This window comes from Ascaphus truei, chromosome 6 (assembly GCF_040206685.1).
Source record: "Ascaphus truei isolate aAscTru1 chromosome 6, aAscTru1.hap1, whole genome shotgun sequence".
Taxonomy (NCBI): domain Eukaryota; kingdom Metazoa; phylum Chordata; class Amphibia; order Anura; family Ascaphidae; genus Ascaphus; species Ascaphus truei.
In genome coordinates this window covers 63,561,260-63,705,438 of record NC_134488.1, presented here as the reverse complement: position 1 = coordinate 63,705,438, position 144,179 = coordinate 63,561,260, and the positions used below count along the sequence as shown (strand labels likewise).

General features: G+C 43.7%; 4 protein-coding genes across 4 annotated transcripts in view; 1 reads left to right on the top strand and 3 right to left on the bottom strand.

The window, feature by feature from the left end:
- LOC142497165 (gap junction alpha-4 protein-like) overlaps positions 1-1,884 on the top strand; it is a 3,817-nt gene extending 1,933 nt beyond the window's left edge. Inside the window, exon 1 of the mRNA XM_075604604.1 lies at positions 1-1,884. This exon is cut by the window's left edge and continues 1,933 nt beyond it. The gene's annotated coding sequence lies outside the window, so the exon portion shown is untranslated.
- Positions 1,885-34,991: 33,107 nt separating this feature from the next.
- Positions 34,992-38,462, bottom strand: SMIM12 (small integral membrane protein 12). Its single transcript, XM_075604603.1, has 2 exons — positions 38,344-38,462; positions 34,992-36,125 (listed from the first exon to the last, which is right to left on the bottom strand). Exon 2 carries the CDS (start codon positions 36,016-36,018, stop codon positions 35,743-35,745), a length of 276 nt encoding a protein of 91 aa, XP_075460718.1. The 5' UTR covers positions 36,019-36,125; positions 38,344-38,462; the 3' UTR covers positions 34,992-35,742.
- A 16,340-nt stretch (positions 38,463-54,802) lies between these two features.
- Positions 54,803-139,191, bottom strand: DLGAP3 (DLG associated protein 3). The gene is given in 13 exon segments (XM_075604601.1): positions 54,803-58,078; positions 62,457-62,600; positions 65,536-65,627; positions 67,473-67,900; positions 69,860-69,945; positions 78,348-78,685; positions 95,285-95,510; positions 103,342-103,408; positions 109,208-109,317; positions 109,319-109,348; positions 109,350-109,415; positions 131,127-132,185; positions 138,765-139,191. Coding segments are annotated over 12 exon segments (2,808 nt in total). The 5' UTR covers positions 132,129-132,185; positions 138,765-139,191; the 3' UTR covers positions 54,803-57,859.
- LOC142497161 (uncharacterized) lies at positions 87,259-90,748 on the bottom strand. The gene is made up of 2 exons (XM_075604602.1): positions 90,038-90,748; positions 87,259-88,482 (listed from the first exon to the last, which is right to left on the bottom strand). Exons 1-2 carry the CDS (start codon positions 90,105-90,107, stop codon positions 87,329-87,331), a joined length of 1,224 nt encoding a protein of 407 aa, XP_075460717.1. The 5' UTR covers positions 90,108-90,748; the 3' UTR covers positions 87,259-87,328.
- Positions 139,192-144,179: the final 4,988 nt, after the last annotated feature.

Below are 144,179 nucleotides of genomic sequence, written 5' to 3'. Positions count from 1 at the left end.
GGCTGTAGCAAGCAGTGAGTATTTTGAGTGCCCTGTGTTTGGCGTTTCAGCAATTCTCCGTCTTTTTGGTTTTGCACCTTCTTCCTTTTTACCAGTTCTTACTGGCGACCTGCAGATTACACATTAGTAGCCACACTGATCTCTGGTGGAGCAAAAAAAAGACAAGATACAAGTCACTGACAAACTGTGAGTTCTGGGGGCACTACGCTAGTTGTAAAGTCATTTAGGTGTTGGGTTACCAAAGATCTACTTTAACCCTTTGGGATAACCCAACTCTTCAGTGTTAAAGTAGCAATGCCCATCACTTGGACACTGAGACATTGATAAAGGTTGAACTTGGACAGACATCTATTTATATTGAAACATAATCTACAGTGTTAGGCTGAGTCCATAGAGGGGTGAGCAGTTCGGAGCCGCGCTGACGCTGAAGCTCGCCTGCATGGGCATGAAATCGCGCAGCCAGCGTGTGCGATCGGGAGGCGGGGGAGGCAGAGGGAGGCGGGGCAGTGACGTCGCTGGGCCAATCACCAGCGACGCACCGACGTCAACGTCACGGCACCGACGTCACGGCGCCGTGACGTTGACGCTGCTTCGCGTTGATTGGATGTTTTCAGCCGACAGCGCGCTGAAAAACAGCTTGGCTGTCGGCTTAAAAATCCAACGCCTCAGCACGCCTGCGGACGCTCGCGTGAGCCCCCTCTCAAGACATCCTCATGGAGGATGCAGGGGCTCAGCGCGGAGCATCAGCACGGCTCAGCACGGACGTGCCTTCTATGGACTCAGCCTTACTTTGTCAACCTCCAAGTCAAAGAGTTTTAGGGGAGGTTGGACCCAAATTTTAAAATGTAATGCAAAAGTGCTGATTTTTATCAGCGAGTGCTTTGAAGTCTGAGACACGAATACTAAAAATCAGTGACGCTGTGCGCACATCAGCGAGATTCCCAAATATTCAGTCACAGTTGACACGTCTGGATTTTTTGGGTCTCATGTGGGATGCAAGTTTTCATACCACATTTAACCCTAATCCGTTGCAGGACCCTCTGGCAAATAAAGGGTTAAAATAATAGCTGCATCTGAATTTACGATTGCATTTTCGTTTTTCTGTCCAGATAACGCTGACATTTTAAATGTGAAATGCAGCAGTAATCAGATATTTCAATTCAGTTTCCAACCAGTTTAATAGAAATGTTAATGCACATTAATATCAGTATTGCCACCCTGAGTCTGTGCTGTCATGAGACTCTGTTATCCAAAGAGAAGGCTATTACCAACCATAATGCACTAGGATTATCGTGAGAACTTGACTGTAATCTCATGTTGGACTGGAGCCACATTGGCAAATACTGATGGATAAAGTGGTGGGGAACCTCAGAAAACTGATCAAATAAATAGTGGTTCTGTGTGAGAAAATAAATCAAGAAGCAGTAATTCAGAAGTACTGTATAATCCATTAACAGGTGCTGTATAAATAAAGGTCCCATACTGGTATATGCAGTTTCTGTCCCTGAGAGCGTACAATCTAATACTGATAGGACCTGTGACCAGGCAGAGGATCTGGAGTAGACACAGACTCACACAATGTGTCTTTTAACCATGAAAATGTGTTAGTGTCATGTTGTTGTAAGAAAGTCATTGATGACCTTAACCCGCTTAGGGCCTGAGACACGTTGCAAAAGTCATATGCCATAAAGAAAAGCAATGCGTTGCAGGACACCCTCAGTGCAGAAGAGGTTAATGCCGTTTTCTGCTGGTGACGAAAATGTAAATGAAGGAGAAGATGTTACATGTGTCTGACGTGAAATAAAAGTGTCTGTTTGTGCCAGGACATGTCTGCAATACTTGATATTGGAGAATAAAATGCTCTAAAAGAGCTGACAAAATGAACAGCAATGTGTGTCATATGTCTATACACACACATGAACTGTGCTATTGGCCTCCCTCACCCCCACCCTCCCTATAACAACCACCCTCTCCTTCTTCCTCGCTGTCCTGTGATGCCCCTCTCCTCCGCTGCCTGCTATCCGCCATCAACAATTTCTGTAAGCAAGTCAGCCACTGGGTATTGTGCCTGGTAGGCTGTATATCTGGCACGTGACATCATACTGGTGACATCATAATGAGTTGCAGACGTCTTGTACAGCTGAACCTTTGTACAGAAATAAGATAGATAGATAGATAGATAGATAGATAGATAGATAGATAGATAGATAGAAGAAGCTGTGGTGCAAGCATACCAAAACCCCATCTATGTTCTTCCTTTTGATCCTATTAGATAGCATAATCAATTTGGTGTATAGCCAGAAAAAGCAAACTTTCAGAATTATAGTATAGAGATATACGCATAGTATATATATATATATATATATATATATATACACACACATACTATAAAGAGTGTGTGCGTGCGTGCGTGCGTGCGTGTGTACTATAAACACACATGTCCTCCATGTACATGTAGAATTTGGGCAGCAGCCATGCCAGCCTCCCCCTGTTTGTGACACTCTTTACATAAAGAAAGGCACAGTATGGACAATGGCAGTGCCAGCCTCTGTAGACATTTTTAGATCAGACCAGCACTCATACAAATATAAATCTAAACTTGCTACATTATCAGTTGAAAAATATCCTTTATTACAAAAAATAAAATTTACAAAAATCAATATACTCAAGGCAACTAACTTCACAAATAGTCTAATAGCAAGTTTAAAAATAAGAGGTGTATAGGGTGCCAGGTGTCCAGTATTGAACCGGAATGTCCTATATTTGGATACTATGTCCAGTAAAAAATGAGAAGTAACACTGGACAAGTCTGTGTCTGGTGTAACCTCTCTGGACTTGACAAGCTTGGGGGGCCACGGGATTTCCCCGAGCAGGGCTGTTGCTAGGAGGCTGGGCAGCTTCTTTCATCCTGATTAACCACTGCTGGGTAATGCAGCTAATCAGGAAGAGGTGTCAGGAGACTGCGGGTGGGGCCAAGGAGAGGAGGAAACAGCATGGAGCAGAGAGAGAGAGGTGTGTGTGTCTCGAGCATGTGTGTGTCTTGAGCGCATCGCACCTTTCACCATTGTGTTCAGTATTTTTGGAGAAGCCACCTGGCAACTCTAGAGGTACATAATCACCACACCGATCTCCAAAGCAACACTAGTGTTTCAGGTGTTCCTTGCCCTTCTTGCCTCAGCCTCTGTGATATGCCATCCATATACAGGCTGGTGCAGGGTGGGCATGAAAACATATAAACACAGACTAATGAGGGCACAGAACAGCTAGAATAAAGGTGGCAGTGGCAGTGCCAGCCTCCCTTTGTGATATATACTCCAGATACAAGGTGGGCAGCAGCATTGGCAGCCCCCCTCTCATTGGGACATACCCTTTATTTAGACACAAGTACAGTGCCTGCCTTCTCCGCAACATACCACAGTTATCAGTGAGAACAGGCACAGTGCGGGCAGCAGCGGTGCCAGCCTCCCCCACTCTAAGCACTCAGGGTATCCACACAGACCTTTAAGGTAAACACGAAGCCTTCTCATCCTGCCAAGAGGCCTGAAATTCTTCATTGCCCCTGAGGTTTGGGTGGAAAACCTCAGCGCCTCCTGAGTGTGAAAGGTAACGGCACAGACCACGCTGCTTGTTTTGTTACCTTACTGTGTACTATTTACCTTGGCCAGGGAGGCTGCTCTCTTTCTGTAACATCCCTTCCTTCTGCTTCCTGATTCCCTCTCACAACATTACAAGGTCTGAGAAGCCTCACACCTCAAACATCACCACCCCTAATTTAACCCCTACCTTGCCAGAGGGAGCCGCAGCCCGTGGCTCTCCCCCTATATTGTATTGAAGGCCCAGTCCGACGAGCTCTACCCTAATATTTACTCAATGCAGACGCAGTACCCCCTTTTATTTAAAGCCGTTTCAACCGCAGGGGGCTTATAATTTGGATTGCAAGCTCTTTGAAACAGGAATGCGCCGTTCTGATATCATGTACTATACAAAAGCATGGGGATAGGCGTGATTATTTAACCTGCGCAAAATCACGTCGCACTCGCTGCAGAGTGTAGGCATCCTCCAAATATCTTTAAAAACGTTATTTGCACCTTTAAAATCAGGATCGGGAAGCAAGATCAGAAGGAACAAGTGCCCGACGCATTTTGCACTTAACGCCTGGTTGCGTTTTGTGCCAAACTCTGGCGTTTTGCTAAAGGCAAGATCCCAAAATACTGTAAATGGAAGTAAATATACACATTCCTAACGTAAGAGGGACCATAAAACATAAACACAAATAGAGAATAAAAACAAACTGCATAGGGTAAGTGTACATTTTATTTCCAAAAAAAAAATACAGATTATAACATTTTATACATATAAATGTCTAACCTCATCATGTTTCTCAATAACTGATAATATCCTTCGACATATCTTTCACACCCAGTGCAAAATCATTAAAACGTCAGCCAAAATTCCAAATCAAAGGAACGCATCAGGTCAAATAAATGCCATGTCCGGTTCTTTATTGAGACCTGGTTTGCAATGTGAATATCCTAAAAACCCTCCCTTTGGCAAAATCTGGCAAACGTGTCCTGTCTCTCGGCAGTGGTAATCTTCTCAGTGCCATGAAATGAAAAATAATGAAAGGTCTGACTCGTGATGAATAGTAAAATGCTTTAGATAATGGAACACCCAAATCTCTGATTTGCGAATATGATTAATATGCTTCATGCCTTAAGGCAGGGGTAGGCAAACTGGGGGGCACAAGAATTTCTAAGGGGGGCACAGCAGTTACAGAGACCCTGCGCTCTTCCTCATGGCATTTAAATTAAATGCCGGGGGAGGCGTGAGGCCTCTGTAACTCCCTTGCCTGCTCTCTGCCGGGTCTTCGGCAACACGGCATCAAATGACACGGCAGGGTCATGTGACGCGTCGCCATGGCAACGCGGGTCAAATGACGCGCGGGGTCACGTGACGTCACATGACCCGCAATGTCATTTGATTCCGAGTCCTTGGAGAGAGGGGGCGCGAACGCTGTGGCTGCCAGGCAGGGGGGCGCAGCTCAAGAAGTTTGCGCACCCCTTCCTTAAGGTGATTTCCACCTTTGCAGGTAAGAAGGTATAGCACGTTTTCAGTATTGCGATTAATAAAACGTTTAATGTTGTAATTATCACCAGTCATTACATACAAAGCTGCAGCATTTACAAATCCAGCCGCACGTTAAAAAATGCCTGAAGTTCTAAGGCCACATCCATAGTGTGAGCGACCGACACATACAACAGGCTGCACCTCTATGAGGCAGGCCATAGAGCGTGCGACCGCGTGCGCGTTCTCAGGAGACAAGAGAATTTGTTTTTGTCACACGAGCGGTTCAGCCAATGAGGGCGAACCAGCCTCGTGACGTCACGGCCACACCTCTGTCACGCCTCCCTGTCACTGTGGATCTCAGGACACAGATCACTCGACCGACAGGCGCCATGCGCTACATCTCGTGCGCCCACTATATCCGAGGCCCAATCCACAGCCTAGAAGAGGTTGCAATCTGCTGGAAAAGAATAGGTGAAAAGTAAGTTACCCAGCATTGGTGCTCTACTAGGTATAAACCTGCCCTTGAGACACAACTTGTGATAAATGAATATCCACACTCAAAATGGGTACATGTTTAGTAATGATATTCTGAATTGTACTGGACTCTATGCTAACTATAGTTCGTAATGAACTGAATGGAATTATCTCTCATTAACGTAGATCATATATCTTATTAGTATCTCTCTTTATCCAACACAAAAGTGTTTTTAATAAGACCAATTTGCTTACAACTAACAGTTCTATTATAATCTTCCATTCTGGATGACCCTGTTCTCTAAATCTCTGTCATTGTTTCTGTGTGCAATACGAACAATTTCTACAAATTCTACTAGGTACAGAGTAAATGAGTACTTTGGCATTAGACGATTACTTTTTTATTTGGACTAACAATTGATATTATAAGACAAGCTATTGTGAGTTCTCCTCTCTTCCTCAGGTCGGCAATACTCTGAAGAAGAGAGAACTCTTGAAAGCTTGTCTTATCATGTCTATTGTTAGTCCAAATACAAACGGGACTAACACTGCTATTTCTATTTAATGCAAATTCTAAGGAACTGTCCAAACGGAATCCACCGAAACAAAGCGTGTGGATGGCCACTGCTATATCTACCCGAAGTAAACTGTTGTCAGCATTGAGCAAAAGCTGCATTGAAATGGGTTGCCAGCCCGTCTAGCAGCGAAGGGGCTTTGTAGACAGGGGGGTGCCAGCAGACTTGGCTGGCAGGGGTTGAGATAACAGGCTGATTATTGTTTTCATATTGTTGTAAGATCCCCTCTCCCACTCCCCTTCCCTTCAGTAAAGACCTTCCTATAACTGGCCTGGTCCGGCACTTCCTTTTGTGCTTAGACAGCTGGAGGAAACCATGCGCAGGCCTTTCCAAAAGCAACACGGAGCAGCAGATCTGCCGTTTCCCAGGTCACTGGAGAGGGAGGGGGCTGTTTTGAAGAACAGGTCTTTACCCGGCTCTGCCCCTCCACCAACCTCAGAACTGCATCCTAAGCAGAAAAGTGCCTCCTTGTTTTCCTACAGAGAAGGGGAGGCTGCAACTGATGAAAGCAATCAGTCCCATAAGGATGGAGGCACTCTGTGTTTTTCATGGGAAGATGAACTGGGACCTACAGGATTTATCTGGCAGATACTATGTGGAAAACAAGTCAATAATATCCACAGGAACGGGTCAGTTCAGCTCAAAACAAGTGCAAGAAGGGTTTGTAAACCTGGCACAAAACATTCAAACTGAGGCCACATAAGGACCTGTTGGCCCATACACTATCTGCCCTGTGCCCTGTTACTGTAAACCCCCTCGAAGCTAATTTATTTACATTATTTATGGCCTGTTTCCTACCGCTTCCCTTGTTGATCTCGAGCACTTTTAAAGGTTGTTATTGTGCAGTGTCTGTCTCTAACCTCTGTCCTGGGAGACTGATCAATGCAAACAAATGTGACATTGACAGCAGATGAGAAGCACTTGATCCCCATTTTTCTACCTGTTGTAAAACCTCAGGCCCTTTTACACGCTTAGTGGGTGTCTATTCTTCCTCCTGTTCCCTTTTACACCATTGTCTTTCGTTCAAATGCAATATACTCGTGTCTATCCCAAGACTTCTTTTAATTCCTTTACTGTATTCGCCCCTACCTCCTCTGCTGGGAGGCTATTGCATGAATACACCACTGTACTTCCCCTGAACTGCCTACCCTCCAGCTTCAGAGCTTGACCTCCTGTCCTAACATCCCGGATGTATTTAAGAGTTTCCAATACATCCCTCCCCCCTCTCCATCTTATTCTCATGCTGCACGTGGAGTAACCGTGTTTTACTTTGCCCGAATTTCTGCACTGCGTTAATGTTTGGTGCTATGTAAAAATAACAACTAAGGAGAAAAGGACCCCTATGGTGAGAGCACTCAGCGGCTGGTGATACTGATAACCGATGGGCCTGATAGAGACAATAGTAACATGTAATGATGAGTAACTTAAAAACAGTTTTAATTGGAGAAATCCTCAAATAAAATAAAGTTATGTGGATAACCCTCTGTGTGAGGTAATCCTAAACAAATGGCGAAAATTAAAATGGAGATGGGGGGTAGGGATTGGTAGTCCTATTGGTATAATAGGTGCTCCCTAAACGGCTTCACTATCTAAAGTACGTATACATATGTACAGTGATAGGATCTGCTGGTAATCCCAAAGGTAAGTGGGATATTTGGTGTGTAAGTGATAGTGCTGTGAGAGTACCTAAACACTTAGATTGCAGACCATAGATAGAGTCTACATTAACACACACAGCACAGCAAATGAAGTATACACTGGCGACACAGTTTATTACACTGCGGCCAGATCCGCAAGCCGGGAGATTTCCCGGCTTGCTAGTGGCCGCCCCTCGGCGTGCCGCGCGTCATAGACGCGCGGTCACGCGTCTTCGGGAGCGTGCGCCCCCTGCACGCGCGTCCAGGGGCTCCCCGAGGGAGCCCTGGTGTCCCGCGATCGCGGGACAGCGGCAGGGGGTTCCGGGGGACCCGGCGGACCCGGCAGCGGTAGGGAGAGCGCCCCGATCGGAGGGCGCTCTTCCGCTGCTTCGGCGCGCGCCCGTCACTCTCGGGCGCGCGCCAGGCTACTGCTGCGGCACAGAACGGGCAAATGCTCAAATAAACTGTGCCGCAGCAGTAAGTGACTCAAAAGTCAGACAGGATTATTCAAACCAATACTGCACACATGATAACTAATTGTAAAAGAACCTAGAGCTAAATAAATTCTCTAAATCCAGAGCTGCGAGTCAGACAGATTTGCAGGCAATAGGTGTCTGCCAAGGTGTCTAGTGACAACGTCTTGTGCCCGGAGCCCTCTCTGGTGCTATTGGTATAGGATAAGTGAGTGGAATCAAATATACTCTTTGCAACATATGCGAGCCGGTATATACACTGTACAAATGAGATAGTGAAGGCATAAATGGCAGACAGCACACAAACACTGCGTAACTGGACAATGTGGCAGACTGGTTGTGTCTGCAACAGTGTCTCTGACTGCTACGTCTTACATTGTGCTGACACTAGATACAAAGTATGTCATTTGCCCCTATGGCAAGTGTATCGCTTAGTTCCCCCCTCCTAGAGACACATACTCTGAAAGCCTGTGTACCGGACGAACCCTCCGCAAGGGAAGGAATACTAAAGTTTGCAGCGGTATGCGGAAGTGACGGACCGGAGAGTCTCGGAAGGCGTCACCTGTGACGTCCGTATGACTGTTGAAACATTGCCATAAGGGGCAAATGACATACTTTGTATCTAGTGTCAGCACAGTGTAAGGGCTGGGACCCGCTGCGCTCGGCGGCGCGGACAGCCGCGCGAGCGTTCCCCACCAGCAGGGGAATCCTCCCTAGCCGGTCCCGGTCCCCCCTCGCTGACGGCTCACTATGCACTGTGACACATCAGCCGGCAGGGGATTCAAGAAAATTGTGATCTCGAGCGGTGACGCATCACGTGGTGCGCTGATGAGCCAATCAGCGGCGGGGGCGGGAGCGGGAGCTGTTATCAGGCAGCTTCCTACTCAAGGTAGTGTGTGTGTGTGTTTTGTTTTTTTTTGTGGCAGAAGGGGGAGGGAGCTGCTTACCTTACAGCAGCCCGCAGCAGCTCCCGCCTGCAGCCCGAGCCCGTGGAGGGAGGGGGGGAGTAGCGGGTCCCTCCGCTCAAGCCACGCCCCCTCCCGCTCCGGCTCCCACTCCCTACAGACCGCATATCGCGGTCTGTGTCTGTCAGCGCCCCGCCTGTCTGCAGTGCGGGGCGCTGACTGACGGAGCGGGGCCTTAGCCTAAGACGTAGCAGTCGGTGACACTGTTGCAGACACAACCAGTCTGCCACATTGTCCAGTTACGCAGTGTTTGTGTGCTGTCTGCCATTTATGCCTTCACTATCTCATTTGTACAGTGTATATACCGGCTCACATTTGTTGCAAAGAGTATATTTGATTCCACTCACTTATCCTATACCAATAGCACCAGAGAGGGCTCCGGGCACAAGACGTTGTCAATAGACACCTTGGCAGACACCTATTGCCTGCAAATCTGTCTGACTCGCAGCTCTGGATTTAGAGAATTTATTTAGCTCTAGGTTCTTTTACAATTAGTTATCATGTGTGCAATATTGGTTTGAATAATCCTGTCTGACTTTTGAGTCACTTATACTTCATTTACTGTGCTGTGTGTGTTAATGTAGACTCTATCTATGGTCTGCAATCTAAGTGTTTAGGTACTCTCACAGCACTATCACTTACACACCAAATATCCCACTTACCTTTGGGATTACCAGCAGATCCTATCACTGTACATATGTATACTTACTTTAGATAGTGAAGCCGTTTAGGGAGCACCTATTATACCAATAGGACTACCAATCCCTACCCCCCATCTCCATTTTAATTTTCGCCATTTGTTTAGGATTACCTCACACAGAGGGTTATCCACATAACTTTATTTTATTTGAGGATTTCTCCAATTAAAACTGTTTTTAAGTTACTCATCATTACATGTTACTATTGTCTCTATCAGGCCCATCGGTTATCAGTATCACCAGCCGCTGAGTGCTCTCACCATAGGGGTCCTTTTCTCCTTAGTTGTTGTTCAGTGATTTCCTCTGATTGCAGCACCTGTGTCCAAGGCAGTAGCGAGGGTTCCCTCTTCCCGTTCCCCTTCCCTCTCCCCCCCTTCCCTGGGCTATGTAAAAATGCAATAATAATGCACCCCTCCTCCAGTGAAATATTACTAATCCACTGCCGTAGATGTCGATGCTCAAATGTAACAATAGTAAATTACAGTACTGTACAGTATGTCAAAGGTATGTTATAGGGGAAACACAAGAACAATAGTCTAGGATTCAATGTCTCAGAGTAAACTGTGAATAATGGTGAGACTGGATGGCAGAGTGCCCCTTATCCGCCACCAAAACCCCTGAGTCCCATTCTGTAGAAGTGCCTGGCCTCCGCTCCATGCCCCTGGTGTATCCTCACGGCTACAAGCACACAGCTGCCAAAGCTGGGATATTTTCTGCACATGATATTCTGGTAGACGGCAGGATGGAGAAAGTCTCCAGGGAGTTGGGAGCAGCCAGTAAAATGAGACAGAATCAGGTTCCTGTCCCACTTATGTCCTGGGAAAGGTCAAGCAGATGAAAGAATTAAAATCCAATAACAATGTGGACAAGCTTTAGAGCAGATGAGAAAGAGGGGCTTTAACCCACCACAAACTGCTCTAACTACTAACAAGGTGCGATACCGGTCAATAATAGCCTATAGAATTTCGGATCTTATGTGATGATGAATTAAGGTTCAAGGGCCGTGTGATATGTGAGGTTTCAGGGTTTGTAACACAAAGTTGAGTTTTTGGGGAAGCTTATGAATGTAATGAGTGAACTTCAGTAATGGCATAGACACATCAAAGTAATTGATCCTGCAAATAGGGTACTCAACCAAGTAAAAGTCACTGTTTAGGAGTGAAGATAACTTCATATGAGTGAGATTCACTCCAGATGAGACTGCCTTCCAATCAGTAAAACTAGCTCCAGATGAGACTGCCTTCCAATGAGTAAGATCCACTCCAGGATGAGGCTGCTTTCCTATTAGTAGACTCGCTCCAAATGAGGCTGCATGGTAATGTATGAGATCTGGTCAATATGAGACTGCTTTCTAATGAGTGACACTGACTTGCAATTAGTGAGACTCACTCCAGATGAGACAGCCTTCCAATGAGTGAGACCCAGTCAGTTTAAGACTGCCTTCCAATGATGGTGCCTTGCAATATGTGAGATTTGGTCAATATGAGACTGGCGTCTAAAGAGTGAAACTTATTCCAGGTGACACTGCCTTCCTATGAGTGAGACTCATTCATCTTGAGACTGCCTTCCAATGAGTTTGACTTACTCCACATGAGATTGCCTTCCAATGAGTGACTCTTTCAATACGAGACTGCCTTCCAAAGAGTTTGACGTACTCCAGATGAGACTGCCTTCCAATGAGTGAGACTCATTCAATACGAGACTGCCTTCCAATGAGTGGTAGTGAGTCAAAATGAAACTGCCTTCCAATGTGTGAGACATGCAATATGAGACTGCCTTTCAATAAGTGAGAGTCAGTCAATATGATAATGCCTTCCAATGAGTGAGACTCAGTGAATATGAGACTGCCTTCCAATGAGTGAGACTTACTCCAGTTGACATTGCCGCACAGAGAGATTGTCTCTACAGGGTCGTATGCAGAATACAGCACTTCATGCAATAACTCTGTTATTTTATAACATCACAGGCAGTTAAGAACTGCACATTGACATCTTAATACCCTTCACTGCCAGAGGGGCCTGCAGTGCATTCCATGGGAGAACTGCATCCCACGTCTCTCATGACAGAGTCGCTCTTGGAAGGCAGAGATAGTCTTGTGGGAAAGACAGAAAAAAGAAATACACAAAGGATAAAAATAGCCTATAAGTAGGAAAAATGTCTTGGCTTCCTTTGCTGCTCCAGCAGTTACAAGGTTAAAGGACTGGGTCTCTGTCACTATTAAAGGTCACCATGCAGAGACACAGAGCGTGGGAGAGAAGAGGGAGAACATCTTTCATATGCCCAACAACACACATATCATTATGTATTTATATTTACTCCTCAGTTTAACGCATTCGCTGCCAGAGGGGCCTCCAGCCCGTTGCTCTGGGTTAAGTAACGCTCTGGAAAGTATTAGCTCTGCTACCAATCTCTGTCCCCTTGTCTAGGTAAGGCCAGGTCCATAGTACAGTAGAGGCAGCGATTATTCTAACAAAAACCAGTGGCAATTCCCCAAAAGACCCAGGTACACCCAGGTACATTCTGAATACATGCCTTAAACTTTCCTTAAACTAGCCCCAGCATTTCTGCATTGATTAATGGCCTATCAGATTAACAGCGGGGGTCCCTCGCAGTCCCATTCAAACTGAATGGGACTGCCAGGGATCCCTGCTGTGTTAATCCTATGGGTCGTTAGTCAATGCAGAAATGCCTTAAACGTGCCTCAAACTGGCCCAGAACATACCCAGAACATACCCAGCACATACCCAGAATGTAACCCGGCTAGTTTAAGGCAAGTGTTAAAATAATCGTTGCCTCTACTGTAGGTGCGCGCTCGTTTGCGAGTCATTCGCGCCTGTACATGAAGAGATCGGAAGCCTGTAGGGTTGCACAATGGGGGGCATGGCAAGGGCGTGCCCGTGATGTCACGTGAGATGTCACGCCCTCATTGGCTGAACCACGCACGTGACCCGGCCGTCGCGCCGTAAAAACTAATTTGTCTCCTGAAGTTTCTGCAGCGCCGTCTATCATGTGCCCACGCGCACTATGGCCGTGAACACTGACTTTATGCATTCTGTTTTCGGCGCGAGCTATGTTGCTCGCACCATCGCCTCTTCTATGGCCACAGCCTAACTCTGCAGATAGCAGCTCCTCTGCAGCTAGCATTCATCCTCAGAACTTCAAGCAGCGTTGTAGATGAGTTCTTAGCGATCATCTATAGGTGAAGCCTTCTCTATAACATACAGTAGCATCCTCCTGGAATGGAGTACAGACACTACCTGTAACTGGCATGAAACATTTTAATAGACCCTCAAAATTGTTTTTCTGTGAGGTTTGTACACGTGAAGAAGAGACCTGTGAGGTTTGGAAAGTTCTGTACACGTGAAGAAAAGACTTGTGAGGTTTGGGAAGCGTTGTACACATGAAGAAGACTGGGGAAGAAGAAAATTGTGGGATTTGGAAACCTCTGTAAATATGAGGAAGATATGTGAGGTTTGGAAAGCTATGTACATGTGAGGAAGATATGTGAGATTTGGAAAGTTCTGTACATGTGAGGAAGATATGTGAGATTTGGAAAGCTCTGTACATGTGAGGAAGATATGTGAGATTTGGAAAGCTCTGTACATGTGAGGAAGATATGTGAGATTTGGAAAGTTCTGTACATGTGAGGAAGATATGTGAGATTTGTAAAGTTCTGTACATGTGAGGAAGATATGTGAGATTTGTAAAGTTCTGTACATGTGAGGAAGATATGTGAGATTAGAAAGCTATGTACATGTGAGGAAGATATGTGAGATTAGAAAGCTATGTACATGTGAGGAAGATATGTGAGATTTGGAAAGTTCTGTACATGTGAGTTAGATACATGAGGTTTGGAAAGCTCTGTACATGTGAGGAAGATACATGAGGTTTGGAAAGCTCTGTACATGTGAGTAAGATACATGAGGTTTGGAAAGCTCTGTACATGTGAGGAAGATACATGAGATTTGGAAGGTTCTGTACATGTGGGGAAGATATGTGAGATTTGGAAGGTTCTGTACATGTGAGGAATATATGTGAGATTTGGAAGGTTCTGTACCTGTGAGGAAGATATGTGAGGTTTGGAAAGCTCTGTACATGTGGGGAAGATACGTGAGGTTAGAAAGCTATGTACATGTGAGGAAGATATGTGAGATTAGAAAGCTCTGTACATGTGAGGAAGATATGTGAGATTTGGAAGGTTCTGTACATGTGAGGAAGATATGTGAGATTAGAAAGCTCTGTACATGTGAGAAAGATATGTGAGATTAGAAAGCTATGTACATGTGAGGAAGATATGTGAGGTTTGGAAAGTTCTGTACATGTGAGGAAGATATGTGAGATTAGAAAGCTATGTACATGTGAGGAAGATATGTGAGATTTGGAAGGTTCTGTACATGTGAGGAAGATATGTGAGATTTGGAAGGTTCTGTACATGTGAGGAAGATATGTGAGGTTTGGAAAGTTCTGTACATGTGAGGAAGATATGTGAGGTTTAGAAAGCTCTGTACATGTGAGTTAGATACATGAGGTTTGGAAAGCTCTGTACATGTGGAGAAGATACATGAGATTTGGAAGGTTCTGTACATGTGGGGAAGATATGTGAGGTTTGGAAAGTTCTGTACATGTGGGGAAGATATGTGAGGTTAGAAAGCTCTGTACATGTGAGGAAGATATGTGAGATTAAAAAGCTCTGTACATGTGAGGAAGATATGTGAGATTTGGAAGGTTCTGTACATGTGAGGAAGATATGTAAGATTTGGAAGGTTCTGTACATGTGAGGAAGATATGTGAGGTTTGGAAAGTTCTGTACATGTGGGGAAGATATGTAAGATTTGGAAAGCTCTGTACATGTGAGGAATATATGTGAGGTTTGGAAAGCTCTGTACATGTGGGGAAGATATGTGAGATTAAAAAGCTCTGTACATGTGAGGAAGATATGCGAGATTAAAAAGCTCTGTACATGTGAGGAAGATATGTGAGATTAGAAAGCTATGTACATGTGAGGAAGATATGTGAGATTAGAAAGCTATGTACATGTGAGGAAGATATGCGAGATTAAAAAGCTCTGTACATGTGAGGAAGATATGTGAGATTAGAAAGCTATGTACATGTGAGGAAGATATGTGAGATTAGAAAGCTATGTACATGTGAGGAAGATATGTGAGATTTGGAAGGTTCTGTACATGTGAGGAAGATACATGAGGTTTGGAAAGTTCTGTACATGTAGGGAAGATATGTGAGGTTTGGAAAGCTCTGTACATGTGAGGTCCAATTCCAGTAAAGTAACCAAGTGGATACACCTCCCTCTGTGTTAAGACTGGGCACTTAAGGAAGCACAGTGTTCATGAATAACCACGAGAAGACGCAACGCAACACGCAAACAAGTTTCACTTAGAATGCGTGTGCTCTGCTTCTGTTTTAGCTATTTGCACTTCTATATTTATACTGTGAATTCCTCGTGTTTGTTTGTGTGTCTCTATGCGTGCGTGAGTGTGCATGAGTGAGTGTGAGGGTGAGTGCGTGAGAGTGCGTGAGTGTGAGACAGTGTGTGTGGGTGACAGTGTGACAGACAGTGGGACAGTGTATGTGGGCAACGGTTACAGTGTGTGTGGCTGACAGTGTGACAGTGTGTGTGGGTGGGTGGCAGTGTGACAGTGTGTGTGGGTGACAGTGTGACCGTGTGTGTAGGTGACTGACCTGGCTGGGTGGCTGACTGACCTGGGTGGGTGGGTGACTGACCTGGCTGGATGACTGACTGACCTGGGTGGGTGACTGCCTGCATGGGTGACTGACCTTTGACTGACTGGGTGGGTGACTGTGTGTGTGACTGACTGACAGGGTGACTGATTGGGTGGGTGACTGACTGGGTAGGGGTGACTGACTGGGTGTGTGGGTGGGTGACTGACTGTATTTATTGGGAAGGGTTGTGCCGGTGAGCTAGAGCTGAGACTTTAGGGGGCCCACCTGTGCAGCAGAGAGTTGGTGTGAGGCAAAGCATAGGAAGAGGTCCAGACGGCTGACCATTGATGTTGCGGCCTACTTCTGGGGTCCTGCACATGCGCACGTCAGTGGGCAAGCCTGCACGCTGCGCCGAGCGGGTGTGCGCTGCGCCAGGCAGGCCTGCGTGGGCGGGCCAAATGCGGGCGGTGCCACTTGGTTCTGCACACAGTGCTGGCCACACTGTTGCGCAGCATGCCCGGCACGGTTTACAACCTCCTCTGCGCATGCGCTGGTTACAACCTCCGTGTGATGCGCATGCGACCAACAGTAGCGTGACGTCAGTGCCATCATGGTTTTTCGTTACAACACACGCAAATTTTCCCATCAAAACTCTGTAGGTGCCAGCAAAGAAGTTTCATTTTAAAAAGTTCCTGGCGTCCATTATTTTCACCCTTGCTACCTCATTGCCCAGCCACCTGAATCCAGCACTCTGAGTCAATAATTTATGTTGAGTAGCCAAATATTGCACATTGATGTAATGTCCCTAGAAGCCGGGCAGCCCTCCATAAAGAAAAGAGGTTTTACAATAAAAAGTCCCATTTTCTATTAAATAATAAATTGAACTTTAGAAACTGGGATATAACGATCTTTCTTAATTGAGTCAGGCAGTCTGGGAATTTGGCACAGTACCACAAGTTTATTGTAAGAGCATACAACTGCTTACCACACTGACATTACAGAATCATGTTAAACACTGAGTGTGTGCACAGTGCTGTGCATTATTATAAATCCCATTATCTAAAGAGCTTATAAAATGCATATGTATCCCAGAAATAATGTAAATTCTCAAGGTCACATCGAGCTGACATTGGGTTCTAACTGAGGTCTCCCACATCACGCCCAGGACAAGTATCATGTGAGGTTTGGGGAAAAGCTGCTGTGCATGAAATGGGGATACTACGCAGCATCCCCACTAACCCCTGAACCTCTGTAGTGACCAGAGGGGGGGGGGGGCTCTGTTGAGAGGGGATTAGGGTAGGCAGTGGGTTCAGCTCATTTTGGATGTTTTTTATGGATCTTTGCTTTCTTTAGAATAAAAATGTAGCCACACTAGTCGTACTGCACTTTATATTACAACATGCTATTTTATTGTAACAGCGAGCCGTGAACACACAATGCTCCTTTATGGGGCATTTCCTCTCTCCCCCTGCCCGATCCCACTTTCTATTACAATTATTCATTCTTATAAGAACTTCCTCCTTCTAAGTACACCTCTTCACCGCCTTTACAAGCTTCTTCCTGTGCCCTTACAAGAACAAGTCAGGACCTCGCGGGAAAGAGCCTGGGGATAAACACATTCTCCTTAGAATAGCCTTTTAATCAATGTTCTTAATCACATTATATCTTTCTAAGGTCCGGCTTCCCCCTTACCCAGGAAGCCGCCCGGCTCGGCTGGATAGAACTGCACCCATTCCCTCTGCTTCCAATTGTGTTCGCAACAATAACAAGAAAAGGATATTTCCGTGGAAGCCCTGATGTGTTGTTCCTGGTTTCACAATGCCAGTGCTTGGGATTCTTTTCTTTATGTTCTATTTTTTGTGTGTGTTCGAACTATATTTTTAAAAAAAACCTTGTTTCTTCAACTTCAGACAAGCCGCAGTGTCTCTCTACACAAACAAAGGATAAAGGGGAAACAAAGTATTACAGCTGTATTGTATGTGAGCTGCACTGTCATAAAGTGTCATTCCCATGTAGAACCAAACTGAACTAATAACATTGGTGTTTAATAGGTAAAACTGCGGTGTAAGTGATATTGAGTGATGCTGATGTTTCATTTGTAAAACGACAGTAGGTGATAAATGTATTGTATGTCTTTATTTATATAGCGCCATTAATGTACATAGCGCTTCACAGTAGTAATACACGTGACAATCATATAAATAACAAATAATACAGATAACAGATCATGGGAATAAGTGCTTCAGACATAAATGTAACATTGTGGAAGAGGAGTCCCTGCTCCGAAGAGCTTACAATCTAATTGGTAGGAGGAACATACAGAGACAGTAGGAGGGCATTCTGGTAAGTGCGTCTGCACGGGGCCAAGCTTTAGGTATCATGTATATAGTATTAGCCACGGTGCTACCCATATGCTTCTTTAAGCAAGTGTGTCTTAAGGTGGATAGAGAGGGTGGTAGTCGGGTATTGAGGGGAAGGGCATTCCAAAGGTGCGGCGCAGTCAGCGAGAAGGGTTTAAGGTGGGAGGGGGCTTTAGATACAAAGGGGTTAAAGAGAAGACATCCTTGAGCAGAACGCAAGAGTCGGGTGGTACATAGCAAGAAATTAGGGCTGAGATGTAAGGAGGGGCATAAGAATATAAAGCTTTAAAAGTGAGGAGGAGAATTGAGTGCGAGATGCGGGATTTGATAGGAAGCCAGGAGAGTATCCAGCAGGGGAGACGACGAGACAGATTTAGGAAAGAGTAGAGTGATTCTGGCAGCAGCGTTAAGGATAGATTTTAGGGGAGACATGTGAGAGGCAGGAAGGCCGGACAGCAGGGGGTTACAGTAATTAAGATGGGAGAGAATGAGGGCCTGAGTCAAAGTTTAAGTAGTCAAGTAACAGAGGAAAGGGCGTATCTTTGTAATATTGCAGAGGAAAAAGCGGCAGGTTTTAGATACGTTTTGAATGTGAGGGGAGAATGTGAGAGAGGAATCGAGTGTGACCCCTAGGCAGCGTGCTTGGGCTACTGGGTGAATGATAGTACTTCCAATAGTAATGTGGAAGGAGGTAGTAGGGCCAGGTTTGGGAGGAAGTATGAGGAGCTCTGTTTTTGCCATGTTAAGTTTGAGTCGGCGGAGGGCCATCGAGGATGATATCGCAGAGAGACATTCAGAAACTTTGGTCTGTACAGCAGGTGTAAGGTCAGGGGTGGAAAGGTACATTTGTGTGTCATCAGCATAGAGGTGATATTTAAACCCAAGAGATGTGATTAGGTCACCTAGAGAAAGTGTGTACAGAGAAAAGAGAAGAGGTCCCAGGACAGAGCCCTGGGGTACCCCCACAGAGAGATCGATAGAGGAGAAGGAGGTGTTAGCAGAAGAGACACTGAAAGTACGATGGGAGATGTAGGAGGAGATCCAGGATAGATCTTTGTTACGAATACCAAGAGTATGGAGAATGTGAAGGAGAAGAGGGTGGTTCACGGTTTTAAATGCTGCAGAGAGTTCGAGTAATATGAGCAGAGTGTAATGACCTCTGTCTTTGGCAGCATGGAGGTCATTAGTTATTTTAGTGAGGGCTGTTTCAGTGGAGTGAGCAGTGCGGAAGCCAGATTGTAGAGGGTCTAGGAGAGAATAGGTGTTGAGAAAATAGAGCAAACTAGAGAATACAAGAAGTTCAACGAGTTTAGAGGCAAAAGGCAGAAAGGAGACTGGTTGATAGCTAGAAAGACAGGTAGGGTCAAGCTTGCTGTTTTTGAGTAATGGTATAACTGTTGCATGTTTGAAGGAGGAAGGAAAGTTACCAGAGTAGAGGGAGGAGTTAAACATGTGTGTGAGCATAGGGATTATAGTAGGAGCAAGAGGTTTAAAGAGATGGGCGGGAATGGGGTCAAGAGGGCAGGTGGTAGAGGGAGAAGAGGAGATCAGCAGTGACACATCCTCCTCCGAGACAGTGGAAAAAGAGTCAAGGAAGGCAGGAGGAGAGTTAGGAAGAGTTGTAGGATGGGAGGAAGAAACAGAGGGGATGTTCTGACGTGTGGATTCCACCTTTTCCTTAAAATAGTCAGCAAAGTCCTGAGGTGAGATGGCGGTAGAAGAGGCAGCTGAGGGTGATCTGAGTAGAGAGTCAAAGACAAAGAAGAGTCGGCGTGGATTAGACTTGTGGTGTTGATTAGTGAAGAAAAGTAGGTTTGCTTAGCCTGAGAGAGTCTTGTCGAAAAGGTGAGCGCATAGGAAAAAGAAGAAATAAACACTATGCAAATATAGCCCACTAAATGAAGTGGAATAGGTGATGAAATAGAAGAAAAAAGGCTAATGCGAGATCTTACTCACACGGACAAGTGTGAGCCAATCTTGTCAAGGTTTCTTTAGAGAAATCCACTTCAAGGGATAGTACCCAGAGGTGATGCGGGGGTTTCTGATAAAAGCAGTTCACTCCCTCTGGTAGGCTCCAAACAGGGGCGAAAACGCTCAATGAGTAAAAGTAAATTTATTTAAACAACAGGTAAGTATACAGAACTTACATGTAAGTAAAACACTTCCGGCATCCGTCTCCTTCGTATCAGCTCATGCAGGGATCTCCCTTGCTGGCGCGTCCAGTCGCAGGGCCTGCAAATGAGCTTCTCCTTCAGGAAGTACGGTGTCCTTCAGTGGTCCAAAACAGAGCAGCTATGCCGACACAGGGCTACGCGTTTCGCGAGTATCTCTCGCTTCATCAGGTCCTGGTCCAGGTATGGCCCCAGTCACTGCGTGCGCGCACAGGGGTCGGAGCAGCTGGCGGCGATCCTCGTGGTTACTGTCGTCGGCGGCGGCACTTCCGCATCTGCGTGCGCTGCAGGTATGGTGGCTCACAGGGGACAGGACTCTTCTTTACCGAATAAGTAAGGGTCATGTATGGAGTTCATGTCCCCTCCTATTATCAAGTTGTTACTTTTCAAAAAAAGTTTGTTTTATGGTCGTTTGGACCATATATGTTGCGAAGTGTGTCATTTATTCCCAATTGTTTTAATTTTAAATCTCCCATCATTGTTGCTAAAGGTCGAGATAATTTCTGCTGGTAAATTTTTGTTTATCAGTATTGCTACTGCTGCGTTTGACCCAATCCCTCTGTAGTTTGGTGCTTTCCTTTGCACCTAAATGTGTCTCTTGCACCTTTGCTACATCTGTTTTTAGCCATGGTATAACCCTCAGGGTTCATTGGGTTCCCGATGCCCTGCAGTGGCTCGTTGGCATCTGCAGGGAACAGTGAGGGGCCTATTCTATAAGCCTCGATAACCAACTTATCGAGGCTTTTGAGCTATTCTCTCAAGGTAGCTATTCAGAAAGTCTCGATATGTTGGTTAAATCGTGTGGCGAAAAGATCTTTTTTTGCCATATCTGGCTCCTAGCCAAATATGTTGTGTAGTTGCCGGTGAGAAGCCCCAAATCGCAATTTTGAGTAAATTGTGCAATTCTAGTAGCCTCGATTATCTTATCTGAACTCTGGAATTGCAATTTGATCAAAGATTATTCTCACCAGCTGGCGTAAAGCTGGTGAGAAGGGTTGCGAGAGGGACATAGGCATGTGTTTAAGCCTTGTGGGGGGGTTGCGGGAGAAGTTAACCCCTTCATTACCATAGTGATTAATACTACTAAGGTAATGAAGGGGTTAACCCCTCCCGCTACCCACCCGGTAGGTATAAACACCTACCACGGGCCAAATACCCCCTTCACCCATCCCTGCTACCCCAAATAAACATTTATAAAACAACAACCCTAATACCCACCTCCTCTACCCCCAACAACTCCCCCAACACCTAAAAACCCTAAAAAAAATCTTTAAGTACCTTAATAACAAAAAAATGAGAAAAGAAAATATAGGACCCTTTCAGTGTGAGATGGGTAGGCAGATTATTGGAGATAAGGAAAAAGCTGAGGTATTAAACAAATTCTTTGCCTCTGTGTTTACCAGGGAAGAATCAAGTTCAATAGTAGTGCCGCAGGAGGAAGTCACAACCTCCATATTAATGAACAATTGGTTAACTGAGGAAGAAGTTCATAAGCGACTTGAAAAAATTAAAGTTAATAAGGCACCTGGCCCCGATGGCATACATCCAAGAGTTCTCAAGGAGTTAAGCTTAGTAATAGTAAAACCATTATATATAATATTCAAGGACTCCATTTCCACAGGCTCAGTACCACAAGATTGGCGAAAAGCAGATGTGGTGCCTATATTTAAAAAGGGAGCTAGATCACAACCGGGAAATTAAAGACCTGTAAGCCTGACTTCAATAGTAGGGAAACTACTTGAAGGTTTAATACGGGATAATATTCAGGAATACCTAATGGAAAATCAAATTATTAGTAATAGTCAGCATGGATTTTTGAAGGATAGATCTTGCCAAACTAACCTTATTTGTTTCTTTGAGGAGGTAAGTAGGAATCTAGACCAGGGTAATGCCGTTGATGTGGTCTACTTAGATTTTGCAAAGGCTTTTGATATGGTTTCACACAAGAGATTGGTGTACAAAATAAAGAAAGTTGGACTCAGTAATAATATATGCACCTGGATTGAAAACTGGTTAAAGGACAGACAACAGAGGTTTAATACTTGAAGGTTTAATACGGGATAATATTCAGGAATACCTAATGGAAAATCAAATTATTAGTAATAGTCAGCATGGATTTTTGAAGGATAGATCTTGCCAAACTAACCTTATTTGTTTCTTTGAGGAGGTAAGTAGGAATCTAGACCAGGGTAATGCCGTTGATGTGGTCTACTTAGATTTTGCAAAGGCTTTTGATATGGTTTCACACAAGAGATTGGTGTACAAAATAAAGAAAGTTGGACTCAGTAATAATATATGCACCTGGATTGAAAACTGGTTAAAGGACAGACAACAGAGGGTTGTCATAAATGGAACTTTTTCAGGTTGGGCTAAAGTCGTGAGTGGAGTACCTCAGGGATCGGTACTGGGACCCCTGCTTTTTAACTTGTTTATTAATGACCTTGAGGTTGGGATCGAGAGCAAAGTCTCCATCTTTGCTGATAATACTAAATTGTGTAAGGTAATAGAATCAAAGCAGGATGTAATTTCTCTTCAGAAGGACTTGGAGAGACTGGAAACGTGGGCATGTAAATGGCAGATGAGGTTTAATACAGATAAATGTAAGGTTATGCATTTGGGATACAAGAATAAAAAGGCGACTTACAAATTAAATGGAGATATATTAGGGGAATCCTTGATGGAGAAGGATTTAGGAGTGCTTGTAGACAGCAGGCTTAGCAATAGTGCCCAATGTCATGCAGTAGCTGCAAAGGCAAACAAGATCTTATCTTGCATCAAACGGGCAATGGATGGAAGGGAAGTAAACATAATTATGCCCCTTTACATAGCATTAGTAAGACCACACCTTGAATATGGAGTACAATTTTGGGCACCAATCCTAAGAAAAGACATTATGGAACTAGAGAGAGTGCAGAGAAGAGCCACCAAATTAATAAAGGGGATGGACATTCTAACTTATGAGGAGAGGCTAGCTAAATTAGATGTATTTACATTAGAAAAGAGGCGTCTAAGAGCGGATATGATAACTATATACAAATATATTCAGGGACAATACAAGTAGCTTTCAAAAGAACTATTCATCTCACGGGCAGTACAAAGGACCCGGGGCTATCCCTTAAGGTTGGAGGAAAGGAAATTTCACCAGCAACAAAGGAAAGGGTTCTTTACAGTAAGGGCAGTTAAAATGTGGAATTCATTACCCATGGAGACTGTGATGGCAGATACAATAGATTTGTTCACAAAAAGGTTGGACATCTTTTTAGATGGGAAAGGTATATAGAGATATACCAAATAAGTATACATGGGAAGGATGTTGATCCAGGGATTAATCCGATTGCCAATTCTTGGAGTCAGGAAGGAATTCATTTTTCCCCTTAATGGGGTTTTTTGTTTGCCTTCCTCTGGATCAATAAGTATAGATATAGGATAAAGTATCTGTTGTCTAAATTTAGCATAGGTTGAACTTGATGGACGGAAGAATTTTTTCAACCTCATCTACTATGTAACTATGTAACTATGTAACACATATGGTACAGTAATGGGCAAAATTACTATTATCTTATTACTTATATAAGTGATAAAATGAGTCAACATCCGTTTTAGATTTAACATGGGGTACATTGGATTACAAAGAAAGAAGATTAAAGAAAAGAAGAAAAGAATGACAGAAGAAGATGAAAGAAGATGGAAGGAAGAAGATTTTTTTTACCTGATGCTGATCATCGTGGAGGATGGCGGCGGACTGCGGAGGGTGGCGTCTTTGGTCGAGAGCTTCCTGATACGCCGGGATTCGGAGGGTGAAGACTTCTAAAGGTAAGACAAATATTAAATGTATGTAATTTTCTTTTTTCAGGTTTTTGGATAGTATTTTTTTCTTTTTATGTTTTTGCTTGCTCGTTGACTGCTAATGTATTTATCTGTGCCCCTTTAGAGTATAGATAAATGCAATGACAGACAATGCATTTTTGAGAAAATGCTTGTTTTTAATTGTTATTTTTTTCTATTTATGTTTATTGTTTGGAGTTAATTGTTGTGTATTTTTGGCCTGTTGATTTTTGTTTATGTTGCCCATTGACTGCTATAGTGGCTTATCATGCCCATATTATATGGGCATGATGTAGCACTGTGCCAATTAATGGGTAGAGGGTGGGGGTAGTGAACCCGGGATGGGTTAGGCCTCCCGGGTGGGTAGCGGGGGAGGGTGAGTTAACACCTGTCCTGGAACCTCTCTGCATGTTTAGTTTCTCTGTTCTGAGGCAGCCATTGCTGCTCAGTATATGCTGCAACATTGTAGCTACAAATGTTGCCTTTCACCCAAAGTTTTCCCATTTGCCTTGGCAACCTCCCTATGCTCAAAACCTGAGATGGTTTGCCCGTACTCCCCTGCCATGTTACAGTATTTAGTATACTCCTCTGTTTATATCCTGTTTGTACAGACTAGCTCACTTCCTTTTGGATCCAGCAATCTGTGAGTACACATCTCTTCCTGCCTCTCCCATACAAGGCATTCTTAATTTACCTCTCCCCCACATATGACACTCACCCACATTTCCCCTCATCTGTTGTTATTGTTTGTTTTGCAATAAAATAACAGAAAGAAAGAAGGACTCAGTGTGCATCTTACGGGAGTGAGTTAACCGGCCTGACCCTACCACTTTGCTACAAGGGGATGGAGGGCCAGAACAATCCCTTAATTACTATAGCAGTTACTAACCCACTAAGGTGATAAAGGGGTAAGGGGCCATTAGATTATTTTCTATTCTTGTGTTCCTGCCAACGGAGGACATGGACACGGAGCATGGTGATGAGGACGCCCTTCACCATGGCAGGAGTAAGTAGAATTTGTATTCACTTTATGCTGCTGTATATTGTTTTATTTTGAATGGGTAAATGCACTATTAACCATATCTGGATAATAGTAATTTTGCCCATTACTGTACTGTATGTGTTGGGGGGGTTGTTTGGGGGTAGAGGAGGTGGGTATTAGGGTTGTTATATTTTAATGTTTCTTGGGGGCAAAAGGGGTGGATGAAGGGGGTAGTTTCTCCATGGGTGGGTGGCTAGGCCTACCGGGTGGGTAGTGAGAGTGGTTAACCCCTTCATTACCATAGCGGTTCCCACTGAGATTAGTTTTTCTGCCTCGCCGAGCGGTTTAGACATTTTCCTGCCGCACGGTTTGAGATGGGTTCAGATTCTTTCAGAATACCGTGAAAACTCAACTGACAAACCGTTCGGCGAGAACATGCCAAACCTTGCGATGTAGCAGCGAACTCACCGAGGCTACTAGCATAGGCCCTGAATGTCTGCGATGTGCATTTTTTAATTGTCCCTGCTGGTTGTGGAGGCTTGTAGCAATGAAGCAGCAAGAGGATAGGTGGGACAGCAAACCCTTAAAACATGAAAAAATCACCGCGTTTGATGAAAAAATAAAAAAAGATTTATTGCTTCATACTAAAAAGCAGGTAAAAAAAAATACAAACAAGACGAAAACTCCCTTCCCACACCCGTAAGGCGCTTTCTCAAGGAGTATATGAAGCCCCCTACCGCAAAGATTTCAGGCACCGGGGAGGAACCTCCGGATCGGGTTGTTCAGTAGAGGTAGAATATTTCCTTTTTTCGCTCACCCTCACTGGTTGGATATTTCCTCCCCCCACATTGCCTTTCTTTCTCCGTGTTCCAAGCGAATAGGCACGATCACCATACTCTAACAGCATCGTGTAGTATTATCATGCCTCCCAGTTAACCCGTTTTAGTTACATATCACGGATATCATGTGTTGGAGGTAAATTTTATTTTCTGTTGCAGCTGATTTGGGCTGCTGTCTTTCCCTCTATAGGCTGTGCGAAGCTCTTCCTTAAGTGTCTCTCCCTGCCGGTGCCATAACCGGAAGTCTAGACGATTGGCCTTCGAAGCAGCAATTCCCCCCCCTTACAGCATGAGAATGGAGGGGACCTCCAGAGATGAGCCGCATTATATTCAGCTCCGGCGCCCATTCCCCCTGGTACGCGAGATGCATACTGCACCAGTGAAGTTACTGGTATTACTTCCTGGTCTCGTGTGAGGATTTAAATGGCTAACCAATTGAAAGCCCCAACTGATGACGTTGGCGGCTTACTCTTTGCGGTTTGTAGCAATTTTATTTCCACTGGAGGGAGATTTAAGCCTGATAACGTCACCAGTATGTATATTGGGAACTGGCGGGTTCCCAGAGCTAAAACAAACAAACAACACAGTTAAGCTCAGGAGTCGGTCTGCTCCCCCCCCTCCCCGCACAACCCCCCCTCTAAAAAAAAGGGTATGTGGGATTCATTTTGAAAGGTTATATAGCGGGAATAAGAAAAGCGGGGAAAGAATCACCAGAGAAAGTGTAGAAGGGCAGTTATCCCTGTTGGAAGTGCTCTACATCCACCTCCAGGAGTGAAGGGGTTAAAATGCTACCATTGAAAAGGAAGGAGGGGCTGCATCCGTGCTGTGCTCACACTCAGCCTCTGTGAGTGCTGCTCTCACACTCAGTGGCGTGCTTTAATGCTATCTCCAGGCTCCTCCTGTCTCTGTTTAGTCTTTATTCAGACAGTAACAATGGGCCGTCTTCAGGGCTCTGATTCTCAGGCTCACGGCTTCCTCCAGAATCCCATCAGAGGCCTTATCAGATGGAAGCATGAAGTGTTTCCTCACTGCACTGAACCCTGCACAGAGAGAGCCAAGGTCAAACACATCACACAGCTGAGACCAGACAGGGAGAGGCTGCGCTGTGTGACAAACACATAGCGCCATGCTCACAGTGACACATGACAAGCTCACACAGTGACACTCAGCAGTGACACACAGACATAATGACACACACACATAGTGACACACACATACTGTAGTGACATGCTCAAAGTGATACAGACACACATATTGACACACTCACAGATAGTGATACTTGGCAGTGACACACAGACCTAGAGACACGCTCACAGTGACATGCACACGACGACACACACAAAGTGACACGTACAGGGACATACTTAACACATACACACAATGACATGCTCAGTGACACACACACACAGGTACACAGATGGGGACATGCTCACAGTGACACACACGTACACAGATGGGGACATGCTCACAGTGACACACACACACACACGTACACAGATGGGGACATGCTCACAGTGACACACACACGTACACAGATGGGTACATGCTCACAGTGACACCACGTACACAGATGGGGACATGCTCACAAGGACACACACGTATACACATGGGGACATGCTCACACTGACACGCACACAGATGGGGACATGCTCACATTAATACACACAAGAACACACATGGGGACATGCTCACAGTGATACACATACGTAGACACAGGGCGATGCTCACATAGGGACATGCTCACACTGACACGCACACGTACACAGATGGGGACATGCACACAGTGATACACACAAGTACACACATGGGGACATGCTCACAGTGACACACACACGTACACAGATGGGGACATGCTCACAGTGACACACACACATACACAGATGAGGACATGCTCACAGTGACACACACACATATGGGGACATGCTCACAGTGACACACACACACACACACACACACACACATGGGGACATGCTCACAGAGACACACACACATGGGGACATGCTCACAGTGACACACACACGTACACAGATGGGGACATGCTCACGGTGACACACACATGGGAACATGCTCAAAGTGAAACACAGGAACATGCACAAAGTGACAGACATACATTGACATGCTCAGAGTGACACACACGTACACATGGGGATATGCTCACAGTGACACACACACACGTACACACTTGGGAACGTGCTCACAGTGAAACTAACGATCCTCGTGGTAGTGGGATAACGCAAACGTATTATCATCCAAATAAGCCCTCCCTATAACTCCAACTATTGCTCCATATATCCCCTCCCTATAACTCTTCCTATTGCTCCATATAACCCCTCCCTATATCTCTTCATATTGCTCCATATATCCCCTCCCTATAACTCTTCGAATTGCTCCATATATCCCCTCCCTATAACTCTTCCAATTGCTCCATATAACCTCTCCCTATAACTCCTCCTATTGCTCCATATATCCCCTCCCTATAAACCTCCTATTGCTCCATGTATCCCCTCCCTATAACTCTTCCAATTGCTCCATATATCCCCTCTCTATAACTCCTCCTATTGCTCCATATATCCCCTCCCTATAACTCTTCATATTGCTCCATATATCCCCTCCCTATAACTCCTCCTATTGCTCCATATTACCCCTCCCTATAACTCTTCATATTGCTCCATATATCCCCTCCCTATAACTCCTCCTAATGCTCCATATAACTGTTCCAGTCTAGGGCATTTAACTGCCAGCATCTCCTCACAGTAATGCCACTGCTGCCATTCAGCCGTCTCGCTGCAATGGTAACCCCCTAACCTTAGCCTTTACACTAAAACCCCTAATCGGACCCCTTACCCTAAAACCAGTGGCAGGAGCGCAATGGCTGCGGCGGGGTGGCTTTGGCGAGTTGTCCCATTCCGAACTGTTCCCTGCAAGTCCTTCTATTGCTCTATAATATTCACTATCTAGAACCCCTCCTACTGCTCCATATAACTACTCCTTATAACTACACCGAAAATCAGGGGAAGATTTCACAATGAAGTATAAGATTAGGATAATGGAAAAGGGAATTTGACCTGTAATATTTATTTGGGAAACGGTCAGTGGGTTTATATTGTGAAATGTCCTTTTCTAGGTTTTAAATCTCTTCTAAAATTGATTTTCATGCACAAAATAGGGTAAATGCTCCCTCTGGTGGAAAGAGTTTGAAATTGCTATTGGTAGACATTGTGTAAGTACCATGTAGAATAAGCTCACCAGTTTATAAAATGTATAATGCACATACTGTATGTGATAACGGATTCTCCTAGTTCAAAGCCAGAAAACAATATTGCTAGGCATAGGTTCTCTTGGGTGCAGGTAGTGGATCCAGATGCTATATGGAAGCAAAAGAACATATAGTGTAATATGTTTTAACATGAATGGCACAATTTTCCTGTGCGACCTCCATAATTTACACCCATATTTTGGCTATCTTGAGCTTTATGCATTGAACATTACTCTTGCAGAATAAATGGTCACTCAGCCATGTCTTTGCTTCGTGTTAATTTTTCATGCAGGGAGACAAAGAAACAGAAAGAAAAATCTGTCTCCACAATTAGAAATAGAGGCTACAGTATGGATACTCGCATTTCCACTGTGCTGAATCAAAGCTTGTGCATAGTATTATTTTACTTTTGCAGGTTTTTGTTCTTTGGATATTTTCTCCCTGGATTCAGTACCCTCAAGCGGAGTATGAATGCCAAAGATATCTGGCCATGTGGAGAGTGTCCAACTGGCTTACCAATCTCCCTTAGGGTGGATACCTAATGGTTATTGTGACGGTACGGAGTAAATATGGCTGCTGTTAATAAAGGTCAAGAATGCCATTACCCCTACCTGTTAATAATACACTGGTATTATGGTATATGCATGTATAATGTATTATGTCTTAACCTGGTTCCAGCACCTCAGGGACCAGGGGTTAATTCTGTTTGCAGGAAAAATATTGCAAAAGTGTTTGAGACCTTTCCCTGTAGCATTTTGTAAGTTACTCTTTTTATGTAGCATTTCTACCCACCAATCAGGGGCTGGGCAAGTAGACAGCACCTGGTCCTGAATGTTTCAATGTTGTGGGCTTAGTGCAAGGGGTCGGCAACCGCATGTGGCTCTTTAAGCACCTACATGCAGTGACTCCTGACGAAGCCACGCATCTCATTGGCGAAACGCGTAGAGCGAGAGCCGCCCAGAGGAGGGGAGACGAGGTGCCAGCGACTGGCGACCCGAAAAGCCGAGACCAGAAGTGACACGACAAACCGGAAGTGACGCGATGCCTCAGAGAGCCATCTGGAAGCAGGGAGCTTACCACAGAGGCGTCTCAGCACTGGATCGCTAAGCGGAGGCGGGGGGTGAGCCAGGCACACATCGATCTTTCCTTATATCACATTTGGTGATTAATGCGTATTTTAACGTTGTACATTGTAAGTGTGCATTTTTTAGTACCCATATAATATTTACTTTTTACTGCCGGTCTGCACTATGGATGTATTTCTTTTTTTTATGCACCCTCATCTCGCTGTTATTGGAGATTGACATCACTCCAGAGCCTGCGGTTTTTCCAGCAATCCAAAGCTGTTCTTTGTTGCCCGTTGTATACTGAAATCCTGTGAGTAGGCTGTACATAGGAGCCAAGAATTCTAAAGATCACACCAACATTACTATATTGTCTGCACTTAGATTGTTTTGTTTTATTTCCCTTTTATGCTCCCCCTGGATTGCGAGTACAAAGGTATGAGGAGATCCAGGATAGAGCTTTGTTACGAATACCACGAGTATGGAGAATGTGAAGGAGTAGAGGGTGGTCCACGGTGTCAAATGCTGCAGAGAGGTCAAGTAGTATGAGCAGAGAAAGGCCACCATAAGAGAGGGCAGCTTCCAGAGCAGAGTCAGACTGAGTGAGCCAGGTCTCAGTTATAGCAAAGAGGAGCAGAGAGTGAGAGAGAAAGAAGTCATGCACAGAGAGGAACTTGTTAGAAGGGGCGCAAGCATTCCAAAGGGCACAGGAGAAAGGGAGAGGGAAGGGAGGGTGGCAGGGGATGTGTATGAGGTTAGAGGGGTTGACACCAGATCTATTTTTAAGCCTTATACTGATCGGGTGGCGAAGCGAGCCAATCAGGTAATACGACATCTCGTATGCCGAGAGACCAACCAGAAAAAGGTAAGGCTCAAACTAAAATAAACTTAGGCCAGAAACTAGTGCAGCTGTAAATAAGAAAAATACAGTGCACCAAATAAGCTTAAAAAAAACCATGGGGTGATACCGAGCAGAGCAGCACCCCGCTTAAGGCCCACTGGGAAGTGAATGCAGCTTCCTGCCCAGTAGCCACAGCGTGGGTGTACTCTGCTCGGATACGGGAGCGCACCAATAAGGCCTGTCAGGTAAGGGATACCTCCCCAGCCAAACGCTGCTTCCTGGACTTATAAATAGCCATTTGGGTAATGCCAGGAACAGGGTGACAAGGCAGTCCCTGGCCCTAGTGTTTGACACCAGAAGGAGTAGAAGTTGCATTTGGCAGGCGAGGACAAGAGCATGTAGAAATAAGGCAGGGACCAGGATTTGGAGGGTGTGACGGTAGGGAGGGTTTGGCCCGGGGTTAACGGGGTTACACCCCAAGGGCCCCCCTCTAACCTCGCCAGGGAGACAAGGGGTTAACTGGGCTGAGGCCCAGAAATGTGATTTTACCCTTGTTATAACCTGTAAATGTATTCTCCCGTTTCCCTGTCCCATTGTAATGTCTGGGTTAATCAGTGTTTGCATAACACACACACTGGATCATCAGGGGTTAATAAGCTACAGTTTAAGGAAATTCCACTGTATGGTGTCTTTTCAGGAAACCTGGACTTCAAAGGGCTTAATTGGAGTGGAAGGTGAAAAGCAGAAGGGTTTTTTAAAATGTACAGGCAGAATGCCTGCCTTTGTAATGCATGAGGAACCAAATGGTGCCTCATATGAGTATTCACGTTTGATATTCACTGGAAGTGTATATCAACAGAGAGGTGTGATACATCGCCCTGATCAATAGGTAACTGACCTAATTGGTTATGCGAAAAGCTACAAGCCGACTTCAAAAGGTTTTATTGATGGGGCCAGGGGGGGGCTACCCCCAAACAGGATATCTGAATGGGTGACCTTATTAAATATAAGAATAGTATGAGATGTCCTGGGCGGAACCGGATAAGAATTACATATGTGTATCCGTTGGATGTAGCCCATCGTTTTGAGGCTAAACATTGTACATTTACCCGTTACGAAATGCCAGATATTAATATCTCTATTAATTTTCATATTACACTGTAATTTTTGGTCTCTCTGCGAGCGTCAGGTGTCAAGGAATGTTTTAATATATCTCACCTGACTGTGTGTATTACGGAACGGAAGTTATGCAATGATTTGCAGTAAATATGAAATTTTGGTTGAGTTCTGAGAAACTGCAGCCCCCCTGCTATGATAATGAGCAGGAAGGCTAGAATGACAAGCCTGGTCATCAAAGGCTAAGTGGCTAATTGCTTATGCTTGGCCCAACGGACAAAAGGAATTAACCAGAGTAAGTGTAACTTTTCACACTGACCATGGAATTCCAAACCTAGCTTCAAAAGCTTCAAAGAGGATTTTACTAGACGGCACGGAGCCGTAAACTGGGAAAGAGGGGGTTAAAATGATATATAAGTCAAAGCCACCCTTTACCCAAGTTGTTCATGTTCATGCAAAGTTGTTCATGTTGTCCATTGTTCTGCATGCAAATGATCTTCAGGCCTGCATGTCATCAGGCCTGTTGTGCTATACCATCTTGATTGCTGAGAAGAAATGCCATGCAATGTCTTGGGCTGATTGCTGCATGAAACTGCCAGTCCAGCTTGGACTGTTTTCATTATTTTCATCTTTTAAGTAAGTGTCTATATTTTGCTGTTATTGTATAATCTGTTGTGTTCACCTTTATCAAGGAATAAAATCACTTTATTATATCTTAAGTCTCGTCCCAGTTCAAACCCAGGTATATATATATATTTATATATAGTTTTGGTGTCAATTACAGCCTGTCGCAAGCTCTCGTGACAGAGAGATATCCCTAGAAGCAAGGAGGAGAATCATGGATAGAAAGAGAATGTGTGAGGATGTTTTGTAGGGGTATGTTTTAGTGCTGGGGGTATAGCTGTGTAGTCTCAGAGGGCGCAGGTAAGAAAGTAGTTCATGTGAACTGAGAAGTGGTGAAGAGAGGAGAGATGGAGATATATTAATAGCGTTGGAGACATAATGAGGCTGGTAGAAGAGCATTATTTGAAAAGAAGTGAGGTCATGGCAAATAGAAATAGAGGTAGCATAACAGCAGTAGTAAACTACAGAGATGTGCATTCTGGAGTAGATAATATCCTCCTTTCCAGCGTAGATCAAATTCAGGAATCAAGACCAGTACAAGTAGGTGTTGTCCACTTGTTCACTCCGTTTGAACTCCCTTTTAAACTCCACTATGCTTGCTACTTAAACAGGCTACTTGAGAGGGGCTGCAGACAGCTTAGGCTGCAATGCTGACTGGTTATATAGCTCTAAAATCTCATATATGTCTCTGTGTGTTTGATTGGTTTGTTTATGATGCATGGTGATTGCCCGTGCAAATCACGTGATGCGGCCGTCGCCTGTGAAAAACAAAATCTCAAATCTCCCCATGAGATGTTGCGGCGCTAGTGTCGCTATTGGTATGTGCGCTTTCATTGCATTTTATTGTTTTGTTTTAAAGCTGCGTGCCGTCGCGTGCGATTTCTGGTAATCATGGCCGTACACCCTTCTCTTCCTTACTCACTCTCCCCCTGACCCGTCTCTCTTCCTCACTCCATCTCTTACACTCCCTCCACTGTCACTCAATTAACCCACTCTCACTCAATCCCGCTGCCACAATTCCCCCACCTCACACTCATTACCTCCCCCCCAGTAATACACACACACAATTCCCCCACAATAATACCCTCAAATTACATACACTACCCTCTTCCATCCCCAAATACATACACTACCCTACCATCACCAAATACATACAAGACTACACCCCTTCTCCCCCCCAATACATGTAATGCCTGGCAGCCGGATGGAGAAGTTGGGCGCCGCCGCCGCCCCCCCCTGCCGCCACACGGCCCTGGACACTTGTCCTGCCCCCCTCCCTCAGCGGCCCTGAGTACAGGTGCCTCACACAATGCACTGAATTGAAGCTGAAGGCATGAAGTTGTGTAGTGGTAGTTGTTGTGTTGCCTGGATGATGTGATTACAGTACGTGTGGATGTCTGGTTCTGGCCATGCTGGGCGCTCAATGTTCGCAGGGCAGCAGGGTCTCTTCCCCTCTGGTTGCTGCAGATCAAGCAGTCCCCTGACCTGTACAATTGTTTTATTTTCAATCCATTTACCCTCTCCAGGCGTGTGGCGTAGGGGTTATAGCAAGGAGACATGTCTCCTGTTAAGACAACCAACCCACATTGGAATGAAATGCATATGCGTTCAGTTGATGCCACGTTACATTCGGTTCACAAACACTAAATGCATGAGGCAATTAAGGGTTTTTCGCTCAGAAATTTAAAATGAAGGAAACCTACTATAAACTTAGATTATAAAATGTTCGGGGGGCAGGGATTTCCTTTCCTATTGTCTGACTTGGCTATGCTTATTGTATTATAATTCCCTACACTGTATAGTCTTTATAAAGCACCGAGTACACGGTTGGTGCTATATAAATTCTCCTGTGAAAGACTGAACAGTCTCTCACTTACCCAGGAAACACTCAAGGAGGGAGAATTCTAATAGCAGTGGAGATTGCAAGGAGAAGAGGAGACAGCAGAGATGAGTAGGAGAGGAGGGAGTGTATTGCACAGAGAGGAGCAGACACAGTAAAGCAGGGAGTGTAAAGAGAGGGAAGGGGAGTGTGCAAAGAGGAGCAGGGGATGACGGTGGAGATAGTAAGGTGGGGAAGAGGGGAAAAGAGACAGCAAAGCATTACAGGGAGGGGTGAAAATAAAGAGTAATGTTTAATAACCTGTCAGACATATGTTACGCCGGGTACAGCTAGTTGTATTATAATTCCCTGTACTGTATCTTTTGAAAAGTGATTATTACATTGTGCGCGCTATATAAAGATATACATACATACAGTCAATAGGGCCCTCAAAGCATTAAGCTCCTCCCACTTGTGACATCTCACTTCGTAACTCCCCATTACAAAAGTCTGCAGTCATTTCTCATTCGTTTGCATCTGTGTTTATTTGTAGCAGCAGATACGTCCTTGAAGAGATGGTGCCACGGGCTATGGCTCACAGCTGCTTCATAAACACCGCAGCAGTATCCCAGACACATTTGGCCGGGGGAGAGACATAAGAGGCAGTCATGATTACAAAGTCTGACTGATATGCTTGCAATTAAACGGTTAATGCGGATCCAGTGTGAGGCCACAGTTGGTATTTGGAATTTAAAAAAATAGATATATACTTTTGTCCCCTATAACTGCAATTTAATGACAAAGTGTATCTTATTCACATTACAGAAAATTGAACTTCAAGTAGCCACAATGCCGCCCAGTCTGATCTTCCATTCCGATTGTGCCTCAAAACCCTTTTTAGTGGCCCAATGGAGACTCCTTGAGTTTTTCCAGCTAGTGTTTTTGGTTTTAGGGGCAGATGATGTTCCTGTAAAGTAACGGTCTGTCCCCAGTCTCCTGTTTGACAACTGAGTGCATAGGACCAGGACTCCACCCCAGAGGCGGCAGCATGAGTGCATCTGATGTATAACTATCAACAGATCTGAAAATGGGATGCTCTGTATTAATGTTTTATATACTTCTGATTTCCACAATCAATAGGTGGAAATATTCACAGGGTATCTGTGAGCAATGAATTGCAGGTAATAATGTATTTCATTTAAGATTTGTGAGTCTGGCATGAGTGACCAATGACTGGGGTGGGTGTGTGGAGCGGACGGGAAGAGTCTGACACCCCCTTAACTCTTCTCTTGTCTGTTCCGGTTGAGAACCGCCTTAGGGGTGAATTCCAGTTTTTCCTTCAGGCTGATAACCTGGGTGAGATCCTTTCCAGCCGCCTCCTGCAGCGTCCTCTCCTCTCTCCGCTCCAGGATGCTCTGCTCCTCGGCAGCCTTTGGTGGAGTCCCACGAATGAACCACTCCATCTGATATCCCACTGCCCCCACCACAAAGGCCACAGGGAAAGTGATGTATGGAGCGTAGGTCCTGGCTGCCACCCACAGCACGGGCCACATGATAACTGACTGGTTGTAGGGGGATAAGGGATCCCTTTCTGAGATAGTGGGCTTGTCAGCAATTAGGTCACCGTCAAACAACACAGCCGATTCCCATTAGAAGCAGCCTATATATATTAACGAGATTGAAATCTAATTATTATCAGAGGTTAAAGTGATGCATATTTCAGTGTTCTGGAAAAGTGACAGTAGTGTAAGACTAGGCCACATCCATTGTACTTTGGCCTCCTGCAAATCTTGTGACAAACTTCTAGTATCCGTATAGGTCCTTGAGAGCAGATTTATATTAGGTTGTGAACATTAATTTAATCTATGAAGAACTCCAATGTTGGTCCACTAAAAAGTACTGTATCACAACCTACTATGAATCTTCAGGTTAACTACAATCCTCAGAGTATACAGTCATTCTGTGTGTGAAGCCTATAGACCATGAACATATATAAAATACACATGTTTATATGGATACAGTATATACATGTGTGTGCGCGCACATATACAATGAAAACAAATTTCTATATTTTGACATACATATGTATGTTTACATAGATACATTATATCTTCATCAACCCACTGCTGGATGAAGGCCTCCCCGATGATCTTCCAGGTACTGCAGTTGCAAGCCTCTCTTCACATTGCTAACAAATCTACTTGTGTCATCCTCCCGTATAAATGTCAAGGGATGTCAAAAGACCAACATGACGACCAAAAGTAAGCTAGGATGATGAAAAAAAAAACACAGTACCTGGAAGATCATTGGGGAGGTCTTTATCCAGCAGTGGATTGACAAGGGCTGAGAATAATAACTTTATTTCATATAGCACTTTTCTCTCAATGGGACTCAAAGTGCATCACAATTACAGTAGTGTGCAGTACGCAGGACATAATATCTTTTACACACAGTCCCTGCCTAGATGATCTTACAATCTCTATTTTTTGGTGCCTGAGGCACAGGGAGATAAAGTGACTTGCTCAAGGTCACAAGTAGATGACACCTCGATTTGAACCAGGCTTCTCTGCTTCAAACTCAGTCATTGTTTTCAGTAAGTTTCTTTACTCAATGAGCCGCTAGGATGGGGTGTGCAAACAAGCATGTATGTGTGTATATATTTCAAATATAAATTATATGTCCAATGGGGAGGCCTTTATCCAGCAGTGGATTAACAAGGGATGATGGGAATATAAATGGGTACATAGGTAGATATATACACAGCGCTACATAATGACAACCTGTAGTACAACAGCTCTGTCTACACCCCAGTATACCATATAGTGTATGTATGTGTATCTATATCACTGTACAGGTATATAGATAGGTATACCTATATGAAATTTTCTAATGCAGCACCTGTCTTAGAATATTATATATATATATATATATATATATATATATATATATATATATATATTCACACACACACACACAAATTAATTTCTCAACGTTTCTGCTCCCAACTGAGCCTTTATCATTATCAAGAGCACCCTAAAAAAACAGCAACTGGAAAATGTTAAAAAATAAAATAAATGTTTTTAAAAACGGTGCACAAGAGCAGCCCTTGAGCTCATGTTGCTAGGCAACTGAATGTCAACATGTCCAATTGAATAAATCATAATTTTAAAAAAAAAGTTTAACTCAATATGCACATCTTCATAATACATTGTGTGTAACAGTAGTGAAAATATTGAATAATAAAGTTAAATTGCTTTATGTAACCTGGTATATTTCCAGTTACAAGCCCTCAGTTAAGTAATTATGTGTCATCATTGAATTTAGCTACAAAGTCAATAGGAACATGGCTGTGATGAGGAAATGTGTTGCATAACAGGGTATCTGAACATTAAAAACAAAACCTAAGCACATAAAGCACTAAGGGCAGATAATTAGTAGTGTTGTAATGATAGCATGTAACTAACACATAATCAAGTATAGAGGAATGAACTGATTGTGGTCAGGAAAAAGGAGGTATGTATATAGAGATATTTTGTAGTACAACAGCTGCCTACATCCCAGTATATCATAGTGGGGTGTGGGTATATATTAAAAAAAAACGTTACAAGTATATCATACAGCAGGGGGGGGGGGGGGGTGTGTGTGTGTGTGTGTGTATGTATATATATATATATAAAACTTTACTAGTATATTATAGTGGGGGGGGTGTATTTGTATGGGTGCGCACACGCTGCGTGACATTTTGTAGTATGGCAGCTGACAAGCACAATGTGTATGCTAAGTATATGCACCCACATGCATAATGTCATTATCAGACAGTGCCTGTTAGAAGGTGACACATAATGAACCCTTAATGACATTGGAGGAACACTACTCACCCACTCCATGCAACACTGTATCTACTTCCTGCTCACACGGAATCCCGCCCACCAGTTCAGCTCAGTGGCTGGATACTCCTCCCAATGGAGCTCCTCATTGGTTCCCTTCACTGCCCGCATTTCTCACTCTTCTTTGAGAGGATCTCCCACAGTATAGTTACCATGCCCTGCATTTCCCGACACTGCCACCTATTGGTCAGTTTGTATACGACATTTATATTATATGTTGGCTGGTGAAGACGCGTCTAAAACAAGTTATTTAATGTTATTTTGTGAATGCATCATCATTAAAAAAAAAAAGATAAAGACGAGTGAGACAGGTATTACTGAGATAGATCTAAATAATTGTAAATATAGGTTTTAATGGTCAGAGTGTGATGTTACTAGGGTGTAATTTTTATTTACAAAAGTACAGTATTACAGTTTCTGTTATTCATACTTACACTAGTAACAATCTTTCTATAGCAAGGTACAACGATTTGCCTCAATATTTAACAGAGTTAGATTAGTTTAAAATTAGCTACAACACCATTACTTTGTATTTAAGCCATCTTGGGTACTGTATATATAAACACTAATGTCCATATAGACAGGCACCCACCAATGTTTGATAGTTTATTGCAATCAACCTTTTGATCTCAATAAACGATCAAGCATTGTGGAGTACCTGTGTGTATGGATATTTGTTTTTATACAGTATTCCATGCACAGTGAATTACAGTGCACCCCACTACTATATCAACTATTGGCTGGAGTTCCCACCTGCTACAATCGCTTGTAGAACCACCTTTAGCAGAAATAACTTGAATAATAATTTTCTGTCTGACTTTATCAGTCTCTCACATTGTTGTGGAGGAATTTTGGCCCACTCGTCTTTACAACGTTGCTTCAGTTCATTGAGGTTTGTGGGCATTTTTTTATGCACAGCTCTCTTAAGGACCAGCCACAGCATTTCAATCGGGTTTTGGTCTGCACTTTGACTGTATTGAAACACCCTGATTCTTTTCTTTTTCAGCCATTCTGTTGTAGATTTGCTGGTGTGCTTGGGATCATTGTCCTGCTGCATGACCCAATTTCGGCCAAGCTTTAGCTGTCAGACAGATGGCCTCACATTTGACTCTAGAATACTTTGGTATACAGACGAGTTCCTGGTCGACTCAAAGACTGCAAGGTTCCCAGGTCCTGTGGCTGCAAAACAAGCCCAAATCATCACCCCTCCACCACCGTGCTTGACAGTTGGTATGAGGTGTTTGTGCTGATATGCTGTGTTTGGTTTTCGCCAAACGTGGTGCTGTGCATTATGGCCAAACATCTCCACTTTGGTCTCGTCTGTCCAAAGGACATTGTTCCAGAAGTCTTGTAGTTTGTTCAGATGCAACTTTGCAAACCTAAGCCGTGCTGCCATGTTCTTTTTAGAGAGAATAGGCTTTCTCCTGGCAACCCTTCCAAACAAACCATACTTGTTCAGTCTTTTTCTAATTGTACTGTCATGAACTTTTAACATTTAACATGCTAACTGAGGCCTGTAGAGTCTGAGATGTAACTCTTGTTTTTTTGCAATTTCTCTGAGCATTGCACGGTCTGACCTTGGGGTGAATTTGCTGGGACGTCCACTCCTGGGAAGATTGGCAATTGTATTGAATGTTTTCCACTTTTGAATAATCTTTCTCACTGTAGAATGATGGACTTTAAATTGTTTGGAAATGGCCTTATAACCCTTCCCAGATTGATGGGCAGCAACAATTGCTTCTCTAAGATCATTGCTTATGTCTTTCCTCCTTGGCATTGTGTTAACACACCTGAATGCTCCAGACCAGCAAACTGCTAAAACTTCAGCTTTTATAGAGGTGGCTTCTCCATTTTGGCTTTATTTTTGTTAAATAAACCATGACACGGTGTAATATGTCATGTGTTGTTGTTCATCTGAGGTTGGATTTACCTAATTTTTAGACCTGCGAAGGAACAGATGATTGTTATTATGTCCTGATATGTAAAACCATAGAATTCAAAGAGGGTGTGCTTTCTTTTTCACACAATTGTGTGTGTGTGTGTGTATATATATATATATATATATATATATATATATATATATATATATATATATATATATATATATATATATATATAAATATATATGACTCGACAAATTGTACAAAAATGTCACTCGCCCCCCTCCCACTGTGGAGTGCTTACCGGTGGCGGGGTGCGGAAGGCGTGGTGCATCATCTCCCGGCATTCTCCTACTAGTACTGTGTCTCCCTCTGCAAATCCCATGAAAATGGCTGTGGAAATTACGCCAAGTTGCCATGGCAACATGACGCCTCGTGACGTTGTGACCTGTTGTCATTGCAAATGACGCCAAGTTGCCATGGCAACATGACGCCTCGCGACGTATTTACCTGTTGTCATGGCAACGCAGCGTCATTTTCATGGGATTTGCAGAGGGAGACACAGGACTTCCAGGAGAATGCCGGGAGACGCTGCACCATGCCGCCGGTAAGCAAAAATATTTGAATAAAAACTTAATTGAAACATAATGGATGAACCGCCCTCTGCTTACCGGCTCAAGACCTTGTGAGTAGGATTTCAAATTTAACCCACGATCATTGATGTCAAGAAGCAAGTTTTTTGCTAAAGTGATGTTTTTTTTGTTTGTTTTTTTTTACCGCGTCCATCCATTATGTTTCAATTAAGTTTTTACTCAAATATTTTTGTACTACATCCTCCTAGCCTTTACTGGTTATACCAGGGAGTCCCCTTATATTGGTCACAGTATTTCCCAAGGAAGTTCACCAATTCTCTCATATATTTGCCTATAACGTGTGGTATGTATTCCAACCTGACGTCTGAGGTAATACACTTTGGTTGCATTCTTGTCTATTCCTTTCCATGTTTAACACTCCCACGATCCATGAAGAAGAATCCCACAGCGGAGCAGAGGTTCCAGATTGATGTCTGACGTTGGGTTTGAATTCAAACACCTATTTAGTGACATTAATATTTGCCAAGGACAATAAAGGTCATTTTTTCAGCTAAGCTCACCCTCTGATTTCCCAAGAAAATCAGCCCAATTTATTATATTTATTTCCTTTAATGTAATGATATGTATTTTGTGTTTATTTACTAGTAGTATATGTAATAAGCAGTATTGATATGAAATGTCAATTTTGTCCAGTAAGGACATAGTTAACCCAACTGGACTGCAGAGGAGGGGAGATAACAAAATTTGATTAGAGACTATATAAGGTGCAATGTTAGATGAGAATGGAATTCCAGAGGAAGCCAATGTTACACTGGCGACACACTTTATTCGAGCTCGGCTAGTCCCACGAATTCGGGTATACTCGGGTGTATTGAGGTTTGTGACTGTTTTCTGCCCGAGTGCATTGCGTTATTTTCCAGGCAGGGATTGAAGCTATTTATTCCCGCTGGCTGCAATACTGCACAGTATATATATATATACTGCATTACAATTCATGAATTTATGCCATCTGGTAGACACGCGAAGCATTGCAGCCTATTAAATCCTAATCATTATCATTTAACAGATCAGCCGCCCATCAGCCAGGCATGAACCCAGGCTGGGAAGGCAAACGCAACGGGGCTTGTCAGAGGTGAGGAGCGGCGCATTCCAGGTATCTGCCAGGTACATACTGGGTATTTGCTCGAATAAAGTGTGTCGCAGCAGTATTGGCGAAACGCATAGGAGGGCGGAACTGCCGAAACGAGAGCAGGAGAGCACACAGCGGAGGACTGTAACACTGCAACATTTTTTAAATCCCGCTGTGAGCCGGAACCCAGAAGGGGTCGTAGAGCTGACTGTAAGGACCCGCGCTGCGGGGACTCCCGCTACCAGCGCCTCCTTACCTTTTCTCCCCGCTGCCTCTGGTCCTCGGCATCTCCCCCGCGACTGCTCCCACACTTCCGGGTCGCGTGCGTCACCCTTACGGGCGCGCACGGACCCAGGCTTCCCTTTCTTGGCGCCGGGAACCTGACCCCGCCTCCTCAGGTGCGGCACGCGCGTGCATCGGCGCGTTTCCCTGTCCCTGCTCCACCAGGTCCACCCCCCAGACTATTCTCCCCTATCGGGGCTTCCCTGGGGCCGCACCTCCGCTCCTCCCTTTCCTCCGATAGGCCCCAGCCCACTATTTAGTCTCCCCTCGCCATTACCACATTTCTCTGCATAGCTACTGTACCTTGGTGCTGTCTGCTTCTGCCTGGCTTTCTTGTGTTTCAGTCCCTGTTCCTGTCTCTGGATTCTCTGCTGACCTCCCTGGATCTTGACCTTTGGCTTTGGACTTTGACTACGCTGCTCTCTGGAACCCTTTGGATTTGGCTTTGGACTCTCTACCTTGCAGTCTTCTACATCCCTTGAACACGGCTAACGGACACCTACTACACTGCTCTCTACGCTCCACGACCCAGGCTTACGGACACTCTACCACGCTGCTCTCCATACTCATAGACCATTGGCTTACGGACTTTACCATTCTGCGCTGGAGTTGGCAAGTACGGTACTCTTTCTATTTTTGTTCCCTGGACCAACTACGCTACTTCCACACTCCGGCCGTGCCCCCGTTTACTGTTAGGTGTGTGGTATTTCTCCTTTCCACCTCAGTCCCGGGGTCTCGTCTGGCTTGTGGGCAGGCCGAGCGTTACATTATGCAGAGCCCATCAGACCCAGACCCCCCTGAGGTGGAAGATACCCTAACCACTATCTCCAAACACTTTACCTTTTTGGACAACCAGGTTACCGCTCTTAACCAACAGGTTGCTACCTTAACCTCTCAGATTTCCCTGGTTAAAATCTCCAGTGCCGTTATCCCTCCCACTGTCTCCCATGAAGGAACTGGTTCTTCGGAGTTGCGTATCCCTACGCCTAGTTAATACGCTGGTGACCCGCTTGCATGCCGTGGGTTTTTAAATCAGTGCGAGATACAATTCGAACTGTCACCTTCTCGCTTCCCCACGGATTGTACCAAAGTAGCTTATGTTTTTTCCCTTCTCACCGGGGACGCCCTGGCCTGAGCTTCACCAATCTGGGAGCTAAAACCTGAACTCACTTACAGCTTCCCTAACTTTAAGAGAGAATTTCGTTTAGTCTTTGATACCCCTGGACGTAGTGATATGGCTGCTTCCTCCTTGTTCCACAGGGTTGGAGATCTGTGGCACGATACGCTCTGGAATTCCGGACAATCGCAGCTGAGACTGACTGGAACGATGGGGCACTTTCCGCGGCTTTCTGGCAGGGACTTTCGGAATCCCTAAAGGACGAATTGGCGGCTCGTGAGAGGCCATCCTCATTAGAGGCCTTAATCGCTCTGTGCATCAGGGTGGATCAACGACTTCTGGAAAGGCGGGCTGAACATCAATTTCCTCGTACTTCTGTTTCTATGCCTTCTGCTTCCAGGTCTCCTGCTCTTGCTTTACCAGCATCGGACGCTCCTGAACCCATGCAACTGGGCAGCCATCAACTTTCCTCTACGGAACGACTACGTCGGAGGAACGAGGGCCTGTGCTTCTATTGTGGATCTCCTGGGCACATCCTGCCGCGTTGTCCCTTGAGGCCGGGAAACGCCAACACCCAGTGAGGTATAAGGGGATCTCACTGGGTACCATCTCCTCTTTCCCCTCTCCCGCACAGGATCTCCCCAAGCGTATCTTACTTCCTGTCCTCCTTAAGTACTCCAGCGATCAAATCCCCGCTCTGGCCTTCCACGATTCTGGATCTGGTGGGAATTTCATGAATCATGCTTTTGCTATCCAGTACAACATTCTTCTCCGGGAGAAGGCCTTTCCGGTCGGCTTGGAGGCTATCGATGGGAGACCACTTCAACCAGCCTTTATTTCCTTGGAGACACTTCCCATGGAACTTTCTATGAAGGATGGAAATTCGGAACTCATTTCTTTTGATGTCATTCATTCCCCATCGGTTCAACTCATTCTGGGCTTACCATGGCTACAACTTCACAATCCCATTATCGATTGGACTGCAGATTTCCCCGTCCAATGGAGATCACCCCATGTGGAGTTGCCTCCTCCGTCCGCTGCGGTATTGGCCGTCTTGGAAACCATTCCCCCGCAGGACGCCACCTTACCGGACGTTTATTCGGAGTTCCTCGATGTCTTCAGTAAGACCAAATCCGAGGAGCTTCCCCCTCATCGCCCTTTTGACTGCCCGATTGACTTAATTCCGGGTGCCCCTTTTCCTAAAGCCAGGTCATATCCATTACCCTTGCCTGAGATGGAAGCCATGGCCGAGTACATCACAGAGAACCTTCAAAAAGGCTTCATCCGGAAATCCTCCTCTCCCGCTGGAGCAGGATTCTTCTTTGTCAACAAGAAAGATGGGACGCTTCATCCATGCATTGATTTCCGTGGCCTAATTAAAGTTACCATCAAAAATCGCCTCTTTGGCTCTTATCCCCAAGCTCTTCGATAGGCTACAAGGTTTCGACGATTTTTTCTAAACTTGATTTACGGGGGGCATATAACCTGATTCGCATCCGCAGTGGCGACGAATGGAAGACCGCGTTCAACACACGCAGTGGTTACTATGAGTACCTGGTGATGCCGTTTGGGTTGTGCAATGCCCCTGCAGTCTTCCAAGACTTTATGAATGAGGTTTTTCGTGATCTTTTGAATTCTTTTGTGATTATCTACTTGGATGATATCCTCATTTTTTGTAAGACCCTCGAGGAACACATTCTCCATACCAAGATGGTGCTCTCTCGTTTACGGGCCAACAATCTCTACGCCAAGATGGAGAAGTGTGTCTTTCATCAATCCTTAACTACCTTCCTGGGATACATTGTCTCAGACCAGGGGTTCACCATGGATCTGGAAAAGCTCAATTCTGTACTCGGATGGCCACAACCTAACTCTTTGAAGGCGATTCCGCATTTCCTTGGCTTCGCAAATTATTATAGGAAATTTATTGCAGGTTTTTCTACTTTGGTAGCACCCATTACGGGCCTTACCAAAAAAGGGCCGATCCTTCCTCTTGGCCATTGGAGGCCAGCCAGGCCTTTGAGTCTCTTAAAAAAGCCGTTGTCTCGGCCCCCATTCTGCGACATCCCGTCCCCACCCTCCCCTTTACCTTGGAAGTTGACGCTTCCGACGTGGGAGCCGGTGCGGTTCTCTCTCAAAAAAACATTCCCGAAGATAAACTCCACCCGTGTGGGTTTTTTTCTAAAAAAAATTGTTCAGCAGAAAGAAATTACGACGTGGGGAATAGGGAGTTGTTGGCCATCAAGATGGCATTACAAGAATGGAGGCATCTTCTGGAAGGAACCAAGGAACCCATTCTGATCCTGACGGATCACAAAAATCTTTCATACATTGAAGGTGCTCGTCGTCTTGGGCCCCGCCAAGCTCATTGGGCGTTGTTCTTCTCAAGGTTTAACTTCGTCATCTCTTATATTCCGGGGACAAAGAATATCAAAGCTGATGCATTGTCCCGTCAGTTCGTCACTGAGGAAAGGTCACAGGACGTCCCGGAGAGTATTCTGCTCCCCCAATTGTTTATCTTTGCCGCCTCCTTTGACATAAGGGATAAGATTTTGGAGTCTCAAGCACAGGTCCCCGAGGGTCTAGAGGTTCCCGATGGAAGTCTTTACGCAACCCCACGTTTTCATCTTAAAATTCTTGAATGGGGTCACTCCTCCAGATCTGCCGGCCATCCCGGCTTTAAGAAGACTACGGATCTGATTCGGCGAACTTTTTGGTGGCCCAATATGGTAAAGGACATTAGAGCTTTCACCTCCTCTTGACCAGTCTGCGCCCAAAATAAATCTGTCCGTCAAAAGCCTTCTGGTCTTTTACAACCTCTTTCGGTCCCGGATCGTCCTTGGAGTCACATTGCTATGGACTTCATCGTGGATATTCCCACTTCTAATGGTATGACTACTATTCTAGTGCTTGTTGACAGATTCTCCAAGCAATCTCATTGTTCCCCTCAAGGGTCTACCCAATTCTAGTACCTTGGCTGATATTTTTGTAAAATAAATTTTCCGTATTCATGGTGTTCCGTGGTCCATTGTCTCAGATCGTGGTACTCAATTTGTTTCGAAGTTCTGGCATGCATTCTCCCAGGGGTTGGGCATTACCTTTCTGTTTTCCTCAGGCAATCACCCCCAAACGAATGGGCAGACTGAACGCATGAACCAGTCCCTCGAACAGTATTTGCGTTGTTTTTCTTCCGATTCTCAGGATAATTGTGCTGAGTTACTTCCTTGGGCGGAATTTGCGATTAACTCTCTCAAGAATGAGTCCACTCAAGAATCACCGTTTTTTGTAAACTATGGATTTCATCCTACCCGCTTACCCATGCATTCATCCAGGTCCGGAGTTCCTGCAGCAGATGATAGGGTAACCACCTTACAGGGCTCATGGAGGAGGATCCAAACAGTGTTACAGGTATCTGTCCTTAGACAGAAGAGACAAGCAGATAGGCTCCATCGGGAGGCTCACAAGAAACCTGGAGACAAGGTCTGGCTTTCTTCTAAAAACATTAAACTGAAGGCCCCAACCCCTAAACTGTCTCCCAGGTTTCTGGGCCCTTTCTCTATTCTAAGACAAGTTAATCCTGTGACCTATCAGCTTCGCTTGCCTCCCTCCATGAAGATTTCACCTGTCTTCCACGTCTCACTGTTGAAACCATTTATCCAAGGCACACGATTTGCTCATCCCTCACTTTGGCCTCCTCCCGCCATTGTACCAGGACAACAGGAGTTTGAAATTCAGTCCATCATTGACTCTCGCATCTCCAGGGGCAAACTACAGTTTTTGGTCCACTGGAAAGGATACAGACATCAGGATCGTTCTTGGGTCTCGCATGCTGATCTTCACGCTCCAGCTCTACTCAAACGATTCCACCAAAAATTTCCCCTCAGACCATGGATGGATCGTCCGGAGTCCGACCCTCGAGGGGGGGGGGGGGTACTGTAAGGACCCGCGCTGCGGGGACTCCCGCTACCAGTGCTTCCTTACCTTTTCTCCCCGCTGCCTCTGGTCCCCGGTGACGTGCCCAGGTCCTCGGCGTCTCCCCCGCGGCTGCTCCCGCACTTCCGGGTCGCGCGCGGACCCAGGCTTCCCTTTCTTGACACCGGGAACCTGACCCTGCCTCCTCAGGTGCGGCGCGCATCGGCGCGTTTCCCTGCCCCTGCTCCACCAGGTCCGCCCCCCAGACTATTCTCCCCTATCGGGTCTTCCCTGGGGCCGCACCTCCACTCCTCCCTTTCCTCCGATAGGCCCCAGCCCACTATTTAGTCTCCCCTCACCATTACCACATTGCTCTGCATAGCTACTGTACCTTGGTGCTGTCTTCTTCTGCCTGGCTTTTTTGTGTTTCAGTCCCTGTTCCTGTCTCTGGATTCTCTGCTGACCTCCCTGGATCTTGACCCTTGGCTTTGGACTTTGACTACGCTGCTCTCTGGAACCCTTTGGATTTGGCTTTGGACTCTCTACCTTGCAGTCTTCTACATCCCTTGGACACGGCTTACGGACACCTACTACGCTGCTCTCTACGCTCCACGACCCAGGCTTACGGACACTCTACCACGCTGCTCTCCATACTCATTGACTATTGGCTTACGGACTTTACCATTCTGCGCTGGAGTGGCAAGTACGATACTCTTTCTATTTTTGTTCCCTGGACCAACTACGCTACTTCCACACTCCGGCCGTGCCCCCGTTTACTGTTAGGTGTGTGGTATTTCTCCTTTCCACCTCAGTCCCGGGGTCTCGTCTTGCTTGTGGGCAGGCCGAACGTTACACTGAGACACAGCAAGGATCCATGTGCAGGAAGAATGCAGGACTTCAATTCATGAGACATCCACTGACCGACTGACGGAGAGTCCCTGCACCCCCCATGAGAAACCCTGATTTACATGCTCATATAAAGCTGACGTTTGTGAGTGCTATACATACTTGCTGCTAATTATATTGATCTATTTTAGACATATTACACTATTGTTTTTTTCTTTTTTTTCCCCTTTCCCTCACTTTTATGTGTTTGTGTGTCTGGGAATTGTATTGTATTGTATTGTATTGTATGTCTTTATTTATATAGTGCCATTAATGTACATAGCGCTTCACAGTAGTAATATATGTGGTTATCAAATAAATAACAGATAATATAAATAACAGATCATGGGAATAAGTGCTTTAGACATAAAAGTAACATTAAGGAAGAGGAGTCCATGCCCCGAGGAGCTTACAGTCTAATTGGTAGGTAGGGAGAACGTACAGAGGCAGTAGGAGGGAGTTCTGGTAAGTGCGTCTGCAGGGGGCCAAGCTTTATGTATCATGTGTTCAGAATATCCACAGTGCTATTCATATGCTTCTTTAAGCAAGTGTGTCTTAAGGTGGGTCTTAAAGGTGGATAGAGAGGGTGCTAGTCGGGTACTGAGGGGAAGGGCATTCCAGAGGTGTGGGGCAGTCAGTGAAAAAGGTTTAAGGTGGGAGAGGGCTTTAGATACAAAGGGGGTAGAAAGAAGACATCCTTGAGAAGAACGCAAGAGTCTGGATGGTGCATAACAAGAAATTAGGGCTGAGATGTACGGAGGGGCAGAAGAGTGTAAAGCTTTAAAAGTGAGGAGAAGAATGGAGTGTGAGATGCGGGATTTGATCGGAAGCAAGGAGAGGGATTTCATGAGGGGAGATGCTGAGACAGATCTAGGAAAGAGTAGAGGGATTCTGGCAGTAGCGTTTAGGATAGATTGTAGGGGAGACGTGAGAGGCAGGAAGGCCGGACAGCATGAGGTTACAGTAATCAAGACGGGAGAGAATGAGGGCCTGAGTCAGAGTTTTAGCAGTCGAGCAACAGAGGAAAGGGCGTATCTTTGTTATATTGCGGAGGATAAAGCGACAGGTTTTAGAAATGTTTTGAATGTGAGGGCGAATGTGAGAGGAGTCGAGTGTGACCCCTAGGCAGCGTGCTTGGGCTACTGGGTGAATGATCGTAGTTCCAACAGTAATGTGGAAGGAGGTAGTAGGGCCAGGTTTGGGAGGAAGAATTGCAAAGGTTTGTGCACATCTTTTGGACTTTTGCTCAAGCCCGTTTGAAGGCTTGCTAGATGAGCTACACCTGTTAATGGATACACATATATATTGCTTGTGTGTAGATATTCATACTGTACACTAGTCAGACATTGTATACAGTGTGAATATGTATTTTTGCGTAGCTATAGATTAGTATGTTATGCTAGATTGAAGATGTTTTCACTAATTGCTATTTTTGCTAAGATTATATACTTTAAGTAATTGATATCTCTACAGAGTAGCACCAAGAGATATTTATATACATGTTTGATTTCCTCTGGTTACTTCCTCTTGTGTGATATTATTGTGATCAGCAAGTACTTCCTCATCCAAAGACCCCTCCCCCCTCTCCCACCTCCCCTTAACTTTAATGGCTCTCTGATAAGGATAGGATGGGATAAGAGTAAACAAAACAATTGATTGACAAACACTACCCCATTCAGAGGCCCCTAAGAAAATAAACTATTGCTCCTTTAATGATTAGGTAATTACCTCTGGATATCAGGAACAAGACTTTCCAAATCAATTAAACGTAGCTACAGTACTTCAAACTGGAACAGACAGAAGATATGGGGGCAGAGTGTATGAGTAACCAACCCCAGCATGAGAGATTAAAAAACCCTGGGACATGGCACTATTTAAATGTCCCTTCAAGTAGTAAAAAAAAGAACTCAGATCCAGATGTTGTGACTGTGCTTCATTAATCAAAGAATTCTTTATTTAATTACAGCTAGGTCATTACAATGAAAAAGAACCACATGTCACAGTCACTGTATTGTCTTACAGAGCCAGAGAGTGGAAGATGGTTTTCCTCTAGGCACGTTTGCTAAGAGCTAAGGTGTGAGTGAAAGCTGAGAAGTGTTGATAACTCAGTGGTGCCTGGAACCACCCAATATGAGGGTCCCAGTCCATCTGAGCCCCAAGGAATAGAATGAGCCAACAGAGCGGGGAAGATGGCCGCTCACACATCATGTTTTAGAATGTTTCTTTTAAAGAGGACCCTCAATCTCCCATGACTGTTCTTCCACTCACCTTGAGATTAGAAGACGTTGAATGGGGGATATGAAGAGACCTCGGTCGTGATAATGCAGTCCCTAAATCCCAGTCAACACAGGCAGTGTGGAAACACATGAGAGACTTTCTACCCCATTTTCTTGACATACCAGTATCCATCACTGTGCCCATGGGATCTATATACTAATACAAGAGACTTGTTAATCATTTAATGGAGATCATTAGCAGGGAGGTTTACATCCAACACACCTGGAAGAGGTTTATATGCAGAAAACATGGAAAGATGCAGATTTTAATACAGTGCATTACAATATGTATCACTCCTCCTATTGCTCAATACAACTGCTCCCTATAACGCCTCCTATTGCTCCCTATAACTGCTCACTAGAGTTCTTATCACTCCATAAACTTCAAACCTGCTCACTGTGCGATTAAGAGATTGATAACAGGAATTATTAACCCCTTTCATTGCCAGAGGCATGTAGACACAAATGTAATGGCATGTATGAAATCCTGCATCTCACGCCTCTGTTTCACACCGCATCAAAAATATTCCCCATGTCAGAGAAAGGTCAACCTCTCTGGCTAACAGCCCTGCTTTAAATGTTAAGTAGTTTGAATGATACAAACGCAGATGCATTGAAATGCAATGCGTTCGTCTCCTGTTCCCCCTACATATGACAGAGGACAAACCCTTCATGCCTAACCCGCAGTCTTCATCCACTCCATGTTCATGGCCCTGAAAACAGAAACCGGTTGATCTGCCAATGTTGCAGATTAAGTGCAGAGAGAGGGAAGCTCTTTACAGCCTTAAAGACCCCTCCCTGGGGAAGGGGGATTCACAGTGCATAGTGGGGAGAGGGGGAGATTCCCTACACAACCCATAAATAAACATAACGTAGTCATCCAAAAGCTTAGGACGGTGCCCTCTTTTCTTACACCCTTCTTGTGATGATTTGACGGTCTGCACCTTGCAAGGTTTGGTATCGCGCACACGCCGTATACGGCAGGAGTGCGCAGGTGGAGGTGGCCATGTAAGGCCCAAATTTACTAAACAATGTTAAGTGTCAGTTTCTAATATGACTAACTCAACCTAATGCCAGTGACATGTTTACTTGGTGAATTGTAAGTGACTGACACTTCTTTTTAATCATTGGACAGGTTTACACCATAGCAAAATAATTCTTCAGAGTTAAAAAAAGAAAAAAATCTTTATCTAAAGTCCTTTGGTGATCAGACTGTTTATTAGTCCCCCAATCTACAGTATATTTCTATTTTACTTTTAATTATGAAGCTATCATTAGTCAAACAAATAAACATACGTTGTTGATATACTTGAACTCAAAAAACAAAAAAACATTCATTTTTTTTTTTTACAGAATACAAATGAGTAAAACAGTTACTTTCAGGGAGTTTTAATCTCCAGCTGCCCTTTTAAAATCCCATTTCTCAAAGCCAGTTAAAGTGGCATTAACGTCTTGTTAATAGCAACGCTGTATGTTAAAACGACAATAACATAACGTTAAGACATGTGTTCTCCTTAAAGAGAATAGCGTTAAATATACGTTGGTGATAATGGCGTGCAAATGATATGTTATCACGGCATCCCCTGTCCACTATAGTCCGTTTGGCATTACTCCCACCCAGACCCTGAAATAGAGATGTTACGAGGTTTGGATGAAACGCCACAGTTGGGCATGATGCAGCATTATTTCCTGGCGGTTTGTTTCCTTCCACTTGAGCAAAACACCTATTTCAGGGTCTGCATCAGAGTAACGCCAAAACCGACATAATTCATCAGGTTATTGGAATATAACGCAACATTATCCTACAATAACATGATGTTAGGCCTATGCTACATGTATTTCGGTTGTTGATTCTGCATATAATTAGCTTGGCGGATACCATTTTCATTCAAGGAACATAACGCCCGTTCCTGCATTAGTTATGGTCATGTTATGATCCGTGACTTAACGGAGCTTAGAGCATCTGTCCCAAGGCGTGCTAAAATGTAACACTGTTGAGTAACTTTGTGATGCAGGGTTTCTGCTGAGCAGTGAAGGTGTCACACACCCTTAAAAAAGGATTGAAGGAGAGTGAAAAAAAATAATAATAAAAAACTGAACGCAAGAGAGGAAACATTACAAGATCGGATAAAATAGAGTGTTGCAGGAAAGGAAGAAGTGGTACAAGTTGAAAATAAACGTGCTGCATTGTAATGTAATATTACTGAGTATGTAAATACACTTCCAGCTCCCTAGAGATCCACTCATATTAACCCGAGCGTAGGGATGAAGGAAAAGGTGATGCCCATCCCTTGTACCAACTATGATGCCCAAGTTAAGGGCTCTTGCCCATTATAGGTGGGACCTTTGGACTTTGAATTGGGCATGGGGCAATTGAAATTACTAGTGCAGGGGTGGCCAACCCAATATGTCATGACTGAACCACAGAGTGAGCCACCTGTGCTGAAGCAGGTATATCCTTAAAACCTGACTTGTTGGTGACCCTTGAGGACTGGAGTTGGCCAACCATATACGAGTGGAAGGCAATGATGTTTTTTGGGATGTCCGTTCTCCAAGCAGATAATAAGAATTAATAAATCTAATAATAATAATGGTGTTAATAAATAGAATATTAAATATAAATATACAATAAATACCATGATAATAAATACAATGATAATAATTTATAACCTATAGCGATGCAGTGCATACATCTCTGTATATAGAATTTTTCAGGCTCCCTCCCCAGTACTATACAATCTAACATTTGGTGCCTCAGGCACATGGAAATAAAGTGAAGTGCCCAAGGTCATGGGGAGGTGATACTAGAATTCATAGTGGTTTGGCCCACTTCAAAAGCAGTGAGGTCACCACTAGGCCACTTGCAGATGAAGCTGGTTGAAAGTGTTTGTTTAAACTCGGTATTGATTTACAGAGGAGCTCAAAGATGAACCACGTCTGTAGCTCACCCAGAATCCTTTGCTCACCACGCAGCTAGCTGGCTCAGCGGCAGGCAGTGGAGATAAGGACAGACGCACAGAGGATATGCTCAAAAGTAACCTGGACGCATGGCAGCAGTACACAAAGGGTCATGCCTTTAACACTGGCATAACCTGCTACAGTAAAGTTAAAAAGATATGGGGGGGGGGGGGGTCCTCTCCCCGCGGCAGAGAAAAGGGTTAACCTCCCCCCAGTGGAAGGAATGAACCTGCTACATCCGTGCAACATGGCTAGTATTTGTAAGTCACAATGCGTTGCTGCCCCCTCCGATGCTCAAGGAGTTACTGCTACGTACTGTAGGACCACGATGACTGCCACCAAAGAGGGAGGTCCCTGGCTCAGAGTGGTTACAAAAATTAAAAAAAACAGGTCCAGCCAGCTTGGCCCTTTAAATCCAGGAAGGGGGAAGGGAGATTTAACCCTGTAAGCACCAGAAAGTCACTTAAAAGATCTTCCCGAAAGAATATCATTTCAAATCCCTCTTTATTTATTTTTTTTACCAGCATTTGCAACTCTTCCCTTCAGTTTGCGGGTTTGCTTGAAAATTCACGTTGCCTGCTAATAAATATGGCTGCCGCGTGATTAGCCCCTACGCAGCTTCGCAGTGCGTTGCAAGCCTTTTCCTGCATCGAAAAGGGCCGAATGCTCAGTTTACGTTTCCCGGGACTGGAAACCATCTGCAGAATGCGTTGCAGGCCCCTCTGGCCGTCAAAGGTATTTTGAGAGGGTTACCTCTCAGCCATACCTAAAATCCCCGGCAGGCTGGACCCATTAGCCAACTCCAGTCTTCAAGGGCTACCAGCAGGTCAGGTTTTTAAGATATCCCTACTTCAGCACAGGTGGCTTGATCAGGGGCTCAGTCTTTGACTGAGCCACCTGTGCTGAAGCAGGGATATTCTAAAAACCTGACCTGCTGGTAGCCCTTGAGTGGAGTTGGCCACCCCTGCGTTAGCCAAATCTGTAGCCACTCCAAGGGGCAAAATTCATCAAGCGCTTTAACAGATTAGGGCGCCCGATTCTGCATCTTCCATTTAAGTCAGTGGTGTATTGGGGGGCGCTGACTAGTACCGGCGCTGGATGAATCGGCTCCCAAGTGCCTTATTGTCTGCGGCCACAACAGACAGGGGAAGGAATTTGGTAAACATATATATACATAAGTGTATATATATATATATATACCCTTTGGAAAGGGTCTTGTTCTTCACTGCTAATAATGTTCTATTATCCAGGTTCCCCCATTCCTATATCCGGGGTGTTTTGTTTCATAGGGAATTTTAAATAAGAAAGATTTTTCTGCAAAAAAAAAAAAAAAAAGGTGTGTGTATATATATATATATATATATATATATATATATATATATATATATATATATATATATATATATATATATATATATACACACACCTTTTTTTTTTTTTTTTTGCAGAAAAATCTTTCTTATTTAAAATTCCCTATGAAACAAAACACCCCGGATATAGGAATGGGGGAACCTGGATAATAGAACATTATTAGCAGTGAAGAACAAGACCCTTTCCAAAAACAATTCCTGAACCCCAAAACTATTTCCAATAAATAATTTAAGAGGGGGTATGGGAAAAGAGCACATTGCACATTCTACAAGGCCTAAGTTAGAACACGGAGATTGAAAGTAAAGATTTAAACTGAAGCGGAAACAATTAGCCGAGAAGATAACCTGTTCATTAATAGTAATCATACTAATACTTCTAATAATAATAATTAATAATAATAATGAGGTGCTGGTAATTAACTAGGAATCCCAGCGCTTATACAGTATATTCCGAAGCGAGCGTGCAGCCGTACCCAGGGTGCAAACAGGAGCTATGGTGACTATCTTCTAAGATTTCTAACCTAAGGGAACATCAAGAGGGGAGTTCAAATGATTCCTCCTCAAAGAAGACAGGATAAAATGAGGCACAGGGAGGTAAATATATGGACTCAGATAACGAGTTAACAGTAAGAGGTTAGGTCAAGACTGCACATGGATAATATAAGCGTGCAGCCACCTTTTGGGGTGGATAAGCAAGCAAAGGTGTACAGTTCTTTCTAGCAACGGAGGGCCATTTAGTGCCAGTTGGCTCCTAAGATGTTCAGGTTATAGAGCAGGTCCTATCCAGTGCTGAAAGGATCAAGCACATTGGAAGGAGAGAACAGTAGACAGAAATAAACCCAGTGCCTGAAGAATCAGTTAATCTCATAGGTGCCAACTTTTCCTGAGCTGCAGAAAACGTACAAAAAATACTGTCTGCCGGCAGCTTCCCAGCTTCTCTCTGCACGTAGCAAGGAAGGGACAGAGGGAGCAGAGAGAGTAACAGGACGGAAAGGAAGTCACAGTGACAAGGAGCAGAGGGGTCAATGAAAGAAGAACATAGACATGGACACTAACAGAGAAATGGGACACAGAGGAGTTAAGAGACAGTGACAGAGATATTGGACAATGACAGGGGCAAAAACAGAAAAACAGTAACAGAGATGACCTGTAATGTTGCAATATGGGGGGTTTAGTTAGTTAGTTAGTTAGTCCCTTCAGCATGAGATACCCTAATGATATTCCTTCTAGCACTGAATGTGGGGTTGATGGTGGAGGAAGCTTGTTTTGGGACTGTCAATCTCCTGCACCTACTGTACAGTACGTGCCCCCCTCTCCCTCTCCTCTATGATACTGACACTACCTCAATATTTATGAAAGGAGGGAGAGCCTGAATGGTATTGCTAAAAGTTGGCATCTATGGATAACCCCTCATCCTGCAGTTTGGTTAGGCAGCAATCCAAGGTGTGGGGTTAGAAGTGGGATGGATTTAATGTCCATAAAATGCACACACACTGCCCTACAACCAGAAGAATCTTTCTCCACATCTACAACCCACAATAACTAGAAAGCCCATCATTTATATGCAGGCTCCAGTGCCACATAACAGAACATATAAAGCAACAACATAAGACCATTTACCTATAACAGCTACCACTCTACCACCACCCATGGAACAGCTACCCAATGTGTCGCAAAGCGTTGCTGACCTGTCTGGCAGAAGAGGGGTTAACACCTTTTTCCGCATTCCAAGTTGCAGTCCCTCTTACCAACCTACATTATAGTAAAAGCAAAAGCACTCCGCTACAGCATTTCATACCATGTTTACCATTCATTTTAGACGTTGCAGTTAGCTTTTGGAATGTAGGCTCGGTTTTTGGCATAGCACAGGATATGGAACACACGCTGTGTCACAACGGGCTACATAGGAGATAAGAGACAATGCTATGGTGATAACAAAGTTGCAGTGGTCGGGGTTATAAAGCCGTTTTTTTTTTAAAGAACAACAAAGGCAGTTTTTTAATGAAGAGACATGATGGCGTTAGTACTTTGGACTGCACATTTGAGATATAATTCATGTGAGGCCCGTCATATATCAATTCAAGTGGACAATGAAAAGTAGCATATAATTCATAGCTCACTTTGGGGGTCTCTTTATCAAAGTCTCCCGGCTGCAAAACCTGGGGGCAAAAAACAGCACAAGATTTATCAAGGAAAAATAATTCCAATTAAACCAGTGGGATTTTCTACACATGGCACAGGATTTTTTTTTACAAGTTCTGCAGCTGAGAGACTTTGAGAAAAAATCCCCTTTGTTCCCTGACCCTTTCAGGGTTCCCCCAATTGGTGATTATATGTGTGTCATGCTGTCCTGATCCTTTGGCCTTTTGTGATCCCACTTCTCACACCATCATGCCTCACTCATAACTGTACCTCCTCCTGGGCATCCCAAGATAAGTACCCACCACCCCTTACAACAGGTAGATTTCCATGTCTTCACACACTATTACCCCACATGCAACATCCCATAAAATGAGCATGCTGCATTGTGTGCTGATACTGTGTATTGCCATACAATTTAAAAATCCTTTCTCCTGTGAGACATCAAAAATGATTGAAAAATACTCCCACTGATTCTTTATGGGCAAAATGTATCAATCACCTTGCTTTAACCTATTAACCCTCACTTTAGTGTACTTAGGACTTTAAACCCATTCTGCCCTAAAAAAGGTTTAAAAAAATAAATAAAAGAATTTGGCACAGTGTTTCTCTGTGGTCATGTTCCGTACTGCTTCACAAGGCAGCATGGTCATCTCTTGAGTTTCATCCGTTTTGGGGCTGGGGGTGCTCTGACCATGAAATACTGTTTTAACACTTATGGTGCCAGAAATGCCCCTCTGGCACGGAAGGGATTACCTAGCTCTGCCCTTTGAAGAGGAGGATTGTGGTGATGGAGGTTAGTGGGGTAAGAGGGGCCCTCCCCGGAGTTACACAGCTGTGGTCATTTTTTTTTTTTGTATTTTTTTTCAGTCTTTTTTTTTCTTAGAATAATCTCTAAATCTTCTCTATGTATATATGTATAGTATATGTACAGCACGTACAAAAGGCTAGTGTACATTGTTCACTTCACAGTCTGGTCTGGGCCTCGGGGATGTAAATCTCTATGCTGTCAGCACTCTCCGTGGCAGAGTTGTGCCGGTATGAGGCGGCCCGCTTGGCCGCTAATAGCCTCTTCCTGGCCTCCTGCCTCTGGCGGTCCACGGAATCCAGGGAGCGGTCCTTCACGGGGTACACCTTCTGACGGAGGGGCTTCTTTGGTATGGGAGGAGGCACCTTCTTCTCCTCCTGAGACAGAGACAAGGGCACAGAGAGAGAACGACGCATTAAAACACACTGATGGCCAGAGAATGTATGTTTACCAGAGATGTGTACATTGTATCAATGAGACAATACACAGACGCAGCTATGTATCAACAGCGCTGCATGTCAGAGTATGGACATATAGTTTTTCAACCTAATCTACTGTATAACTATGTATGCATACACTGTGTCAAGGAGGTTATAAACAGACACAGCTATTTACAGATGTAGCAGACTTCTTGGCTCCGACTGATAAAACAATGTACTGCAGAATATCACAGAGTTTCCATAGAACTTAATGGCAGTGATAAACCAGAATATCCCACCATAACACGCCAGCAGGAGAAATAACCTTTGCTGCATCTATATTAAAGCAGCAATTCCCCCCAGAAGCCTATATGAGATCAACTGATATACTGTTAGTATCTTGCCCCCTGAGCATATGTTGTTTACCCCCATTCTTTTCTAGTGTTACAAATCATGATTTTCTTAATTGCTAGTTTCTGTGGGTTACCATGGTAATCGCGTTGATTTCTGCTCCAGGAACTCCATGCTTCCCAAGATAATTGCCTCGGTGGGTGATGCCGGTAGGAGCCCTGGCTGGGTTCACAATATGGTGGTTTAAAAGTCCTGGGTCCTGTGGACCAATAGGAAGCCGCAATGTCATCTCTTGTGTCTTTCTATTGATTCACATGACCGGGAGCTTTAAACTGCACAGAGATTCCGGAAGCACCTACAGGGGTTTGTATCTCGGGATGCAGGGGCTCCCCAGAGCTGAAATCAACGTGGTTCAGCTCTGGAGACCTGCTGCTTCAAACCTATTTAGAAAAAATAGTGTCGCTTCGAGTGCCTCTTTAAATAGAAACAAATGGAGCATCTATTGCTTTTTGGGGGTTTTCATGAAGTCATTTATAAAATGTAAAAGTTCCTGAGGCTTGTTATATCTGGAAACTTTCACTAGACTATTGCCACTTCAGAGCATGTAACCTCCACACATCCATACCAGTATCCACTATCCATATCAGTGAGACACATAGGGGCCTATTCTATAAGCCTTGATAACCCACTTATCGAGGCCTTTTCGGCCAAAATGCCTACTGCCACTCAGAAAGCCTCGATAAGTGGGCGATAAAGACATGAATCGCCAATTTTTTATGTCGTTCAAAACACATCGCCGGGTGAGCCACTTATAGGCAGGTTTTGAAACTCGTGCAATTCTAGTAGCCCTGATTAGTTTATCGAGGCTAATCGCGGCTCTAGAATAGCAATTGTCTCCCAAAATCCTCACGCCGGGAAAAGTTGGCGTGAGGCTGGGGAGAAGCTGCTGAGAGACGACAAGAGAGGGGCGTAGAAAAAAAATGTATTTTCCTGCATCGGATTGATGCTGGGGGTCTCCGGAGCTGATACCCATTAATATCAGCTCCGGAGACCCCCAGCATGAATCCCATGCAATAAAAATGCATTTACAGGCAACCTCATTACCTTAGCAGCTAACCGCTAAGGCAATGAAGGGGTTAACTATGAGTGCCATGTTTATTATGGGTAGCGGGGGTGGGTGAAGATGGTATTTGGCCCTTGGCGGGTGTTCAGGCCTTGTGGGGGGAGGGGGTTGCAGGTGGAGTTAACCCCTTCATTACCTTTGTGTTGTATTTTTTCATGTGCTCTTGATGCCAACGGAGGACATGGACCTGGAGTATGCTGACGAGGACGCCCTTCATGATGGCAGGTGTAAGTAGAAAGTTGTATTTACATTATTTATGCTGGCTGGCTAATGTTTGATTTTGAATGGGCAAATTAGCTTTTATCCATATCTGGATAATAGTTATTTTGCCCATTACTGTACTGTATGTGTTGGGGGAATGGGGGTGTTAGTGGGGTAGAGGAGGTGGGTAGTAGGGTTGTTGTGTGTATTTTGTTTATTGTGGGTAGAGGAATTGGGTGAAGGGGGTAGAAGCCCCAAGGATGGATATTTAGGTATACCGGGTGGTAGCGGGAGGGGTTAACCGCTAAGGTAATGAAGGGGTTAACTCCACCCGCAACCCCCCCCCTCCCCACGCAAGGCCTAAACACCCACCAAGGGCCAAATACCGCCTTCACCCACCCCCGCTACCCACAATAAACCAGGCACTGATGGTTAACCCCTTCATTGCCTTAGCGGCTAGCCACTAAGGTAATGAAGTTGTTTTAATAAACATTTTAATACTAGTGTACATGAGTAGGGGGTCCTCGGAGCAGAACCGCATTGATTTGAGGTCCGGGGACCTCCTGTTTCCTGAGATACAGGCCCCGTTAAAGGGTGTTGGTATCTCCTATGCATTTAAATGCCACGGTCACGTGACGCGAGACATTTAAATGCATAGGAGATAGTAGCACCCATAACGGGGCCTGTATCTCAGGAAGCAGGGGGTCCCTGGACCTGAAATCAACGCGGTTCTGCTCCGGAGACGCCCTGCTCACGTACACTAGGATTAAAAATTGTATTAAAAGCCTACGATCACTGGTGAGATATGCGCAGGGAGAGGCGGCTCTCTCTGTGCAGCTCTCTATGCAGCTGGGCCAGATCATTGCAAATGCTTTCCAAATGCACAGGTCTTTTCATGCAGCTGGTTGTGACAGATCCAATGCAGATAATTCTTCCTGTAATTATACAGGTAAATAAGAAGTTTAAGTAAATAAGAAGGTAAAGGGGGTGAGAAAGGTCCTATTCCAGGACCGAAACGTCGGATTGGGTGACTTATCTTTTCTATTCAGATGCCCAATACAGTTTTTCATGATTACTGAACCGAGTGCAGTCTTTCTTTACCGGACGAGAGAATGGTAATGTTGTTTATATATATATATATGCAAGAAGAAGGCACTGAACAGTGGTTCAGACCACATACAACTGCCACTCTTAGAAACCCTGAGTTTACAGTGACGTCTCTGAAAACCATCCAGAGATACTGCTTCAGGGTAGCTACCATAAACGTCAATGGCATGAGTGAATACAGTGAATCATCTGCTGTAATCGCACCTGCTGAACGAATAGGTAAATGCAAATATATTGAAATTTTTAGTTGCTTTCCATTTTCAATAGTATAAACACTGTGTTAACTATAATTCATTTTATTAATTTTATTAGAAATCCCTGATCTTGAGCTTTCTGATGATCTCAAGAAGATTGTTACAGTCAGAGCTGGTGGTTCTTTACGTCTCATGGTATCTGTATCTGGAAGACCATCACCAATAATCACTTGGAGAAAGGAGGGCGTTGACCTTGCAAGCCGTGGCATTATTGATATTACAGACAGCTACACCTTACTTGTTGTAGAGAAGGTGAACCGTTATGATGCTGGAAAGTATACCATTGAGGCAGTAAATCAGTCTGGCAAGAAGTCAGCAACAGTTGTCGTCAAAGTATATGGTAAGAAATATTGTAAAACATTAATTTCTCTACAATATATATGTGTGTGTGTGTGTGTGTGTGTGTGTGTGTATGTGTGTGTGTGTGTGTGTGTGTGTGTGTGTGTGTGTGTATTTCACTGTGTATTTTTGTCATATTGGATGTAGTTCTGGGCTCCCTTTGTGTTTCATCTGTACGTATCAAACAGCTAGAATGCACAAAGGTCTATGCACTGTATCAAACAGACAATGAAAATACGTCTATGTATTAGTAGTAGAAGGGTCACAAGAGTATCGTAATATAATTTAGGATGCATTGAAATACTGTAAAAACTTGCAAAGTGTTGAAGTATAATCATTTTTAACATCTGTACCATATATATAGTATGTACATTACATTACAAGTGAGTTTTCGTGTGAACACAATTGCACTTACTGTAGCTGCCTGGTCAACTTCAAAGAAATTAGAAGCAGACAGTGCAAGGTTCACTTTAAGACCCTTTGCAGGCCACCAGTTAAAGAGCCCTGGTCTATACGTACAATATGCACAATATGCTAAAATGTCTACATACAGTATAAGGCAGAAACAATGAAGAAGCGGGGAACACACTGATGAATGAATGATAATAAGCATTGTGCTTTCTCTGCATTGAACTACAAAGCAAACACAATAACACAACTCAAACAACAGGCAAAGCATTAATCCAGGAAGGGATCTGATTACCATTAACTGGAGTCTGGAAGGAATAATTTTTTCCTGTATGAGACATACTGTAATGTTGGCAAATGTTGCACTGGGTCTTTTAGGTTTGCCTCCCTGTGGACCAACATAGCTGTAAATATAGGATGACTATCTCATCCAGTTACAAATTAGCAGGTTAAGGTTAAACTCGATGGACATATGTATTTTTCCAACCTAAACTGCTGTGTAACTGCTTGTGTGAATATCTGTGTGGGATGCCCCCTCTGAGCTCCACCATACCTTGCATTCCAATAGCTTCCACCCGTTGTTCTTCAGCTGCTGAAGCTCTGCAAACTTCATGCCCACGTCTTCGAAGGAAAGCTGGAGGAGGTCCCAGAATCCAGCCAGGTCCTGAGAGGTGGGCAGCGGAAACGAGGTGGGATCCTGAGAAACAGGAAAAAGAGGAAATTGAGGGGGTGTGAGGCACGCAGAGAGAGACATGCAAAGTAGCGCTGACACTTGAGCTGGGTGGAAATACATTTTCCACCTGCTGCATTCTAGTGAAATGTTGAGTTTTGTTTTCACAGTAAGTCTGAAGACATTTAGTTGACTTTTGTGGAAATGGGAATTGTGGGATATTGGCATTTCTAATGGAATTTTTAACAAGTTCAGGAAAACAACCTGCAGGCATTAAAAGTATAAACAAAGAGATTAGAGATGATCTGGTGAATGAACTCTTCAGAAATGAGCACACACTGGAAACTCAGCACTTTATGCGACCAAGTGTGGTTGTGAAAATTTGCAAAAAAAAGACGTGCAACAAGGACTTATCTCTCCTTAAATAAAGCTGCCTCTAGTGGTCTGAGAAATCCTGCAGAGAGCGTTTAATTGCAGCAAGTCAATTAACCAACTCCACCTGGGTAATCAAAGGAGGGTAATAAGCCCTGCTGGGGACAGGCCGGGAGACTCCTTAGCACAGACACACTGTGCTGACATAGGAGATGAAGTCTTGAGCACACAGAAGGGCTGTATGCTGAGAGTAAGACACCAGGAGATCAGAAATATTCCTCGACACAGAGGACCCAGGAACCTGCCAGAGGCTGGCACTCAACAGACACCCAGCTAGACTCAGAGACTGCCACAAAGTGCCCCTGCATACAGGTACCTCTTGAGACGTTGGGGTGATAGGTGGGTATGGGGCTTTGGGGCCTCCCCCCCCCCAGTCTAGCAGATAGGGACTGGGGAAGTAAGTTAGCCCTTACAAGGGATAGGTGTTTGTTTCCTTAGTATATACAGTATGTTTTGCCTTAAACTGCTGGTTTAAAGTGATAGGCTAAATAAATCCATGTTTAATTTCCCCCAAATCAGTCTCCCTGCGTATACCTCTGTACAGGTCTCTTATAAGACGAATGAGAGAATTTTGCAAAAATTTATAAATTTTGCGGAAGTGGAAATATCTGGTTTTGTGCAGCTCTAATCTAGATGACACTTATCCCTAAACCATCCACGTACTGTACATCTATTCATTTGATTGATGCTGGGAGGTAGTGAGATGAGCCATTATTTATCCAGACTGTAACAGGGACTTATCCCTGTTGAAGAAACTATCTCTAAAATCCAGCATGGATCTGGTTAAGTGCAGCAGGCGATTAACCAGACTCCACCTGGCTAATTAAGTCTGTAAGAAAAGCCACCTGTTGGAAACAGGAGAGATATTTCTTAGCTCACATTTGGGCTGACATAAGGAGAAGGAAGACTGCAGAGATTTCCTTAGCCCACAACTGGGCTGACCTGAGGAAAAGATGATGTCTTGATGCACACAGAAGGACTCTATGCTCACAGCAAGACGAGGGGACAAGACCTCTATATCTGGACACAGAGAGTGCCATAGCACACAAGGATGCTGACCCAGGAGAACAGAGAGGCCTTCCCCTACAGCTACAGCAACAGAATCAGATAAGAGACTTTCTTGTTGGACTGTTGTGTATTATATATATATATATATATATATATATATATATATATATATATATATATATATTTGTTTGGGGTGGTAATCAGCCTAGCTACCCACCCAGTTAGATAGGGCATATACAGTACTGTCTAGTTATTCTCCAAAGTGGAGCAGGTATTTCTTTTATGTTTACATTGTTAAAGGAACAGGCAATAAAGCCTTATATTCATTTCACCCTAAAACGGTCTCCATCTGCACACATCTATGCCGACAAAGAAATGTGTTGTGATGAGAATCTCCTATTCCTGCTCTACGTCACACCATATCTAAGAAGCTTGTTAATAAGGTTTCCTGCGGATTTTCTTGGCTCCCGTAGCAGCCTGCAACGCTTTACCAATTAGCACACCCAGGCTAACCCTTTTACTAATCACTGTAAAAGCTAGTTGATCTCCATCATGTATTTCCATATTGCCCCCTTGTATCCATCCAAAACATATGCAAAGCAACTACACAATCCTGGTTTGCACAGAGCAGAAATAGATCAGGAATAACTTTAAAGGATCGGTAGCAGGGTCTAAACCATGTTAATTTCCGCTCCTGGGACCCTCTGGCTCCTGAGATATATACCTGTAAACAGCGGCGAATTTAAACATCCGCCGCTCCTAGGCACTTAGCTGCTGCGGCCGCGTCCTTACCTGCCGCTCCAATCCTACTTCTGAACGGCAGTGTCAAATGACGCAGCAGACGTCACCAATGTGACATCGCACGGCGTCACGTTGCCATGGTAACGCGACGTCATGACCTCATTTGACGCTGCGATGCCGCATTGTCATGGCAACGTTGGTGATGTCCGCGGCGTCATTTGCTGCTGCGGTTCAGGAGGAGGAGGGCAGCAGTCAAGGAGCCGGCCACAACAGGTAAAATGACTTCCCATTAGGTCCGATAAGCCCGAGAGTGCGGCAAAAGAATACGGGAGCGGACATTTTTGCTGCTACCAAATGTTGTTGCCCTAACAGGTCTAATGGGAAATACGCCCCCGCCTGTAAAGGTTGTGCCAGTGCTGTCCCTCCAGGTTAAACAACATTGAGATTTAAAAGTCCCGCGTGACGAGGAGGATTTAAATATGCAGAAGTACAGGCGCTACTTTTTTGACTACGTATCTCTGAAACCATGGGATCCCAGAGCAGAAATTAACGTGGTTCAGACCCCCTCCTTCCCACCACTGGAAAATAAAGAGGTGCAGGGGGTGGAATGCACCTTTAACCAGGACAAAGAAGGTGTTTATACAGCAGCACCAACAATGCACGCAGCACTTTACAAAACAGACAGTTGTATACTAAGAATTATAATACACTAAGCATATCAAACATACGAGCACTGGGTAGGGAAAGGAATTCCTAGACCGCAGAGCTTACAATCACTTACCATGTTCTGCTGGCAAAGTCGGAAAAACTGTTGTACTTTCTGAGACATGAGCAGCTGGGAGCTGCCCACTGCGCTGCGAATCTTCTCCAGGACTGTGACGAGAGAGAGGGCGAGAAGCAGAGACAAGGAATCAGTCCTCTCCTTCCAACACACGGTAACTCACATGTAGCACAGAGGAAGATGGCTTTCTGTGATTCAGAGAATTTCTAGTTGATTTATGTCATTCAAAATCCGCCCTGTCTGCTATAATCCATTTTGCTCCCCGGACTCTATTCTGTAATGTTCGTTTAATAGTGTAATTTAAACATTTAATTGTTTATGTAATATAAGTTGGTACATACAGTGTATCCAAGGTTTGCTTTCACCGGTGCACAGCGCTCCCTGATTTTTCTACACCAATCCAAGGTTTAGATAAGAATATGGGCTGTATGCCCAGGCTACCCAAGGATGAGAATGTGTTTTGGTTTTATTATTTTTTTATAATACGCAGCTCCAATTGCCTAATAGTCCATGCATAGGTTAGCTTAGTAGCTCAGAATTAGCTATATGAATCCTGTCTGCCTCTGGAAGAATAAATGATTTGGAACTGCAATAAATCTGCGTCGGACCAATTCAATGGGACAAAGAATCTGTATTTTCACTGTGGAACGTTCATCAGCGACCCACGGCCAATTTTGTGTCACCTTCCCTACGGACAGTGACACTGAGGGGGAATTAAACATCCTTAAATATGGTGACATAAACGTTTTAAGTGTGGCAATGCATTTCTTATTGCTGCATGACAGCATGCATAGCTTTCAGCACCATCTTATTTCATAGGTTATTACTATTTATTTGCAAACGGCACCCAGTTGGCACCCAGGCGGCTGAGGTTCCCAAATCAGAAGACAAGAGGTTCCTTGCAGTGACCGGTCTTCCACAACAGATCCTGGACAGCCTGCAGGAGCAGCTGATAGTAGGTGGGATTGCCCCTCTAGAGTATGCCCACGGGTGAGAGAGGCCTGTACATTTGGAGGTTCAGGCCTTGGATCAATTGTGACCCCTGTGCAGCCAGCCCCAGTTTCAGAGGATCGGAGGAGTGACCAATCCCTGCCAAGATCTTCGGCTGCTAATCTTTATGCCGTGGAGGAGCTGTTAGGATACCAGCAAGGCAGATCTGGGGAATTAGGAGCTCATCTGCCTGACGCAGCACGAGACAGCGACTGCTGTTTGCTGAAGTGAAATGCCTCACCCCTATCTTCGCCATGGCCTATGAGGATCCAGGGTGAGAAGTCTGTGGATCCGGGGAACCATTCCTCATTGAAGCTCCCCTCCCTGGCTCACCATCAGCAAGGATGTCCACCTGATGGTGTGCTCTGCCCAACTGCTTTCTCTCTGGATCAGGCAGCTGAACCAGCAGAAGTCACTGGGCACCAGCCAAGGAGGCTGGGCGCTCCTGCAGCCAGTCAGCACGGAACAGCAATATCCTGCTGATATTCCCAGTTGGGACCTCCCAGAGGGAGAGGTAACCAGGGTATAAGAGGGTAGCTCTTGGGTGTTTCCCCCTGTGGTTCCTGTTGGTGGTGCTACTATCCTTTTAGGTTGAGGCTAGGATAAGTTTTGTGAGTTTGGGCACCTTTTTTCTATAACAAGGGCGAGAATCCCTTGCGGTCAATAGGACCAAGGCACTATGCCGGCTGGTAGAGTCTAGTAGGACTCAGTGTACCAGCGACCTTCCGCTTTTTAGGTTCCGACGCGCTGAAGTTCCGTCACATCTACATGTTATTTTATCGCTCCACATGTATTATATGGTTCTGCATGTTATTGCATGGCTCGGCACTGTATTATATTGTTCTGCAGTGTGTCGCTGGCCCTTCTGGCAGCGATGTGGTTAGAATTTGTGCTTACCCATATTTACTATTTCTGTGAATGCTGCAGGAGGACAGGCCTGCACTTACTTTCCTCCGGGAGGTCAAACTCCTCTGCCTCCCTCTCCATCTGCTGGCACCATCCCTCCATCCTCTCCACCTCTGCCTGCAGCATCTTAATGAACCACTCCCCGTCACGATGACACGGAGACGCTCTCCCCGAGTCCGGGAGGCTTCGGGTGCCCCTCTCCATCCAGGATTCAGGACGGGCTTCCTCTGCCGTGTCGTACTGCATCTGGTAGTCTTCTCTATACGCCCACTGGCCCTGTGTGTGGACGGTCTTGTAGACGGAGTATTGCTGGGCGGAGTCAGAGGGCTCTGAGGAGTGACGCTGGAAGGAACGTCCGAATTGCAGTCCCTTGTCTTCCGTAGGGACGGTCAGCCCTGGGAACCCCTCAAGCTCTAGGTCAGCCTGGACTCCGGCTGTCACGCTGTTGGAGCGTTTAAATCTCGCTCTCCTGCAGGGGGGAAACCGGTGATGGTACAAGGGAGTAACCACATTATGCAACAATATAGAATGTTATATAGGTTATATATAGCAATAGGAGTGGTTATACAGAGCAATAGGAGGAGTTATAGGGAGCTGTTATACGGAGCAATAGGAGGAGTTATAGGGAGGGATTATACGGAGCAATAGGAAGAGCTATAGGGAGCGGTTATATGGAGGAGTAGGAGAAGTTATAGGGAGCGGTTATATGGAGGAGTAAAAGGATTTTAGAGAGCGGTTATATGGAGCAATTGGGTGAATTATAGGTACGGTGTATGAAGTTAGGGTGGAGTTAAAATCAGTTTGGTACAATAGCTTCTAACCTTGTTACACACTCATTCAAAGGCATTTTGGGTGATATTATTAATAAATAGCAATTTCTTACCCCCTCAGATTCTTACTGACATTGCTCACTCAGACTCAAGTTTTTAACCCTGTTGCTCACAGAGGGGCCTGCATTGCTTTGCAATAGGGTTAAGGTAGTAGTAATGAGGAGGGGCTTCTTAGGGTCTTTGGATAACCAAAGTCCCTAAAAAGCCCATCCTCATTACTACTACCTTAACCCTATTGCAAAGCAATGCAGGCCCCTCTGTGAGCAACAGGGTTAAAAACTTGAGTCTGAGTGAGCAATGTCAGTAAGAATCTGACGCATGATAATTCGAGTCATTATAACGCCTCATAACTGCTGGCTCCCTCCCTCCTAGGTGGGTCCTGTATTGCATCAGTCTAGTTCTTCTGCCTTGAAAAGGGATTGGGGTTAAGGTGCAGCGTCTACCAAACTGGTACGTCAATATTTTTTCTTCTCAGCATCTGGCCGATCCATTGCCATGGTAACATGCCAGAGGTGGGCTTTCGGTATGAAGCTTCAAAGGGTCCTTGTTAGGATAATTCTCCATGGAGATTGATGGACACAAAGAACTGAGCAGGCAGAGTCTGTCACCCTTTATGCATCCATCTGTCTATCACTACCCTGTACAGGACCTTACTTCTCCATGCATGCCTGCTTACCTCCAGCTCCCAGACAGAGCAAATGTGTATCCCCTCTACTGCCAGAGGGGCCAGCAATGTGTTTTATAGCAATAAAATAACATGATATAGCGCTGCATGTTATTATATCGCTCTGCCTATTATTACAGTATATCATATCACTCAGAATGTTATTATATTGCTCTGCATGTTATAATATCGCTCTGCCTATTCTTATATATTATATCAATCTGCCTATTATTATATTGCTCTGCATGTTATTATATGATATCACTCTGAATATTATTGTATCGCTCTGCATGTTATTGTATCATTCTGCCTATTATTATATTATATCTTTCTGTCTGTTATTATATTATATCTCTCTGCCTGTTATTATATTATATCTCTCTGCCTATTATTATATTATATCTCTCTGCCTGTTATTATATTATATCTCTCTGCCTATTATTATATTATATCTCTCTGCCTGTTATTATATTATATCTCTCTGCCTGTTATTATATTATATCTCTCTGCCTGTTATTATATTATATCTCTCTGCCTATTATTATATTATATCTCTCTGCTATTATTATATTATATCACTACATTTTATGACATTGTTCTGCCTGTTACCATTCTGCTCTTAATAATATACAGAGCTATAGCATACCATGCAGAGCGATATTATAACTCACTGCAATATAATACCATGCGGAGCAATACTATGCAAAGCAATACACTACTATGCGGAGCGATAAATTACCACACAGAGCAATATAATAGTATACAGAGCAATATAATACCATGCAAATTAATATAATAGCATGCAGATCAAGGGATAAATGGTGCACTGTGGAGCTCAAATCATTATGTGCATGCTACCTGCCCCTTCTCTCTCTAAAACATGACACCCCAACCCTCCTGTCCCAAAATATCCAGCCGAAATAAGAATAGGCACCTTCTGTCATCTTCTACTTGAACCCCGATGGAGTGGAACTCTCTCCGGCTCTTTCCCTCTGTGTCTGAGTCTGAGATAGTCTCCACCTATGAATAAATCCGGGAGAACCTGCATTAAACCATTGTTACTTGTTATTCGGTCCTCCTGCTGTGCTGCGCACAGGAGTTATCAACACATAAAGGTGTGCCAATTTTGTAACAGTCAAATATGTTAAAGCAGAAATCTGTTCTTCACATTTTTATCTGTATTATATACAGAGTATAAATAGATATATATTTTTTTGTATTACCGGAACTTGGTTCCCAAGACACTTGCTAGGTGCAGACAAAATGGCCGCCGGTGACAACTTCATTCTAGTAGACAACAGAAAGTCGCAATATACATCAGGAGATGACCTTGCGGCTTTCTACTGATGACCTCTCGGCCATGTTTGTATTATTTTGGTGTCAGAACCCGTCACAAAAAACTACAAATATCTCAGAAAATAGGGAGGCTCAAATATCAGGTCTAGGCCAACATTGACCAGCTCCGGAGGAGCCTAAATTCAGTTAATATAAAAAATATATATATATTGTATATATATAGAAAAAAAATAGGGATTGTTTCTTTAACCCTTTGAGTGCTTGAGGGTTTGTTGCACCAGAGTGCCGCAGGCTCTCCGGCACAGCATGGTCACGTGACCGTAGCGACCTTTAACCCAGAAACAGAAGACGAGTCCTCTTCCATTTCCCTTCACTGCAGATTGCATCCTGCACTCCATGGAAACATGGAACGCGATGAAAGCTGGGGGGAAAAAGCACTCTTTGGAGTTCCCGACCCTGTGTCGTGGTGACTACGTCTTGCGGCCCTCAACGGGTTAAACCACAAGTAATAGGGAAAGCTTTTAAAGGGCGAGTCCCTACTAGGATGAAAGTAAACTAATGGTAGTGACATGTTTAATAGGTTACATGTAGCTGACTGACACCTTTTATTATTACTTAAATTATTATTTACTTAAAAATAATGTTTTTAACTTGTAACTTTTACATTGTAAACAAAAGCTTTTGAATCTTTATCTGATGTATTTTGGTGATAAGACTGTCTGTCAATCCTCAAATCTACAGGTAAATAGTTTTTTTTTCTCCTTTGTTATTATTTTGTAAAGTTATTTATCAAGCCTTGGTTAGTCAAACTAATAAACATAACTATCTTATAACCAATTAATTCAGGGAACCAGGGAATTTAAAAAAAACTTAATTTTTCACAGGATACATATAAGGAAAATTGTTACTCTACAGTAAGTGTTCCTAAATCTTTCTAATGGAGCAGATTACACTGATAATATACATATTATATTGGAGCGCCCCTTCAAAGCAGCACTCCTAGTTTGATTTGTTTTTTAAAAATAGGATTGAAGTAGGGGGTCTCCTGAGCTGAACCGTGTTAATTTCAGCTCCTGGGACCCCCTGCTTCCCGAGATACTTACCTCCGTAGGGGGTGCCGGTTTCAGCTCTGGCTTGGGCTATCATAATGGCGGTTTACATGTCCTACATCTACCGGGCCAATAGGAAGCCGTGACGTCATCCCTTGCGGCTTCCTATTGGCCTGCGTGATTGGGACATTTAAACCTGCGGCGGTCTGTATCTGTATCGGTCTGCATGAGGTCCCCGATGCTGAAATGAATGCAGTTCAGCTTCAGAGACCCCCTGCTTCCCACTAGGGGTTGAAGAAAACACTTGGGAGAGCATATGCTCATTAAAACGGTGTAGCCAAAGACATGTAAGACGCTGTATCCTTTCCGAGAAGCAAGAAAGAAATCTGAATGCAGCTTCTCCTTTACGCAGGATAAACGTTTGTTTCCTGCAAGTGTCTATTAGTGAAATTGTGTGGAACATTGTATTCCATTAAATAAAGAACTTTCATAAGTTTAACTTGTGTAGCAGCAATTTACCAGAATAAGCAGCATTTCAATCACCCATATAGTAAAAGAAAATTACTTACCAGAGACCTATGGAAAAAAATAGATTATACCATGGAATATTACCATGGAAACACTGAAAGCTTCAACATTATCTAAAAATACTGATATTTGTCCGATTTGTCTTTTAATGCGTTAGCTACATTTAATCTGTTTAACAAGCCACTGCCATTGTTTCACAGAGATGTCACGTTGTCAACCTTCAATTACAAAAATCAGTGACATTTTGGAGGTTCTGACTCACAAACAGGCTTTTTAATGGACAAATATTTATCAGCAAGACTTCGTTGAAGTGTATGACACTAATGTTACACATTAGTGGGAGTAGACGAGTTTAGAGTTCCTATAGGAGGGACTGACTAATTGTATAGAGTCATTCTTACCTCAGCATAGAAAACCACTATTATTATTATTTTTGTACTTTATGGGGTTTATGTCTCAATTTTCACAATCAAGAGCATTGCTCGAAAAGCAGGTGCAAAATGGTGTCCTTGTGATACTTTGCATCAATGTATGAAGATGTTCAATTTTTCCAAGGGGTTGAGAAAGCATCCAGATGGATTTCAGACAACCATCCTGTTTGTTCAAACATTCGCCAAGCACCCTTGAGTCCCAATTACAGGCACAGTGCAGCTGATTTTAATATGTGGTGGGACTTGGGAAGGTAAGAGCTTGCACCAAAAGAGGAGGCTGGATCGCTCACTCCATCCTGCTGTTGACTGATGAAGCTTCTCCAAGTTTAGGCACCATAGCACCCACATCCAAAGCACAGAAGAATACCCTCGCTGCATGATCTCACACATCCAGAAGAAGAGCAAGCTTCCTCAAGTAAGACTCAGCTGATCCAAGCATAGGATTCTTGTGAACAGCACCATTTGTGCTGGTTGTGGTACTGTCTATTTGCTCAACATACAAAGTCTTCATAGATTTTGCAACATTGACTTCTCAAGACCACCAACGTTTCTTCTTTCAATGTGATTGTAAGAGCAGAGATATTGTGATCATTTAACCACATGTGTAGCAAACCTTTAGGAATGATATTTATGAAAAACTTCCATGTTTGTCAAAAAAAGGAGAGACTTCTAGCAATATTAGCAACTAGACAACAACTCTGCAACTGGGAGAACCTTTAAAATGCTATGACAATTTATGCACAGCTGAAAGACTATAACTTTATAAGCTGCAATCTAGCCTTCAGTGCTACAGTACACTGCCCTCTCAGGCAATCATACTCCTTATATCCTGCAGTACCTGGGAACTCACTCCTCCTATTGCTTTTTCTGTTTGCAGTTTCCTCACTCATTTGTAAAGATTTGTGCCCGGACACTGCACCACGTTTTACATACTCTGTCCCAGCTACTTCTGCACACCTCAATAAAAAGCACAAATCCTCTTCTTACCTCCTCCATCTCTTCCTACTCCTCCTTCTTCTTAACTGCCGGGTATATCTCTCCTAATCCTGGACCTGGCCATATGTACACCTGCCCTCGTCCACGCCTCCCTGCCTCCTCCTCCCTCCTATGGGTGTTAACGCATTTAACTTAACACCTATTCCTTCTCTGGGATGTCTGCTCTCTGAATAATGAGGCTCTGATTATACATAATCTCTCATTCTCTTCATCTTTTTGCTCTAAAAGAAACCTGGCTCTCACAACATGACTACTGTGGACTCTCTCTCACACTCCACACCCCAATGGCCACACCCCCCACTGCCAATATCAGCTCCAAACTATACCTCCATCCGTTTCTCTCTCTTCCTTTTGAGTTTCATGCCGTCCAGATTTTCTACCCTCTCTCTCTGCACATGGCAGTGATCTACCGACCGTATACCTCCACCTTCCTCTCTGACTTTAAATCCTGGATTTCCTTCTTTCTTTTCTCCAACTCTCCTATCTTTTTAGTGAGAGACTTTAGGTATCATATTGACAATCCCTCAGTCTCCTGGGCATCTCGCCTTGTTCCTTCAACCTCCTCCTTTGGCCTACACCAATGTACCAATTCCAGCACCTACAAGTATGGTCATTATTTAGACCGGGTCTTTACTAAAAACTGTTCCCTTTCTGATTTATCCATCAACCCTTTTGCTTTCGGACCATCACTTCCTATCATTCACCACCACTGGTTCCCATAATCCCCCTCCTACCAGTTCTACTCGCTATTCTGGAGACCTTCACTTCATTGACCTCTCTCTGCTCTGGATCTACCCTGAACACTAACCTCTCTTTTCCCTCCTCCTTTAAGCAAACAGTGATCACACCTAATCTCAAAAAACACCCTAGACCCTTTGTGCTTCACTAACTACTGCCCTTTATCCCTCCTGCCTTTTGCCTCCAAACTGCTGGAACGTCTCGTGTTCTCCCATGCTATCAACTTTCTTCATTCCTATGCCCTCCTGAACCTTTTACAATATGCTTTTTGTACAGCTCACTCAACAGAGACAGTGCTCACTAAAGTAGCCAATGATCTACATGAAGCAAAATCCCATGGTAATTTTTCCTTACTTATCCTACTCGATCTCTCAGCTGCCTTTGATACTCTTGATCACGCTTTTCTCGTTCATATCCTAAACTCTCTTGGTATCCACATCAAAGCCCTATCCTGGCTCTCATCATACCTCTCCCATCACATATTTTCGGTCTCTGGGGCAAACATGTCATAGTGTTGATCTGTCTATTGGTGTACCTCTCCTTTTTCTGCACACACTATCACTTGGTGACCTCATCAACTCTTTTGGCCTCAGGTATCATCTCTACGCAGATGATACGCAGATATATCTATCCACCTCTACCCTCACACCTGCAATCCAGTCCCACGTCTCTGTCTCCTGGCTATATACACCTGGATGGAGCTCGGCCACCATAAAAACTTTATATGTCTAAAACTGAGCCCCTCATATTTCCCCCTATACCTGACCTAATATTCTCCTTTTCCATCACAGTAAATGGTGCTACCATTTATCGTGTCACCAAAGCACGATGCCTCGTAGTGACATTTGATTCTTTCCCATTCACGGCATGGCTAAAATTTGTCACTTCTTCCTCCGTAACATTGTCAAGATCCACCCTTTCCTCTATCAATCTATTGCTAACACTCTAATGCAGTGGTGCGCAAACTGGGGGGCGCAACCCCCAGGGGGGTGCGAGACTGCCGACGGGGGGGGCGCGGGGTTTACAGAGGCCCCGCGCGCTTCCCGAAGGCACTTAAATTAAGTGCCGGGGGAGCTGCAGGGCCTCTGTAAACCTAACTTACCGTGGCTCCGGCGGCTTCCTCCCTGCGTCGCCATGGTAACCCGGCGTCAAAATGACACTGCGAGGTCATGTGACGTCACGTTGCTATGGCAACGTGACGTCATTACGCCGGTGCGCGGGTAAGTTGGGGTTGGAGGGGGGGGGCGCGGGAGTGAGGGGACAGCTGGCAGGGGGGCGCAGGGAAAAAAGTTTGCGCCCCCCTGCTCTAATGCATGCCCTTAACCTCTCCTGTCTGGGTTTTTTGTAACATACTGCTAACAGGCCTCCCTGTCTCACAACTTTCTCCTTTGCAAGCCATCCAAAATTCCACTGCTAGAATAATTTCTCGCAAAACAGTCTCTGCTCATCTCCTCCTTATATCCCTCTCCTGGCTTCCCATTACGTTACGGATCACCACCAAAGTCCTCCTCCTTAACTTCAAGGCTCTTCAGTCATCTGCTCCTCTCTACATATCAGCTCTGATCTCTCGTTGTGCCTCTGCTCGTCTCCTGCGCTCTACACATAACTATCTCCTTTTCCCCCATTCACTTCTATTGCTCTCTCGCCTCAAAATGTTTCCCTCACTGCCCCTTACCTGCAGAACTCACTCACACTCAGTATACGCCAAGCACCTTCTTTCCTCATCTTCAAGTCAAACCTTAAAACTCACCTGATCAAAAGTCAAGACTCATGGCGACTGTCCCACGCACTTATTCTTTCACCTGCTGTCTCTGTAAGTCTCCCAACATACCACTTAGATTGTAAGCTCTCAGGGGCAGGGATTTCCTTTCTTATTATCTGATTTTGTTTGTTGCACTTATTGTATTATAAGTCCTGTACAGAATTGTCTCTTTGGTAAAGCGTTGAGTACACTATGGGCGCTATATAAATACAAAATATACATATTATAGGGTTAGCCAACACGTACATTGTCCAGGTCCCTTTCTGCAAAATATACCCAATGAAAGTTCTGATAAAGTACATAAATGAATTGGTATTGCTAAGGGAGGGCATTTTTACTGGTGTCCTGGTTCTAAAAGTTTTTCTGTGTTTTGGTTTTGCCAGAACTCAATTGGTTTTGGATTTGGAAAAATAAATAATGGAACAAAAACACTCACAACATGGAGGATCATTTTCCAAGTGTTTTCATTCGTGAACCCAAAAGTTCAGGCGCTGCGCCTTGCCTGGGTTTTGGATCATGCTGTGCTCGGGACTCCGAATGTACGTCAACGTTTTCGATTTCAGAGCCACAAACCTGCTCATCCTTATTACATTTGCTGGACACTCTGAATTGTTAAAACTTTGCGGGACATAATTTGTATAAATCACCTTTTTCAGAAATGCTGATATTGCATGGCATTCATTTAACAGTAATAGTGTGGCATGTAGCTTGTGTGTTCAGCCTGCACTTCCTAACTCCTCTGTGCTATGCTCCCCTCATTTTATATTGCTAAAATTCTTTGCAACAGCTGGGAAGCAATACAATCACAAGCAATATCAGTGTTAATAAACTGGTCCCTTCAGGGAATAAATCACATCCGTTTGTGTAAAAAAAAAAAAAAAAAAAAATGCACAGTACTACATGTTTTATTGCTTTAAAGCTGCAGTTTTTGTTTTTTTTCCCCCATTCAATATGTGCATCAATACAATCTGCACACTGACAAGAAATTAGCTAAACTGCAGATCGATCCTTTGTCCTGTAATTAATCGCTTGCTCTGCGTTATTTAATTCAGTTCTTGCAAAGCATTCTGGGCAATGTAGTCCTGGAATATGATTGACTGGGCAGTTACTAGATACAATTGGTGCACTGCTAGAGAGAGGGCGGGGCTCAAGAGCCAGAGACTATCAGAAGGGGGAGGGAGCTGTCACTTTGGAAATGCTTCCTACATTAGAAACATTAAAAATGTCTTTAAAACATTTTTTTTTTTAATGTTTATGCTACAAGTATTTTCTCATAGTACAGAACTGATTTATTAGAAAAAACAAACATGTAGAATATTGCTTGAACTGCTGCTTTAAATCACATCCAAATGTACTACTTTTAGATAAGTGGCAAAGAAAGTTGCTCACTGGTTCTTATGAATCATGCTTACTAATGTAGTCCGTCCATAAGCACAGCCTCTCCTCAGCCCAACCTCTATAAAAGGGAGCTCCTTCTCATACACAGCCCAAGTCTGAAGCCTGCCACAGTCCTGCTATTGGCAAGAACTTGCTGTACATAGAATGACAGTGCTTGCTCAGACTTCTTAAACATGTATGTCGTACTGCTTCGGTAAAGCTACTAAATGCTATAAATATATTAGTACTTAAAAATCCATGTCGGTGTGCCAAGGTTCTGTTCTACAGGTAGACACAACATGTTTGCAGGGTCAGGCTTGCTCTGGCATCCAGTAGAATGACATCATCAAGAAAGGACGTTGCAACGAGGGCCGCCGCCTGCTTTCCCAGGTTATTGATTGTTGGGTGGGGGGGAGTGGGTGTGCTGACAAGTGGTTGAGCAGGCCAGTCCAGGGGCCCTAACTGTTGACTGGAGGTCCTAGGGCCCTAGAGGATGACCAGGAGAGTGGGAGTTCTCCCCTGTTAGCGGCAACCTGGCTGCGCCTCTCTATTGGCGACCCGCAGCCCTGTTTGTACGTTTGTTCACAGAAAATACTAAAAATGTGAAGTCTATATTATTGGCAACTGGCGGGTCCCCGGAGGTGCTCCAGCGGATCCCAGGGTTCAAGGAAGTTTAAAAATAAAAAAACCTTGGTGGGGGGAGGTGGGGTTTGCGCTTTAACAAGATTCATACATCTGATGCAGGCCCAAAGTGACACACATCATATTTGCTATATTTGCTATATTTGTTATAAAGATAATTGCTCCACTTGCTATACAGGGGTTTGCTTACTAAAGTCTCCCGCCTGCATAACTGGGGCAAACACCAGTGCAAACGATTTGTACCAGATCTATCAGAAGAAAAAAATCCTGGGGTGCCTTCTAATTCATAAATCTGGTGCTGTTTTTGCACTTGTTTTTCGCCAATTTTGCAGAAGGGAAACTTTAGTAAATAGACCCATGGGGTCTAAAGTATCAGTTCTGAATAAAAGCATAGGGCAACAGATTCATCAACTAATATACCCTATTGATTCCAATTGGACTTTGTTTATATACAGTATGAAGCACATTTGTTGCCCCGAAATTGCACCACTGTTGCTATAATATATATTCCCCATTGAGTGGGGTTTGCCGGCTCCTCACTGTTCCAGCTGATTGAGGATAGATAGCTCCATTTGTAATGCGATGTTAGCGACAGTAACATACCTGCACTCCTATGGACGGGCGCCATTTTCTCTGTCGGGTGCCACCTTTCAGGTCTTCCCTCAGCGGTAGGGCTTTGCTGATCACAGTGGGAGGTTTGGGAGAAGGTCTGTGCTGGACCGACGTCAGGTCCAAAGACAGCCCTCTGGACTTAGCGCCCTCCAGGTTCTCACTGGAGTTGGAGTGGCCTTTGACATCTTTGGACCAAGGCAACCGCGTAGGCTCATTGTGCAGGAAGGTTTCATGGGTGGATTCTGTGCTACTTTGGGCTGTCACGGAGATGAGGGGCTTGGAGAGGAGCCTGGGCGGGATGGGCGGTGGGGCTTTGCGGTAAGTGAAGGCTGTGGTGAAAAAATTGATTAAGAACACTCAAGACTGTTCATCAAATGGACTGTACAATCACTGGCTATCTCAATTGTCACCCCCCCCCCCCCCCTCCCAAAAAAAGCATTTCCTTATTACAGTGATCAAGCTGTAACATAAAGTAACACTGAGTATCTAATCCTAGAACTTGCTCTTCCCAAAGATTCAACTTTAGATTGGACCCATTCCAGTAATAATAGAAGCGGACCCCATTACCCGTCTCTGATCCCCAACACAACAAACACCAGCACAGACATACATACTGTGGGAATGACTCTGCTGGTGGTAAATAAGGAATGTCAGTTATAGGGTAACAAAGAATACCACATGATCAACATGACAGACCTGGCATGGGTTTATGCATTGGTGTCTACTTTAGGATGTATTTATTTAGGGAGCTGGATGTATATACAAATACTTAACATCACTGTATAGTGCATGATATGCCCATTCAATCATCAAATTCTACTTTCTCTAGTGTGACATGGAGTTTTATTATCTACCAGCTCTACAGTATGATTGCTTTTTCACTAAAAATATGTGGCAGATTTCTACAGCACTGACTGGATAATAGTTTTTGTGGCATGAGCCATAGAGGAGGAGTCTACAATAAACCATAATAGAATCCACCTCGTTGGTTAATTCACTATACTGTAACCTTAATCTACCCCACTGGCAGAAAGGGGTTTAACTAGTGTGGTCCTGACCCGCCTCCTTTAGTTATTCTTATTGGATAAAGGAAGGAATTAAGACTTAAGTATCAGGAACCCCCAGGGCCCGTTTTAGAATTTCACTGCCCATAGGCACTTACCTTTTTGCCGCCCTGACCTCCTCCTCAAGCAGCGCCCCGATGTCACATGGCGACGCGTTTCCATGACAACGGGACGCCATGTGACATCATGTTGTCATTTGACGCTGCAGGAGGAGGTAAAAGACTTTTACAGAGGCCACACGCTCTCCCCCAGCAATCAGTTTAATTGTTATGAGGAAGAGAACGAGGCCTGTGTAACCGCAGCACCCCCCACCCCCCCCCCCCCCCGCCCAACATTTGCTGCCCCCCTATGCCTAAATATAGGCCTGTGAGCTGCATGTGGTTGGAAGCAGGAGTCTCCCAATAAAGCAGCGTACCAGGCTGCTCGTTGTTTGTTTTTGTACAGTATGGGAACTAGGAGGTTCAATATGTGTCCTTTTCAGCTCCGGTGACCCCACGATTTCCTGAGATACATGCTGGTGTAGTTACTCGTGTTAAATTTTCCCTCCAGGGGAAACAACATGGCGTAGAATTTCATGGGTCCCGCAAGTCAATAGGAAACTGCAACATCATTGTGGCTTCCTTTTAGGTGGCCATTTAAATCCCCGTGAGGAAACATCTGTACTGTAACTACATCGGTAAATAACTTGGAAACTGGTAGGTCCCTGGAACTGAAATTAGCGCGGTTCACCTCCAGACGACTCCCCTCTCCCCCGATTCCCATCATGTAAATTAAAAAAGCAGTGCTGCTTTTATGTCTGGAAATGCCCTTTATTTTGGAATAGAATTTTCCACTGGTTCTAGATTTTCAGGAGATGGTGTTTATATCCCACACCTAGGACTACTCATATAGTTAGAATGTATTCCATCTGCATCTGCACTGAGGCCTAAACAGTGTATTGGTGGTTGAAGTGATTTAGCGCAGGATATGTGGCCAATGCAGCCAACCTTGTGGATAAACAGCAGACATGAAGCCCAAGTAATGACGTCTGGTTTGACATGGAATGTGTCTCTGGGGAAACACAATTAAAGCTTCTCCTGAGAGGTCTAATTATGTGATGTCACTGCCCAGGTGAAGACATTATTTGGATGGATGACATCTCTAAAAGAACCCAATTGACTTCAAATCTCATTGTACCGTACAATAACATAGGTAGTCAGGACACTACAGGTGGTAGTCAAGGAAGCCAGATCATGGGCAAAATACACAAATTCACATGCTAATAATCCAATGTTCCAGCCTCTTATTGAGCCATGGGCTCACATTTTAGGTTTCTAGAGTCTGTGTATGTGAATGTGTGTCTTTGAATAGGGACATCTTTCACTGCTCACAAGTTAACACAACGATTCATTTCTCCCAAGTATTGAAGATGTTCCCGACTTAACTCTCTCATGATGCTCTTCAAAGTCTCTGAGTTTTTACAATGCATGGACCCTGGTTGAGTGGAGCAACTGAGAGATGTTCCAATTTTTGCATGTGGGTGTGTATACTTTACCAATAAATTAAACAACACTATTGAACTCGCCCATCCTATGTAAATGCATCAGAGCAACAGTGTGTGATAAAAATGCTATATGGTCAGAAACCTGCGCTCTATTCACTTACCTGACTTTGATTCCACTTTACGCTCCTCCCTCTCCTCTGCTACAGACCCTGACAACCTGGTCAGGAACTACAACTCTGCCTTGTCCTCCTCTCTTGATCTACATGCCCTGCTTTCTCTCTGCCGCCCTCGCCCTTCTAACCCTAGACCCTGGCTAAATTCCCACACGCGCATGCTGTGTTCCTACACTCGTTCCTCTGAACGCCTCTGGAGGAAATCTCATACTCTCGCAGACTTCCTTCACTGCAAATGTATGCTGTCCTGTTTCAACTCTGCCCTCTCGCAAGCTAAACAAACCTACTTTTCTTCACTAATCAACATGCACAAGTCTAACCCATGCCAACTGTTCTCTGTCTTTGATACTCTACTCAAACCACCCTCAGCTGCCTCTCCTTCCTCCATCTCCGCTCAGGACTTTGCTGACTATTTTAAGGAAAAGGTGAAATCCATACGTCAGAACATCCCCTCTGTTTCTTCCTCCCATCCTACACCTCTTCCTAACTCTCCTCCTGCCTTCCTTGACTCTTTTTCCACTGTCTCAGAGGAGGATGTGTCGCTGTTGATCGCCTCTTCTCCCTCTACCACTTGCCCTCTTGACCCCATTCCCTCCCATCTCCTAAAACCTCTTGCTCCTTCTATAATCCCTACGCTCACAGACGTTTAACTCCTCCCTCTGCTCTGGAACCTTTCCATCCTCCTTCAAACATGCAACAGTCATACCATTACTCAAAAACAGCAAGCTTGACCCTACCTGTCTTTCTAACTATCGACCTGTCTCCCTCCTGCCTTTTGCCTCTAAACTCCTTGAACGTCTTGTATTCTCTCGCTTGCTCCATTTTCTCAACACCTATTCTCTCCTAGACCCTCTACAATCTGGCTTCCGCACTGCTCACTCCACGGAAACAGCCCTCACTAAAATAACTGACGACCTCCATGCTGCCAAAGACAGAGGTCATTACACTCTGCTCATATTACTCGACCTCTCTGCAGCATTTGACACCGTGGACCACCCTCTTCTCCTTCACATTCTCCATACTCTTGGTATTCAGAACAAAGCTCTATCCTGGATCTCATCCTACCTCTCCCATCGTACTTTCAGTGTCTCTTCTGCTAACACCTCCTCCTCCTCTATTGATCTCTCTGTGGGTGTACCCCAGGGCTCAGTCCTGGGACCTCTTCTCTTTTCTCTGTACATCCTCTCTCTAGGTGACCTAATAACAGCTTTTGGGTTTAATTATCACCTCTATGCTGACGACACACAAATATACTTTTCAACACCCGACCTTACACCTGCTGTACAAACCAAAGTTTCTGAATGTCTCTCTGCAATATCATCCTGGATGGCCCTCCGCCGCCTTAAACCCAACATGGCTAAAACAGAGCTCCTACTACTTCCTCCCAAACCTGGCCCTACTACCTCCTTCCACATTACTGTTGGAACTACGATCATTCACCCAGTAGCCCAAGCACGCTGCCTAAGGGTCACACTCGACTCCTCTCTCACATTCGCCCCTCACATTCAAAACATTTCTAAAACCTGTTGCTTTTTCCTCCACAATATAACAAAGATACGCCCTTTCCTCTGTTGCTCGACTGCAAAAACTCTGACTCAGGCCCTCATTCTCTCCCGTCTTGATTACTGTAACCTCCTGCTGTCCGGCCTTCCTGCCTCTCACCTCTCTCCCCTACAATCTATCCTAAACACTGCTGCCAGAATCACTCTACTCTTTCCCAGATCTGTCTCAGCATCTCCCCTCATGAAATCACTCTCCTGGCTTCCGATCAAATCCCGCATCTCACACTCCATTCTTCTCCTCACTTTTAAAGCTTTACACTCTCCTGCCCCTCCTTACATCTCAGCCCTAATTTCTCGTTATGCACCATCCAGACTCTTGTGTTCTTCTCAAGGATCTCTTCTTTCTACCCCCTTTGTATCTAAAGCCCTCTCCCACCTTAAACCTTTTTCACTGACTGCCCCACACCTCTGGAATGCCCTTCCTCTCATTACCAGACTAGCACCCTCTCTATCCACCTTTAAGACCCACCTTAAGACACACTTGCTTAAAGAAGCATATGAATAGAACTGTGGATATTCTGAACACATGATACATAAAGCTTGGCCCCCTGCAGATGCACTTACCAGAACTCCCTACTACTGTCTCTGTACGTTCTCCCTACCTACCAATTAAACTGTAAGCTCCTCGGAGCAGGGACTCCTCTTCCTTAATGTTACTTTTATGTCTAAAGCACTTATTCCCATGATCTGTTATTTATATTATCTGTTATTTATTTGATTACCACATGTATTACTACTGTGAAGCGCAATGTACATTAATGGCGCTATATAAATAAAGACATACAATACAAAATATGTTATATGGTTGTCAGAAATACATATGGTCTTAATAATCAAATAATTAAGGATTTAATAATAATAATAGATTATTAATGGCTATCAAAAAGCATTTTTAATTCCCAATAGAAACCTTCTTTCTCCACAACAACCATCTCTACTGTTTTTTATTTTATTTCTAGCTATAATTAATTGCGATGTCCTATTTCATGTTTATTTGGATGTGAAAGTAAACAGATTTTCCCTAATAGCTCACAAGGGTCAGGGGAAAATATAGGAAGCGAGATCCCACAGCTGTTCTTATGCTTTTGGCCTCGTCGTTATGAGCGTGATTAGGGATTCTGCATTGTAAATCTGGTGGCTGCAAACAGGCACAGTTAAGTTATGGTGGAGAGGAAGGTGCAATGTGTTTGTAGCACTTTGAGAACCTTGCAAAATTGACCATTGGTTTCGAGAAAAAAGAGGGGGAGGAGGAGAGCTGCTGCCCTGAATGGGTTCTAATCCTGTTGGCTCTGACACTGGTACCCCCTTCATCACAAGGGTCTTTGAACGGATTGGTCTTAAGGATATATTTTAAGATGTGGGACTCATTTCAATATACTTTGGATAGACATTAGTATATCTCCCATGGTACCGCAGGTATGTTAATTTTTCAGCATAGGTATCTCCCTAATTTATTTGAAAGGAGGTATGAGGGGATATATACAACTGGAAATACCTATCAGGTTAGGAAATTCTCCTCCTCCTCCTCCTCGCAAAAAAGCATATTTCAGACTCTGAAGGGAAATTGCACATTCAGGTTATTTCGCTTGTAAAGCAACAACAAACTGGGGAGGTATGTCATTTGTGCATCAAGCGAGATATCGTACTGAATACCGTTTTTACACAAATGTCATCCAGTGCGGTTGAGAAAAAGGGAGGATGGCTGCTGCACACCATATAAATCAATACACATACATAGTTACCGGTGCACTTGTGTTGAAAGATGTCCTGCTGGAAATCCAAGTCGTACACCTAAAAAGGATATCACAAGGCGCTGCAGATTTTTCTTATGCTATTTAATGAGCCAAAACTTAGCGACATTTCAACCAGAGCAGTCTTTTTCTCAGTGGCCACTCACCACTTGAAAAAGACCGGTCTGTTCGAAACGTCGCTAAGTTTTGGCTCATTAAACAGCATTAGAAAAATCCGCAGTGCCTTGTGATATTCTTTTTTAGGTATACAGTATGGTAGAAACATGCCAACACGTTCGATGTTGTAGTGATAACATCGAAGCTACCTGAATAGGCCCCAAAGACTGATTTTCTGATTATTTTTTTTAAGCCCAGTTTCGCATTTAAAATAAATGAAATTAAAATAATGTTGCGAACACAGTTGGAACAGTTTTCGCACATCTCCTATGGTGGGTAGATAGTGATTTGCATGTTATTACCCAGAATCCTTGTCTGGAGCTTAACCACTGTCTGATATTACATGTTCGGGTCCTGTGGAAGACCTGCAGATACTCTCATGTGTTTTCTGCCTTTAAAACACGGCAAATATTTAGATAAACTGCTAACTGGTTGTAAGACGTTCATTTACCGTGTGTCTTATATTTTACACAGATCGTTATCCAGGTGTAGGTTCAATAAGACCAAGCAGAGATATTTTGACAACAAGAAAAACAAAAACACATAACAGATATATATATATTACTGTTACATAACTGCCCAAAATGTCAATAGGAGACACAAAGGAAATGCCATACGTAATGGCCAAAAATGCTGTTTTGTGCCCTTGATACACAGACACTTCACTAACATACTGTAATATCCCACCTTGACATGAATGTGTCAAAAAGCTTTGTGCTTTATAAGGGACAGGAACCATTTTCCATAAGGAGTCATTATAATGAGTGGCTTCTCATTAACACACCACTGCCAAACATGTTCTATGTCATCTTAACCTGCAATAAACTGCGAAGCAAACTATTGCAGCTTTCAGTTTATACCAATTCTATATCGTCTCTTAGAACAGGCCCTTGCAGGCTGGGTACAGCATACAATATATTTGTTACTGATACTTACATTAGTTCCATCTCTCTATATATGTCTGAGCTATACTCTACAAGTGCTGTGGGCCACAGATGCTGAGTAGGCACAAGTAAAGGGATGACGTATCCAGCTCAATATGCGAGCATGGATTCATCGAGACGCTTTAGCATCCTGTGAGACAGTAAGCAATTTTGGGAGTGCTCCATGTAGGAGATATTCAACGCAGCATCTTAATAAGATAATTCACCTAACTCCCTTATTTAACATTTGGAGCCGTCTTCTCTTGCATGGCAAAATCTAAGCTCTATTTATTGAAAGTGTACTGCAACCTCTTGAGCAAGGGAAAGCCGGCTTAATACTAACGGGGCTGAAGTCACCCAGCTTTAAAACTGGGGCAAAACCAACACCAAATTTATCCAAGGACAAGACTCTGATGAAAGGAATGGGATTATTTCCTAACTTCGGTGCAATTCTTCTGCCCCGTTTTGCAGTTGGCAGGTTATAGTAAACAGCTCTCTATTTTTTTCATAGGGATCCGAAACCAGATTTGTTTTAATTTTCCGTACGTAAAACAAAACTTTCCAACACTAGTAAACATTTCTGATTAACGACCCGTGTTAAGTATAAGAACCTTGATTATAAGATACTTTGGGGGGGGGGGGGTGAGGTTAGCAGAATAGAGCATTTATACATCTTTCCCCCCAAAATAGCCCCCAGAAGCATGAAGAAATAAGGCTGCCCATAATAAGGGAGACAAAGAAAATCACAGCACGAAAGACTTGTGAAGGACACTGTAGATGCATCAGATAATTGTAATTGACACCAGCTTCCCAGGGCCTCAGCCGGTATCCGAATGGCCTTGTATTCGCTGGGGATTGCGGTGAGAGGATTGACGCACAGCTGTGGATTAATATGCCAGGTTCTGAAAATTTGGGAAAGGTCAACGTATTCAGATTTCCCCAGCCCATTTACTTCTCGCAGTACATATTGATTCAGCCCATCTTCAGCCAACTTTTATGTTACTTATCATTGGTTGACTGTAAATTGGACTTTTAATCAGAGAGCAGGTGCATCCCTTGGGAATAGCTATGGAAACCTGCGGTCTCGTGGCTGCATAAATTTACGATGCCATACTGGTAATCCCTCTCTATTCATATTTAGGGACTAAACTCTCACCTGGGTGAGTTTTCTTTTCTTAATCCTAAGGAATACAACGTTCAAATCAGGATAGGAGGTTCAGGGGCGGAGAATGATAAGGGACATACACACTGCAAAGAAAGAGGGTGTCAAGTGACAAAAAGACAGAGTGGTTTAGAGAAAGTGACAAAGAAAAAGTTTCAATGCATCAATTAATATATTCTACTAAATAGAATCAATTTTGTTTTCAACTTGATTTTTTGGAGGTGGTCTAACCCTCATATCTCATGGAATTTCTTTGCACACTGATTACAGGGTGGAGCTTCCCAAAGACACTTTTTGTGGGCCCAGTTTAAAAAAGATTTGGGAACCATTGTGCTAGAAAGAGTTGTTTTTCTGCGATAATAGCGCTTGGCAGCAAAGTGAGCCGGGGTGATAAGGTGGTGTGGACGCACACAGAGCGATCAGTCAATCGGAACCGAACACTTACAGAAGCGTTTCATATATCAAATATATCTGAATAGCAAAGTAACCTCAGCTTGTAACTTCCCCCCTTCGGCAGCTAAAATCTCGCTGTAAGCTCGTTGAGGTTCTGATTTGTCATGTTGTACAGTGATATGTTTATTAGCAAAGTATAAAGTATTGTTGCTATTACAGTATTTATATAAAAAAGACACGTACTGGAAGAGATCTCTTCAACATCTTCTTTATTGTTGTAAAACATGAAAAAGGCCAGTTCTTCGTCATCCATGGGTATCCCCCATCACTGGTTTGGGGTGCACACGGGGGCGGCCGCGAGGTTGTCCCCTCCTGCGCAGAGGGCCGATCATTCGGCTACCTGCCCAGGTGGGGTTCTCACTGCTGCCCCTGGCTATAGTGCTTGGCATAGAAGACCCTGTTCTGGGGTCCTGCAGAAAGAACTGGGCAAAAGAGCAGGGGAGGGTGGCAGAGACAGAGGAAACACGGGTTCCCCGGGGGCGTGTCAATCCCCCCCGAGCCCTCCGGGAGGTGGTGCTATTGCTGCATGGCATCCCCCTTCCCTCGGGGCCCTGGCTGTCTTGAGTGATTGCCCGCTCTTGCCTCCTCTTTCTCAGTTCATCTCGGATGTCACCCAGCACACCCAGGAGCTGACGGTGGAGCTCCCGGTCCCTTGCCCGCTCCTCACGTTGGCGGGTCATCTCCTCTTCCTTCAGGGCCAGCTCTTGGCGGTAGAGCTGATCTCTCAGCTTCTCTAGCTGCAGCAGGCGGTGGAGGCTGGCCCTCCAGCGAACTCTCCTGTCATCCTTAGCACGAGGGCGCCCCAGCCGCCGGGGCATGGTGGCACTTGAAGCATGATCGCCCTCTGGATACTCGGAGGAGAGGAGGGATTCATTGCAGCTGTGCTCACTGCGCTGAGAAGATGCCAGCTGGTGGTCATCCTCCCCGTCATCATCCTTCCTGTGATCCTGCAGCAAGGGCCAGACCATCCCACCAGGCAAGGAGCCGATCTCTGTCTGCTGGCTTCCCCCGTCTCTTTCCGACTGGGTTGACTCTGCCGACTCTGGTACTCTTTCAGAGGGGGGTATGTCGGAGTCACTCTCATCCCCCCACCCTGTGTGCGCAGACAGGTAACAAAGGGGGTCCTCAGTGGAGGAAGCCATGGGCCCCGGGGACACACGCCTGAAGGACTGCTTGATTTGCCGCCCCACAGTGAGAGAGACGTGCACTTCCTCCTTGGCAGGGGACCAGTGCTCAAGGTAGGGGTTTATAATCATCCCTTGGCACCTCCTCCCTTCCAACTCCTGATCTTCTGTATCCCCCTCCACTGACGTAGTGCTGTAGGTGACCAATGTGCCACTTCTCTGTGGGGGTGACAGTGCAGACATCATAGGGGACCTTTGATTTGGCAGTGATGAAGCTGTAGGGACAAAGAAACAGCATTTAAGAGCTGTGTGGGTGCAGGGTAAGAGACCATCTTTATTTATAATCAAAGATTCCTCTCCTATCTGGTGCCCGCCCCAACCTCCTGCTAACACCTCACTCAGTCTAGCCTTTGGTGCCAAATGTCGTGTGTTTGGGGCGTGAGTGTGATTATCTCCTGAGTGGTGGTTGGGAATTTGGGATGGCAATTTCACCCTACATGGGGACACAAGTCTGCTCCAGATTTAGAGAGTGAGCCTCCAATAAAGATACTTTATACAGTACTTTAACATATGAAAGACATCATTGTGAATTTTAATACAAATATAACCAATAGGTTTAGGTTGAGTTGAGTTACCAGTGGGTGGTATCAGCTTCAACAAACACTCATGATAACCCAACTCCTGAGTGCCCACTGTCTTGTGGTTGACTGGGGACAAGGGTCGCCAGCTGGCTCCAGAGTTTAGGTTTCCCAGTCCAGGTCTTTAACTGGTGATTGGGAAGTTTCACAAACCTGTAGAGGGATTCCATCTGCCGTCCCCAAAACTGTATCCATCCCCTACTTTAGACTGGAAGCCTCAGCATGTCGCTTTTCAAATCTTCTATCCCACCATTAAAGTCCCAGACTGGCTGAACCTGTTCTTCAAAATCTGGAGCCAATTGGAAACCCTTATAGAAGCAACAAAGTGTTGGCCAAGCTGGTCCCAAAGGTCTGTATCTCTGCAATGCACATGGTATGGTCATGCTCTGTACAACAGGCCACAGTGACATGGAAGCAGTATGGGTTTGGTGCAGACTTGTATTCCCCATGCAGGTGCCTCAACTGCTCTGCATTTTGCTCTCTGCTGTTGCCTACAGAATCCAGAAGTGGGAAGTTTAGGGGGCCTCGGCTATGGACCTTGGTGTGCAGGACCTTCAGCAGAAGCTAAAGAGGAGGGCTGCCTGGAAGAGCAGTGTCCGATGGGGTGGTTGGCGTCATAACAAAAACTGAGGTTCTGACCCGGAACTGGGAGAAAACAGCATTAAGGCAACTAAGAGACTGGTGAGTGCCTGAACTACTTTACTCACTGAAGGATACATCATTATATACGGGCATCTAAAGTGTGAAAGGTAATCCACAGGTCATAAAAGAGGGGATTACATAGGACTACAACCTAATGGGACAATGAGACACCCTACTAGACTAATGCAATGCTGGGTGTAAAACAGAGAACTATCTTGGCCCTATTGGGGCACGATAAGAAGAGGTTTCCCATGCGGGAGATGTGCTTGCAATTGCAGGAAACCACATTTAGGGTCTCATTCTGCAGCTGAGGGTTGTTTAGTTGCACTGTGATTGCTCCTAAACCCTCTTTATGTCAACACATCCTTCAATCTCAATTAGTCTACCCCAAAATGTTATTTAATGTCACTACATCCTGTGATGGGTTTGGGTTGTGGACCCTGCTTCTGGCCGGCACCCCACTGACATGCTGGCTTATTTTCCTACCTCCACTTAAGATACAAATGTGTCCCTGAGCACAATCAATTATATTGAAGTCCATTGAGCTTACCTGGATCAGCTTTGATGCCTTCCAGCTCACCCACCATCCTGCACAACATGCAAGAAAGGAGGTCTCCCATCCCTCTTACAGGGACAGGGGGGAATGAGCAGGGTGGCCCCTCCTGGCAGCCCTGATGGGGAAGCTTCTCTTTAAATCTCGCCGAAGGTCCAGGCACCCAATGTCTTGTGTTGAGACTCTTGGTACATCATGCATAGCCGAGGCCTCTGGATCTGTGTTCACAGCTGGGGCTCTCTTGCTTTTTTGGGGGGGGAGGAGGGGATTTATATATAGGTTTTGGTGGGTAGGGGTGGGAGGGCAGAGTCAGTTCGCTGAGGCTTTAGAATAGGATTCGGTTTACCTAGCAGTTAAATTTGTTTTTCCGGCCAAGAGCAATGACCAGCTGGCCAGAGATCTGCTGTTCGGAGTGTTAGTAAAAAGGGGACTGCACCCATGGGTGATTCTCCAGTTGGATATTCCTGCTCCAGACGAAATGTTATGTCTCTGTCTTCCTTTTGCTACAGATGCTCTCCAGAGTTAAAATAGTGTGGGAAAGGTACTTATCATGCTAGCAGGAGGGGAGGTGGCAGGGACAGTTTCTGTCTGTGTGTGTGTATGTGTGTGTGTATGTGTGTGTGCATGTGTCTGTATTTAAAAAGTTGTTTTGCTAACCAAGCTTTCAAAAAACATGTGCTCCTGTTTATATAATTCCATCCCGGACTAAATTGTGTGCACCACGTATCGATACAACTCAATCATTCTGCGTAGTGCTGGAAAAGTATTTTCCCTTCCCAAATGCCCACAAAATGTTACCATAGAGAATAAATCTGAACCTATTAATACCAAGCATAATCACCTAACCATACAGCATACAGTATGTTAATTAGGTTTTCTGCAATCAGTTACAATCCAGGGACACATACGAAGATAAGCAATATACAAATAAAACATAATAAAACTGCGATTTGAGCTTAGTTTTAAAAGGAGTTGGATCTGTTAAGGCAGAGGTTCTCAACTCCAGTCCTCAAGGGCCACCAACAGGCCAGGTTCTCAGGATATCCCAGCTTCAGCACAGGTGGTGCAGTCTTTGACTGAGCCACTGACTGAGCCACCTGTGCTGAAGCAGCGATATTCTGAAAACCTGAACGGTTGGTGGCCCTTGAGGACTGGAGTGGAGATCCCCTGGGTTAAGGACATGCAGAGGGAGCTGGGACGTTATGAAACAGATACAGGACAGATTTTGAGGGCATAAGTACAACAAAGGTGTTAAATAGAACTAGAGGTGTAAAAATACATAATTGGAAGATGCTAATAAATATTATAATGTCATAAATGCCACAGAAGCAAGATGAAAGGTAAGCGAATGAGGGAGGAAGAATAGCCCAGCTCTAAATTCACCTGTCATCTTGCAAACAATTAACTTGATTGCAGATAACGAGTTTAACACCCCATTCAATCCTGGCTCTTATCCCTACGTCCATCACCGGCATTTTTTAAATTCCTTTACTGCATTGTCCTTTACCGCATTGTCCTTTACCGCCTCCACTGGGACACTGTTCCCTACATGCACTACCCATTCAGCAAATAAGTATTTGTTCATGTTCCCAAAAGTGTGTGTCCCTCCAGCTATTTCTTGACTACCTTTACTGCTAACAAATCTAAAGATACAACTTCAAACCTATTCCTCTACTGCATGTCTTGTGTTGTGTTTCATGCTTCCACCCACCATACCCCGGCACCTCTAGGACTCTGCAAAGTAATTGATTGATGTATTAGCAGTTGAGTGGTGGTGTGAGAGAGCCCTTCTGCCTGCCGAGGCTTAATGCAGAGCAGAATTCAGATGAGGAGGGCTTGGTAAAACCTTGCCGGTGCCTCTATGAATGCATAAACGGGCGCTCCTCTCTGAGATTGGAATCCCTGCTCCCCGGGTCTGCCATCCCCCCACGTGCAGCCCCATTTACACACTGCTTAAAATTCATTGAAGCGCAGGGCTCTGTGAAGAGCGAGCGGCGCCGGGAGTCTGCGGCAGCAAACGTGCCGGCACGGCAGGGACATGTGCCAGGCAGCACGTTCAAGGCTTCAGAGTATCCCAGGCAGGCGGAGGTTGCATTAGTAGTGCGTGGGTGGCCCGCCTTGGCAGTGAAAGGGTTAAGAACTCCAAGCCAAATCAGCGAGCCAATATTTCCTACTTCGCCATGGCATCGGCTGTAACGTTTCCAGGCTGTCTGTTTTGGCATTAAGCAGACACTATAATATTTTCATATAGCTATTGCCAACGTTATTGCACCCGTTAACGGAACACTTTGGGCCCAGGCTGGTGCGTTCTTTAACGCCAGATTTGATGTGGCGTCAGAAACAAATGTTGACCCAGCGCTTTTACAACATTGATGCGTTAACGGGTGCATATAATGTTGGCCACGTCTCTATGCATCAATGTGTCTACTGCAGGGGTGGCCAACTCCAGTCCTCAAGCGTCACCGACCAGTCACGTTTTCAGGATATCCCTGCTTCAGCACAGGTGGCTCAGTCAACAACTGACTCACTGATTGAGCCACCTGTGCTGAAGCAGGGATATCCTGAAAAGCTGACCTGTCCGTGGCCCTTCAGGACTGGAGTTGTCCAGCCCTGGTCTACTGAGTCTCGGGATCCAGCCTGGGCTCTTATTCACTGTGCAACAAAGACTAATGAGCAAAGTTCAAGTTATGCCTCGTCAACCAGGCGATGGTGTCTTCATAGCATGCTAAGTAAGGGACGGTGCGATCCTGTTCTCTGGAGAGCCAATTATTCATAGCAATCTATTGTTTTCATTTCCTCCGTTTCAAACACAAGCCAAATCAACCATGTTCAATACAAATTAGACTGGGAATTAATGGGGGGCTATACATAAAATGTCACAGTCCCCATGCTCCTAACACGTGTTTAAAGTGTCACGGCAGTCCTGCTACCTTTTTATATGCAATCCTACACTTGCACTCCATTTTTCAATGAAAGGGTATTTTTCCTTCTCTGCTTTTAAAACATAAATAAATAAAAACCATTTGAAAATGAGGTCCATGGGGAGCATTTTCCCCTGCTCAGAGAATGTCAACCACTGGTGTAACCCATATAACACTATGATGTTGCTACCATTCAACAAAGAAGAAGCTGGAGTAGAGGAGACAGGTAATGGAAGTTAGGGGAACGTAGGGCAGCATTTCTATAAAGCATTGAACAGTGTCTTAGAAACAGCTCGATCTAAAGGTCTGGGGAGGTGGGGTGGGAAGGGGGGGCTCACGGGTTGACCATAAAATGCACAATTATACATTTCTAATCAGGGTGGATCCTACAGTTAGGATGGGAATTCATCAATAGTCTGTCTTTTCCTCAATCCTTCAAAGCAGCGCGGGCCTGAATGCAGGGAAGCAGCATGTAGTGGCATGAGTCAGTGAAGAGATGTGTGTGATAAAGGAAGAAAGGAGCGGGGGAAGATCAAAGTAAAAAGGGAGACAGGAAAAGAAGAGAGAAAAGATCTAACAGACTTTCGGGGAGAGAGGAATACACACAGGAGCAGCATGCTGAAATATCAGGGATGATCATACACAGAGATAACTGAATTGAACAAGTAGCGGATAAAATTAACCCCTTTGCTGGCAGAAGGGTCAGCAACGGTGAAAACAGCAGCAAGTCCCAATTACAGAATATCTTTATAAATACACACTAAATGATTCCCACCATTTAAACACAAGTCCTTGTGTTAGCATTGAAAGCATACAGATACATTCCATCTATAGTCATTCTGTCTGTGCTTTGCAACGTCACTCAAGCCTATAGCTTCTCTCTCTAGACCGGCAGATATGCGAGTTCCATGTTGTCACAAACCAGTACAGTTGGGTGTTACCAGCAAACATCAAAGACATTAAGTGCCAACAACTCAAAGGTGAAGCCTTGAGCACAGGCCACGTAACTGTGTCATCATAATAAAACATTTGGAAATGTGAGACCTCAAAGAATCATATATACTGTAGGAATAAAATTGGGATTGTATGAGAAACACAGTGGGGCCCAATGTACTAACATTTCTCTCTACATTTTATTGTGCATCAACATTTCTGCGCTAAAAAGTAATATGAACCTTCAAAAAGATGTGTGTCGTATGTATGAAGACTTCAAAAGTCAAAGTTCAAAATAATTTGTTACATATTGAGTGCTTGATTGATGCAATTCAAGTTTAAACAGAATTGTGTATTTTTTTAATGTATAACTAGTATTGGTAAACATTAGTTAATAGTGTAACATTATTTATAATATCCATATTTCAAAAATAGTAACTACTGTATATAATGTAACCTCTGTGCTGTGTCAAATATATTTCTGGGTTGATACACACCAACTTAATTCTGCACTAATGCTATTAAGGGTCTTTTTATTGTTTACACCACGTTTAACTTGGTGGTCGATTTTGACGCACTTTTAATTGATTTTGTGGCGCACAGAAATATTATTCTTGAGTACATACCCTTGACATCTGCACAGCAAATGCTATTTATATATGCGTCAAAACAATTGGAAAAGTCATTTTCAACGCAGCTGGAGGAATTTGAGGTTAATACATAGGTGCAGACAAGTGCAATTAAAATTGAGTTTGACATGCCCCAATTTTGTGCCAAAGAAAGCAGTTTTGCATCGCTTAGTACACAGATCCCAAAATTTCATCCTGCACATATACAGATAGGAGGAAAAGTAGAAAGAAAAAGAATGAGAGGGAAGGAGGAAGAGCGAAAAAGATTTGAAAGAGAGAGGGGTGGGGGTGGAACAGAAAAAAAACAGACAAAATGAGAGAGGGAGAAAGAAGGAGAGAATGTGAGAGAAGGCGAGAGAGAGAGAGAGAGAGAGAGAGAGAGAGAGAGAGAGAGAGAGAGAAAAGGCGAGAGAGAGAGAGAAGACGAGAGAGAGAAGGCGAGAGAGAGAGAAGGCGAGAGAGAGAGAAGGCGAGAGAGAGTGAAGGAGAGAGAGAGAGAAAGCGAGAGAGAAAGCGAGAGAGAAAGCGAGAGAGAGAGAGTGAAGGAGAGAGAGAGAGAAAGCGAGAGAGAAAGCGAGAGAGAGAGAAGGCGAGAGAGAGACAGAGAGAGATAAAGGAAAACGAAAGATGAGACAAGGAGAACTGTCCAAGAGAACAGCACATGGTTACATGTAATGTAGACAGACAACCGAGCATTGGTGGTAAAAAGACTGTTGCAGGAGTACGAGCGCAGTGTGCAGCTGGATGCGAGAGGCACTTACAAGAGTTGGGCTTGAGGATGCCGCTGCCGAGGGCTGGGACCGGAGGGGTGGACAAGGAAAAGACGGAGATGCAGTCGTCATCCTGGGAGCATCCAGCTTGGATGGCACGGAGGTAGCTGTGACTACGCATTCGGAAACAGCCGGGGAGATCCAGGGCTTCCATTGCGTGAGACTCCACCTCGCTGAACACCGATTCACACAACTGGTGATTGAGTGCCCCTTTTATCTGTTTAGGGGGGATACAGGGAGTCAATAGAGGATCCATCGCAACAGTCCTGTCCCTATGATGCCAACAATATTGCAAGGGTATTTACCTCCAGCCTTAATGGTAGGGTGTCCCACACATTTTTACAAACCTTCCCTTTCTATATCAATTATATATATATACAAAAATTATATACACGCTGTATATTCAACCCTTTGTACTGTGCTGAAGATATATATATATATATATATATATATATATATATATATATATATATATATAAAAAGAGGTTTGAACCCGCATCCACAGGACATACAAATAAAGGTAACCTATAGAAACTGACAAATCATATACACATCAAAAATGTCAGCGGTGCTACTGGGCAAATGAAAATTTGTAAGAACAAGAAAAGAAACCCAAATTGTTGCACTCTGGTTTACCATCAATCAATTATATTATTATATATATTTATAAATATATATATAATATTAAATAAAATATTACAAGAGACTTAACTGGCATTTTATTTTATGAATATTTCTTTAAAAAAAAAAAAAAAAAACCTACTTTATTTATTTGTATTTAAATATATATTTATTTTATATTCCGCCATAATTCAAAACTAGAACCAAAATCACGACCCAAAATTTCAAGTGAACATCTCTCTCATGCTGTGTGACCTGGAGTTTGCTGGGAGGTACGATCATAAGGAAAATATAAGCAAAGCACATGGCAGAATCTCACCAATGGGAAAGTGAGTTAATAATGCATGCTGTAGGCAAACACAGAGTTTCCATGGTCTGCAGAAGTGACTATATAAGACACAATGAGTCCTAATCTAAAAACTTCGATAACTAACCCATCAAGGTTTTTGAGCACTTCCCAAACAATTTGGTAAGGTTGCTATTCAGAAGGCTTCGATGACCTGCCAAACTTATTTGGGAAGTGCTCCTTCCCGAGCGGTAGCGCCGCAGCCCAAACACACTGAGCGGGAGCTGAAAAACAGCTAAAACACGCATTTTTTCTAAAATCATGCTATGCTAGTAGCTCCAATGAGATCATCGGAGCTCTGAACAAGCGAGCTTATCACAGATCTCATCTCGCCAATGGGATTTGCGAGTAGGACTTACAATTAATTTTTGCGAGTAGGACTTACAATTAGTTTTTATTTTTATTGCATCGGATTGAAGCTGGGAGTCTGTGGTGCTGATACACATTAATACCAGCTCCGGAGACCACCTGCTTCAATCCAATGCAATAAAAACACATTTACACACAGCTTCATTATATTCGCGGCTAACCGCTAAGGCAATGAAGGGGTTAAATACTATTGCCCATTTTTTTAGTGGGTACTACTGTTAAGGAAATAAAGGGGTTAACTCTGCCCGCTACCCACCCGGTAGGCATAAACACCCACCACGGGCTAAATACCACCTTCACCCACTTCTGCTACCCACAATAAACATTAAAACACAAAACTAAACAATAGACCCGTTGATTGCCAATGTGGTTACCTATGCCCTCAATGGGAGCAAAGATAACCCCAATGGCAATGAATAAGCACCCCCTCTACCCCCAACAACCCCACCCACGCCCCCGCAACACATACAGTACAGTAATGGGCAACATTACTATTATCCAGATCTGTAAAACATTATCTGTAAAACATTATCCAGCCAGCATAAAGTAAATAAAAGTTCTATGTACCTCTGCCAGGATGAAGGCCATCCTCAACATGTCCATGTCCTCCATGGGCACAATAAAAAAAAAAAACTAATGGTCACTAACTCCTTAGTCACCTTAGCGGTTAGTAACCGCTATAGTAATTAAGGGGTTAACCCCCCCTCCCCTGCTACCCACCCGGAAGGCCTAACCACCCTCCCTGGAGCAACTACCCCCATCCTCTACACATTGATTGGCACAGTGGTAAACCATGCCCATATAATATGGGCATGATTTGCCACTGTGGCAGTCAATGGGCAACATAAAAAAATAAGCACCAAATAGACACAACAATTAAATCAAACCAAGCGCCAAAACTACACAACAATTAAATAAAAACAAGCCCCAAAAATAATAACAAGAACCAAAAATACAAAACATAATTAAACATGCATTGCCTGTCACTGTATTTATCTATAGCCCGAAAGGGGCATAGATAAACACATTGGCAGTCAATGGGCAACCTAAAAAAAAAAATACACAATTAAATAAAATACAATCAATGTTTTTCTTACCATTGATATCTTCACCTCCTACGCGAGCACCAACTCTTGACCATCAACGCAATGCTCCTCAAACAGCCGATGCGAAGAAATCTGTGATCAAATCTTGATTTAAGAGATGTCTCCCTGTTGAGTTCTTTATTCTTTTCTTCTGTCTTCTTTACTTGTAATCCAATGGGCGGATGTTGTAACGTTGACTTCTTAAGCTCAAATGAGACGGGACAGGCCATATATAAGGCCTGTGACGTCACATTTGAGTGCCAAATGGTACACCCCCAATCCGATTGGCTGGTGTACCATGTGACAAGGTTTTTTTTTTGTTTTTTTTACGGATGTGATGTCATCTTATGTATATCACATCCTTAAAAATGGCTGCCATCACATGGTACTACAACCAATCGGATTGTGAGATATACCATGAGGCATCACATGGTACACCCACAATCCGATTGGTTGAAGTACCATGTGACAGCTTCCATTATTTTTAAAGGATGTGGCATCATCTTTAAGGGTTGATGTCACATCCTTTTTTTTTTTTAAATGGCTGCCATCACATGGTACTTCAACCAATCGGATTGTGAGATATACCACGTGGAACACCCCCAATCCGACTAATTGAAGTTCCATGTGATGGCAGCCATTTTTTTTTAAAGGATGTGACATCATCCCTTTAAAATGTCACATCCTTTTTAAAAATTGAAACTGTCCATTAAAAAATGGAAAACTGATACTTCAACCAATCGGATTGGGGGCTTACCATGTGATGCCTCACTTGGTATATCTCACAATCTGATTGGTTGTAGTACCATGTGATGGCAGCCATTTATTTTAAGGATGCGACGTACCTCCGTTTAAGATGACGTCACATCCTTTAAAAAAAAAAAAAAAAAAGAACACTGTCACATGGTACACCAGCCAATCGGATTGGGGGTGTACAATTTGACACTCAAATGTGACGTCACATTCCTTTTATAAGACCTGTCCCGTCTCATTTGAGCTTAAGAAGCCGACGAGACAACATCCGCCCATTGGATTACAAGTAAAGAAGAAGAAAAGAATGAAGAAAGAAGAACTCACTGGGGAGATGTCTCTTTAACCAAGATTTGATCACAGACTTATTTGCATCGGCTGATTGAAGAGCATTCCGTTGAGGGTCAAGAGTTGATGCTCGCATAGGACGGGGTGAAGACATCAATGGTAAGAAAAACATTCATTGTTTTTTATATAATTGTGTTTTTTTAGGTTGCCCATTTACTGCCAATGTGTTTATCTAGGCCCCTTTGGGGCTATAGATACATATAGTGTGAGGCAATGCATTTTTTGGCAAATGCTTGTTTTTATTTAATTGTTGTTTTGTATTTTTGGTTCTTGTTTTTATTTAATTGTTTTGTATTTTTAGAGCTTGTTTTTATTTAATTGTTGTGTAGTTTTGGTGCTTGGTTTATTTAATTGCTGTGTAGTTTTGGTGCTTGGTTTATTTAATTGTTTTGTCGTTTTGGTGCTTGGTTTAATTGTTGCGTCGTTTTGGTGCTTGGTTTGATTTAATTTTGTATTTTTGGTGCTTGGTTTGATTTAATTGTTGTGTCTTTTTGGTGTTTTTTTTTAGGTTGCCCATTGACTGTCATAGTGGAAAATTATGCCCGGTGAACACCTATGCCAAACAATGGTTAGAGGGTGGGGGTAGTTGCCCCTAGGAGGGTAATTAGGTGTCCCTGGTGGGTAGCGGGGGAGGGGGTTTAACCCCAATTACAATAGCGTTACTAACCGCTAAGGTGATTAAGGGGTTAGTGGCCATTAGTTTGTTTTTTGATTGTACTGTTGCTGCCCACGGAGGACATGGATGCGGAGGACGGTGATGAGGATGGCCTTATTCCTGGCAGGGGTAAGTAGAATTTTTATTTACTTTAGGCTGGCTGATGTTTTAGTTTTAATGTGCAAATGCGTTATTATCCAGATCTGGATAATAGTAATTTTGCTCATTATTATACTGAATGTGTTGAGGGGGGGGGTTGTTAAAAGTAGAGGAGGTGGGTAGTAGGGTTGTTGTATTTTAATGTTTCTCGTGGGTAGAGGGATTGGGTAAAGGGGGTAGTTGCCCCAAGGGTGGGTGGTTAGGCCTCTCGGGTGGGTTGCAGGCATGGTTAACCCCGTCATTACCATAGCAGTTACCACCCGCAGTCTTCCAGGCAGGCCTATCCACCCACCCTGGGGCAACTACCCCCTTCATCCACCCCCTGTACTCCCAACAAACCGGGTACTCAGGTTTAACCCATTCATTGAATTAGCAGCTACCCGCCAAGGCAGGCTACGCAAAGTTTTCTCCCTGTGCCCCCCCTCCCCCTCTCTCCCCCCTCCCCCCACTATGCTCTCCTCTCCTGCTAGCGCCCCTCCCCCCCCACCTGCTCGGCTCCGGCACCAAAGATGTCACGCGGTCATGTAATGTCACGTTGCCACGGCAACGCGACATCATGTAATCCCGCAACGCATTTGCCGCCGGGTTGCCATGGCGATGTGTCACCCAACAACAAGGTAAGGATATTTACAGAGGCCTCGCACAGTCCCCCGGCATTTAATTTAAATGCTTTCGGGGGAAGTGCGGGGCCTCTGTAACCCCCGCGCCCCCCCCGAACATCTCACGCCCCTTTGTGCACCCCTGCGCTAAGGTAATGAAGCTGTTTTTATTTACTTTTTAATACTAGTGCACGGGAGCAGGGTTCTCCGGAGCTATACCGCATTGATTTCAGCCCCGGGAACTCCCTGCTTCCAGAGTTACAGGCCCCAGTATGGGGGGCCGGTAACCCCCTGCAATGTTTAAATCTACCGCGTCCCGTGACCGGGACATTTAAACGCATTGGAGATACTGGCACCCCATACCGGGGCCTGTAACTCGGAAAGCAAGGGGTCCCCGGGGCTGAAAACAATGCGGTACTGCTCTGGCATCAATGCGGTACTGCTCTGGCATCAATGCGGTACTGCTCTGGCATCAATGCGGTACTGCTCTGGCATCAATGCGGTACTGCTCTGGCATCAATGCGGTACTGCTCTGGCATCAATGCGGTACTGCTCTGGCATCAATGCGGTACTGCTCTGGCATCAATGCGGTACTGCTCCAGCTCCTGTACACTAGTATTAAAATGTAAATAAAAACACTGCGATCACCTGTAAGAGCTGTGTAAGAGAGATGCAGCTCTCACTGTGCAGCTCTTACAGACTGCGGCCAGATCGCACGGGGGAGAACTTTCACAAAGGCTGAGATAACATCGCTGCTGTCCCGAGCGGTATTGGCATTTTCCTACCTCACGGTTTGAGACTTGTGGAGATGGTTTCAGATTCTTTCTGAATGCTGTGATAACACAAAGGACAAACCGTTCGGTGGGAACATGCCAAACCAACGAGATGGCAGCAAAGTTATGAAACCTGGTAGAATAGGCCACAATGTTTCTTTACAGCCCAGAAGTTGAGCGCAACATCCATGTGGAGTTATAGGGAGCAGTTATAGGAGCAGTTAGGGGTGGAGTTATAGGGAACTGTTCTAGGAGCAGTCAGGGGAGGAGTTATAGGGAGCGGTTACAGGAGCAGTTAGGGGTTGAGTTATAGGGAGCGGTTATAGGAGCAGTAAGGGGAGAAGTTACAGGGAGCGGTTAAAGGAGCAGTTAGGGGTGGAGTTATAGGGAGTGGTTATAGGAGCAGTTAGGGGAGAAGTTACAGGGAGCGGTTATATGAGCAGTTAAGGGTGGAGTTATAGGGAGCGGTAACAGAAGCAGTTAGGGGTGCAGTTATAGGAGCAGTTAGGGTAGGAGTTATTGGGAGCGGTTATAGGAGCAGTTAGAGGAGGAGTTACAGGGAGCGGTTATAAGAGCAGTTACAGGGAGCGGTTATAAGAGCAGTTACAGGGAGCGGTTATAGGAGCAATTAGGGGAGCAGTTATAGGAGCAGTTAGGGGTGGAGTTATAGGGAACTGTTCTAGGAGCAGTCAGGGGAGGAGTTATAGGGAGTGGTTATAGGAGCAGTTAGGGGTGTACTTATAGGGAGCGGTTATAAGAGCAGTAAGGGGAGGAGTTACAGTGAGCGGTTATAGGAGCAGTTACGGTGTAATTATAGGGAGCGGTTATAGGATCAGTTAGGAGAGGAGTTACATGGTGCGGTTTATGATGCGTTAGGGGAGGAGTTACAGGGAGCGGTTATATGATCAGTTAGGGGAGGAGTTAGAGAGCAGTTATAGGAGTTGTTAGAGGAGTTACAGGGAGTGGTTATAAGAGCCATTAGGGGAGGAGTTAGAGGGAGCGATAAGATCCGTTAGGGGAGGAGTTATAGGAGCAGTTAGGGGAGGAGTTACAGGGAGCGATGACAAGATCCGTTAGGGGAGGAGTTATAGGGAGTGAATATAGAATCAGTTAGGGGAGAAGTTAAAGGAAGAGGTTATGGGAGCAGTGAGGGGAGGAGTTGTAGGAGCAGTTAGTAGGGGAATTATAGATAGTGGTTACAGAGCTATTATGGGAGGAGTTATAGGCAGAGGATATACTGTAGGACAAATTAAGCAGGAGTGATAAGGAGCGGTTATTGGAGCAGTTAGGGAATGAGTTATACAGAGCAGGTATAGGAGCAGTTAAGGTAGAAAAGAGCGGATATAGAAGCAGTTGGGGGAGAACTAATAGGGAGTGGGTATAGGTTCAGTTAGGAGGGAGTTATAGGGATAGATTATAGGAGTCAGGGGAGGACTCATATGGAGTGGTTATATGAGCAAAATGGCATTACATAAGCAGCGGTGCGCAAAATGGGGGCACGAGATTTGTCTGGGGGGGCGCAGGTGATTGCAGAGGTCTCGCGCTCCTCCCCAATGTATTTAAAGGAAATGCTGGGGATCACGTGAGGCCTCTGCAACAGTAACAGTTACCGGAATCCAGACGTGTCTCCATGGCAACGCGGCGTAATTTGACGCCGCAGGGTGATGTGACGTGACGTCACCAGCGTCAAATTATGCCACAGGTCACGTGACATCACGCGACCCCGGAGCATCATTTGACGCAGCTGGCAGGTTGGAGAGGGGGTGCGAGACCGGGGGAAGCCTGGCAGGAGGGGCGCAGCTTCAACTGTTTGCGCTCCCTTGATATAAGGATCATGTGATCTGAATTTAGGGTTATGTGGTCTTGAAATTGACTTTTAATGCTTGGCAAAATGTAAACATTTTGTGGGGGGAAAAAGGCAAATCTTGCCTGGTTCATGAATTGTAAAAGAGATTTATGTTTCAAAGTGATCATTCAACTCCTGCTCTGTTTACAACCCATACATATATAGGGGTTAGAAAGATAATGTAGTTGTGTGTAGGACAGCCAGGCTTCTGCAAAAGCATAGAGTTCAAAGAGAACTTGGGTGGACATGCATTTCACCAGCATTCCATCTACCGGCATGCCATCTACCGGCATGCCATCTACCGGCATGCCATCTACCGGCATGCCATCTACCGGCATGCCATCTACCGGCATGCCATCTACCGGCATTCCATCTACCGGCATGCCATCTACCGGCATTCCATCTACCGGCATGCCATCTACCGGCATGCCATCTACTGGCATTCCATCTACTGCAGGCATCACTCCCATGGGTAAACATGCAGTTCCAAGGCTTACCTGACCCGCAGTGATGGAGAGACCATAGCCATGTCCCCTGGGATGGATTTTGGGTGGAGTGCAGCAGCTGGGACAGTTACAGATACATGAGTCAGAATATCTCTTACATGGAAACCTAGTGAAGAGCGAGGAGAAGATGGAGCTAACAAAGGCAGCCAGGGGCACTGAGGAAGAAAACAGCAACATTGTGTTCATCTATTCATCATCAAGAAGAACTCAGTAATGTGAGAACTGCTGGTCCTCAACTACACAAACAAAAAAATACGGTCTTCATGTCCCGATCCCTGATGAAGGGGATTTATTGTGTCATCAAAAACTGCTAAAACATGAGGCAACATAAATATATACATATATATATATATATATATATATATATATATATATATATATACACATACACACATACTGTCAATCGACCAGTCTATTTACATACATAGGGAGAAATGTATTAATACATATAGATGATAGATAGATCTATCTACAGATATTGATCTATATGTATAAATAAATATATATCTATACAAGATGTAGATTGACCGATAGACAGACAAGAGTATGCACACAGGGAGAGATTTATTTATATCTAACAATCTATGTTTACCATGCACACACATATAGAAAGACAGATATAGATGGACAGATAGACAGACATGTACATAGTTAGATATAAATAGATAAATCTATATCTATATCAATCAAGCACACAGATATACTGTAGATATATAGATAGTTAGGATAATTACTGTGCTGAAATGTAAATAAATTATCATTTAGGGAGATGTGCATGGCATAGCAATAACCTTGTTATACATGTAGATTAAGGGAATATCAGCGCGTATGTCCATGCAAATGTAACAGTATGCCTTATGTTTTCAGCAGTATTTATGTGTGCTTTGTTTTTGTATATATATATATATATATATCATCACACAGGTATGCACCAGATGAAGGAACACAGCACCGTGCAGGTAGGTAGTTGTCACGGGAGACCAGGTTATTTACACATTTTTACCAGGATCATTCATTGAGCAAAACAAGGTAATGAAATAAATTGAAGTTTATTCGCACAAATTCGCTTACACGCAATGATACACAAAATACAGACTAAAAGACACACTTACTTTGGGACTGGGGTTGAAAACTAGACTTTCCTTGGTGCAGGGAACTCAGTAGATGAGTTTTACCCTGACCGGGACTTAACCCAGAATTCCCTGAAACTCAAATCGGCATAAAGTTCCACACGCCACCGATCCCTTCTCTACTGAGAACTCGGACTTTCTTGACCGTGAGTTACTCCAAATCCTCTGGAACTCAAATCGGCATAAAATCCCAGCCGCGTCCACTACATTCGATTTTGAGAACTTGGGCGCAAAAGTCGGGACTTAGACTCTGGCAGGCAGGCTTCTCAGGCTTGAAATTGAAGCCGGTTGCTCTGCTATTCGCGCAAGAGCAACTTTGATAAGCCCGCCCGCACTGTTACTACCGGAGAACTACAATCTGATTGGCTCACAGATTCTTACAGTATTCTTGGCTCACAGATTCTTACAGTATTCTGAGTTTCATTCACAAAACTCAGTAGCCAATCAACGCATGGGAAAACTTCCAAGCAACCAACCAAGCAAACAATCAGAGCCAAGTCAGCTAGAAAAGTCGGGTCAGCGGGAAATCTGAAATAGCCAAGGGACATGCGCAATTTTGCCACCTTCGTCCCTGGCTATCTCAATGCCACCTGCTGGGACAGGTCTGGCAGAGCAAGTGGCAGCCCGGATAACTGCCATTGATCTCCAGACCTGGTACTTCGCCTTTCCCCGCTGACCAAATGCTATTCTCACCTCTGGCATCCTCTGATTGCTTTGAACTCCAATGTCCAGCAGACCTACCGGTGCCTATGGGTTAGCTCAGGCAGCCTGTTTGAACATCGGTTCAAAATGTAAAAGCCCATTACATTACATTATTAAAGTATATTTTAATACATTAAGGTATAGTTTAATATACTACTTTAATATACTTTTGAGTCTCGGGGAACAGGGGACAGAAAGAGAATAAGGTTGTAGTTTTATTTCTATCTGCCTTATTCCCTACACACTATCTTTTGGACTCAAACTGGTCTCTCCGAGTCTCCCCTCAACCTTATATACGGTTGGGGCAGCCACAATCCCTATATTGGTTGTGGGTCACCTTGGCACTAGCTGGGGTATCCCCACTAACCTAGGGATTCCCTCAGCTAAAGGGATACCTATTCATCCCTGTGCTTCATTCTCCTTTCTGGGCTGTGCTGAAGCAGGGTACCCTGGTGGTGAGTCGCGCTTGCGTTTTCAAGGGGAGATATTGCCGGGACATTGTGCCTACATATATCCGAGAATCAGGCAGGATTCCCAGGTACATTTACATGGGAACCAACAACTCTGGACCCCAACCTCCAAGGCACATTCTGTTAACGGATCCTCCGCAAAACCCCCCTTGAAACTCATACCCTAGCAATCCCTGCCTGCTGGCATGCCGGGAAAGGGAAAAACACGAAAAATACTTTTATGACCGGCAATACATTTAAAAGATACAATATTACTGGGCTCAAGAGCTAACTCTCTTGGACCCTTATACACAAATCAGGGGTAACCAAAACAACCTTAACCTTTATTTGAGAGCCTAGTTACCCCCTACCGTCATAGTAGTATCAAAATCAGTGTATTAGTGTCCACATAATCCAACGTTTCGATCCCTGCCTTCATCAGGGCTCCTTACGGGGACTGAAACGTTGGATTATGTGGCCCTAATACAATGTTTTTGATACTACGTACCTGCATGGAGCTGTATTCCTTTGTTTGGTGCATACCTGTGACGTTTGTCCTGGATACGTGCCTGGGTGATGTATTTGTTTAACACTACAGTTGATACACGCACATGCCAAATTACACCAGTTATACTTATTAATGAGTGCCTACTCTCTGCATATCAAGCTGACGTTTTTAACTGAACAAGTTGTGTGTAGTTTGCACCAATATTTCCAGCAATTCCTGTTGCTTTGCCATCCTTTGTATGAAACATGCCAAGCACATTTCTTACATATACAGCAGATACTAAAGGACATACACTTGTATTATTCAATGCATAGGGACTTCACTTGATAGATAGACCTCTTTGCTTATTGCAAGGTCGAGCAAGAGATCATTTTGTATCACTAACGCGTTCCTTTATGAAACTTGACAGATTTGTAGTTATTTCAGATACAAAAGACATTGAAGGAGAGATGGCGACAGAAGAAGGGATGGATAGAGAGGAGAGATGGAGGGAGAGGAGAGAGAGCAGAGATGGAGGGAGGAGAGATGGAGGGAGGGAGAGAGTAAGGGTGGGAGAGATGGAGGGAGGGAGAGGAGAGATGGAGGGAATTAAGGAGGGAGAGAGAGCAGAGATGGAGGGAGGAGATATGGAGAGAAGGAGAGAGGAGAAATGGAGGGAGAGAATGAGAGATGGAGGGAGAGAATGTGGGGGGACGATAGGGGGAGAGAATAAGGAAGGGTGAGAGATGGAGGGAGGGAGAGGGAGATGGAGGGAGGGAGAGAGAGGAGAGATGGAGGGAGAGAAGGAGAGAGAGAGAGAGCGCGAGCGAGAAAGAAGAACATTCAGAGGTAGAAAATGAAGAAATAGTGCAGCTGGTAAAAGAAGAAAGAGAGAGCGGAGGAGTGAAAAAGAGAGATTAGATGCACAAATTCAATAAATTCAGAGGGACCGAGAGGAAAAGAGAGATATTGAGGCCCAGATTTACTAAACAAACTTAGCCAACAGAATTTAAAGTTCACTTAATTTAGTAATTAATGGTCTAAATTCAGAAAGAACAAGATCAACTAGAAAGACACAAAGGGATTATATTTTAAGCATGTTGTTGATAATAATTGTAAGGCCAAGACCCTTATTCAATATGTTGTGATGGTGGAGAAGAGATCACTTACAGTGTATTCAAATGAATGGGACTCAAATCTTCTCCAGCGCAGGGAAGCAGTTTCACTGCATACTGAACATGGCGCCTGGGAGAGGCATTTTGATCATGTGTCTTAGTGTTAATGTATCAAGTTTCTGTTGCTGCTACAATGTTTTGTGCATCTGATTTAGGTTTGGGAAGTGTTAACAAGGAGGATTAGAAAGGAGCTGTATGTTACAGCTGGCGGGATGTATCAAACTCCGCGTCTCTGTGTGACATGATTTCACTTCTCTGTACGTTACAAACATCAGCCACATCTGAAGTGGTGAAACTACGATCTCTTTGGCCAATGTAAGGATATTGATTAACAATATATTGATAGATCTTTAACTATGTACATAATGATGTTATACATCATAACAGACTTTGGTACAGTATGTGTCAAATTACTTGATACATTGACCCATATGTATAACTGAATATAAGAAATTGGCCAAAGAGTTCATAGTTTCACCACTTCAGATGGAGAGAGAGAGAGAGAGAGAGAGAGAGAGAGAGAGAGAGAGAGAGAGAGAGAGAGAGAGAGAGAGAGAGAGAGGAGAGAGGAGAGAGAGAGAGAGAGAGAGAGAGAGAGAGAGAGAGAGAGAGAGAGAGAGAGAGAGAGAGACAAGGGGAAGAGAGAGAGAGAGAGAGAGAGAGAGACAAGGGGGAAGAGAGAGAGAGAGACAGGGAAAAGAGGAGAGGTAGGGGGAAGAGGGAGAGGGAGATGGAGAGTGAGAGGGATAGAGGGAGGGAGGGAGAGATGGAGATGAGAGGCATGAGGGAGAGAGTTGGGGAGAAGAGAAAGAGTGGGAAAGAGAGAGAGAGACAGTTGGGGTGGGGGAGGTAGAGAGAGGAAGAGGGGAGAGAGAGAAGTGATTGTACGTTACAAACATCAGCCACATCTGAAGTGGTGAAACTACGATCTCTTTGGCCAATGTAAGGATATTGATTAACAATATATTGATAGATCTTTAACTATGTACATAATGATGTTATACATCATAACAGACTTTGGTACAGTATGTGTCAAATTACTTGATACATTGACCCATATGTATAACTGAATATAAGAAATTGGCCCAAAGAGTTCATAGTTTCACCACTTCAGATGGAGAGAGAGAGAGAGAGAGAGAGAGAGAGAGAGAGAGAGAGAGAGAGAGAGAGAGAGAGAGAGAGAGAGAGAGAGGAGAGAGAGAGAGAGAGAGAGAGAGGAGAGAGAGAGAGAGAGAGAGAGAGGAGAGAGAGAGAGAGAGAGAGAGAATGTAGTATGTGTGTGAGATGCAGGGCACTCCTGAACCTCTGGGACAGCAAGTACAGTAGGATGAGGTCAGGTGAGCTGCTGCACACAGTAAATACATGAAATATATCAAACATAGGCCTATATCCACAAAAGGGTGCTAAGCGTTAGCACACCTTTACTCCCAGTCATATGAATGGGAGCCGAGACGCGCTGAAGCTTCGCACCTTTTTTTGGATCTGGGCTATTGAAAGCAGGCTCTTCAGAATTTCTTAGTGATGTGTTTTATTTTTTCAATATTTTAGCTCCTGATGGAGGCTTTGACATTTTTGACACACATATATACATACACACACAAACACACAGTATACAGCAATACAATATATGTTAATATCCCTCATCAGATCTTAAATGACACCAAAACAGATTGAGGGTGTGTTGAAGAATAAAATATCCACCACTGCTACATTCTTCCAGCAAACTCATACGTTGACTAGCACTCTTTGTATCCTTTCGCAGTGAAAGGGTTAAGTGGAGCTATGGCTTAGCGGTGTTTAGTAAACCTTGGCCATAAAGAGAGTGAAAGAGAAGCAAAACAGGAAAGGATGGAGGGCTCTGGGAGACATACAGAATGAAAGGAAAGGGGACAGTATTTATATAGAGTTGTATACTTCATTCTGGGATGGTCAACGCTTGAAGATCTTCGGTACCCATCCCGCCGTGTGGCAGCCTTGGGTGACATTTTGGTGCTGGTGTCGGAGTCCCCACTGTCATCATCCCCCCATGGCTTTGATGTAGCTGCCACTCCTCATTTCTCCTGCAGGGTATCTCCCCCTCTTTGCCTGGTGCTGGGTAAGCCCCCCACTCATCTAGCGGTACCTGGACCCACAGAGAGAGGGTACAGTTACAATAGTAGAGAAGTGGTTACGCAGGTGAGTGCTTTCGCCTTGGTTACTTCCCACCTAATTTTGGAAGGAGCACAACATAATTTTCGAAAACTGCAGAGGTGGGAGCTCTGTGTGCGAAAGTAGTTGAACGTTGTCAACATTGGAATGAATGCATAAGAGCCAGACAGCAACTTGGGAATCACTGCACTATAAAAGGCCACACCCTGAGTATTGGCCTGTGCAGGGGAGTGATCCCACTAAAATCCATGGGTACATGGAACTGTGCCGGATTGAACGTTGTCATTGTGCGGGTACCCCCAGTAATGCTCACTAGCACAAATGCAACATGAACATGTGTACCTGTGTTATATGCAGTGTTCGACAAACCTATACATTTGCACGCCCCGGGCGAGTGGATTTAACATTGTGGCTCCTATTGGCCCAAGCAGCACACGTGTGGTACTAGGTGGCGAGTAGATTTTTTTTGTTCGGCGAGTAGATTTTTTGGTGATTTGTCAACCACTGGTTATATGTATATGTGTACGTGTACAGAAGTACATGTGTATACATTTAAGTTAATGGATATACAGGTATATGTCTAAGTATATGTGTACGTGAGTGTATATATGTGTACATGTGTATGTAAGTGGATGTCTTTGTATGTGCATAGGTGAGTAAATGTTAAACATATGTGGTATAGGACTATGTATGTGTCTATATGTGTATGTAAGTGGATGTATTCGTATGTGCATACTGTATGTGAGTCAATGTAAACTGTATATGTGTATGTGACTATATGTATATGTATTCGTATGTGTGTATAGGTGTGCGAGTATGTTTATGTATATACAGTATGTGTACGCAAGTATACGTTTCTGTGTGTGTATGTGTGAGTACATGTATACAGTAGGTGTAAGTGAGCCTATGTATACCGTATGTGAGTGCATAATTATGTGTGTATATGTGTACGTGAGTGTATAAGTACGTTTGTACGCGTATGTGAGAATATGTATGTGTAGGTATACATGTGTATATGTGCAATAATGTGTGCATTTATGTGTATATGTGAATATGCAGAAGTGTAACTACATGCAGACACCTGTGTGAATGTGTTAATGTGGTATTATTTACAGGATGTGATACTGTACCTTTTATTAGACCAACATGAATATAATTATTGGATGTTTTCAAATATATATATATATATATATAAATAAACATCCAATAATTATATTCATGTCGGTCTAATAAAAAGGTATTGGTATCTAATAAAAGGTAAATGGTATGACAATGTCCAGGGAGGGGATAACCAAATCTTGGCCAAAGGTCCTCAAAAACGTCCACCAAACACTTGGGGGTCTTCAAACTGACTATTGCTGGGTGAGCATTACAATCACTTTGAAGACCCCCAAGTGTTTGGTGGACGTTTTCAAGGACCTTCAGAGATCAGATGCATTTTTAAGAACCCCAACCCTATTTAATAGTGCGTCTGAGATTAGATGCATTGTAAGGAACCCTAACCCTCTCTAATAGCACATCTGAGATCAGATGCATTGTAAGGAACCCCAACCCTCTCTAATACCGTGTCTGAGATCAGATGCATTGTACTTCTGTATTTGGTACAATTTTCAAATGACCTGCAAATTGCAACGAAACCTTTACCCACTGATATATATATATATACACGCACATACACACACACACACATACATAGTGCATGATCTTTGAGGACTGCAGAAAGTAATTTCCTCATGTGTACATGTAAATACAAGCACCTCTTAACCTCATCGATAGCAGAGGAAGGGTTAATGAGCTAATTTCCCAGACGCAAGCCATATCCCTCTCTGACATGAATTGCGATGGGTGAATTATTTTAATCTGGAAAACGAGCAATACAAATCCATATTCACGGGTAGCTCGGGAATGTAGCATGCAGAAGGGCTGCTCCCGTGTATGTGCTGCCTCTGTACGACTTACTCACATATGCCTTTCTTCATCAGAATAAAGCACTTAACGCTGCAAGGAGATGAGCATACAGTATTTATTAAACTGTCAGAGAGGTTAGACAGAAAATCGTTTAACTGCTTCAGTGTTAAACGTGTTAAGTTCATACAAGTTTTAAATTAGTCACAGCATACTGTACATGCATATGTGTATGCGTATGTGAATGCATATATGTATGTGTGCATGTATTTGTGTGTGTGCAGGTATACTGTATATGCGTGTATGTGTGCAATTATATGTATGTGTGTGTGTGTGTGTGTATATATATATATATATATATATATATATATATATACACACACACACAAACACACTACCCGCTAAGGTAAATAAAGGGTTACTGTACAGTAGGTGGTGGTTTAATGGTTGAGCATCGGCCCTTTATTGGATGTTGATGCTGCGGAGCATGAGGACAGTCCTCATCCTGTCAGGGGTAAGTACTAATTTCATTTACTATAGAGTGTCCATTGATTGCCAATGTGGCTATTTATGCCCCTGTTGAGGTCTGAGGTAGCCAGAGTGACAGACAATGGATGAAATGACCAGAGTTTGATTACTGTACAGCATGTTCTTATTTTATTGTAATGTGTATTTTATTTCATGTATATTTGTTTATGCTTTTTAATGCAAGTGCAAGTAGCCAGATTTGGCTAACCAGGCTAATGCCCGTTACTGTGTGTGTTGGGGGGGGGGTCCTTTCGTTGGGTGTATAGGGTGATAGTTGCCCCGGGAGGGTGGCTAGGCACGGGCTAACGGTAATCCCTTCATTACATTAGCTGATAGTCACTAAGGTAATGAAGGGGGTTAAGTAATCTACCATTGATAGCCACCTTGGCAGTCGAGGCCACATTAAGAGCCTGGGAATCCACGGTACTGATGAATGGCTTTATGGTTTAACATTTATTTTAAATGTATGTTTACTGGGTTTTTTTTGTACCTTTAATTTTATTTTTCTACACTGGATTTAAGCAGGGGGTCTCTGGAGCTGAAGCCAACTAATGTCAGCTCTGGGGACCCCCTGCTTCCAGAGATACAGGCCTCCCTCGAGGGTGCCAGTAGCAGCTACGGCTGGGCTAGGTTCCTATTGGCCCACGTGACACAGGAGCTTTAAACCCCAGCTGGAACGGTTACCCGCACCCTATACGGAAGCAGGGGATGCCCAGAGCGGACAATATTGGTGTTCAGCTCCGGAGAGCCACTGCTTCAATCCTGTACAGAAAAATAAGTTTAAAAAATACATTGGTTTGCTGTAGAGTTGCTCTGGGGAGACACAGACACTGCTTCTCTCTGGGATTCCTCTGCGCAGCTCTTACAGACTCGTGACTTGCTTGGTAGGATTAACGCTGCGGGGGACCCATTCAGAAGTAGGGACCCCCGCTGAGTTAATCCTCCCGGGCCACTTTCTGGTTTCTGGGCCATGATCGAGTGCGGCTGCACACGAAAGCAGCACCAAGAACAGTAAGTCTGGCTACATCTGTATGTGTATGTATGTATGTATGTATGTATGTATATATGTATGTATGTATGTATGTATGTACTTTTGGCAAGGTGCATTTCGACGTTTCGGCTCCTGATGGAGCCTCTCTCAAGAACAGCCAAAACATAGTGAAGTAAAACTGCTTAACTGTGTGGTCTTACCCGGCGGCAACAAAAGTGAGCCCACCCAGGGTGGCAATTCGGTGGGCTACCTCTTCTGTCGGGTAAGGCTGCGCTTATAGTGCCGGCGACGGTGACAGCGACATTGCATCAAAACAAATGCATTTCCGCCATCGCGTGCGCTTATAGTAAGCGCGACGGCTTGGTCGGGATCGTTGGAAGTCATCTCAATTTGATTTTTCCAGCGACCGTAGCCGGACGTCGCGTCGCCAGCACTATAAACGTACCATGGGCAGGCCCCCAGTTGGTGAGGGGTCTGTCGAACTGTCAGAAAACACAGTTGCAGCTGCTAAAATTAAGTACCATGATGGTATTCCGGCACTTGGGAGGGTGTATCCCTGAAAGTCGTGGGCCCTGGTGCAGCCAAACCGACGGTAGTTCTGCCACTACGTTGGATTTAACCTGCTCTCAAGCTAACCCAGTGCTGTACTCTTAGTATGGAATTCTATTGCATACCAGATGACCATCTTTTATGTGGTCCGGAGTCATGGCAGATTTAACTATAATCTGGGCCTTGGACTGTTGACATATCTCTGGTGACTGTGCTCATAGTTGGCTTGGACTGCAACTTAATTGCTTTCCAGATGATGCGTGGATTTGTATCTGCTATTTATTTTGATACATATGATTTTTTTTTTGAAAGTATCTTATGATTGTGTCTTTATGTTTCTTCTCTAGGTCTAACATATACTGTAAGTGATGTTTTTTTGTTTTTTTACTTTGGATTCATACGTTCTGCATGGGTAGTATTACAATCATGAGGACGTCATCGATGTATTCGCATATTTTGGGCGCCGTTTTGCCTGGGGAGAGGGCGAGAGATTTAAAAGGGTTTTACTTCACTGTATTCTGGCTGTTCCTGAGAGAGGCTCATTCGGGAGCTGAAACGGCAAAATCATTTTTGCCAAAATGAGAATCATGGAGTACCTTCCTTTTTGTCCTAAGATTGATACCTGAACAGTATCTAGGCAGTATACACCTGAAGTATATTATTGACCCACTAGCTTGGAGTGTGTAGCTAGATAGATATGTAGATAGATAGATAGATAGATAGATAGATAGATAGATAGATAGATAGACAGACACAAACACAGATGTAGTCAGCTTTCTCTTAGGCCGCGGTTATAGTGCCGGCGACGTCGCCTGAAAACAAATACATTGCCGCCACCGCCGCTTATAGTGCGCGCGACGGCGACAAAGCGACAGAGCGAAGTCGCCGTAGCGGAAACTGGAAGCCGGCAAAATTTGATTTTTCAAGGGCTGTCGCGTCACGTGACGGCCCTTGAACAAATCAAATTGCCGAAATCCTGTGACCCCGCCGCCCGGCGAAACATAACTTTTGCCGGTGGCGATGGCGACGGGTGACGTCACCCGCCGTGTCGTCGTCGCCACTATAGGCACGGCCTTACTTACTGATAACGCAGAATATCACATTATAACGCAGAATATTGCAGATTTTCCCTAAGATTTAAAGGTAGCAATAACGCAGAATATCCCAGACTACACCACCATAATGCGCTAGATAAAATAACCCTAACTACACCTGTATAAATACATAAACACATATAGCCCTCTCTGGGGACTACTAATTCTATAAGGGGTTGATGGCCTTAATGTGTTAACGGACAGGCTGACTCTGGTATTGCCCCTCCCCAGTATGTCTTGTGACCAGTGATGTTCCCATAGGGAGATAAGAGTATATACAGCTCCATCCACTGTTCTAGAAACAGGTTCTTCAGAGTTCTGACTGGAGTCCTCACCATGAGTCCTGTAAATAGGTTTGTGTGTATAGTTAAGTGTATTAAGAAGTGTCCAGTCACTGGTTTTTGTTTCAGTTAGGAGTGTGCCCTTTAAGTAAGTGCCAGTAGTAATGGTCCGAAATTGTTCTCACTGTAGAATAGGAGGAAGCATGCATTTGGAAGGAGTTCTCGGCATTGTAACTACAGAGTATGTTTGGACAGGCCCAATCGGAAGGTCCCTAGTGTAATCCTGATCACGTAGGTATGGAAGAAGTATGCAGTACATAGTAGCGGGTTGCTAAAGCCGAAGCCCAACGTATATTCCAGATAGGCCCATTCAATATGGGGAATTACTAACTCTATGCAAGAGATTGACAATGTATCCCTTACTACAAGTAACAAGTATAAGTACCTCCTCAGTGTAGGAGTAAGAGCTGCTAGGGGATGAAGTCTAGAGTAATATGTTTTGCCACAAGTTTCTGTCAATTGAGATGTATGTCAATATATGTTTTACAATATATGTTTTACAAAAGCTCCTGGCAACCAACCTTGTTCTGTCTGCTTATTTACGCACAGCCTGCGCCTACCCCGCACCCTGAAAAGGTATGAGAGACACTGAGCACTGCCAATGGGTGGATGATGGAGGGGTCTGTGTGGATATGATGGGAGTGAGGATTTGTGTGGGTATGAGGAGAGGATAAGTGACTTTTTAACCTAACTGGTGTATGTTGGTGAAATTGTTCATATACAGTTAGGTCCGAAAATAATTGGACACTGATACAAATTTTGATATTTCGGCTGTGAACCAAAATACATTCAAGTTACAGTTAAATAATGAGTATGGGCTTAAAGTGCAGTCTATCGGCTTTAATTTGAGGCTATTCACATCCAAATTGGAGCAAGGGTTTAGGAATTACATCTCTTTAATATGTAGCCCCCTCTTTTTCAAGGGACCAAAAGTAATTGGACAATTGACTCAAAAGCTGTTTCATGGACAGGTGTAGGCTATTCCTTCATTATTTCATCATCAATTAAGCAGGTAAAAGGTCTGGAGTTGATTCCAGATGTGGCCTTCGCATTTGGAAGCTGTTGCTGTGAACCCACAACATGCAGTCAAAGGAGTTCTCAATGCAAGTGAAACAGGGCATCCTTAGGCTGCAAAATAAAAATTAAATCCATCAGAGAGATAGCAGGAACATTAGGAGTGGCCAAATCAACAGTTTGGTACATTCTGAGAAAAAAAAAAAAGAACGCACTGGTGAGCTCTGCAACACAAAAAGGCCTGGACGTGCATGGAAGACAACAGTGGTGGATGATCGTAGGATCCTTTCCATGGTAAAGAAGAACCCCTTCACAACATCCAGCCAAGTGAAGAACACTCTCCAGGAGGTAGTCATATCATTATCCAAGTCTACCATAAAGAGAAGACTTCACAAGAGCAAAATCAGAGGGTTCACCACAAGGTGCAAACCATCCATAAACCTCAAGAATAGAAAGGTCAGATTAGACTTTGCCAAACAATAACTAAAAAAGCCAGGCCAGTTCTGGAACAGCATTCTTTGGACAGATGAAACTAAGATCAACCTGAACCAGAATGATGGGAAGACAAAAGTATGGAGAAGGCTTGGAACGGCTCATGATCCGAAGCATACCACATTATCTGTAAAACATGGTGGAGGCAGTGTGATGGCGTGGGCATGCATGGCTTACAATCGCACTGGGTCACAAGTGTTTATTGATGATGTGACAGAAGACAGAAGGAGCCGGATGAATTCTGATGTGTATAGGGATATATTGTCTGCTCAGATTCAGCCAAATTCAACGAAGTTGATTGGGCGGCGCTTCACTTTACAGATGGACAATGACCCAAAACATACTGCGAAAGCAACCCAGGAGTTTTTTAAGTCAAAGAAGTGGAATATCCTGAAATGGCCAAGTCAATCACCTGATCTCAACCCTATCGAGCATGCATTTCACTTGCTGAAGACAAAACTTAAGGCAGAAAGACCCACGAACAAACAACAACTGAAGACAGCTGCAGTAAAGGCCTGGCAAAGCATCACAAAAGAGGAAACTCAGCGTTTGGTGATGTCCATGTGCTCCAGACTTCAAGCAGTCATTGCCGGCAAAGGATTCTCGACAAAGTATTAAAAATGAACATTTTATTTATGATTGTGTTAATTTGTCCAATTACATTTGAGCCCCGGAAATAAGGGGACTGTGTATGAAAATGATTGCAATTCCTAAACGTTTCATACGATATTTTTGTTCAACCCCTTGAATTGAAGCTGAAAGTCTGCACTTCTATTGCATCTCGGTTGTTTCATTTCAAATCCAGTGTGGTGGTGTACAGAGCCAAAATTATGAAAATTGTGTCAGTGTCCAATTATTTCCGGACCTAGCTGTATATATATTTGGACTTTGGACTGTAAGACCCCCAATAGGAGACCACTAGAAGAGAGAGACTGAGTAATAGAATGATACTGTACAATCATGAACCAGCAAAGGATGGGTTAATGTTTTAATACAGAATGGGGTTAGTGGGAAAGGTATAGGTAAACACCGCTCCATGAAACTTGCAAGAGTTACACACGGTTTATTGCCAAATTGACCTTGCCTGCAGCCAAAGATGTTTGCAACACGATAATCGTGACCAACATAAAATCTGCCAAACACAGAAACAAGACCACCTAGCCCCGTGGACACAAAGGCACAGAAGAAAGATAACAGAAAAGAGCAGACAGAAGATAAAGCCAGGGCACGGGAAAATTAAATATGCATGACTGAGTAAGAATGATGTGAGAATAAAGTTGGGATACTGGTTTTGTTTCCAAGTATATATATATATATTTTTTCCACTGGTGCTTTAGGAGAGATTCTTTGTCTAGACCAGTGTGCTTGTTCTCGTCACAATGAGGCAACACTGTAGTATTTATCCTAATTGGGTGTTGTGCTATTAAATAAAATCTACTTTGAGAAACGTCTTCTTGCCAGTACCTTCATTGGTGACCCTGACGTGATTGGAAAAAGAAGCCAGATTCAAGGAAAACTGGGTGAACAGAGACATGAGAAACAGATTTCAGGAGGGGTTGCAACCCTAAATTGAGGGACTGGGATAGTCGATGGAGTTGAGTGTTCCACAGCAGATGGAGGTAGGTGCCAGCAATAACCCTTAAAAGCCTGATATCCCCAGTGATTATACATTAGAAGCAGGGCTGGCTACGAGTTTTGCGGGACTCAGGACAGTGGAGTTTTGGCGGTGCCCCTTACCTTCTTTGGAGCTGTATCTCCTCCTACGATGCAGCATCATCAAGTCGCCGTGCCATGTGATGTCACGTTGTCATGGCAATGCGGTGTCATGTGACGTCACAGCGCCATGACAATGCAACACTAGAGGAGATGCCACTTCGGAGAAGGTAATATACACTTACAAAGGCCTTGCGCTCTCTCCCAGAAATCAGTTTAATTGTTGTGGGGAAGAGCATGGAGCCTCTGTAACTACAAGGGTCAATGGCACCACCAACAGGCCGGCACTGATAACTAGAGTTCTGGGATGTGAGCAGCGATAGGTTAATAGGGGATGTGGGATCTAAGTGTGATAATTTCCATGGGGTATTTATATTCAAGGGCATTGATCACTCATGTACAATATAGACCTGTTTCATAAATATGTTTGTAACCCCTCTTTCTCTTACCCCCCAGACTGACACCTGTTGCTGAGCTGGGGGCCCGAGTACTCTATTTCAGGCTGGTATGCCACAAGTGGCGTTAGGTCAGACAACGGAAAACAACTACAAAGATGTTTTTATAACAATCCTCTTAAACGTTGCACGGGTCTTTGTCAGAGTCTGCAGCCACCCAATCCTAGGTATTCAGGCCTGTGTGTTGGTGCCGCACAATGTTGGAGCTCTCATTAACTGTGGGTGTAATCGTGGCAGGCCTGTTCATCGCAAATCCTTCAGTACCCTTGTCTGTAATGAGGATCCCCTCCTGTGTTACTCACAATGCTTGGAATCCGGTCCAGACCTCCAATTAATTGTCTCAGCTCTCTCTCTCAGGGACTGCTACCACATAAGTCTTTGCAGTCCCCTCTGCTTTCAAACGCTCTGCTGGGCCTCCAGCCAGTGTGTCCTGAGATCACTCAGGCTCTCTCCAGGACTAGCCCCACGGGCTCTCCCAGACCCTTCCATCGGCTCCTCTCTCTCCTAGTCCTGCCTCTTTGACAGCCTTTACTATTGGCTGCTTCTACGTACATCAAGAGTCACATCCTCCTGTACGGTAAATTGCTCCCTGCTGCAGCAGCACAGCAAGCTGGAAGTTGTAGTTTCCTATTGCAACCCATGTGTGTAAGCTGCCTGCACTTACAAGAGGGTTACAAATTCAAAAGTACAGTGCCTGTCAACTCACAATGAATGCAACATCCACGGTAATTAATCCGTTTGTATCTTTGTGACAAAAGTATAAAGAATGTAATGAAAAGAAAAAGGATTATAAAAACTGGTAACATTCTGTCAATGTTTGCTATGACGCGCTCCAGAGCCAAAGAGGCTAGTTTAAAATGTGCCGAAGAGGGTCGAGCACTCCAAAGCGTAAATGAGGAAGTAAAATCTAAATATTTAAAGGCGCTCAGACAGAAATCAGCAAACAAGGGCAGAATGATGATTGTGACTGTGATGTGATACAATATGAAATTGTAACATTGTGTGAAAAAAAAAGCAAAAGCTCCAGGAGGATTTGGTCAGGCCAAGTCCTAGTTAACGGAGCAAATTATTTCCAGTTTCAGTACTCAGCTTGCAGACGAAATAGAGAAGGGGAGACAGGCTAAGATTAAACATGAAACTCCTCCTGTTCCTGCTGTCTCTAACGTCTTGCTTCTAACAATCGTGTGCCTGCTGCTTCTATTCCTCTTATACCCACTGCTCCACTTACCCTGTGCCCTTCTTCATCTGTCCACAACCAGGGATTCACATATGCAGGGAACACCCACACCTTTCTTACAAACATTGGATATGACTGGGCAGCCTAGCACTAGTCGTCAGAATAACCCTGACCAAGGTAACAGTGAGGGAAATGGGTCTGACAGTGTTGAGTTTGAGATTGCCAGTAATCAGGGATAATTATACAGTAAAGAATAAGCGTATGTCGCTCCGAGACATTACGCAGCTGAGGTTGTTATTGGGTTGTTTGATTCTACTTTGCCAGTTTCGCAGCTCGTGCAGTATTTTGAATCAATTGTTGATCAGTATGATTTGGGTCATAGGGATGCCTGTAAGCAGCTAAGAGCCTATCTATCTACCCAATTAAAATCAATCAACCCAATTGAATCTATCTACCCAATGGAAAAGTCCAGTGGGTTGGCCTTTAACAGTGCACCCAAATAAAGATAAATGTTGAGATAAATGTTGGAGGGTAAAGGAACAGGGCTCCACGGATTTCTAAACAAACTAATTTATTGCCATACAATTACCGGTGCTCCTGGTTCAGGACTAATAATAAATGTTGGGTCACAGCATATGAAAGAATGCAAGCGGTTAAAATAATTCTGGGAGGAGGCCGGGAGTCGATATAACTACTTTAGAATTTATGAAAATAAATATAACAAACTCTCACGCAGAATTTATGATCTGATATTGTGATCTGCATCGCCTAGTTTTTCATACCCAGCACTGTCTTAGTATGAGTCACCCTGGCTTTCTCTCCTCAACAATTACCCTCATGCGATTCTTGGACAGGCCCTTAGTGCCACTCTAAAGACGAGCCCCACATATGAACAATTGATTACAGTCCTACAGGACTGGTTGCATAATCCCGAACTAGACCATCCACCTGGCAAATGTAAAAAAGGTCTCAGCTGTGGCCGTAATGAAGGTGGCTGTGCAGATAGGGTTACAGTAGCGTAAAGGTTTACAATAGTGGTACAATGGGTCATTTTATCATTTAGTCTAAACTACCAAGGCATGATGGAAGAAAAGACTGTAATAAAAGGGACTGGCAAAACAGACAGAGACAGGACAGACAAGATAATAGGGGATAGGTATAATAGAGAAACCAAAAGGGGAATCCATTTATACCCCTCTCCTGCTGGAGTTGGCTAAGTTGCTAAAGCCTAATGGTCAATGTCTGGACTTTGTTGGTTTTAGGGATCTGATACAGGGTACTATGTTTTGTACCATTCGTTTTATTTCTAAACTTGCAGTTCTGTTTCATTTCTGAATAAAATGGATTTCTGTGTTGTGTAATTATCAGACCGAAGCTTTAAAGCTGCAGACCAAGCAATATCCTACGTGTTTTTTTTTTTTAAATAAATCCATTCGGTACTATGACAAAATACTTGTAGCATTTTTTTTGTGTATTATAATGTAACAAGCATTTCTTTTTCTATTGCAAACATTTACGTCACATCCCCTTCCTCTTCTGAAACAGGCTCTAGCAGTGCACCAATTGTATCTAGTGACTGCCTGGTCACATGATCTTCCCCACAGAACTTTGCATCTTTGGTACTCTTCTGCTGCACTGGCAGCCATTTAGTGAACCCCGAGCTGAATCTTTGCCTATCAATCACAGGAGAACGGATCGATCGGCAACTTAGCTAATTACTTATTGTGTGTGTGCATTGTATTGATGCACATATTAAAGGGAAAAATAAAAATGTCAGCTTGGACAGCTGCTTTAAGTGAAGTTCAGCTCTATTCTCCACTCTCTCCCTACCCCCCTTCCCCCCCCCAACCCCCCATTTTGCATTCCTTGAGTGCAGTGGAGGGAGGAATTTCTTTAGACTCTGGGTTGAACTGCAGACCAGTTTTTGTCTTCCTGAAATATACTTAGTCAATAAATATTTGAATTTGTTGAATAAAAAAAGAAGATTGCTTAATTGGAGTAATTAAAATGTTATGATATAGGCACTCATTATGTCCCTCTATTTCAGGAATCCTTTCTATTTATAAAATGAATGAAAGCATGTTTGCTTTTTAAGGTTTACAAGATATTGGACATCATAAAAATGTTTATAAAAAAAAAAGAATATAAAACCACATGGTATCACATTATGAGCTCACTAATACAGTACAACAAATTATTGGCCAGGCCTAGTGTTAAACTGATATGATCTCGAGATAAAGACCCTTGTTCTGCCAGAGATGGGTTCTCTGACATTAACAAAAGATTTTCAAAGCATTCTCTTGAGGGTTCTGCAAGGTTCAGGGGGCGTGGCTAAGAAAGTATTCAACCGAAGGGTGTCTTTATTAAAAATGACAATTATCATGTGATGTGATGTCCTCTGCATGATAAGAGTTACAAATCTGTAATTGTGTCACAGAATGGCATATTCTGACAATACACACTGCATGTTTAACAGGTACTGGCGGAGAGATATTAATTTGTCGCTCAGATTTAGGGGTAAGACCGTCATGCTTATTCTTGTCGCATCCGCCATGAACGCCTGAATTTATCGATCTGACTCACGTGTGTGTAAGTATTAGTTAAGGAAAGTTATGAGGGCATTTAGATATTGAAGAGAAGTTTAAACATAGTTTGTAAAGGTTTTTTTTACTCTGACATAAAACTGTCAATATAGCAGATGATTTACATCGGGGATGGGCTTATGTTGTTTCCATGGAGAAAGAATGTATTTAAGTAATAGCAATGTATTACGAATTTAGATTTCAACAGGGGTGTGTTTAGACCAAATATGTGATTTCTCAGTTCTTCGCCAGTGACCACTCTGGGGGAAAATCCTCATACTGTATCTGGTAACGTTATGTTATAAGGTTTTCTGTTTTTGTTTTTTCCCGTTATTTTGTAATTGTATGTTCTTGTAATTCTTTTTCTGTCATTTATGCACTGTATTTTTATACGTGATAAAACATTTAAAGTGATGCTTTGGACTCTGAATGAACTGTTGCACGCTCTGGAGAGAGTATTTACATTTTCTGATACATTTTGATAGCCAAGTGATAACTAGAAAAATGAAAGATCTATGGAAGGGTTGAGAATTCCATAAGGGAATATTGCATTTGATCTTTTCCAGAAATCCACTTCCATGGAGCGCAAACCACAATCACGTGATCTGTGGGACCTGAATTCATGGATGTCAGTGTTTGGCACCTTAACAATTGGAGCCATACTTGGTATTGGACTCACCTATGTTCTTGTGAAGGAGGACGGCTGTCCTATGAACATTTATGGGACTAGTGCAAATTGTAGCCACCTCCTTACCCGCAAATCACTGCCGTACTGGTAATGACGTCAAGGACACAATCGTGGACACTAATTTCTTTGTGTCGTTTCTTTTGGGAATTAATTGTTCCAATTCACCTGATTTTATTTTATAGATGACCGATGAAAAATGGTTGGAAAACTTTACTACATTTACCTTTAAAATTACTAGCAATGTGACTGGTCAAGTTCATCTAATTGGTGATAATATGAGAGAATACCCCCCCCCCCCCTAACCCATCTTTAGACGTAATTCCATGTGGAAAGTTAATTGCCCAATGTAAAGATTGGGAAATATTTGTTACTTTCACCCCCAATTTCAGTATTCCACAATACCACTAATGTCACAACCTGGACAGGCAATTGCAGAATTGATATATTTAAAAAGTCTGTCACAAATGATATTCTCTTATTGACAAGTAATTGGACCCTAGGAGGAAGCTAGAAATGTATAGTTGGGAACAAGATAGTGACGCAGATAATAGAAAATAAAATGCCGCGCACGAATAGAAAATAAAATGCCGCGCACGCGCGTTCTAAGTAAAACTTGTTTGCATTTTGTCACTGAAATTTTATTTTTATGATTTTGATTGAATGAAAGACTTTTGAGAGTATTATTTTTTCATTTATTTTTTTCAGCAGAAATTTCCATAGTATCAGTTGGAATACAGTACATGATACAATTGACTTATGATATTAAAGTAAGATACATATATTTTGGATTGTAAAGTATCAAAAGTCTTTCCTTCAATCAAAATCATAAAAATCAAAATACAATTTCAGTGACAAAATGCAAAGAAGTTTCACTTAGAACGCGCATGCTTGGCACCCGCCCTCTTTTTATAATCATTACAGTTACTATATTATATTAATCTATATACTGTACATGTATGATTACACACCTTGCATCTTTTGCACTTCTCCATTTTTTATTATAAATGGTACATTTCTTTAAAAATTTGTTATTTGCACTTCTATATTTCTACTCACTGGGAATTCCTTTAAGAACACTGTTCCTTTTGTTTGTGTACACACACACACTTCTACACTTGCGCTAGCTGCGGCGGCCGATTTTGCGCATTCATGATTGGCGTTGCCTACTTCTCTGCATGCATGAATGGCGCTGACCGCTTCTGCACATGCGCGGGAAGAGCTGGCTGCTTCTTCACATGCACGGGTGGAGCTGGCCACTTCTGCGCATGCGTGGACGGTCCTGGCCGTTTCTGCGAATGCCGGGCAGCGCTGGCCGCTTCTGTGCATGCATCAGGTAAGGAGCTAGTGCGTGCGCTCGTGAATGCGCTTGATCGCTGTTTCGTCTCCATCAAGGACTTTTAGTGTTGTGAGAATTTTGAGCCAGCGTGGTTTTCGTCTCCAGGAAGGAGTTTTAGTCCTGAATTTAGGTAGGTGCCAGCAAAGACGTTTCACTTCAAAAAGAATCTGTCAAGGTTAAACAGCAGACTCAGCTTTCTTTATTGGCATTGTACAATCATCCATTTGAGGAAGGAGAACCAAGTCAGGTTAAACTGGACTCGGTACAAAAAAAATAGGAGTCAATGTATGAAACAAATGAATTACCTGGAAGATAAATTTCCAACAATGGAATATTTCTAAATTGAAGCCTAATTGCAGCCAAAATGTTAAAGTAGTGGATAGATCCATCACTAAATAGTTTCAACAGGCTCGCCTGGCACATAGACAGAAGCGCAGTATTATAAGTGATATCACAAAAGGGAAAGGTACTGGGCTGGGCGTTCTTAACACCATCGACAGTGAGGTTGAGGAACGAGCTGGGTAAATTAGCAACGCATACACTAAAAGCACTTGAGCACACTAAAGACCTGGCCCAGGAAATGAGTAACCTTCAGTGGCACATTAAAGTGTCAGTGAGTGCACTCCCACACATTATGATAAAGGTTAAAGTGTTAGTGGAAAGTGTCTACGAATTGGAAGATGTTTCATGCGCACTTCTATGTACAGCAGCGCAGAATGAACTGCCAACCAATCTAAAAATCAGCCTGTAAGAGTTATTGGTAAGTAAATAGCCGGTGGAAAGGCTGTGCCAGTAAAAAAGTTCTATTTCATAATTTACCACAGAGCACGTGTCCTGGTGGACAAATTTATTGAGCCGGTGTGACATAACAATCTGTGAAGTACACTCCTTTGTACCATGGTAAGGGGAGGTAAGGACCATATCTAAAAATGTATTCCTGGGGGTAGGGGTGGCTATGAAACAATTTACTCTCCATCCCAAACTGCTCCATACACGTGGTGAGCATGATTCTGACACTGGGAAATGGAGATTGGTGGACTTGTCGGTCTGTACTTCAGATAAATATATACATACTATATTATGTCGACTATCACAATACAAGGTTGGTGATGAGCAATATTGGGTGAACCATACAAGATGTATCGTGGAGGGTAAATAACATGTTACTGACCCTGTTTATTACCTTGGACATTGATCTTTGGGAAAAACAAAATGTAAGTCATACACACATGAAGGGTAACAGAGCCATCCTCCTGAGTGAAGGCACATGGTGTACTAAGATCTCAGAATAGTACACCAGTCATTTAATTATTCTATTCCCATCATTCAAAATATCACTGCTCAGATTAACTATTATGGAGCAGTAAACTTGCAGAGATCAGATGTTAGATTGGGAATGGGAATAGAATTTAGGGACTGGTTAAACATTTTTGGAAATGAGAACAGATCCTTCAGGAATTACAGAATTTGCCGAAAATCCCCCAGGCTATTAATCAATTGAAGGAGGGTGAAACAATATCCACGTGGGAGGCAATTTTTGGATGTAGCCCAACAATGAATCATGTGATGAGTGTCATGCTTCACCCTGTCATTGTTCTGATCATCATTGTTATCATTTTCTTTCTTGCTCAAATCTTTATGGGATTTTTTAAACATTTTTATTAGAAGTATCAATTGCAAGCACAACGTAAACTAAAGTATAAACCACTTCTGAACTAAATTATATTCAGTATAGTTAGCTGTGTAAAGGGGTATAAATGTGGTGGGTGGTTTTCGTGCTTATTTCTCCGCCCGTGAAGAAGACCAAAGTAAAAAGGGATAGTGACCCTATTTGGGGGGATTATGTTGGACTTTGGACTGTAAAACCCACATAAGAGACCACCCTAAAAGAGAGACTGAGTAATATGACGAGACTGTGCAATCATGAACTAGCAAGGGATGTGTTAATGTTGTAATTCAGAATGGGGTTAGTGGGAAAGGTATAGGTAAACACAGCTGCATGAAATTTGCAAGAATTGCACAAGTGTTTTTGACAAATTGACCTTACCTCAAGAGAAAGATGTTCGCAACATGATTACCTTGACTAAACCCAAACATACTGAACACAGAAACAAGACCACCCAGCCCCCTACACACTAAGGCACAGAAGGAAGATAGCAAAAACGTGCTGACCAAAGATAAAGCCAGGGCGCGGGAAAACTAAATATGCATGAATGAGTAAGAATGACGTGAGAATGTAATAGGAATATACTAGTGCATTAGAAGAGATTCTTTGTCTAGACCACGTGCTGGATCTCATCACACTGAGGCAGCACTGTACTATTTATCCTAATTGTGTGCTGTGCTATAGAATGAAATCAACGTACTTTGAGAAATGTCTTCTTGTCAGTTCCTACACACACACACACACACACACACACACACACACACACACACACACACACACACACACACACACACACACACACACACACACACACACACACGCTGATTTGCTTTAAATATATTTACGCATTGCTTCACATTATATAAGGATACACATTGCTTCACATTATATAAGGATACACATTGCTTCGCATTGTATAAGGATACATATTGCTTTGCAGTAAATAAAGCTCCCCATTGCTTCACATGCTATACTGCTTTGCATATTTCATATACATTGATTGCATTATAGTTGAATAAACATTAATCTGCTTATAGCTCAGCATTAAACACAGAGAAAGGGTGCTTTGCTTTCATCAAATAAATTGATTGCATTATCTATGGATACACAGCTTATGCCCTTCCAAAGGATAACATGGGAAAAGAGGGCCACAAATACAGTTGCAAATCATACTTTACTTATTATAAATATGAATATAGTTTTAAATAGGTCCCTTCATAAGACCGGGAGGTTGGGGAGGAACGTAGAGATCCAGACCTGAATACCACGAAAGAGTCAGGATGACAGCACATTGCTGGACCCAGTGTGGCAGTGTAAGGTAAACCCATTTTTGTTCAGGCTGCTGTCCACAGTGCTGAAGAAGGGAAGCTCTCTTTAAGCTGAACTTATACTGTGTGTGATGGCGGCTGCGCGCACAAGCGCCAAGCACGAAGTGCAGGATCCCCTGGGGCTGCTCCTAGTGCGAGCGCACACACGACGGATTCACTGCGTTTTGAAAATACAAAAAATGTGTCTTTTCAAGCGGCAGCCGCGTCACGTGAGAGGTTCACAGAGCAATGTATTTATAAAATGCAGAGCAATGTATCTATACAATACAGAGCAATGTATCTAGAATATGCAGAACAATGTATCTAGAATATGCAGAACAATGTATCTAGAATATACAGAACAATGTATCTAGAATATACAGAACAATGTATCTAGAATATACAGAACAATGTATCTAGAATATACAGAACAATGTATCTAGAATATACAGAACAATGTATCTAGAATATACAGAACAATGTATCTAGAATATACAGAGCAATATATCTATAATATACAGAGCAATGTATCTAGAATATACAGGGCAATGTTTTTATAATATGCAGAGCAATGTATCTATATAATACAGAGCAATGTATCTATAATATACAGAGCAATGTATCTATCCTATACAGAGCAAAGTATCAATCCTATACAGAGCAATGTATCTATCATATAGAGCAATGTATCGATCATATACAGAGCAGCGTATCTATCCTACACAGAGCAATGTATCTATCATATACAGAGCAATGTATCTATCATATACAGAGCAATGTATCTAATATACAGAGCAATGTATCTAGAATATGCAGAGCAATGTATCTAGAATATACAGGGCAATATATCTATAATATACAGAGCAATGTATCTAGAATATACAGAGCAATATATCTATAATATACAGAGCAATGTATCTATCATATACAGGGCAGTGTATCTATAATATACAGAGTAGTGTATCTATAACAAACAGCGCAATGTATCTATAATAAACAGCGCAATGTATCTATAATATACAGAGCAATGCATCTATTGTATACAGAGCAATGTATCAATAATATACAGAATAATGTATAGATAAAAATCATTTTTTCTTTGCTTAAAGTTCTTGCCACTTTTCCCCTAAAAACGGAATACATCTATTATACACAGAGAAGTATAACTGTAGCATGCAAGCAATACGGATCTATAACAAGTAATCACCGAGCTTCTTGTTTATCTCGCAGCTATTTTTACATTGTAATAATTAATGTTCATAATTAAGAGGCCCTTCAGCATTCCTCATTTGAGCGAAGTATTTTTCCTCAACTATTAGGGATTGCTGATTGAAAGTCAACATGCTTCTGATTTCTAAAAGCACGCTATGTCATGATACTCTCTGATACGCTGTGTGAATCACCACAGTGGTAATGCCTTTGAAGTTCTGGGAAATTACTTTATCTGCCTGTGACACCTGAAAATTAGATTAACCTCTTACCACAAGTGGGGATACATATGTATTATTACAGACACACAGGGCTGAAGACAGATTTCTCAGGGATCACCTTGCAAACTCCCCCCCCCCCTCTCACCCCTTCCTCTTCCCATGTATTTGTCTTTGCCCACCCCCTCTGGTTCACTCTTCCCCCTCTATTCTTAACTCACTTTCCCCCCTCTCACTCTCTCACCTCAATCATCCACCAACCTCCCTCCCACACTCTACCCCCCTTCCGCTATCACTTAATTACTCCCCTCCCCCTCTATCACTCCTCCTCCCCCCCCACACACAAAATACAATACTTGTCCCATCACAAAATACATTATCCCCCACTACACTCACACAAAATACAATACCACACCCTCTCACACACAATACAATAACCCCCCCCCCCCCACACACACACACACAAAATATAATACCCTCCCAACCCCACACACAAAATACAATACTCCCCCACCCAATACACAAAATACAATACACACATAGCTACCTACCTTTCAGGTAGTATGAGGCCTCTGGTGCCCTGGCTCTCCCCAGCTGCTGCCAGACCTCTCTCCCACGCCGGTCTTCCCTCTCTGCCAGACCGGGCCTCTCTCCCGTTGGTGCACTCCGGAACCTGGGCCCGCCCGAAAGTCACGCTCAGCTTCCATCACGCACCAGCAAGAGAGAGGCCGAGTCTAGCAAAGAGGGGCCTACAGCAGCTGGGGAGAGCCGGGCTCGGGACAATTGTCCTGGCCCTCCCTCCATGTTGGTGGCCCGGCTGATATATATGTGTGTGAGTGTGTATGTGTGTATGTGTGTGTGTATGGTTTTGTGTGCCACCTATCTCAATACACCTTATTGATCCATCTACCACTGTGTGCTGTCTCTTTTTTGCCGATCTTCTTTGCGGTAAATATCATCTAACTAAGCCTTATGGGACAAGCACCAACCTCTACAACAACTCACGTGAGTGCAAACTGTTTTATGGATATATATATATATATATATATATATATATATATATATATATATATATATATATATATATAATCCCTTGCTGCAGTGGAAGCGCTGTATGCTGGGCGATAATGGGGAAAGACAAGGTTGCAGACCTGTCTAAGACATGCAAATGAACAAACAGTAATATTTACAGTTTGTATATATATATATATATATTTACACACACACACACTGATCACAACTTTCTATTCTAAGTATATATGCATATATAATATACACACACACACACTATTCATTTTGTAAAACAAATTGGTCTATTTATATAAAGTACCTATAAATATTTAGATGTACCTATATTGCATATATTATTCATATATATATATATATATATATATATATATATATAGTCAGATAAGGCAGTTGGCACTCCAATAGGTGCTGTTAAGCCACAGGTGCACGTCCCATATAGAGAATGTAGTTATACGTTACCGTTCCAAGGATTGGTAAACAAGAGACAGCACTCAATGTTGAAGATCAAAGTGTATTAGTGAAAGCAAAAATACATCCAGAAACCCAACGTTTCGGTCCTACAGAATGGGACCTTCCTCAGGGGGATACCTTTGTATCCCCCTGAGGAAGGTCCCATTCTGTAGGACCGAAACGTTGGGTTTCTGGATGTATTTTTGCTTTCACTAATACACTTTGATCTTCAACATTGAGTGCTGTCTCTTGTTTACCAATCCTTGGAACGGTAACGTATAACTATATATATATATATATATATATATACACATATAAAGTGGCACTGTAAAGTGGCTCACACAGCTGTCTCTCACACATACTTATACTCCTTGTTTTTCCATCCCTATACACCAATAGGGACCACATAGTATCCACACACACTTTTAGTTATGCTACTAACTCTCACATGTCCACACCCACCCACACCATGTATATCCGCTCCCACTCCACACACACCTTTTGTAAAGCACTGTATATACTGTGGGCTCTCCATTCATATTAATTCACACTGATACACATACACACTCTTTCATCACTTGCTTTCAGGAACCTTTTGACACCTCCAGCCATAAAACACATCCACACCGGGGGAAGGACCAGCACAGATAACATTCCAATAGACACTGTTTATAGTATAGCTTTTGCTTGCTTCATTCATTGTAACATCGCCGGAAGAAGAGATCAGTGTATCTCGAAAGCTCGCACAAATAAAAGCATTTCGTTAGCCACAGAACGGTATCATCTATTTATTTTTTGATTATATATATATATATATCATAAATTAATATTAGGACATTCTCTCAGGGCTCTTCACAAAGGAGGGTTAAGATTCTCTGTACTGGGCATATGTTAACACTGAGTTGCTGTGGTTTTGAAGTCCCCACTCCCGCGGTACCCACCTGCAGATAATGATACCCTCGCTCCTTTCCCTTGGCCTCCTGAAGCATCAGCATCTTGTCATGGTGGTGCCCCCCCGGGCCAGAATAGGCTTCCCTGGCCTGGCTGACGGTCATGGTATGCCAAGTGCTCCTCTTCAGGGTCTGTCCGTCCAGGGACATGGACATGCCTGCACAGGCCAGGCACTTTCCCTCTCCGCCGCCACCCTTTAGACTCTTCAAGGTCAAGTCTCTGAAGGCACTTTCTGGGGTGTCCACTCCGAAGGGAGCTCCATGCTCCATGGCGTGACGCGCAGACACTAGGAAGCTGCTGTCGCTATCTAAGTTATCGTCCGAGCTCCACCACCCGGCCATCTTTGAGCGGTGCTTGGGTTCTGACTTTCTGTCTCTGCTCTTGCTCTTCTTGCTGTGCCGAGGTTGGGAGTGCTGGTAGCCATCCCCGCTTCGCCCTTCATGCCTGGTTCCATTGTATTCCCGCTTCGAGGGCGTCTCCAGGGAGTGGGATTTGGCAAAGAGCTTCTGCACGGAGTGCACCAGGTGGCGGATGCGACTGGGACTCTCGCTACGCTGCTCCGTGGTGCTGGTCCGCTGATATTGGAGGGTGTGGAAGCCGTCGTGGTGGTGGAGGGGCAGCTGTTTCTCGAACTGGTCCAGCAGGGTAGGGGGCAGGCGGTTGATCTTGCTGGAGGTGTGAGCAATGGCGGCCATACATTCATCACAGGAGTCATACTGCTGAGGGTTGTGGTGCATTCTGGGGTAGGTTCCGCCACTTGAAGACCGGGGCTCTGGCATGCTCATAGGACCGCCGGGGCAATCTGGGGTCACGCCGGCACTCCGAGAGGGGCAGTAATGCAGGTCCAGGGAGCAAGACTCAGAGGCGCTGCGGGGATAGGACTTGCGGGGGTCCAAGCCGTGATGAGGGAAATCCAGACCTCTTTCTCGGGTTTCGGGGATACAGTGACATGGAGGCTGTGATTGGCTGCCTTCTCCATGGTAACCTTTCATCCTGTCAGTACTGAACCAGCGGCATGTTTCCTGCCCCTCCCAGCGCTGTGGGATTACCTAGGAGGGAAGGGGACAGAATAAACCATTAAAGATGCAACTGATTTAGGGCAGATGTCAATTAATGGCAGTGAAATAATTCAAGTGTTGAATCTTGGGGAGCAATGCACCTAACAATCAATAAATAAATACAATTGGACCAGTTTCCAAGTCTCCTATACTGCTCTGAAAGGGGAGAAGTATTGTTTTATAGGGCCCAATTGTAATGTAATTTTCTTGACAGCTCTTCCCTAGCAGAATCCAACCAAACAAGGAGCGTGGGAGAGAAGTTAAGATGCAGCAAGACAAACAAAAGGCAGAAGATAAGGGAACTAAAACAGCTCAAAAGTCTTATTTTTCTTACTATCAACTTTCACATGCATTCAGAGTTTCCATGAAGATCTACTCTATACGAGGTCCCTCTATTTAAAAAAACAATGCAATTGTAAAAAAAAAATGCTATTTTAACAGAGGAGCAGTGGAGTAGAGGGTACAAAGCACAGATCTTGATTGTACAAACTTGTAGATTATAGCCCATATTTAATAAGCAGTGCTACTTCATATGGCACCTTCTAGCACGGCCTAGTCCCTTACAGTCCATAAATGAATGGACCTAAGGTGTCTTCCAGCCTTATGGCACAACACCTCTTAGTAACTAACGTCCCTTGACCTTAAACATGAATATATATATTTATATCTATACTGCATATAAAAATGATGGCCTCATTGAGCTCAATAGCAGACACCGATTATATCACAAAGATACATAAAATAGAAAAATCGGCGAAACAAGCTTCATTGTTAACAAGAAATGGAGAAACAACATAGCAGAGAAAGAAAAGTCATCTGAAAGACCAGCCAGAATCACCATTATCATTCAGTTGACAGAGAGAAACATGCTTCAAAATATCCTGGCATATGCCCCAACATCACAGACAATGAAGTGGAAGACTCCTACAATTAAATCAACAAACTTTATGGGAGATTTCAATAGAATGATGAAATCAGTTGTTGGGTAAGGTTATAGCCACAGAATGGTAGAGGTTGCAGAATGTGAAAAACGTCTACATCATAAATTCATTCTTTAAGAAGAATCCAAATAGAAAATGGACATGGAGTGAACCCAATGGAATCAAGAACAAAACGGGCTATAGCCAAGCTAACAAGAAACAGGTGATTGAAGACTGCACAGTTTTGACACCAGCATTGATCACGATTGGAATGCTGCAAATTACTTCTTAATGCGCAAATAGAAAGAAGAAAACTGATTAAAAAGAAGACAAAAGCAATCTACATCAAGAATCTCAAGACTAAACGCAGAGAATTTCAACTAGAGCTGAAAAATCACTTCAGCTTGCTCTGGATGCCCGGGGATACTTTAACATACAATTATTAAAAAAAAAAAAAAGGTATGATTGAAGTTTGGAGGAATCGCTATTGCTAGCAAAACACATGAAAAGACAATATCAGATGAGACAAAGCTGTTACTGAGGAAACTACAATAAATGAAGCAATCACAACACACAAGCACTAAAATGTTATATACAGAGCTGTGCAAGATTATTCACAAACGTGTAACGGAAGATGTAAGAAAATTTAACTATATGCGATATGGAGAGGAAGACTATCGAAGACAGCAAAACTTGAAAGAAGTCAAAGCGGCAATTTATGATTAGGAGGAAGCAAATCATCGCACTCAGGGAAGATGATGGATCAACAATAAAAGACTGTGCACTTATCATAAAGAGAGTTGAGGACTTCTAGAAGAAGTTATACAAAAACCACAAATTACACAGGGCATAATCCAGTAGACGAAGAGCGAGAAGAAAACGGCAATCATGTGCCATGCGTCCTTCCAGAAGAAGTTACTAAGACAATACAATTTATGAAGAATGGGAAGGCCCCGTAGAAGATTGAATTACAACTTGAAAGAAGCTGTGGAAGAAGTGGAGAAAATCCTTGCAAAAGGCTTTACGTGCTACTTGAAGACCAGGAACATTTCATAAGAAAGGCGACAAAAATGACCCCGTGAACTACAGATCATATCAGTCTACTTCCAATCACGTTCAAGATTTTTTACAAGGTACTCAATCATCAGCTGCTCTTGACCCTGGACGTTGCTCATCCTAGAGAACAAGCGGGATTTGCAGTGGATACAACGAAATAGGCCACGTCCAAATTGTACAAGTGATTTCCAGAACTAATGAAAATAATCTACCATTCAATCTAGGATTCACAGATTTACCAAAAAAAGCATTTGGTTCTGTTTACACCTCCGGCATTTTAAATGCACTAATAAGACATAGTATCGAAGATCCGTACATTGATATTATAACAAGCATTTATGAGAATCCCACACCAACAATTAGATTGCACGAAGACACAAGGCAGGTAAGGATAAGTAAGAGTGTGCAACAGTTAGACACCATGTCAACAAAGCTTTTCACAGCAACACAAAGAATTGTTTAAGACATTGAATTGGGAATTTAAAAAAAAAAAGAATAAAAATCAATTGTTAATTGTATGATTTGCAGATGACCATGTTATTTTTGCCACAGGTCCAGAAGACATCCAGCAACAAATCAGAGAACTCACCGAAGCAAGTAAGAAAGTGGGCCTCCATATGAATCTCAGCAAGACCAAAGTGATGTTCAACAAATGTATCAACTCTACAGAGATCGAAATAAACGGAATAGAACAATTGAAAGACTATGTCTACCTTGGCCGGGAAGTAACAATGGATGGGAACCGTTTGAATTAAATCAAGAGAATGAAGATGGGATGGAGCGCATTTGGAAGAAACAAGACAATCTTTCAAGGGAAACTTCCATTGTGCCCCAAAAAGAAAGTTTTCGACCAGTGTATTCTGCTGTGCTCACGGATGGATGTGAAACGTGAAGAATTCAGAAGCTTCAGAAAACTCAGAGAAGTATACAGAGATGTATGCTGTGTATTACCCAAAGAGACAGGAAACAGAATGAATGGGTTCAAAACCAAAGTCTGTGACATCATCACGAGTGTGAAGAAATGAAAATGGCAGTGGGCTGGACATATCGCAAGAAGAAATGACCATCGTTGGAGAAAGATGGTAAATCGACAGGTTTCCAAGGGAAATTAAAAGAGGAAGATGATAAAATCAGGCTGTGCTAAAAAGCTGTGTACTATCACGGGCATAAGCTTATAGGGGTCCATGTTAAAATGGCCATGAAGTTTAAGGTGGGTGTGTGTTCATTTGCATGTCATTACCCAGAATCCCTGGCTGCAGTGGAAGCACTGTATGCCAAGAGAAAATGCGGGAAAAGCAGCGCTGCAGACTTGTCTGAGACATGTGAATATGCTCACACGTGGTATTTTTATTTGTTGTTCATATACAACAAACAGCCACAAAGCAGTATATACAATAACAAGGACTGTATTGCCACTTAATATAAATATACCAAAAACATATTTATTAAACCGACGTTTCGGTTCCCATCGGATCCGTGAAAAAAATTCCAAAATTACGGTTAAATAACTTTTATAACTTAAATAATTTTTATGTATATTTATTTTGAGTGCTTGTACAGTTCTTTTAATTTTATTATATAAACACGCACAGTTAGAGAGGGAGCAATTATACAATAAATACATGCATGTATAAATGTATACACAGAGTTGGCAGGGAATGTAGTGGTGGGTGTAGGAGCAGCAGTGAGATGGAAAATGCTCAGATACGAGAAGCGGTCTCTGTCATTCCTGCCCACCTGTAAGAGGTAATTTATATACAGAGAGCGGCTCGCTGGGATAGCTCAGAGGATTAGGGATAAACAGCAGGTTACCCATCTATGAACAGGAGAGAACATGAAGGACAGATTCCAGCTGCTCACTGAAGAGACACACACAGCAGATGCCCCCTTTGCACCCGTGCCGTTGGCAGCTACAGGGTATCTCTCACCCGCTTTGCTGCAACACAACTGCACTATGTCACCTCTGCTGAATTACTTCACATGTTCCAAAATGCCTGAGATAAACAAAGAGCTATTAAGTTTGGGGTAGGGGGGATATGGAGCCGTACATTCTTATCTACCATTATTCAGTGTACAGTACCATAAAACCAACCATTCACTGTCAAAGGGGCCTGCAATGCATTGCTTCTTAGGAGGGGGTGAGAGCTACTTACTGTATGTGTCCCTTAGGTCTGTGTATTAGGAGGGGGTGAGAGGTATGTGTCCCCTAGGTCTGGGTATTAGGAGGGGGTGAGAGTTATTTGTCCCTTATTTCTGTGTATTATGAGGGGGTGAGAGCTATGTGTCCCTTAGGTCTGTGTATTAGGAGGGGGTGATAGCTATGTGTCCCTTAGGTCTGTGTATTTTGAAGGGGTGAGAGGTAGGTGTCACTGATGTCTGTGTATTAGGAGAAGGCAAGAGGTATGTGTGCCTGATGTCGGTGTATTAGGAGAAGGTGAGGTATATGCTGCTAATGTCTCTGTATTAGGAGCAGGTGACAGGCATGTGTCCCTTGTGTCTGTAGTAGGAAGGGGTGACAAGTACAGTATGTGTCCCTAATGTCTGTGTATTAGGAGGGGTGCAAGCTACTGTAGGTGTCCCTGATGTCTGTGTATTAGGATGAGATATAAGTGTCCTTGATTTTTGTGTATTAGGAGAGGATGAGAAGTACATATCCCTATTGTCTCTACATTAGGAGGGGGTAAGAGGTACATGCCCATGATGTCTCTGTTTTAGGAGGGAGGGTGAGGTATGTGTCCCTGGTGTATTCTTTGTGTGGCTCGAGGTAGGTATGTTGTGTGTGCAGTTTAGACCGTCAGAGTAGCAGACTATCCTTGCCAGGCCCATTGGGATATTTTAATGGTGCCGCTGAGTAACTTATAAATACAAGCAATTAAATCTGCTGATTCCAGCTCTTCTGCTAACCACTAATGAGGATGATCAATCAATAAGGGAGACAAAGAGCAGGGTGCCTCTCTTAGCCCTGCAACATTAACCCTTCTGAGCCTCTGAGCAGTGAGACCCTCTGCTGTACCATCTGTGCTTGAGTGGGAGGGTGCACATGGCAGGAAGTGATGCAGAGAGCAGTGGAGGTGTAGTGACATAACTGTGCATCTGTGCGGGATCAGCATATGAACAGCACAAGGTGTTTGAAAGCAGGAGTGGGGTGTAGTTTGTGTTCAGGGGGTGCAGTGTGTGTGTGCAGGGGGCCATTCACTCGCCCCAGTTATTTTCTGAATTTTTAAATATGAATATGTAAACAAAATAGTCCCTTTTAATGGGATTCTCTTTAGGTTCTATTTTATTTTTACTCCACCCTCACCCACCCCCAAACAAAACGCGAAATTGTAAAGATAATTGTGCCTGGGTTTTGTAGATTTTGTTGCATTTACATTCTGAAGATATTTGTGTCGGAGTTCTGATGTGCGTATTCGTCAGCATTGCATTTCGGATTCTAGCGCTTTTTGTGTCTGGATTCGACTATTTGTTTGTGCCTGGATTTCGACCGCATTGTATTTCTGGAGACATGCGTGTAGTTATAATAATAATAATAATTTGTGTCTACATTCTGATCATTGTTTGTGTCTGGATTCTTCCAGCATTGTGTTTCAAGATTCTGGAAGGTGTGTCTAGATTCTGGAGTTAGTCAGAGTGGGGTATATGAGTTGCTCAAGTAAATCCGGATAAAGATACTTATTAAACAAGAATCTTCAATGAAAGTATCAAAATAAATGCAGAGACCCCTCCATCACAGAGTGGGGGCAGTACTTAGACATTTCAAAACATGTACAGCATCTAGGCAAGTGAGAAGTCTTGCACTTTTCTCAATAAAAAGGCAAGTATTTCCTGAAGGTAAAGGTATTGGAGATTCCTAATATTACAAATGTGGTTGTCAGATTTCATTTATCTCTGTTGTATAGTCCGGTCTACGCTCTTTTGCTAGTTTTGTTTTGTTTAGTAGGGTTACTATGGTTCCCCTTCACTTGTACATTCCACTTTTCTGTGCACAGCGGCTGACATCAGGGGTGTGGGGGGGATCTTGTCCGTGTGTGCACGTGCTCGTGCGCATGCGTAGCGTTGTGACGTCATGACGTTTTGCTCGCGAAACCGGACACAAGCAGATATTTAATGGAGATATTTGGGTGTGAAACGCATAGGAGTGTTTGTACCTCTTTTATAGTCATAGCTGATTAATAAATACATTTTCAATTCATCCTTGACCCTGACTCCCATGGCTATGCACTGCTTCTATTTTTCTTTTTACCTTTGGATTCTGGAGTTATTTGTGTGTCTGAATTCTGGAACAGGGTTTTGTGTCTGGATTCTGGAGTTATTTGTGTGTCTGAATTCTGGAACAGGGTTTTGTGTCTGGATTCTGGAGTTATTTGTGTGTCTGAATTCTGGAACAGATTTTTGTGTCTGGATTCTGCAACAGGGTTTTATGTCTGGATTCTGGAATTGGGTTTTGTGTCTGGATTCTGGAATTGGGTTTTGTGTCTGGATTCTGGAGATGTTGATGTCCAGATTGTGGCAGTTCTGTGTGACTCTGATCTATTTTTCTTACACACGAAAATAAAGAAGAGCCAGAGGGTTAAATGAGCTCAGCTTTTCTTACCGCGCTGAGATGGAGTCTAACATCCCGCTGACTTCATGGTCTGTGGAGCTCCAGTCACACAACAAGCAGGATCCCCCGTCACAAGCTAGAGCGAGAGAGTGAGGGGGGAAGAGAGAGAAAGAGAGGTAGAAACGAGAGAAAGAAGGAGGGAGAGGGGGTTAGAAAAAGACAAGAGAAAAGAATGCATGGATATAGAGAGATCAGGGGAGGGAGAGAAAGAGGGGGATGAAAAACGAAGGGAAGAATGTACAGATAGAGAGGGATGAAGAGAGGGAGCGAGATAGAGAGGAGAGAGGGGGATGGAGAGAGTAAGATGGGGAGGGAGAAAACAGAGATGGAGGAGGAATGAGAAAATACAGGTGTGAAGAATGCAGGAGAGATACAGAAAGAGAGAAAGAGACAGCAGAGAGGGAGAGAGAAAATACATACAGTTATTAATGTGTGTGTGTGTGTGTGTGTGTGTGTCCAAAATACAATACATTTACAAAAATGTATTCAATTAGGAATATATCTAGTGTTTAAATATATCCATGAATACACCCCATACATCTAAGACACAAATAACTGCCATAAAAGCACCAACAATTCCAGAAGAGGACAGAGCTGCAGCCTTCCTGACAATAGACATCAGCTTGTATTTCTTCTGGGATGGTTAACAATGGCTGCCAGTTCCTCTGACAGTTCTGCTGCTCAATGATGAACAAACTATTATATGACTTGTACAAATGGAGTGCAGAATATTGTGCACAGGCCTCAAAGCACTACTACCCATCACCATGACAACTTCAAATGCACGAGAGGGCAGCCATCTTGAACAACTCTAATTATGTCAAGTAATTAATGAATGTTTACACGTCTGCTTCCTTTTTTTTTAGAATACACAACAGTACACAGAAAAACCTCAACACATTTTACTTGCGATACAATCACTGATAACCAAATGAATATAAGTATCGCTGCTTACACTTTACATAATAATACTGTATATGTGAAAGAGATAGTTACTGTCCCTGATAGTCTGCAGTCAGGAGGTCACCCTTGCAGAGGCTGAGAGAGGCTGTGCCTGTTTGAGCTCCCACTAGGGGCTCAGCATGGCCTCAGACCCAGGGGGGGGTGCTGGGGCAGGTGAACCTGGGAATCCCAGGGGCTGTGGCCTGGATGTTACTGACACTGAGGATCTTTTGCAAACTACAAAAGAGAATTGAGGAGAATTCAGAGAGAAAAGACAAGAGAGAAAGAGATTGCTGAGCAGGAAGGAATGGAGGAAGAGACACAAGGAACAGGTGAGGTGCTGGTTCTGTCCAGGGAAAGTAACATACAAACCCAGAGCAGTAAATCCCAGCAGCAAAGTAATGTTATAACAGAGGGCAAAAAGAAAAGAGAGGCTGAGCTGGAAAAGACGAGGCGGGCGGCAAGAAATTGCAGGCAGATAAACAAGCCTTATAGCAAAGTGCCCAAACCCAATGCAGAGGCTGAATGTGTAAAGGGAAGAGAGGCTGAGTCCTCAGCACATGGAAACTGAGGCTGATAGCCTCCTACATGAGGGGATTGCAGCAGGAGTCAGTCAGGAGGCAAACACAGGTACATTGCAGACAGCAGCGGAGGCAGAAACAATGGAAAGAGACCCTGAGAAACTTTCTTCTCAATCGGAGCCCATTGCAATAAACTCTGAAGAGGCAATGGAGCTAAACTGTGAGCCAGAAAGGGTTAACGCCCTGACAGATTACACAGGTACCTGAAACCAGCACTGCTAACCTGGAACAGCTCTCAGCTGCTGAGACACACACAGAGGCTGCAGGGGAGTCAGATTGCCAGAGAGGGGAAACCTCACTGAGAGAGGAAAATCAGCTGTACCAAGTGCCTGCAATCAGCACTGATAGTCTGGATCAGGTTTCAGCTGCTGGGGGCTCAGACTGCCAGGAAAATACAGAACCAGCAAAACCCAGTGATTCACAGCAAAATGCATGGAAATCACTGAAAGGTTTGAGATTCTTTCCCACTATTCCCATAAGAAACCCTTTAAGAAGAAGGAATGTGGTGAGACTGACATTTCTGGGACCAAGAGAGAAAGATCCAGGTTTTGATTATGTGGGGAATACACTAATAAAGAAATCTTTGCGTTTTGACCCAGAGGATGTTTACGCCCTCCTGCATGGCCCTTATTCACCATACTACGATATCAGTTTTAAGACATCCACCCACCTTGAGAAATTCTGGGAGAGATACAAAGCAGTGAGAAGCAGCCCTGAGTGGAAGTTTTTTCAACAAATCACAGTGATATCTAAGCCTGAGACTGTGATGGTGAATATTATCTTTGACCACGAATCTATCCCAGTGGCTGAAATTGAGTACTGGCTGAAGCGCCAGTGTGACATACTCAAAGGACCAAGGAAACTCTATAGTGGTGAATACTGGAATGGAGGATATCAGTTTGAGGTGAAACTGGTGTGTGCAGACAACACTGTGACACACTTACCAAACTTCCTATACATTGGAAATGAAAGAGGAAGGTGTTTCTACCGTGGGCAGCCCAAATGTTGCTTTAAGTGTGGATCAAGATCACACTTTTCATCAGGGTGTAACAAGATCAGATGCAGCCTATGCAAAGATTTGGGCACCACCGAAATGAATGTAAGAACAACATTTTGTGCAACTTATGCTCAAGAAGTGGGCATTCATACAATGTGTGTCCCCATGCCCAACACAATCAAGCACAAGAGTATGTTCTGCACCACCCTACAACAGAGGTGGATAAAGACCTGCACTCCGAGACACAGATGCCAGCTGCAGAGAGGAGGGACTCCATGGGTTTGCGTCCGATTGAGGAGGTTTTAAAGGAAATTCGCAGTCAAATCACAGTAGAAAGAGAGGACACCAGAAGTAATCCCCTCCCTTCTCAGACCGCACAGAACAAAGACTCCCAAGAGGGACCAGTGCACCAGGAGAGGCGTGAGATGGAGATGCCCCTTGAAAGCACAAAAGAACAAAGCCAGTAGGCACTCCCTGTACCAGAACATCTAGAAGCAGTGGCTGATGATGAGGAAGCAGGAGGATCCACATGGGAGGTACAGAAGTCCCGGAAGAAAATTCCCACAGCTGCAAAGTCAGCAAGTAAGGACAACCCTCGTGCAGTTGAGCTTGTCCAAGAATTAAAAAAAAATTACCTTACTGCAGTGATTGACCGCCTAAAGATACGGAACATGTTTCAGCCACTACAAAAGTCCTGGGCTGATAGGGTGGAAGATAAGGAAGAAGAGGAACAGCAGGAAAAAGAGGAACCGAGTATCCACGAAGCCCCAGATGCAGAAGCAATGAGGAATTCCCAGGAGGAACCATCTCCTCAAAACATCAACAGGATGGAGGTGGAACAACCCGCAGGATGCACTGTCATAGGTACAACCGTTACCCCAAAGACGGACAGTAAAAGTGATAAACCTATAGCTTCACAGGACGTGGCGATGAAGCCGCCTTCCAACAAAAGAGGGTCATCGCCTGGCAAAGGGAAAACGAAGGGGAAAAAGCACAAATAGAGGACATGTGGAGTGTAACAATATCAACTCAGAATGACACATCCCTCCCTCACCCTTCTAAAAGTAGGGTCTTTGAATGCCAACTCCATAAAAACCAGGAAGAGATGATCGCTGACATATAACGCCTTCAAGGACCTTGATTTTGACATTTTATTCCTGCAGGAAACCAGACTCTCGTCCCTTAGGGAAATTTCGGCAGTTTCCGTGAAACGGACAAGCGGTGCATCTTTTTGGTCCTACGGCCCTGACCTGTGTGATGGGATGGGGTTTCTATTCAAGGGATATGACTTCCAGTGTGAAAAAGTGATTGACCTGAGCCCAGGCTGATGTCTTATCCTAGATGTGTCATTCCAGAATGTCAAGCACAGATTAATTAATATGTATGGCTACCAAACGAAAAAACAAAGAAGGGATTTGTTTGGTTTGGTTAAACCTTTTTTATTTACATCCAAATGTCTCGTTCTAGGGTTGATTTTAATTGTGTGACCTCGAATCTTGACCGTGGCAGCGGTAGAGAAGTATAGGAATATGATATAGTGTTCCTAAATGATATGTGTAAACAGGCTAATTTAAGTGATGTTTATAGATTTCACAACCCAAATAATCTAGGATACACATATGTATGTGGGGAGAGAAAAAACAGAATAGACAAGTTATATGTTAGGAGCAATGTAAATACTGCCTGCTGCAGATTATCACCTGTAGAATATTCTGACCATGCTATTCTACAGATAACCCTACACTTAGATTCCTCTGTGATTCTAGGTCGCAGTGTTTGGAAGCTGAACTCCTCCATGTTACAGGAGGAGACTGTAAGAAAGTTCCCTACAGTTCTTCAAGGACTGCGTATCCATACAAGTTCTGTATCCCAATATAGTGCATTGGTGGGAGGTCACTAAAAAAGACATTAAAAGATTTTTTAAGAAAACCTCAGGTCTAACAAACCAGGCGAGGTACAAGAAATATTTGGCCCTCCGTTCTAAATTGCTGCAATTATATAAGAGAATGCAGAATGGTCAAGAAGTGAATTCTGAGCAGTATAGGTGTGTTAAGGAAAGTATGTGGTTATTACAATATGAACGGTTATCCTCTTTAACAAATGAGAGGATTTTGGTGGCTGTGGGATTTATTCTCCAGATCCCTTTGAAAATTGTAAAACCAGAACTAAAAAGAAGGTTATATGTGGCCTAAAAGATGCACAGGGGGTTTGTGTAACTAGTAAAGATGAGATGCTTAACATTGTCTCTGAATACTATGCAGAGTTTTTTTAGCAAAAAACCTATTGATCCCGTAGAAATGGGCAATTATCTGAGATCTATTAGCGTCCCATCAGTTTCTGAGGATGACCTGATAGGCTTAGACTCCCCAATCACAGCAAGGGACGTGTCTAACGCAATTAGGACCCTCTCAGGTAATAAAACCCCCGGGGCAGATGGAATCACTGCTGAATTTTATAAAGTTTTCCGTGAGGTTTTAGTTGAAATATTGGCAAACGTTTATAATGCTTCTCTGGGAGGGATTGGTCTCTCTCACTCTCAGCGTGAATCCGTTAACCTTATTATATAAGAAAGGGGATCCGAAAAAATTAAAAAGTTGGCGTCCAATAGCCTTACTAAACAATGATTATAAAATCTTAGCGAAGATCCTTATAAATCGGATGAGTAACATTGCTGAGAAGGTGAAAACGAGTTCCCAATCCTGTGCCATTAAGGGAAGGAACATCGCTAATAACTTAATTAACATCAGGGAGATGTTTGAGATGGGCAGGCATGGAGGTCTATCGGGGTACCTGTTAAATCTTGATCAGGCCAAAGCCTTTGATAGGGTGGATCAAGACTATCTTTTTAAAACTCTGGAAAGATATGGTTTCCCAGATACTTTTGTG

Coding starts and splice junctions, on each gene's coding strand:
- SMIM12 (XM_075604603.1), bottom strand. CDS start 36,018: ATGTGGCCCGTGCTGTGGGTGGCAGCCAGGACCTACGCTCCATACATC.
- LOC142497161 (XM_075604602.1), bottom strand. CDS start 90,107: ATGGGAGACCTCCTTTCTTGCATGTTGTGCAGGATGGTGGGTGAGCTG. Junction 88,483..90,037: donor AGGCATCAAAGCTGATCCAG/GTAAGCTCAATG, acceptor TTGTCCCTACAG/CTTCATCACTGCCAAATCAA.